Source organism: Leptosomus discolor, chromosome 9 (assembly GCF_034619465.1).
Source record: "Leptosomus discolor isolate bLepDis1 chromosome 9, bLepDis1.hap2, whole genome shotgun sequence".
Classification (NCBI taxonomy): domain Eukaryota; kingdom Metazoa; phylum Chordata; class Aves; order Leptosomiformes; family Leptosomidae; genus Leptosomus; species Leptosomus discolor.
The window spans coordinates 14,432,406-14,563,870 of NC_141399.1; the positions used below are offsets into that span (position 1 = coordinate 14,432,406).

At 62.0% G+C, this 131,465-nt stretch overlaps 17 protein-coding genes across 18 annotated transcripts in view; 7 read left to right on the forward strand and 10 right to left on the reverse strand.

The window, feature by feature from the left end:
* Positions 1 to 481: 481 nt before the first annotated feature.
* On the forward strand, positions 482 to 5,974 carry LOC147414856 (maestro heat-like repeat-containing protein family member 6). Its single transcript, XM_086469950.1, has 8 exons — positions 482 to 562; positions 1,824 to 2,000; positions 2,466 to 2,621; positions 3,100 to 3,201; positions 3,536 to 3,638; positions 3,851 to 3,904; positions 4,162 to 5,302; positions 5,948 to 5,974. The coding sequence occupies exons 1-7, from the start codon at positions 512 to 514 to the stop codon at positions 4,254 to 4,256; spliced, it is 738 nt and encodes a 245-aa protein (XP_086326076.1). The 5' UTR covers positions 482 to 511; the 3' UTR covers positions 4,257 to 5,302; positions 5,948 to 5,974.
* LOC147414857 (U3 small nucleolar RNA-interacting protein 2-like) lies at positions 5,758 to 9,381 on the forward strand. Its single transcript, XM_086470635.1, has 15 exons — positions 5,758 to 5,832; positions 5,948 to 6,030; positions 6,093 to 6,214; positions 6,309 to 6,385; positions 6,490 to 6,531; positions 6,765 to 6,891; positions 7,078 to 7,202; positions 7,449 to 7,541; positions 7,638 to 7,738; positions 7,852 to 7,986; positions 8,175 to 8,237; positions 8,317 to 8,462; positions 8,570 to 8,649; positions 8,772 to 8,845; positions 8,938 to 9,381. Exons 1-15 carry the CDS (start codon positions 5,758 to 5,760, stop codon positions 9,041 to 9,043), a joined length of 1,449 nt encoding a protein of 482 aa, XP_086326761.1. The 3' UTR covers positions 9,044 to 9,381.
* Positions 9,382 to 10,213: 832 nt separating this feature from the next.
* LOC147414858 (metabotropic glutamate receptor 2-like) lies at positions 10,214 to 14,870 on the reverse strand. Its single transcript, XM_086470636.1, has 5 exons — positions 14,638 to 14,870; positions 14,160 to 14,548; positions 11,881 to 12,935; positions 10,842 to 11,016; positions 10,214 to 10,287 (listed from the first exon to the last, which is right to left on the reverse strand). Exons 1-5 carry the CDS (start codon positions 14,868 to 14,870, stop codon positions 10,214 to 10,216), a joined length of 1,926 nt encoding a protein of 641 aa, XP_086326762.1.
* A 1,100-nt stretch (positions 14,871 to 15,970) lies between these two features.
* On the reverse strand, positions 15,971 to 16,705 carry LOC104345323 (N-alpha-acetyltransferase 80, NatH catalytic subunit). Its single transcript, XM_009949718.2, has one exon. The coding sequence runs from the start codon at positions 16,703 to 16,705 to the stop codon at positions 15,971 to 15,973; it is 735 nt and encodes a 244-aa protein (XP_009948020.2).
* Positions 16,706 to 25,642: 8,937 nt separating this feature from the next.
* On the forward strand, positions 25,643 to 29,546 carry LOC147414859 (uncharacterized). Its single transcript, XM_086470637.1, has 9 exons — positions 25,643 to 25,770; positions 26,236 to 26,391; positions 26,870 to 26,971; positions 27,306 to 27,408; positions 27,621 to 27,674; positions 27,933 to 28,029; positions 28,842 to 29,097; positions 29,212 to 29,312; positions 29,426 to 29,546. The coding sequence occupies exons 1-9, from the start codon at positions 25,690 to 25,692 to the stop codon at positions 29,544 to 29,546; spliced, it is 1,071 nt and encodes a 356-aa protein (XP_086326763.1). The 5' UTR covers positions 25,643 to 25,689.
* Positions 29,547 to 30,196: 650 nt separating this feature from the next.
* On the reverse strand, positions 30,197 to 33,138 carry LOC147414860 (metabotropic glutamate receptor 2-like). Its single transcript, XM_086470638.1, has 3 exons — positions 32,972 to 33,138; positions 32,494 to 32,897; positions 30,197 to 31,272 (listed from the first exon to the last, which is right to left on the reverse strand). The coding sequence occupies exons 1-3, from the start codon at positions 33,136 to 33,138 to the stop codon at positions 30,197 to 30,199; spliced, it is 1,647 nt and encodes a 548-aa protein (XP_086326764.1).
* A 10,264-nt stretch (positions 33,139 to 43,402) lies between these two features.
* On the reverse strand, positions 43,403 to 44,137 carry LOC147414861 (N-alpha-acetyltransferase 80-like). Its single transcript, XM_086470639.1, has one exon. It carries the CDS (start codon positions 44,135 to 44,137, stop codon positions 43,403 to 43,405), a length of 735 nt encoding a protein of 244 aa, XP_086326765.1.
* Positions 44,138 to 53,060: 8,923 nt separating this feature from the next.
* LOC147414862 (maestro heat-like repeat-containing protein family member 6) lies at positions 53,061 to 55,559 on the forward strand. The gene is made up of 6 exons (XM_086470641.1): positions 53,061 to 53,203; positions 53,669 to 53,824; positions 54,303 to 54,404; positions 54,739 to 54,841; positions 55,054 to 55,107; positions 55,366 to 55,559. The coding sequence occupies exons 1-6, from the start codon at positions 53,123 to 53,125 to the stop codon at positions 55,557 to 55,559; spliced, it is 690 nt and encodes a 229-aa protein (XP_086326767.1). The 5' UTR covers positions 53,061 to 53,122.
* A 607-nt stretch (positions 55,560 to 56,166) lies between these two features.
* Positions 56,167 to 58,051, forward strand: LOC147414863 (U3 small nucleolar RNA-interacting protein 2-like). The gene is made up of 9 exons (XM_086470642.1): positions 56,167 to 56,309; positions 56,486 to 56,549; positions 56,645 to 56,745; positions 56,859 to 56,993; positions 57,182 to 57,244; positions 57,324 to 57,469; positions 57,577 to 57,656; positions 57,780 to 57,853; positions 57,946 to 58,051. The coding sequence occupies exons 1-9, from the start codon at positions 56,167 to 56,169 to the stop codon at positions 58,049 to 58,051; spliced, it is 912 nt and encodes a 303-aa protein (XP_086326768.1).
* A 1,179-nt stretch (positions 58,052 to 59,230) lies between these two features.
* Positions 59,231 to 63,887, reverse strand: LOC147414864 (metabotropic glutamate receptor 2-like). The gene is made up of 5 exons (XM_086470643.1): positions 63,655 to 63,887; positions 63,177 to 63,565; positions 60,898 to 61,952; positions 59,859 to 60,033; positions 59,231 to 59,304 (listed from the first exon to the last, which is right to left on the reverse strand). The coding sequence occupies exons 1-5, from the start codon at positions 63,885 to 63,887 to the stop codon at positions 59,231 to 59,233; spliced, it is 1,926 nt and encodes a 641-aa protein (XP_086326769.1).
* A 1,100-nt stretch (positions 63,888 to 64,987) lies between these two features.
* On the reverse strand, positions 64,988 to 65,722 carry LOC147414865 (N-alpha-acetyltransferase 80-like). The gene has a single exon (XM_086470644.1). It carries the CDS (start codon positions 65,720 to 65,722, stop codon positions 64,988 to 64,990), a length of 735 nt encoding a protein of 244 aa, XP_086326770.1.
* Positions 65,723 to 79,214: 13,492 nt separating this feature from the next.
* Positions 79,215 to 82,156, reverse strand: LOC147414866 (metabotropic glutamate receptor 2-like). The gene is made up of 3 exons (XM_086470645.1): positions 81,990 to 82,156; positions 81,512 to 81,915; positions 79,215 to 80,290 (listed from the first exon to the last, which is right to left on the reverse strand). The coding sequence occupies exons 1-3, from the start codon at positions 82,154 to 82,156 to the stop codon at positions 79,215 to 79,217; spliced, it is 1,647 nt and encodes a 548-aa protein (XP_086326771.1).
* Positions 82,157 to 92,420: 10,264 nt separating this feature from the next.
* Positions 92,421 to 93,155, reverse strand: LOC147414867 (N-alpha-acetyltransferase 80-like). The gene has a single exon (XM_086470646.1). It carries the CDS (start codon positions 93,153 to 93,155, stop codon positions 92,421 to 92,423), a length of 735 nt encoding a protein of 244 aa, XP_086326772.1.
* An 8,914-nt stretch (positions 93,156 to 102,069) lies between these two features.
* On the forward strand, positions 102,070 to 104,553 carry LOC147414868 (maestro heat-like repeat-containing protein family member 6). Its single transcript, XM_086470647.1, has 6 exons — positions 102,070 to 102,197; positions 102,663 to 102,818; positions 103,297 to 103,398; positions 103,733 to 103,835; positions 104,048 to 104,101; positions 104,360 to 104,553. The coding sequence occupies exons 1-6, from the start codon at positions 102,117 to 102,119 to the stop codon at positions 104,551 to 104,553; spliced, it is 690 nt and encodes a 229-aa protein (XP_086326773.1). The 5' UTR covers positions 102,070 to 102,116.
* Positions 104,554 to 105,160: 607 nt separating this feature from the next.
* On the forward strand, positions 105,161 to 107,204 carry LOC147414869 (U3 small nucleolar RNA-interacting protein 2-like). The gene is made up of 9 exons (XM_086470648.1): positions 105,161 to 105,303; positions 105,480 to 105,543; positions 105,639 to 105,739; positions 105,853 to 105,987; positions 106,176 to 106,238; positions 106,318 to 106,463; positions 106,570 to 106,649; positions 106,773 to 106,846; positions 106,939 to 107,204. The coding sequence occupies exons 1-9, from the start codon at positions 105,161 to 105,163 to the stop codon at positions 107,042 to 107,044; spliced, it is 912 nt and encodes a 303-aa protein (XP_086326774.1). The 3' UTR covers positions 107,045 to 107,204.
* Positions 107,205 to 108,223: 1,019 nt separating this feature from the next.
* LOC104353478 (metabotropic glutamate receptor 2) lies at positions 108,224 to 115,366 on the reverse strand. Of its 2 annotated transcripts, none has more exons than XM_086470596.1 (5): positions 114,908 to 115,366; positions 111,693 to 112,530; positions 109,902 to 110,965; positions 108,863 to 109,037; positions 108,224 to 108,297 (listed from the first exon to the last, which is right to left on the reverse strand). In XM_086470596.1, the coding sequence occupies exons 1-5, from the start codon at positions 115,364 to 115,366 to the stop codon at positions 108,224 to 108,226; spliced, it is 2,610 nt and encodes an 869-aa protein (XP_086326722.1). The 2 variants fall into 2 exon arrangements, with proteins under 2 accessions (XP_086326722.1, XP_086326723.1); XM_086470597.1 differs by having other exon boundaries at positions 108,854 to 109,037; positions 114,908 to 115,177.
* Positions 115,367 to 121,594: 6,228 nt separating this feature from the next.
* Positions 121,595 to 131,465, reverse strand: part of TEX264 (testis expressed 264, ER-phagy receptor) — a 39,556-nt gene continuing 29,685 nt past the window's right edge. The window contains exons 3-4 of the mRNA XM_009954039.2: positions 128,736 to 128,907; positions 121,595 to 121,942 (exon numbers count right to left, since the gene is read on the reverse strand). Coding sequence (XP_009952341.2) covers positions 121,629 to 121,942; positions 128,736 to 128,907 — 486 coding nt within the window. The 3' untranslated portion in view covers positions 121,595 to 121,628. The remainder of the gene's footprint in view (positions 121,943 to 128,735; positions 128,908 to 131,465) is intronic.

Below are 131,465 nucleotides of genomic sequence, written 5' to 3' on the forward strand. Positions count from 1 at the left end.
GATTCTCCATTTATCTCGTTTTCATTCAGACTCTTCCCTGCTCCTACTTCTAGTTTGCATTAAAGCTTATTATAAGATACTTGTACCCAGTACACAAATAAGTATCTTACTAACATAACAGACAATTGTATTAATGTAATATACACAGTAAGCGTATATTGAATATGCTATTTCATTTACATTATACATTAAATATATGCATATGTTATGCAATTATAAAGAGGGTATATTGTTTATAAATATACTGTATATATCCTATCTACATATACAGTATACATTGTATAGTATGTTGATAATATATGTATATGGGATATATAAAAATAACATGTACACTATTAATACAGTATTATGCTAATATACAACTAATTTTAGATAGAATGCTTCATTTCTAATTAAATTAGGTAAGTTGGTATATCTGGCGTTTTCACTGCTTTATCATTTTGGTAGAACATAGTCATCATGTAACCAGCTCTTAAATCCTTTTCTGTTGGTAGGAGGTTCTCTTCTTGAAATGTTTGATGTTTTCTGTGGATGTTTGAAAAATAAGGAAAAGTGTTTAAAAGTAAGTATGTTGTTTCTGTGTTTTGTTTGTTTGTTTGTTTTAAATAAAGGTATTTATTAGACCAGATCTAATTTTCAAATACAAATGAAGTATTGCTTTAAACTGAAATCTCAAGGTGGTGGGTGGAGGGGGGAAGGTGAGATGGGCAGAAGATGTTTATCCAATTCTTTGATGTTCCTGAGTGGTATGAAAAGTCTCTTCAGTCGCTCCCTGCTGAAGCTGATGGAAATTGGCCAGCCAGCAGCCAACACAACATTTGCTGCTACCTGATAGAAAGCATCCAGAAAGAGAGGAGGGATGGAAATGTAGAGATAGCAGCTGTAGGAGAAAGATAGGGTGGAAGAAAGCAAGATAGGCTCAAATGCAGAACAGTTTTGGCTCTTCAGAATCCAGCTGTCCCATATAGGCCTACATTAATTTTTATTCCAGCAACTGACATCACAGGGCGTTCTTTTCCTAGAAGATACTCGTGTTCAAACTCTTCTGAATATTCACACAAACAGATTGCTGTCTTCCTGCAAAATGAGAATTCAGTTCATAGAGCTTTCCAAGGGCAAATTCCAGGTGCAGAGACCTGCTATTTCATGAGACTGTATTAAATGTGTAGCAAAGCATTCTCAGTTGGTAAATTCCCAGCTTTGAAGTCTGTATTTTGTCCAGCAGGGGACAGCCGGGACGGCAGCCCAGGGTGGAGCAGCGGGCAGTGGGGAACGCAGCGGCTTGGGCTTTTCTTGGAACTGGGAGCTGTGCCGGCTGCTGCCAGCTCTCCTGCCTCACTGGCCCTCTGCCCCATGGCTGTGGTGTGTGAGGAGAGAGGGGCAGCAGTGCCGAGGGGAATGGGCTTCCGTGGCCAGCACGTCCCAGCAGAGATGCTGGCGAAGAGCGACCAGCCCGAGCGTGGGGTCTGCAGAGGCTGGCCATGGGGTGCTGAGCCCTGGGGGGAAAGGCAGTGGCCACGGCGGGGGCTATCGGCAGCTCGGGCAGCTTTCCAGGCAGCACCGCTCCCCCGCCAGCCTGCCCCGGGGTTCGGGTGGAGAAGGGGGCAGCTGAGGGGCTAGCAAGGAGCCGGTGCTCCCTGTCCTCCCCCTCCGCACCCTGCTCTTCCCACGGCCGTGCCGGTGAGCCCTGTCTGCTGGGACCTCGCACTCGCAACCCAGGCTTCCTGCTGAGAAGCCAGCAGGGAGGCTGGTGTTCGCGGAGAGGGTTTTCACCCCTTGATCGGTCGCTGCTTTACAAAACGGAGGTGCTGTGTCTCGCACAGGCAAGGAGAAGCCTCGTCCTGCTGCCGTGCGTCGTGGAGCAGCTGCAGAGCGGTGACAGCGATGCCAGCGCCGCAGCCCTGGGCGTGCTCAGCAACATGCTCCGGCTGCTGGAGGGGAAGATGCTCAGCCTCACTGCCCTGGTGCTGGCTGAAAAGCTCCGGCCACTCTTTGATGACGTAAGGCTAGGGGAGAGCCCTGTGCCCCCCTCAGCGGGCACCTCCACTCGTGCCTCCCACCACAGCCCCTGTGCTCCGCAGGGGGGTGCTTTGCTCCGCAGCCCCCAGAGCCCATTGCTGCCCTCGGTGGCTCCCTGCTGTGTCCCAACCCCCCCCACGCGGCCTCACCCGGCTCAGCCTCAGCCTCCCTGCCACAGGGGGGGACGGTGGCAGGATGGTGGCGGGTGTGCTGAGCCCCGTTGATGCGCGCCCCGCCCCGGCAGCATCTCCCGGCCCCCAGGGTGTCTCCCTCTCTGGGCCTTGGCCCTGGCGATCCCAGCCCCCCTGGGCAGACCTTCTGCATGCTGCAGCTCGCTCCCTTTTGAAGCAGGGCTGCCTGCAGCTGCTTTGGGGACATCCAGCTCAATGCCAGCCCCTTGCTTGCCATGGGCTTGGGGCTGAGGTCCTCCTCCCCTCCTCCCCCAGGAGTCAGACACCGTGCGGGAGCTCTCCATCCGTCTCTTCCGAGACGCAATGGATATCGTGGTGGGCGCTGAAAAGCAGAAGATGAAGAAGGAGGTGTGGGACAGCCTGCTGCCACTGCTCCTTCATATGCATGACCAGGACAAGAGTGTGGCCAAGGTGGGATTGCCAACCTGACCGGGCCTTTGGGCAGGGCAATGCTGACACTGGACCCTTCAAACGGGTGTCATCGTGAGGTCTAGCTTGCTGAGTCCCTAGGAGCAGGCAGAGCCCCCCTCCCAGCCCACTGCTGCCTTTCTCCTCCTGCTGCCCAAGTGGATGGGGAGGTGGGTCTCTTTCCCACCCAGCCCCCTCCACACAGTCCCTGGCATGAGTCCCTGCAGCCCCAGAGCCTGGGCTACGGCTCCGCAGCAGCCTGGGGCCACCAAGGCCAAAACACCGAAGGCCCAATGGGTTTGGAGCCAGAGAGGGTGGCTGCCCTTCTCTTCCCCCGGGGTGCCGAACCTGGTGGCAGCACCAGTCCCCCGCTGGTGCATCTTCTCTGCACGGGCCGGGACAGGCTCTGAGCCCTGCCAAGAGCGGGGACACAGGGTCCTGTGCCCCCAGTGCTGATGGTGGCCTCTCTGCTGCTCACCAGGCCTCCCAGGAAGCCCTCGCCAGCGCTGGCCGGCTCCTGAAGTGGGGGCAGCTGGTGCAGCTGGCTGAGACTGCACAGGCCTGGAGGATCAGCGAGTGCCTGGTAAGCGCAGCCCCAACACCCCGGGGACTGGCCCTGGGCGAGCCCTGCCCCATGCCCGGCGCGGGGGACTGAGGACTGTGCCCCCGTGGCCGAACGCACCCTCCCGGAGCAGGCTCTGCTCCAGGCTGTCCTCAGCCCCGGGGTCTCAAAAGGGACCCTGCCCCCGGGATAGCTCCCCAGCATTCCTGGGGAACCCTCTGCTCCCTCTGAAGCCTGATGCCACACGGCAGGGAGCTCGGAAGGTCCTGCCGGGAGGGAGAAGGGTGGTCCTGGGTGAGGGCGTGGCCCGACTGGGGGGCAGCTCTGCACCAGCCCTGCACCCTTCTCTCTCCAGCTGGCCAGGAAGAAGAGCAAGGCCAAGGACTACCTGCACCAGAGCCAACCCTACCTGCAGAGCCCGCAGGAGCCCCTGCGGCAGGAGGCTGTCAGGTTCATCGGTGAGCCGGGAGCCCCGGGGTTCCTCCCTCCCCTACGTCCCGGTGTCCCGGCACAGGACCTGTGGGGCACCCCTTCAGCCCCTCCCACCCCCGCCTGTGTAGGTGGGGCTGGCGGGAGGGAGGCTCATCCATCCCCTCCCTGATGCTGCACCCTGGCCTCAGCCCTCCCCGGGGAGCTGTGCAGCCAGCCCCAACACGCTCTGTCCCCCCAGGGCTCGTTGGACGGCACATGGATGGGCACAAGAACGTGCAGTACGTCACCCAGGGTGAGTCAGGGCAGCGGGGAGGAGGAAGGACCCTGGCATGGAGCTCCCCCCCAGCCCGGCCAAGGGGGGCTCTGCTCCCAGTGCGTCTCTGGGGAGGGGGGTGTTTCTGGACGGGGGGTGTTCCTGACCAGCAGCCTCCAGCTGAGCCATCTGTCCCCTGGCTCTCTCCTGGCCCTGGCAATCAGGGGGTGCAATGTACCCTGCCTGGAGGGAGGGGACAGGGCTGTCGCCTCATCTCTGCTACTTTGTCCCCACAGTCCTTCAAGGCGCAAGGGAAGATGCCAGCCCCCTGGTCTCCTCCCTGGCCACTCAGACCGTCCTCATCCTCGAAGGACAAAGGCTCAACCTCTAACGGTGGACCTCATGGCTGCCGAGGGCATGGATGAGGTGGCGCTCGGCGCCCGGCAGCCACTCCGCTCAGGCGGAGGCGAAGCAACGTCCCCAACCCTAGGACGCCCTGCAGGCTGGGGTGTCTCCTCTCCCAAAGTCCGACAGGAGAGAAGACACCTCGGCCCCACAGGAGCCGGCATCCTCCGGCGCGTGGCAGGATGGCTGCTTTTCCCAGCGGTCCAGGGCAGCGCCTGCCCACATGCTTCGTCTTTGCCACAAAGCACCGGCTGCTCCGCTGGGCTGCAAAGGGGAGGAAAGGAGAAGCCCAAGGCAGAGCCGCAGCCGAAGCTGAAACCGAAGCCTTCCCTCCCCTCTCCAGGGCCACGTTAGAAGGAATTACTTTTGCTGCCTTCCACCGTCCAAGGAGCCTGTGCTGCCTCGGGCTGATGTGGCCGAGGCCGGGAGCTACCAAGTCACTGATGCTCTGGCTCTGGCAGCATCGTCCCCTCCACGTCCCCAGCACGAGGGGCAGCTCTGCCTCCTGCCCGCGCCACCCATCCCCCCCAGCCCTGCAACCGCTCCTGCCCGCAGACATTGCAAGTCACGAGAGCAACAGGAAGAGGTCGCAGGTGGAAACCAAGCTCTGCGCGGAGCCTTTGAGCAGTCTCCAAAAGGGAGACCCCCCGCCGGCTGTAGGATGTGCGGGGCACGCACCGTGACCCTCCAGCTGCTTGTCCCCGGTCGCCTCGCAGGGAGCGGCCGAAGGGTGTGCCCGCTGCCCTTCCGCTCCGCCCCACGTGCCAAGGAGAAAAGAGACGGACCGCGCAGCATCCAGTTTCGGCAAAGCACAAAAGCCGGCTTCAGCTCTTCGGAGCATCACCAGGCCAGAGCCTCAGCACCTGCTGCCCCCTGCAGAGCCAAGGACAGGTCCCTGGGACTCCCCAGAGGATGTGGGATGGCACCAGAGGCCGCGCCCTGCAACTGGTGTCCCCGAGGGGCACAACGAGCTGACCGAGATTTGGGAAGCAGCCACCCACACGCCCTCAGCGTCACCGCCTCGCCTTCTCGGTAGGTGGGTGAGTGACCCTGGCTGCTATGGTGGCAGGGCCGGGTGCGAGGGGTGACGGCAGGGCCCTGGGCCTCTGCCAACCGGGCGGTGTACCCGGGGGGTTGGGGGTGCGTGTTCCCGTCAGGGGGTGGCTGGTCCCTGTGGCGGGTCCCCTTGCTCCCCTCGGGCCCCCGCAGGGCCCCATCCCCGGCAGCCCCGGGGCACGGACGGACCCCAGGGGGGTGGAGCCCCTCCCAAGGGGCGGGACCAGCCCCAGGGGGCCGGGCGGGGCCCGCGCGGAGAGAAGGCGTCGCTACCCGAGTGACAGCGCGGCTCGCCGCTGGGAAGCGGGGAGGGGAGGCGGGGCCGCACGGGCAGTGTCGGCCGGGATCCGGCCGCCTGCAGCCAATAGACGCGGGCGGAGGGCGTGACCTTTGTGCCTGGGGCCGGCGCGGACACCACGCGTGGCGGCAGCATGGCGGCGGCGGCGGGCGGCAGGAGGGCCAAGGCCCCGCGTGGGGCCCTGGGACGGCGGCGGCCGCGGGCGGCGGTGAGGGCCGGGCTGGGAGCGCAGGGAGGGGGGTGAGGAGGGGCTGCCCCGGCGGGGCCGTTGTAGCGGGTGTCGGCGCTCCGGTCCCCGTCCATCAGCTCGGTTCCTCCCGCAGGTCCCGGGAGCCCAGGGGAGGCCGCGGGCGGCGGGCGGCCGGCCCGTCGACGAGGAGGTGTCTAGCGACTCCGAGCCGGAGAGGTAAGGTCTGTGTTGGGGGGGGTTGCCGGTAGCGGTGGCAGTGCTGACGCGTGTCCCCGCAGCTCGTCGTTAAGGCGGCGGCGACGGCAGGAGGCGGCGGGGCCGGAGGAGGAGGTGGAGGAGACGCCGCAGGAGAAGAAGCTGCGCCTGGCCAAGCTGTACCTGGAGCAGCTCCGCCAGCACGGTGAGTCCCACCCGGCCCCTGGTGCGAGTGCCGGTGCCCCGGCGGGGCTGCCCTGGGCGCTGAGCCCAGCCCTCATGCGCTGTGTCCACCTCAGAGGAGGAGCGGGCGGCAGAGGAGGAGGAGGAGACCCAGCCGGCAGATCTCATCGGCGACCGACTGAAGGAGGACGTGGTGAGCAGCGGGGGCGTCCCCTCAGTCCCGGGGGCGGCCGCGGGCTCTGCCCCGCTCCCGCGGGGCCGGGGCCGCCTCCGCTGAGCCTCCCACTTCTCCACCAGCTGGAGCAGAAGGGCCGGCTGCAGCGCCCGGTCGCCAAAGATGTAAGTGCGCAGCGCGGGTGGGGGTCAGGCCATAAGTGCCGCCTCTGGGGGACACTTGGGCACGGCCACGGCCAGCACCCAGAGTTGCCATGCCGGCTGCAGGAGCAGGACCCTTCTCCCACCTGGGGTGCCAGCTGCTGGCGCCCCGGAGAAGGGAGGGTGCCGTGCTTGGGTACTCCCATGCTTGGGGAAGCGGCCAGGACAGCCCAGCTCACATCCCGCTCTCCCTGCAGGTGCAGCCTCCAGATCCAGCCAGCATCCGCGTGCTGCGGGGACACCAGCTGCCCGTCACCTGCCTGGTCATCTCTCCGGATGACAGGTTCATATTCTCCGCTTCCAAGGATGGCTCCCTCATCAAATGCAAGTGTTCCCTTGGGGCCATGACTGGCTGTTCTCCCAAGCTGAACCCTGTGGGGACCCTGCAGCAGCAGCACTGTTTGTGCCCATGGATGTGGCTTGGTCCCTGGCCCCTCCAGGAATGTGCATGTGCATCGTTTCGGGCTCTGTGGGAGGCTCCCAGGGGGTGACGCGATGTTGTTCCTGCAGGGGAGGTGGAGAGCGGGAAGAGGCTGTGTGTGGTGCCTGGGGGAAAGAAGGACACCGAGGAGCGGCACATGGGGCACGCGTCCCACGTCCTCTGCATGGCCATCTCATCGGATGGCAAGTACCTGGTATGGGGAGAGGGCACTGGTGCTGCTGCGTGGGCTAGAGAGGTGGCCATGGGGCGTGCGTCCCCTCCTGGGGCTAGTGTCTCGTGCCCAGGTGCACCTTTGCTGGGTTAAAGCAGTCCCTGCCCCCAGCGGAGTCAAGAATAGGTCCCTAGGACACCCCCCAGAGCACACGGGGTGGGAGTGGAGGCTGGGGTGTGCCACAGGTCCCCGAGGGACAGCTCTCGGGCATCCACTGCTGTCTGCCAGGCCACAGGAGACAGGAACAAGCTGATCATGATCTGGGACGCAGCCACCTGCAAGCGCCTGCACATCTTCACTGGGCACCGCGACGCCGTCTCAGTGAGTCAGGGGAATGGGCCGCGATGGCTGCTGGGCTGGGCAGGCACGTCCTCCCCGGTGCCCCTCACTGCTGCGCCTGTGTCCGTCCGTCCGCAGGGTCTGTCGTTCCGGAAGGGCACGCACCAGCTGTACAGCGCCTCCCACGACCGCTGCGTCAAGGTCTGGAACGTGGCAGAGAACGCATACGTGGAGACCCTGTAAGAGCCGCGGGGACCCCGCTGACCCTGCCACCGCGGGATGTGCCGGGGGGAGGCGAGGCAGCAGAGGGAGGGCCGTGCTCGCTGCAGCTGCGTGCCACCTCCTCCTCCAGGTTCGGGCACCAGGACGTCATCACGGGGCTGGACAGCCTGAGCCGGGAGTGCTGTGTGACGGCGGGAGGACGGGACGGCACCGTGCGGCTCTGGAAGATCCCCGAGGAGTCGCAGCTCGTGTTTTGCGGGCACCAGTAGGTCTGGGGCGGCAGAGGGGGCTGCAGGCAGGCGGGTCCGGCTGGGGCAGCGGTGCGCGGGTGCCAAGCGTCACCGGGAGCCTGCTGGCACCCTGGGGATGCTGATGCCCCGGTGAGCCCTTGTCTCCTAAATAGGATCCCAAAGCACGCTCATAAGTGATGGCAGTCGCCCCTTCTCTTCCCAGGGGCTCCATCGACTGTATCCAGCTGATCAACGAGGAGCACATGGTGTCGGGTGCTGATGACGGGTGAGCACAGGGCTGGGACCGTGCCCGAGGTGGGCAGGGGGAGCCCCCCTCAGCCCCCTCACCCCTCCCTCCCCAGCAGGTCCGTAGCCCTGTGGGGGCTGACGAAGAAGAAGCCGCTGGCACTGGCCCGTCAGGCGCACGGCACGCAGGAAGCCCAGGGCCTGCAGCAGCCGTACTGGATCTCGGCGGTGGCCGCTCTGCACAGCAGTGACCTCCTGGCTACAGGTGTGCGGCAGCTGCGTTGGAGCAGGGGTTTGGGGGTGCGGGGTGGGGGGGGATCTTGCTGTCTTACCCAGGTCGGGGTGCATGGTCGTCTCCTCTCTTTGCTCCAGGCTCCCACAGCAGCAGCGTGAAGCTCTGGAAGTGCGGTGAGGGATTTCGGAAGCTGGAGCCCCTCTGGGACATCCCCTTGGTACGGAGGGGGAGGTTGGGGATGCTGGAGCTGGGATGGGGGGGTCTCTCAGCAGGGGCTCCTCTCCCTGGGTGGCAGGAGGAGGCTGCAGGAGCCCCTTACTGCTGCCCTGTCCCCTCCAGGTGGGTTTTGTCAACAGCCTCAAGTTCTCAGCAGCTGGCGACTTCCTGGTGGCCGGCCTTGGGCAGGAGCACCGGTACTGTCCCCCCTCCCTAGCGCTGCTTGGGGGCACGGCCCCCCCTTCTCTGGGGCTCAGCGGAGGGTGAACCCCATCTCTCTCATCTACAGGCTCGGGCGCTGGTGGAGGGTCAAAGAAGCCAAAAACAGCATCTGCATCATCCCCCTGAAGCGGAAGGCTGCAGCCCCTAGCCCCAAAGCCCCTGACAGCTCTTAGCCTCCTGGCCCCGGAGCTGCTGGACCCCTGTCGTTAAACCCCTGTCCCTGGAGCTGTGCCCCGTGTCCTTCGTGCAACCACCCTGCTGGGGCTGGCAGGCTGGGAGCAGGGGCTGTTGCGTGGCTCCCTGACCCTGCTGGCCCTCGTATTGTGATGTGGCTTTGCCCTTTGTGAGGATCTGCCCCCTTACCTCAGGTTCGGCTGGACCTGAGCTCTGGAAGTCCTTGTTTTTTAAAAAAACCCCAACAAACCACTTTATTTACATAAATTACAAAAAGCAAAATCACACTCTTGCTCACAGAAAAAACTCTACTCTTAAAAACTTGGTTGGGCTCCAATATCTTGGTCCTGTTACTCACTCTCAGGCCCTGCCCCACCCCCAGGGCTCTGGGGGGTAGCGGGCGTTTGCCCCCGCTCCTGCCCTGTCGCCCAGGAAGGGGCGCGAAGCACTATGCACAGCGAGGGGAGGGATGGAGGGGGCTTGGGGCCGGCCCGGCAGAGCTCGGCGGCTTTCCTGGGGCCGGCAACAAGGAGGAAAAGGTGAAACTGCAAAGTGCCGGGGGCAAGGGTGACATGGGGCACGGCTTGGGCTTGGCACGAGGGGGTGATGGGAAAGGCCCCACAGCAGCAAAGGGGTGGGCGATGGGACGAGGGCTGTGGGTGGGCGATGCGGCAGGGGCGAGGGCGGCGTGTGCCGGCACAGGGCTCGGCATGGAGGGCGCAGGAGGCGCGGCGCGGCTCGGTGCAAGCGAAGCGCGAGTTGTTGCAACGTGGCTGGGTGAGAGGGAGCTGGGTCGCGCACCATGGCTCGGTGCGAGGGCCAGGGGCTGTGCACCAGGGCTGGGTGCAAGGGGGGACGTGCCCTGCAGCTCGGTGCCAGGGCGGGGGGAAGGGCATTCGCCATGGCTCGGTGCGGGTGACTCAGAGGGATGGTCTCCATGGCTCGGGACAGGGGACGTGTAACGTGGCTCGGTGCGAGGGCAGGGTGACGCGTACCGTGACCCCACGCAGGGCATGTGTCGCTTGTGCTGGGGCAGGGGCTGAGCCTCCCGGCTGCCTCTGGCGCCTGAGCGGGCCGTGCCGGGGGCGTTGCTCTCCCTGGGCAGGGAGCCGGGGGACAGTGCGGCCGCGGGCAGGAGCGGCAGCACCACTGCCTGGCCCCCGTCCTCTTCACAAGGATGACGTCGTGGAGTCCACCACCTCGCGGCCGTTGCACACCGTGGGCACGTGCTGCGAGGCCGAGCCTGACCGGGAAGGCAGCAGTCAGGGGCAGGTTGGGGTCTGGCAGCAGCACCGCCCCAGGGCATCCCACTGCGGTGGGTGATGGGCACCCAGGGAGCTGCATCCCCAGGGTGGCCACAGCCCCTGAGGCTGGGGTGGAGGGGGCCTGGGGTGGCCATGTGCCCCCAGGGCAGTGCCAGGCACCTGTGGCAGCTGAATCCCCAGGGCTGGGGCGGAGGGTGCCCAGGACAACCATGTCATGTACGCCTATGCCCCCCACCCCAGGACTGGGGTGGAGAAGGCTGGGGGTGGCCATGTCCCCTCAGGGCAATGATGGGCCGCTGGGAGCAGTGCCCCCCTGGCAGGCCATGCTGCAGCCTTGGGGCTTGCAGCCACGGGAGGGGGGATCGGGACAGGGATGACCCACAGGAGACACAGCATCCTCCAGCCCCCCATTTCCAGCCACGCCCTACCCTGCACCCCACTTTCCTTCAGGGGCCCATGCTGGGGTGCTCCCGCCTCCCCTGCCAGGAAGGGGGTGCGGCCCCCAGCCCTTCCCCAGCCCCACCGTGCTCACCGTGGGACTGGCTGGCGCTGGCGGCCACCACGCTGAACCGAGTGGTGCCCGCACGGTGGCTGGCCACGTTCTTCTGTGGCTGGAAGAGTATGATGTGGAGCTTGGGGGTGAAGAGGCAGCCAAGGACCACGGTGCCGCTGAGGCTCACTGAGATGCACATGGTGGTGGTCTGGACCTGGAGACAGGGGTGGGCGTCAGCTGCTCCTGCCACCAGCTCTTTGCCCAGAGAGGGGCAGGACGAAGCCCTCGCTGTGACACCGGCCAGAGGCTGCTGCCTGCACCCCATAGGGACATCCCACCCCACACCAGGTCCCTCCATCAGGGCAGACCTGCTGGAGAACCACGGGCAGAGGACGGGCGCTTCCCTGACACCCTGAGCAGCACGTCCAGCCTTGCCAACGTGCTGCTTTGGGGCACTGCCCGGGGCCGGAGCCTGGCACCCCCCGCCCTGGTGCCAGAGGACACAGGTCCTCTCTGAAAGCCCCCAACTGCAACTGTGCCCACCAAGTCTGGCAAGAGCATGTCTGGACACCCTTGCCAGGGGTTGAGGTGATGCAGGGTGCACCTCATGCTCCCCAGTCCCTGGCCCCGCTTGGCTCCCCAGGGACTGTGCTGGCCCTGGGGCTGGCATCCATGCCCTGGTGGGGCGGGGTGTCTGGATGGGCCAGGGGCTGTCTCATGCCTTCGCGTCATGAGGCTGAAGGACGGCAATCGCTCCTCCATGGTCAGGTTGGGGAGTCTCTGGAGGTCTCAGGGCTGTTGCCCGTTCTCAGCCTGACAAGGGTGGGCGTTCTCCGTTGGGGGGCGAGGGTGTGCCTTCTCCCCAGGACTCATTCCCCCCTCAGCCACAACCCTTCATCCACCCTTCACCTGGTCCCTAACACCCCAATGCAGAGGAGACCATCACCAGGTCCATGGCCAAAGACCCTTCCCCAGGCCCACGCATCTCCTAGCCACAAACCCCGTGGGGCTCAACTCGCCAGGACCGCTCAGATCAAGCCCTACTAGAGATGCTCCCCCACAGTGCTCAGGCTCTTACTCGGTAGTCGCTGGAGGTCACGTAGAAGATGGGCAGGAAGGCCAGCCAGGTCGTGTACATGGTGAACCCGATGAACTTGGCCTGGTTGAAGTTTTCGGGGCATTTCCGTGTCTTGAAGGCATAGACCGTGCAGAGGACAATCAAGAGGACGTTGTAGGTGAGCGAAATGAGTACATTGGAGTCGCGGTTGTTGCACTTGAGGGTGACTATGTACCTCTTGCCAGGCTCGGTCTCCTTGCCTGTGCCAGGGGTCTCCACCAGCAGCCAGATGATGACGATGATCAGCTGGCAAGAGACGAGGGCCATGCAGATGACCACCTGCGATGTGGGGCTTATGAACCGGGGGCGCTGGACCCCCTCCTTCACACCGCTGAAGATCCTGGCGATGCGATTCGTCTTGGTCAAGAGGGCCGAATAGCAGACAGCGAAGGATGTGCCCAGCCCCAGGCGCCGAAGCGTGCACACCTCGGTGGAGGGCTTTGCGATGAAGATGAAGGTCATGCTGTAGCACATGAGCACCCCGGTCAGGAGAATGTAGCAGAGCTCCCGGCCAGAGGCCTTCACGATGGGGGTGTCGTTGTTCTTCATGAAGACTCCGAAAACAAAGAGGGTGGAGATGAAACCCAGGCAAGAGACAGTGACGGGACCGATGGCCCAGACGTCCTTCCAGCGGATGTACTCTTGGGGCAACTCGTAGCAGCCATTCAGGGTCTCGTTGGGCCAGTAACCGAGACCGCAGTCCATGCAGGTGAACTCATCCAGCAAGTACTCGTAGGGCTGGCAGGGGATGCAGATCCAGCAGCAGATGTCTCCGGGCTGCATGCTCTTTATCTCATTCTTCTTGCAGGGGTCGCTGCACTGGGACACAGGGATGGAGGTCTCAGCCCACGGGATGAGGGTGGTGTTGAGGATGAGCCCCTCAGCCCAGTAGCCCACCTGCTGGTACCGATACTGCCCGTCCATGTGGTGATAGTTGAAGATGTTGTAGCGCCCGATCCCATCACCGTAGCGGTCAAATCGAACGATGCTCTTGGTGTCTGCTGGCCTGAACGGAGCTGGAGGGAGGAGAAGGGGAGACAGTCACTGCCGTGGGGCAGGGGAGTGCTCGCTCCCAGCAGGGAGTCTGGGCTCCTTTAAAGGGCCACATCCCACCACGGCCAAGCCAAATGTCCAACCTGTTCCCTGCCCTCACTCTCGTACTTGCTGCCTATGCACACGTTAGCAGCCGGAAAGCAAAGGCGGAGCACTACCTGCCCGCGTGCCTGTCCTGGGTTACAGTGTAAAATGTGCCAAAAGGAAAAATATTCTATTACCATCTTCAGGAGCTGTTGAGACCAGGTGGGGCGGTGCTCCCTGCCTCCCCCCTCTGGACTATCTCCTGTCAATGGGCACAACAATGCCTTATCGCCTGACCCAGAGATAACTCGCTCCTGGGCTATCTCCTGTTAATGGCCCATCAAGGAACTGCCTCACGACTCCCCATCCTAGTGTGAGATGCTCCGCCCGGGGAGGGGGGGGAAGGAGCCAAGCAGTCCATGCCAAATAAAAACGGAGATTTTGAACACCCTAGCAGCCTTTTCTTCCACTGGATTCCCAGAGGAGCTTTTTCCCCCCCACTGGAGTTCCAGAGGACAAGAGCTACCTACCTACCACTGGACCTTCGGAGGAAGACCAGACTCTTTTACCTGATTGCTGCTTCCACAGAACTACACCCACCACTTCAGGAGGACGGCAGCCAGCATCTTGTTGGACTGCTACTGCCACCCTAACAGGGTGTCAGGTTGTATTCCTGACTCTGTCAGTGTAAACCTGTGGGTTGTTTGCTTTTTCCCTGCCTTGTGTTATATATATATATATATTAGTAAAGAACTGTTATTCCTATTCCCCATATCTTTGCCTGAAGGCCCGTTAATTTCAAAATTATACTAATTTGGGGGGAAGGGGGTTGCACTTTCCATTTCAAGGGAGGCTCCTGCCTTCCTCCACAGACACCTGTCTTTTCAAACCAAGACAGTGCCTAAGAGCCTGGCAGCCCCAGCCAGCTCTGCGGGGGCAAAGTGGGGGCTTCTGCAGCCACCGTGGCTCTCAGTGGCACCTGGCTAGCTGGGCTCAGCCCAAGTCACAGAGGACATGCTTCTAATTCACCCCAAAGCAGGTGGGTTCCCTGATCAAGGGTGTGGTTCCAGTTTAATCCCTGAAACGTGAATAAATCACAACGCTTGCAAGTGAGGTCTCCAAGGACCCATGTTCTTGGAGGGTCTTTGTGGGGCTGGTCCCACCCAGCTGCAGCAGGATGGAGTTGGTCACCACCTTCTCCACACTGAGGACAGGCGGCCTGCGTTTCCCCAACAAGGGTGATGGTGGGCTGTTGGCATCCTGGGACAACCACAGCCCACAGCACAGGGGTCCCCAGGTGTGGGCAGGCTGGAGCAGAAGCGTGTCCTCCATCAGAGGGTGTGCGGCCTGCTCAAACTCCCGCTGGGCCAGCCGGAGCTGCTGCCGTGCCGGCAGGAGGCCAGGCCGGGCCCGCACCCACTGCTCTGAGGCTGCCCAGTAGATCCGCTTGGCCCCCCAGTTTTGGGCCCAGAGGGGCCTCCACTCCTCCCAGTCCACCACTGCCAGGCCGTGGAAAGCGGGGCGCAGGAGGAGGTGGATGTCCCTGGCCACCCTGGTGAGGTGGGCGCTGAGGGGGACCCGCTGGGGGATGCCCTGTTATGGGGGACGCCCTGCTGCGACAGGTAGGGGTACAGCCCAAACTTATTCTTGTAGAAGACGGTGATGTTCTGGCCGGCAAAGCGGCCACGCTGGTTCTCCACGATGCCATAGTTGCCAAGGGGCAGCCCCATGCCAAAGCGGCGCTGGCAGCGGCCGGTGGGGATGTTCCACACCACGGTGAAGGGCTGGCCACCCACCAAGGATTCTGGTGCTGGACTCTCCCCGCCAGCCATGCCCAGCATCAGGCAGGCCCACAGCACCAGCCCCAGCCCCATCCTGTGTTGCCAGCTGCCCACGGGGCCAGCACCCTGCAGGGAAAGGAGAGCGGCAGGGGTGAGGCGGCAGGGCGCAGCAGGCACCTCGGCCGTGCTGGCGCTGCCGCCCTGGCACACTGTGGGCTACGATTGGCCACAGGGGCTGGGCTGCCCCGCAGGCATGGGCTGCCTGCCCCAAAATCCCACGGGACTCAAGCAAACTTGGGGGTTTCAGACACCTCCTGCCAGAGCACCACCATGGCGTGGCTCTGGTGAGGCACTGCAAACTGCTGACCCCGGTGCCTCAGTTTCCTGCTGGCTCCTAGCCCTGCCTGTAGCGGGGGGCACCATGACCCCCTTCGCTATTTTGCAGCAGGGTCTAGCCAGGCTGGGTGCCCTGCTGAGGGACTGAGCCCCCTGAGAGGCGTGGCAGAGCCAAAGGGGCAGCTCTGCCCCCCCAGGCCAGGTGCCCCTGTCCGGTGCCAGCCAGCTCCCCGGGGTGAGAGGATTAGGCAGGGGATGGGCCCGGGGGCTGTGTGACGCAGCAAGGATGGTGCTAATCCCCCGGCGTGGAACCCAACTGCTCTCCCTGACCTTCTCATTCCCATGCCTTCGGCCCTCATGACTGCCGGCTGCCTTGGGGGGGCCCTAGCCGCCTGCCCCCTCACAGTGCAGAGCAGGGGACCCTGCAGCCCACACCACCCTGCCCTACTCCCCCTGGTGCCCCTCCAGCCATCACATGCCTCAGTTTCCCCAGGCTGCTCAGTGGCGAGTGGCAGCCACATTGGCGGACAGTGTGTCATCAGCCCCAGCTGCCCCACAGCAAGTCCCCTGCGTGGAGGAGACACTGGTGGGACCAGGCAGCGCTCCTGGGACCAGTCCCAACCCCAGAGCCTAGGGTAGGCCTGGCTCCCTGCCATGCTGGTGGTCCCGGGGCCCCGGCCAGGCGAGCTAGGGACTAGGTGGGAGCAGTCAGTGTGCCTGGGCTGGGCAGGGCAGCGTGTGGGGACCGCTTCCCCACCAGCCCCTACACAAGCAACGGGGCCAGGGCAAACCAGGGAGGCTGGGGGAGCTGGTGCCAGCTCCAAAGAATGGCAGGCAGCCCCTGCCCACACTGCTTTTCATCGCTGGCTCGGGGCCCCAGCCCCTCCCATGTCCTTCTTCATCCAGAAGATGGGCAGCCCTTTGGCATCACGGTAGGGGGTCTCCAGGAGGCTCTGCCCACTGCTCTCGGCCAGGACTCCCCTCGCCCAGACCACGGTTGGCGCGGGAGGGGGGGCAGCAGGCGGTGGGAGGGGAGGCGCGGGAGCGGACGTCACCCTTGGCCTGGTGGTGGTGGCAGTGCCAGGAGCGGTGGAGAAGAGCCGCAGCACCTCAGTGGGTATGGCGGGGCTGAGGAAGGCCACGCTCTGCACCGGCTTGCCCAGGATGAAGCCCAGGTGGGCGTAGAAGTGCTGCTTGTCGTGGGTGGTGAGGTGCAGGCAGCTAAAACCTTGGGCCCGGGCCCACCGCTCAGTGGCCCCCATCAGCCGCCGCCCGTAGCCCTGGCCCCGCAGCGCCCGGGCCAACACCACGCTCTCCACAAAGAGGTCGTGGGGATGGCCAGCCACGCGGGAGAGCCGGACGTGGCCCACAAGCTGGCAGGGACCGTCCCGGGCAGTGGGGACCTCGGCAGGGCCCTGGCTCCGCAGCAGCAGCAGGCAGGCGGGGAAGGCATCTGAGGAGCGCCGGAGCATGTGGAGCCGCGACGCTCGGCTCTTCCCCCACTCCTCGCCCAGCAGCTCGGCGCAGGCCTCCAGCAGCTCCGGCCTCTGGTGCAGGGCGACCAGGCTGAGCTCCTCTGACACAGAGCCCATTCTTCTCACTGATGGGAGACCAAGCAGGCCACAGCTTAGAGGCAGCAGGGGGACAGACCGTGTGTGTGTGTGTCCCGGCCCAGCACTGGTGCAGGCGCAGCTCCCCAGTGGCAGGGCCAGATGGGTTTACGGGGGTCAGCAGTGGGTCCGAGGTTGGACAACAGCACAGCGGTGCATGGTGCCGGCTCCAGGCACCCATGCTGTGAGACTCGTGGGCAGATCTGGCACTGCCGAGCCGGCAGAGGGGCAGGGCAGAAGGCACAGGGCTGGCCTTGCCCCTTCCCCAGCTCCTGCCATCTCAGCACCCGCCCGAGACCAGTCAGTTCGTCACACAAGCGGCCCAACCTGCTAGAGAAGGCTGCAACACCATGGAGCTGAGCAGGCCCCAGCCATGCTGCTGTGGTGTGGGGGCTCAGGGGGGCCCTGCCAGCCTCTGAGAGGACGGAAGCCCCTGCCACAACCAGAGAATGGCAGGGATCCCTCTCCTGGCCCGGCAGCCATTTCTCTGGCAAAGGAGAAGCTGCAGGCAGTGGGCAGGAGGAACCGCCATGCTGGCTTATTGGCTAGGGTTGGGCAAACCCCACTTCCCCCTCTGGCACATGGAGGGCCTGGTTCTGCTCCCCGCACCCTTCGGGTGCCTCCCAAAGTCACCCCCAAACCTCCAAGACCCCTGACGCCCAGCCCACACTCCCCACTTCAGAGGCCAGGCAGTGCCCTACCTGCACCCTCAGGCGGGTGACACTTTTCCTCCTGTCTCCCCAGCAAACCCACGCCAGGACCTTGCCAGCACCCCCCTCCGCACTGCGTGGGGGTCGTCCCCCCCGTGGAGGGAGAAGCCCCCCCTCTCCCAACGCCTGCCCTCTGCCTGCGTCTTCCTGCCAAGCTTCGCCCACCCCGGTGCTCAGTTCTCCCCCTGCCTGCCTCTCTCCAGCCCCAGCCCAGGGGCACGGGGCTGCCCACCCTGCCTCTCGCTCACCCTGCTCACATCACCCTGCTCACACTCACTCACCCTGCCTGCTGCTGCCGGCTCCCGCGCCCTCGCTGCCTGCGCCGCGGGAAGCAGCCCCGGCTCATGGCCAACCGCAGCGCCGGGTTCTGCTTCCCCGCCGTGCGTGACACGTCTGTCCAGGGCCCCACACGGCCCTCCCCCGCCCCGGTACCCCGCCCCCCCATCACTCCAAACCACACTGCACCCACACATGCTGCGCAAACCGCAACGGCACCACGCAGCTCATCACTGCCCACACCCCACGCTGCACCTCCTGAACGCACGGCCCCCACCCCAGCACTGACCAGCACTGACCCCAGCACTGGTCCAGCACTGACCCATCAAGGATCCCATCATCGACCTCATCATTGACGCATCGCTCACCCAATCGCAGACCCATCACCGACCTCATCACTAACCCCATCGCCGACCTCACCACTGGCTCACCCCTGGCCCATCGCTGACACCGTCAGTGACCCCAGCGCTGGCCCATCACCATAACCCTCTCTCCCGGCCCCCTTCCCCTTCCTTCTCCTCCCGCTCCCCCGGCCCCGGCCCGCCCGTACCGATCTCCGGGCCCCGCCGCCACTTCCGCCCTCGAAGGCCCACTTGCGCCCCGGCCACGTCGCTTCGCCCCAACCGCGCCCCCTGGCGCCCGGGGGCCGCGTCCCCTCGCCCCCCGCATTTCTGCCTCTGCGCCTTGCGGCGGGGCGCTGGGTCGAGCGGGGCGCCGCCGTGGCCTGCCCCTGCCCCCGGGCCTCTCGCCCCCCCTCCCGCCCGGCCCCGCACACCGGCTCCTCTGTGCCCACGCCACCTCCTGCCCGGCCCCGCCGCCGCCGGGGCGCCGCCGCCGCCCCTCCCCCAGCACCCCGAGCCGGGCCCCCGCGCCCCCTCGGGCGGCCTCGTGCGCCCTCCCGGGCGCAGCCGTCACCAGGGGACACGGCGTCCCCAACAACCGCGGGTCCCGGTAGTTGAGCGCACGGCAGGGCGTCCGGCAGGGCGTCCGGCGTCCCTGGGTGCTCGCCGGCCTTCGAGCGAAGGGAGCCCCGCGGGCCTCGGCCCGGACCTCGTCCGGCGAGAGCGAAGAGCCTCGGCGTGCCTGAGGGGCTGCGGGCGGAGCCGCGGCTCGGCCCGGCCGCAGTTGGGGCCGGCGCCTGGCCCCGGGAGCGAGAGGACAGCGGGGTCCCGGGGACAAGGAAGGTGCCCGCCGCACAGACGAACCCCAGTCCCGTAGCGGGAGGAGGAGGAGGCGGGAGCCCGTCCTGTTCCCCGGGGTGAGGAGGGCTTCGTGGGGCTCTGGGGCAGCAGGAGGGCTTGTGGGGAGGGGCTTAGGAGGGGGACGCTGGGCCACTTGCTGACCGGGTGGTGCGGGGTCCCCTTCACCCCTTTCCTCTCGCACTGCTGCAGGATGGAGAGGAGAACCGTCAGCCACCCCAAGCAGGCCTGGGAGGAGGACGGAGATGCCCCAGCTCCCAGGCCCGGGCTGGAGCCCATCAATACATGCAAGGTCCGGCCACTGCAGGCAGGTGAGCGGGCAGGCCCTGAGGACGGGGGGCTGCCCACCCTGCCCTGTCCTGTCCTGTCCTGTCCCGTCCCAAGCTCACATCCCCCCCTTGATGGACAGCAAGTGAGGACAAGATTTTTTTTTCCCCTTCTTGTTGCACACCGGGTAATGGACCCTGCTCGAGGGACAACAGAGCCAGGCAGGTAGCTGGGCTCCCCCGGCCCAGGGGCCCGGCAGCCAGCCCTGTCGTGGCATCCCTGGGACAGGGACCATCCCTGTCCCCTGGTGCCAGCACATCCCTCACCCAGGCACGAAGGGGCCCCCTCCCCGTGCTGCCCTTCAGCATCATGCGCTTGCCCCTGGGGCATACAGAGGACACGGAGCCCCAGCCCTGAGCCAGGGGTGGTGACATCCCCGGGAGCTGGGCAGAGGGTTCAGGTTTTCCACCCTGCCGGCCCCCCAGCACTGCCTGCTCTCTCGTGGCCAGATCCGTGGTGCTTCGGCTTGGCTGAGCCCACTGAGGGAGAGAAGAGCCTGATCATCATCCAAGCCTTCCTCTGGAGCAGACCAAAGGTATCCATGGCCAATTCGACAAGGCTGCGCCCGCGTCTCCTGGCCGGTCTTTCTGCCCCCGTCCCGTGCTCAGAAGGTGCTGGGGGCCGTGCTGGGCCCGTCCCAGCTGTCTGTCCCCCCTGACGCTGTCTGTCCACCTGTTCTCTCCCTGGCTGACAGCAAGAGGCCCAGAAGCTGAGGTTTCTGGCCAGTGTCTGCACCGTCTGCAGCACCACCGCAGTGGGCTCGGTCACAGGGAACACACTTTCTTTATGCTGGCTGGAGGTGATGAAGGCCATCGAGGTGAGGGGCTGGCCAGGCAGGCTGGGGCAGGGGCAGCGGGAGGCGGCAGAGCCTTGGGGGCAGGAGAGGGCTCGGCCGGGCAGGGGGGAGAGGCTGAGCGCTGCTCTGGGTCTCCATCCTTGGAGATGCTCCAAAGCCACCTGCGTGGCCCGGCTGGAGCCAGGGCTTGCACCCGACGCCGTTTGTGGGTCTCTTGGCCAGCCGGCGTCTCTGTGATGGGCACGGCCCTTCTTGCCATGGGGCTTGGGACCACCGGGTGCTGGGTGGGGAGGGAGCGCCAGGATGAGGGCAGCCAGGCTCTGAGAGCCGCGCAGGCTCTCGCTGGGCAAAGGAGACTGCCCGTCCCAAGCCATGCCACCCTGCTGTGCTCCCCAGGTGGTGCTGCAAGATGAGCCTGCTGACCACTTGGACACCACGGTGCGGCAGCAAGCCGCGCTGGCCATCGCCTCCATGAGGTACCTGCCCCAGCCCCCAGCTTGGCCTCCCCCGTGCTGGGCGATCCCAACGGCACTGGTCCCAGGTGGGGGACATCACCAGTCCCGGGTCTGAGAGGGACGCAGACAGCAGAGCAGGGGGTGCCACGGAGTTTTCCCCACAAAGGGGAGTGTTGGTGTCATGGGGGGGGGTTAAGATGTCCCCGTGCCATGGGGGGGGATCAGCCCAGGTCTCCAGCCCTGGAGCCTGCCTCCTCCCAAGAGCTGGGTCCCAAGAGCACCTCTCTGTCCCTGCAGCAGAGTGGGGCTGCTTCCACAGGAGAAGAGCAGCAGCCTCCTCCACACCTGCTTCTGCAGCGTCTTCCACCTGCCTCCGCTGGACACCCAGGGCCCCGAGGCTTCCCTCTACTCCAAGGTATGCCACGAGGTGAACCACGGGGAGCTCCCCTGCTCTGAGGCCCCTTCCTGGGCACTGCAGGGCCACGGCCGCCCCCCTCCCCTCCCCCCCTCGGCTTCCAGCTTTGCCCGCAAGACTCTGTTCCCCTTGCAGACCCTGGCCGCTGTGGACAGCATGCTGCAGGTGCTGGTGCGCAGTGCCGGCACCCTTGGCATCTTGGAGCTGCAGAACATCTTGCAGGTCTGGCCTTGGCACAGGGTCCCTGTGGGCAGTGACCCCCAGCTTGAGCAGTGCCCCCCGCAGTGCCTGGTGAAAGGAGGGAGGCAGGGAACATCCCTCCTTCCCCGCCACGCACCCCCCCCCCGCCCCCAGCCCCTGGCTACTGCCAGGGCCCCTTCTCCCCCCGCCCCAGCCCACCCCGCCCCTGCAGCCTTGCCCCGCTGCCCAACCTGCCCAACGCTCCCTCCCAGCTGGACCCGCCTGGCGGGCAAGGGGAGCCCAGCCCTGGGGCTTTCCTCCTCCGGCTTCACCACGGGCCACATCCCAGAGCCCCAAGCACAGGTCCCCAGGGAGGGGTTCACCCCAAAGCCTTGGGGTCCTTGGGTGGGGGGTGGAGGGACATTTCTTGGCGGGGGGTGAGCGGAAGGCAGCAGAGGCAGCAGCAGGAGCGGGATGTGGCGACCTGCCTGGCTGCAGCAGGTTGCTGCGAGGGTCAAGAAGGACACGTGCGCCACCCCCGGCACTGCCCCGCAGCAAGCCTGGCCGTGCCGTGCCGTGCCGTGCCGTGCCACCTCCCTGGCTCACCAGCAGCTTTTCTCCTCCCAGCTCCTGCTGCCCTTCACCAGTTCCAAGCTGAAAGTGGTTCAGGAGAGGGCCATGGCACGGATTGGCAGGCTGGTCAACTTCGTCACCACCTACCCCGGGCTGGAGGTACCGTGCTCCTGGTCTGGGCAGCCCCAGTGCCCTATCCCTGTGTCCCTGAGCCCCAGCACCTCCTGGGGAAGCCAGGCACCCAGTCAGCAGGAGGTTGGGAGCAGGGGGCTTTGCCCTGCCCCTGTCCTGTCCATGCTCTCTCCCAGGGCAGGGCGGGGCTGCCCTGGGCACAGGCAAGAACCTGGGTCTGGCAGCCCTGCCCTGCTCTGGGCTGCTGCCCGGCTGCTCTGGGAGCAGCTGGGGCTCACCCTGTGCCTGGGCTCACCTTGTGCCCATGCTGCCTCTCTTCCCTCAGGTCTGCCCCTGCTTTGCACAAGGCACGGTCCCTGAACATCAGTGCTCCCAGAGCCACCAGTTTGTGATGCTGGGGAAGCTGGTGGGGCACGTCACCCTCTGCTGCACCCGCGAGGACGAGGGGACCCGCCGCGAGGCTGCAGAAGCTCTCCAGCACCTGCACACTTTTGTCCTGCAGCAGAGAAGTAAGAGAAGGCGTGTTGGGCTGGGTCTCCCCAGGCACGGGCAGCCAGGGGCCGCTCTCCTTGGCGAGAGAAAGCCCCATCCCACCTGCCTGCCTGCCCGCAGTCTGAAAAGCCATTTCCCCTCACCCCTGCTTGCAATAGCCCTGGACCCTCCCCGAGTACCTGCTCCCTGGCTCTGGCCGGGTGCCCTCTTTCCTTGCCAGCCGCTTTTCTGCCTGACGCTCTCAGACTGCGCCCCTAGCTCTGCACCCTCTCTCTGAGCACCCCGGCTTTGCTCTTCCCCAGGCAGGTGCCCCCAGCTGCAGGACACAACGCAGCTGAAGCTCCAGGAGGGCTGGCAGGCGAGGCAGGTCTGGAAGCTTTCGCAAACCATCTACACCACCAAAATCTTCTCGGTAAGAAGTGCCTTCAGTTCCTGGCTCGGCAGGGGGGGGCGCGGGGCGGTCAGTGGGAGTGAAGGGACACCCGATGCACGGGGATGACGGAGGTTTGTGCTGTTCCCGAGTGGGAGCTGGGCAAAGGCCCCCAGCAAGCTCCGGTTCCCTATGGGACCCTGACCGCCACTGTCACTCTCCTCCCCAGCGCAGCCTGGCTCTGTGTCCCCCTCTCGCTGCACAGCCGAGATGCTCTGGGTGACACTCGAGGTGACAAATGTCCCCTCCTCTCCTTCCTCCCTCAGATGTTCATGGAATACCTCCAGCCCTCCGACCGGGCAGACATCATCCTCATGGCCTTTGAGAACTTGAAAGCCCGAAGCACCTACAGCATCTGCATGGCTGCCGACATGGTGAACGCCCTTGTGGAGAACTCTGCCTTCCAGCTGGCAGGCGTGAGTAGCCTGTGGGTGGCATGGCTGGTGCTCCAGCCCACCGGGGCACTGGCTGGCGTCCTGGCTCTGTGCCTGGCCAGCACTGACGCCTTCTCAAGCTGCCATACTGCAGCAGGAATGGAAGCAGCTCCCAGTGGGAGCTGGGGAAACGGCCGCGCTCGCCCTGCTGACGTCCCCACTCCCACCTGCGTCTCCCCTCCAGGTGTCCAACATTGTGGGGGCCATCTACACAAACCGTCCCTCTGTCAAGGTGAGGTCAGCCCTCAAGAGCCTGGACAATGCCCTGCTGGTGCTGACGAGAAAATACCCCAGAACAGTGGTGACCAGCCTGCTGCAATGCTCTCCAACGTGCACTCGGTACGAAGCCCACCAGCCTTTGGGGCTCCTCTCACACTGGGAGAGAGAGGGGCCCCAAGACCCTCCCGAGGGACTTCAGCCCGGCCATCCTCTGGGGTGCCCCCGCTGACAGTGCCCTGGCTCTCCGCAGCGTCGCCGTGGCCATGTGGAAGGCAATGGTCTCCAAGCCCCAGGCTGCAAAGAAGGTGCTGCGGAAGCTGCTCGGCATGTTAACGAACCGGTCCTTGCACGAGACCTCCACCTCCACCACCACCAACCCGCGCATCCTCTCCCTGGCTGTGAGTTGCTGGATGAGGCCTTGCTGACCTTCAGGGCTGCTCTCAGTTGTCCGGGGCCCCCGCTCCCCTTCCCTGCCCACCGCAAGCCTTGACCTTCCCAGGGTCATCTCGGTGTCTGGGTGTCTTCTGCAGGCAGCCAGGGCGGTGAGCAAGATCCTCCTGCTGTCCACCAGCCTGCCTGTGGAAGCCATTTTCCCCCAGCTTTTCCTGGCGCTGCTTTTCCAAGTGTCATTCGCCATGAAGCTGACGCTGCAGGAGAGGGACATCTTCTGGAAGCAGCACCAAGAGGACCTGCTCGCTCTCATCAGGTGCTCCATCGCTGTTCTCTCACCCCTGCCAGCCACCTGGAGCCAAGCCAGGGGTCCCGGTGGGAGCTGAGCATTTCTCCTTCTGCAGATCTGTGGTGCAGTCCCTGAAAGTGCTGCTCTGCAGGATGGGCTTTGAGAGCCAGCTGCTGGCCATTGAGGCACAGGGTGGCTGGGATGCCCTGCTCCGCACTGAAACCCACCTGACAGGAGTGTGTGTCGTGGCCAGGTGAGAGCCCCTTCTCCCCACTCCTTGGGGACGGGGCACCCCCTGCCACCCTCTCCGTGGGGGCTCGATGGCAGGGGCACCTCCGTTGCTCGGAGAAAGTGCTGCAGACTGGTGACGTCCAGACCGGTGCAAACCCCCAAGAGACGCGCCTGCCTGGCTCAGGCCTGATGGCACCTCCTTCCCCCGCCAGGGAGATGATGAAGACCCCAAGACCCCTGCGCTCCACCCTCTTCTGCCATCTGGAAGAGCTCCTCAGCATGGAGGACCCCACCTGGGAGATGGTTGCCATGGTCTTCTTCGTCGAGGTGAGCCTGGTGGCAGTGCTCCAAGCTGCCTCCGGCACGTGGCTCTCCCACGTCCACCGCTGCGGGGGCAGCTGGGGCGGCGGGTGGGCTCTGCTTGGTGCCATGGAGGAGCAGGCGACCAAGCAGTGCGGTGTGGTGTGGGGCACGGGGACTGTCCGCAATCCCCACCGCCTCTGTCCGGGCGTCCTTGCCCTGAGCTGATGGTCGGAGCCAGCACCGCACCTCGCCAGCTCCCGCCGCGCGTGTTTCAGATGCTGGACTGCACCGACTGCAGTGAAGAGCTTGACCGTGCCCTGGAAATCTTCCCCGTGTACCTGCAGAGCCAGTGCCTGGGGATGCCCAGCCTGGTGCTCCGGGCAATCTTGAGGCTCACTGAGAGGCCTGATGCGGTGAGCAGGGGACAGCCGGGACGGCAGCCCAGGGTGGAGCAGCGGGCAGTGGGGAACGCGGTGGCTTGGGCTTTTCTTGGAACTGGGAGCTGTGCCGGCTGCTGCCAGCTCTCCTGCCTCACTGGCCCTCTGTGCCGTGGCTGTGGCGTGCGAGGAGAGAGGGGCAGCAGTGCCGAGGGGAATGGGCTTCCACGGCCAGCACATCCCAGCAGAGATGCTGGCGAAGAGCGACCAGCCCGAGCGTGGGGTCTGCAGAGGCTGGCCATGGGGTGCTGAGCCCTGGGGGGAAAGGCAGTGGCCACGGCGGGGGCTATCGGCAGCTCGGGCAGCTTTCCAGGCAGCACCGCTCCCCCGCCAGCCTGCCCCGGGGTTCGGGAGGAGAAGGGGGCAGCTGAGGGGCTAGCAAGGAGCCGGTGCTCCCTGTCCTCCCCCTCCGCACCCTGCTCTTCCCACGGCCGTGCCGGTGAGCCCTGTCTGCTGGGACCTCGCACTCGCAACCCAGGCTTCCTGCTGAGAAGCCAGCAGGGAGGCTGGTGTTCGCGGAGAGGGTTTTCACCCCTTGATCGGTCGCTGCTTTACAAAACGGAGGTGCTGTGTCTCGCACAGGCAAGGAGAAGCCTCGTTCTGCTGCCGTGCGTCGTGGAGCAGCTGCAGAGCGGTGACAGCGATGCCAGCGCCGCAGCCCTGGGCGTGCTCAGCAACATGCTCCGGCTGCTGGAGGGGAAGATGCTCAGCCTCACTGCCCTGGTGCTGGCTGAAAAGCTCCGGCCACTCTTTGATGACGTAAGGCTAGGGGAGAGCCCTGTGCCCCCCTCAGCGGGCACCTCCACTCGTGCCTCCCACCACAGCCCCTGTGCTCCGCAGGGGGGTGCTTTGCTCCGCAGCCCCCAGAGCCCATTGCTGCCCTCGGTGGCTCCCTGCTGTGTCCCAACCCCCCCCACGCGGCCTCACCCGGCTCAGCCTCAGCCTCCCTGCCACAGGGGGGGACGGTGGCAGGATGGTGGCGGGTGTGCTGAGCCCCGTTGATGCGCGCCCCGCCCCGGCAGCATCTCCCGGCCCCCAGGGTGTCTCCCTCTCTGGGCCCTGGCCCTGGCGATCCCAGCCCCCCTGGGCAGACCTTCTGCATGCTGCAGCTCGCTCCCTTTTGAAGCAGGGCTGCCTGCAGCTGCTTTGGGGACATCCAGCTCAATGCCAGCCCCTTGCTTGCCATGGGCTTGGGGCTGAGGTCCTCCTCCCCTCCTCCCCCAGGAGTCAGACACCGTGCGGGAGCTCTCCATCCGTCTCTTCCGAGACGCAATGGATATCGTGGTGGGCGCTGAAAAGCAGAAGATGAAGAAGGAGGTGTGGGACAGCCTGCTGCCACTGCTCCTTCACATGCATGACCAGGACAAGAGTGTGGCCAAGGTGGGATTGCCAACCTGACCGGGCCTTTGGGCAGGGCAATGCTGACACTGGACCCTTCAAACGGGTGTCATTGTGAGGTCTAGCTTGCTGAGTCCCTAGGAGCAGGCAGAGCCCCCCTCCCAGCCCACTGCTGCCTTTCTCCTCCTGCTGCCCAAGTGGATGGGGAGGTGGGTCTCTTTCCCACCCAGCCCCCTCCACACAGTCCCTGGCACGAGTCCCTGCAGCCCCAGAGCCTGGGCTACGGCTCCGCAGCAGCCTGGGGCCACCAAGGCCAAAACACCGAAGGCCCAATGGGTTTGGAGCCAGAGAGGGTGGCTGCCCTTCTCTTCCCCCGGGGTGCCGAACCTGGTGGCAGCACCAGTCCCCCGCTGGTGCATCTTCTCTGCACGGGCCGGGACAGGCTCTGAGCCCTGCCAAGAGCGGGGACACAGGGTCCTGTGCCCCCAGTGCTGATGGTGGCCTCTTTGCTGCTCACCAGGCCTCCCAGGAAGCCCTCGCCAGCGCTGGCCGGCTCCTGAAGTGGGGGCAGCTGGTGCAGCTGGCTGAGACTGCACAGGCCTGGAGGATCAGCGAGTGCCTGGTAAGCGCAGCCCCAACACCCCGGGGACTGGCCCTGGGCGAGCCCTGCCCCATGCCCGGCGCGGGGGACTGAGGACTGTGCCCCCGTGGCCGAACGCACCCTCCCGGAGCAGGCTCTGCTCCAGGCTGTCCTCAGCCCCGGGGTCTCAAAAGGGACCCTGCCCCCGGGATAGCACCCCAGCATTCCTGGGGAACCCTCTGCTCCCTCTGAAGCCTGATGCCACACGGCAGGGAGCTCGGAAGGTCCTGCCGGGAGGGAGAAGGGTGGTCCTGGGTGAGGGCATGGCCCGACTGGGGGGCAGCTCTGCACCAGCCCTGCACCCTTCTCTCTCCAGCTGGCCAGGAAGAAGAGCAAGGCCAAGGACTACCTGCACCAGAGCCAACCCTACCTGCAGAGCCCGCAGGAGCCCCTGCGGCAGGAGGCTGTCAGGTTCATCGGTGAGCCGGGAGCCCCGGGGTTCCTCCCTCCCCTACGTCCCGGTGTCCCGGCACAGGACCTGTGGGGCACCCCTTCAGCCCCTCCCACCCCCGCCTGTGTAGGTGGGGCTGGCGGGAGGGAGGCTCATCCATCCCCTCCCTGATGCTGCACCCTGGCCTCAGCCCTCCCCGGGGAGCTGTGCAGCCAGCCCCAACACGCTCTGTCCCCCCAGGGCTCGTTGGACGGCACATGGATGGGCACAAGAACGTGCAGTACGTCACCCAGGGTGAGTCAGGGCAGCGGGGAGGAGGAAGGACCCCGGCATGGAGCTTCCCCCCCAGCCCGGCCAAGGGGGGCTCTGCTCCCAGTGCGTCTCTGGGGAGGGGGGTGTTTCTGGACGGGGGGTGTTCCTGACCAGCAGCCTCCAGCTGAGCCATCTGTCCCCTGGCTCTCTCCTGGCCCTGGCAATCAGGGGGTGCAATGTACCCTGCCTGGAGGGAGGGGACAGGGCTGTCGCCTCACCTCTGCTACTTTGTCCCCACAGTCCTTCAAGGCGCAAGGGAAGATGCCAGCCCCCTGGTCTCCTCCCTGGCCACTCAGACCGTCCTCATCCTCGAAGGACAAAGGCTCAACCTCCAACGGTGGACCTCATGGCTGCCGAGGGCATGGATGAGGTGGCGCTCGGCGCCCGGCAGCCACTCCGCTCAGGCGGAGGCGAAGCAACGTCCCCAACCCTAGGACGCCCTGCAGGCTGGGGTGTCTCCTCTCCCAAAGTCCGACAGGAGAGAAGACACCTCGGCCCCACAGGAGCCGGCATCCTCCGGCGCGTGGCAGGATGGCTGCTTTTCCCAGCGGTCCAGGGCAGCGCCTGCCCACATGCTTCGTCTTTGCCACAAAGCACCGGCTGCTCCGCTGGGCTGCAAAGGGGAGGAAAGGAGAAGCCCAAGGCAGAGCCGCAGCCGAAGCTGAAACCGAAGCCTTCCCTCCCCTCTCCAGGGCCACGTTAGAAGGAATTACTTTTGCTGCCTTCCACCGTCCAAGGAGCCTGTGCTGCCTCGGGCTGATGTGGCCGAGGCCGGGAGCTACCAAGCCACTGATGCTCTGGCTCTGGCAGCATCGTCCCCTCCACGTCCCCAGCACGAGGGGCAGCTCTGCCTCCTGCCCGCGCCACCCATCCCCCCCAGCCCTGCAACCGCTCCTGCCCGCAGACATTGCAAGTCACGAGAGCAACAGGAAGAGGTCGCAGGTGGAAACCAAGCTCTGCGCGGAGCCTTTGAGCAGTCTCCAAAAGGGAGACCCCCCGCCGGCAGGCAGCAGCCCCACACACCGCCCCCCCGGCTGTAGGATGTGCGGGGCACGCACCGTGACCCTCCAGCTGCTTGTCCCCGGTCGCCTCGCAGGGAGTGGCCGAAGGGTGTGCCCGCTGCCCTTCCGCTCCGCCCCACGTGCCAAGGAGAAAAGAGACGGACCGCGCAGCATCCAGTTTCGGCAAAGCACAAAAGCCGGCTTCAGCTCTTCGGAGCATCACCAGGCCAGAGCCTCAGCACCCGCTGCCCCCTGCAGAGCCAAGGACAGGTCCCTGGGACCCCCCAGAGGACGTGGGATGGCACCAGAGGCTGCGCCCTGCAGCTGGTGTCCCCGAGGCGCAGAACGAGCTGACTGAGATTTTGGGAAGCAGCCACCTGCAAGCGCCTGCACATCTTCACTGGGTACCGCGACGCCGTCTTGGTGAGTCGGGGGAATGGGCCGCGATGGCTGCGGGGCTGGGCAAGCACGTCCTCCCGGTGCCCCTCACTGCTGTGCCTGTGTCCGTCCGTCCGCAGGGTCTGTCGTTCTGGAAGGGCACGCACCAGCTGTACAGCGCCTCCCACGACCGCTGCGTCAAGGTCTGGAACGTGGCAGAGAACGCATACGTGGAGACCCTGTCAGAGCCGCGGGGACCTCGCTGACCCTGCCACCGCGGGATGTGCCGGGGGGAGGCGAGGCACCAGAGGGAGGGCCGTGCTTGCCACAGCTGCGTGCCACCTCCTCCTCCAGGTTCGGGCACCAGGGCGTCATCACGGGGCTGGACAGCCTGAGCCAGGAGTGCTGTGTGACGGCGGGAGGACGGGACGGCACCGTGCGGCTCTGGAGGACGGGCGCTTCCCTGACACCCTGAGCAGCACGTCCAGCCTTGCCAACGTGCTGCTTTGGGGCACTGCCCGGGGCCGGAGCCTGGCACCCCCCGCCCTGGTGCCAGAGGACACAGGTCCTCTCTGAAAGCCCCCAACTGCAACTGTGCCCACCAAGTCTGGCAAGAACATGTCTGGACACCCTTGCCAGGGGTTGAGGTGATGCAGGGTGCACCTCATGCTCCACAGTCCCTGGCCCCGCTTGGCTCCCCAGGGACTGTGCTGGCCCTGGGGCTGGCATCCATGCCCTGGTGGGGCGGGGTGTCTGGATGGGCCAGGGGCTGTCTCATGCCTTCGCGTCATGAGGCTGAAGGACGGCAATCGCTCCTCCATGGTCAGGTTGGGGAGTCTCTGGAGGTCTCAGGGCTGTTGCCCGTTCTCAGCCTGACAAGGGTGGGCGTTCTCCGTTGGGGGGCGAGGGTGTGCCTTCTCCCCAGGACTCATTCCCCCGTCAGCCACAACCCTTCATCCACCCTTCACCTGGTCCCTAACACCCCAATGCAGAGGAGACCATCACCAGGTCCATGGCCAAAGACCCTTCCCCAGGCCCACGCATCTCCTAGCCACAAACCCCGTGGGGCTCAACTCGCCAGGACCGCTCAGATCAAGCCCTACTAGAGATGCTCCCCCACAGTGCTCAGGCTCTTACTCGGTAGTCGCTGGAGGTCACGTAGAAGATGGGCAGGAAGGCCAGCCAGATGATGCAGGTCGTGTACATGGTGAACCCGATGAATTTGGCCTGGTTGAAGTTTTCGGGGCATTTCCGTGTCTTGAAGGCATAGACCGTGCAGAGGACAATCAAGAGGACGTTGTAGGTGAGCGAAATGAGTACATTGGAGTCGCGGTTGTTGCACTTGAGGGTGACTATGTACCTCTTGCCAGGCTCGGTCTCCTTGCCTGTGCCAGGGGTCTCCACCAGCAGCCAGATGATGACGATGATCAGCTGGCAAGAGACGAGGGCCATGCAGATGACCACCTGCGATGTGGGGCTTATGAACCGGGGGCGCTGGACCCCCTCCTTCACACCGCTGAAGATCCTGGCGATGCGATTCGTCTTGGTCAAGAGGGCCGAATAGCAGACAGCGAAGGATGTGCCCAGCCCCAGGCGCCGAAGCGTGCACACCTCGGTGGAGGGCTTTGCGATGAAGATGAAGGTCATGCTGTAGCACATGAGCACCCCGGTCAGGAGAATGTAGCAGAGCTCCCGGCCAGAGGCCTTCACGATGGGGGTGTCGTTGTTCTTCATGAAGACTCCGAAAACAAAGAGGGTGGAGATGAAACCCAGGCAAGAGACAGTGACGGGACCGATGGCCCAGACGTCCTTCCAGCGGATGTACTCTTGGGGCAACTCGTAGCAGCCATTCAGGGTCTCGTTGGGCCAGTAACCGAGACCGCAGTCCATGCAGGTGAACTCATCCAGCAAGTACTCGTAGGGCTGGCAGGGGATGCAGATCCAGCAGCAGATGTCTCCGGGCTGCATGCTCTTTATCTCATTCCTCTTGCAGGGGTCGCTGCACTGGGACACAGGGATGGAGGTCTCAGCCCACGGGATGAGGGTGGCGTTGAGGATGAGCCCCTCAGCCCAGTAGCCCACCTGCTGGTACCGATACTGCCCGTCCATGTGGTGATAGTTGAAGATGTTGTAGCGCCCGATCCCATCACCGTAGCGGTCAACTCGAACGATGCTCTTGGTGTCTGCTGGCCTGAACGGAGCTGGAGGGAGGAGAAAGGGAGACAGTCACTGCCGTGGGGCAGGGGAGTGCTCGCTCCCAGCAGGGAGTCTGGGCTCCTTTAAAGGGCCACATCCCACCACGGCCAAGCCAAATGTCCAACCTGTTCCCTGCCCTCACTCTCGTACTTGCTGCCTATGCACACGTTAGCAGCCGGAAAGCAAAGGCGGAGCACTACCTGCCCGCCTGCCTGTCCTGGGTTACAGTGTAAAATGTGCCAAAAGGAAAAATATTCTATTACCATCTTCAGGAGCTGTTGAGACCAGGTGGGGCGGTGCTCCCTGCCTCCCCCCTCTGGACTATCTCCTGTCAATAGGCACAACAATGCCTTATCGCCTGACCCAGAGATAACTCGCTCCTGGGCTATCTCCTGTTAATGGCCCATCAAGGAACTGCCTCACGACTCCCCATCCTATTGTGAGATGCTCCGCCCGGGGAGGGGGGGAAGGAGCCAAGCAGTCCATGCCAAATAAAAACGGAGATTTTGAACACCCTAGCAGCCTTTTCTTCCACTGGATTCCCAGAGGAGCTTTTTCCCCCCCACTGGAGTTCCAGAGGACAAGAGCTACCTACCTACCACTGGACCTTCGGAGGAAGACCAGACTCTTTTACCTGATTGCTGCTTCCACAGAACTACACCCATCACTTCAGGAGGACGGCAGCCAGCATCTTGTCGGACTGCTACTGCCACCCTAACAGGGTGTCAGGTTGTATTCCTGACTCTGTCAGTGTAAACCAGTGGGTTGTTTGCTTTTTCCCTGCCTTGTGTTATATATATATATATTAGTAAAGAACTGTTATTCCTATTCCCCATATCTTTGCCTGAAGGTCCGTTAATTTCAAAATTATACTAATTTGGGGGGAAGGGGGTTGCACTTTCCATTTCAAGGGAGGCTCCTGCCTTCCTCCACAGACACCTGTCTTTTCAAACCAAGACAGTGCCTAAGAGCCTGGCAGCCCCAGCCAGCTCTGCGGGGGCAAAGTGGGGGCTTCTGCAGCCACCGTGGCTCTCAGTGGCACCTGGCTAGCTGGGCTCAGCCCAAGTCACAGAGGACATGCTTCTAATTCACCCCAAAGCAGGTGGGTTCCCTGATCAAGGGTGTGGTTCCAGTTTAATCCCTGAAACGTGAATAAATCACAACGCTTGCAAGTGAGGTCTCCAAGGACCCATGTTCTTGGAGGGTCTTTGTGGGGCTGGTCCCACCCAGCTGCAGCAGGATGGAGTTGGTCACCACCTTCTCCACACTGAGGACAGGCGGCCTGCGTTTCCCCAACAAGGGTGATGGTGGGCTGTTGGCATCCTGGGACAACCACAGCCCACAGCACAGGGGTCCCCAGGTGTGGGCAGGCTGGAGCAGAAGCGTGTCCTCCATCAGAGGGTGTGCGGCCTGCTCAAACTCCCGCTGGGCCAGCCGGAGCTGCTGCCGTGCCGGCAGGAGGCCAGGCCGGGCCCGCACCCACTGCTCTGAGGCTGCCCAGTAGATCCGCTTGGCCCCCCAGTTTTGGGCCCAGAGGGGCCTCCACTCCTCCCAGTCCACCACTGCCAGGCCGTGGAAAGCGGGGCGCAGGAGGAGGTGGATGTCCCTGGCCACCCTGGTGAGGTGGGCGCTGAGGGGGACCCGCTGGGGGATGCCCCGTTATGGGGGACGCCCTGCTGCGACAGGTAGGGGTACAGCCCAAACTTATTCTTGTAGAAGACGGTGATGTTCTGGCCGGCAAAGCGGCCACGCTGGTTCTCCACGATGCCATAGTTGCCAAGGGGCAGCCCCATGCCAAAGCGGCGCTGGCAGCGGCCGGTGGGGATGTTCCACACCACGGTGAAGGGCTGGCCACCTGTAATAAGTAACATGTTGTGCTTTGTTCATTAAACCTGTATGGGAGGGTATGGATGAAAGATTTATGTGCTCACAAGAAGACTTGATAGCTCAACCGAAGGACATTCGGCAAAGTAAACAAGACCCGTGGCTGAAGGGGTTGAATAATCACATTCTTGCATAAGTTCACCCACAGGGCAACGAGGAAGACCCTCAGCCTTCATCCTTACGACCACCAGGAGGTAGAAAAAGACCCCCTAGCAACAGAAGGAGTATGCGCAGAGTATCGCCCTGATTGCGACATCACCCTGATTGTGACGTCGCGAATACAGAAAATGAGACTGTATATAATGTGCTTACACGAGGCGGGAAGTTGCGAGCCGTTGGCGGAGCGCAGACTCCCCGGCCGCCCAGCGCTGCCTTTGCTCTTGTTCGCTTGCTAATATAATAAAATTCGCATTGGATTTTGACACTTTAAATTGTCCGTGTCTCTACCTATCACAATTTGGTGCCGTGACTCGGATCGCGACTAGATTGTGGCCTGCAGCTGCATTGGGGAGGCGCCCCGCCATCTGGCGGCCCCTGCAGCCCTCAGGTCGCTTCTGTCTCGACCGACGAACCTAAATTGAACACTGAGCAAAGGAGAACCGGTAACCCTGTAATCTTTGTGCACGAAGCTCCGAACGAAGACGCAGGACGCGTGAGTATAGGCCGGGAATCCGTTCGGTTTGGGTTGGGTATCCTGGGGCACGGTGTATGAGACGTCCTGCCAGGGCGAAGTGAGTGCGGACCCTCTAGTAGTGCGTTTCTCGTAGCCTGCGAGGGAGCGAGCCACAAACGAGGGGAGCAGTTGGTGTGTGTGTGTGAGTGCCTCAGAAGATGGGACAAAGGAAAAGCAAGCCCTTTGAGCCCATGGGAGAGGGGCCCCATGTGAAATTGCCCCAAATACCGCCCGATAGTCCCCTAGGGCTGATGTTGAAACACTGGGATAACTTTCCCTCTAGGCAGGGAAAGGATAAGGTGAAAATGATCCATTATTGCATGGAAGTCTGGGGCGGACAACAGATTCGAGGAGACCATCTGTATTGGCCTGTTTTTGGATCATTTGAGGACTGGATATGTCAGGCGCTAAACATTTATGTTAACTCAAAGGAACCATTTAATTTGGAGGAAAGTGAATATGCCAGTCTGTGGATGGTAGCCGACACTAGGGTAAATTTATACCCTTTAAAAGAAAAGGGGGGTGGCTACCGAGGGAGGAAGAATAGAGAGGAAGACGCCGTCCCTGTAATACCACCACCATACATTCCCCCTCCACCGCCTCCCCCTCCCATTTCACCACCACCCGCACCGCTTCAACCCTTGCCCTCGGCCCCTCACCGCTCGAACCCTGATTCGCCCCCCCGTTCCCCTGAAACTTACAGACGTAGAACCAGGAGCCAAACACGACGTACACATGAGGGTGGCGGTTTGTACCCCTTGAGGGAAGTACCAATGGGGGGTCCACAGCCAGGAATAGGGTTCGTATCCATCCCTATTAACTCAGGGGACGTAAGACAATTTAAAGATAAAATGGGGGATCTCCTGGAAGACCCGCTGGGGGTAGCGGAAAGAGTGGATCAATTTTTAGGACCCAATACTTATACATGGGATGAGATTCAGGCTATTTTAGGGATTTTATTCACCACAGAGGAGAAAAACATGATCAGGAGGGCAGGGATGCGAATTTGGGACGCACAGCATGCCCAGGGGCCAGCGGCAGATGTGAAATGGCCCCTACAGAGGCCCAATTGGGATCACCAGGACCTGGTACATAGGGGCCACATGCAAGATCTTAGAAATATCATCATCCAGGGTATCAGGGAGGCAGTCCCTAGAGGACAGAACATTAATAAAGCTTTCAAAGAACATCAAGAAGCAGATGAGTCGCCCACTAAATGGTTAGAGAGACTACGAAAGAGTCTCCAAATGTATTCCAGTCTGAATGTAGACACTCAGGAGGGGCAGGCTCTGCTGAAAATGCAATTTGTAGCAAATGCATGGGAAGATATTAGAAGAAAAATTGAGAAGATAGATGACTGGCAAAACAGAGGCTTGGATGAGTTATTGAGGGAGGCACAGAAGGTGTTTGTCAGAAGGGAGGACGAGAGGTTTAAGAAGCAGGCAAGACTGATGGTGGCAGTGGCTCGGGAAGGACAGCGTGGGGGTGGGATTAGATCGACTCACAAGACTGACCCAAGGCCTGGGGTGGAAGGAACAAGGAGAAAGGACGTGGAGTGTTATTATTGTGGGAGGAAGGGTCATATGAGAAGGGAATGCAGAAAACGGCTGCAGGATGAGAAAATATTCAAGGAGGATTAGGGGTGTCAGGGGCTCTATTTGCTGGGAGCTAGACATAAAACCGAGCCCTTGATAAAAATTAAAATAGGTCCCCAGCAACAGGAAATCGAGTTCCTTGTGGACTCAGGGGCCGAGAGGTCCACAGTACAAGAGTTACCCCAGGGATGTCACTTGTCCCCGGAGACAATGCAAGTAATTGGAGCAAAAGGAGAGCCTTTCAAGGTTCCAGTAATAAAAGACGTTCTTTTTGAAACGGAATCTAAGTTTGGGGTGGGATCCCTATTGTTGGTCCCAGAAGCAGATTATAACCTACTGGGACGAGATATGATCATCACACTAGGCATTAATTTGGAAGTTAAAAATAATGAGTTACAAGTAAAATTATGTCCCCTTAGGAGTGAGGATGAAGTAAAAATTAACCCCGAGGTTTGGTACACTCCGGAGACAGTGGGCAAATTGAATATCCCACCCTTCACTGTAACTATCAGGGATCCGGAAATTCCAGTAAAAATAAAACAATACCCAATCTCACGAGAAGGCAGGATGGGGTTGAAACCAGAGATTGAAAGATTAATTAAACAAGGGCTACTGGAACCATGCATGTCTCCCTTCAATACACCCATCTTACCCATAAAGAAAACTGATGGGTCTTATAGATTGGTCCATGACCTACGGGAAATTAATAAAAGAACACTTGCAAGATTCCCAGTTGTGGCAAATCCGTATACTTTACTGAGCCAGCTGGGACCTGAAAGTCGATGGTACAGTGTGATTGATCTCAAAGACGCATTTTGGGCTTGCCCACTAGATAAGGACAATAGGGATTATTTTGCCTTTGAATGGGAGGATCCTGAAACCCACAGAAAACAACAGTTAAGATGGACAGTGTTGCCCCAAGGGTTCACGGAATCTCCCAATCTATTCGGACAGGCCCTGGAGCACGTTCTCCAAGAGTACAAGCAGGGAGAAGGAGTACAGCTGATTCAGTATGTAGATGACCTCCTGATAGCTGGACAAGAAGAGGAAAAAGTCCGCGTGGAGAGTATCAAATTGTTAAATTTCCTAAGCCTAAAGGGATTGAAGGTTTCCCGATCAAAATTACAGTTTGTAGAACCAGAGGTCAAATATTTGGGACATTGGCTGAGCGAAGGGAAAAAGAAGGTAGATCCCGAGCGAGTAAATGGGATACTATCAATGCCCCCTCCGGCAAACAAAAGACAGGTTCGTCAGCTGTTGGGATTAATGGGGTACTGCAGACAATGGATTGAAGATTATAGTAACAAAGTCAAGTTTCTATATGCCAAATTAAGCCAAGAGGGACTGTTAAAGTGGTCTAAGGAGGATGAAAAGCAATTAGAAAGCTTAAAAGAGGATTTAATTAATGCACCAGTATTAAGCTTACCAGACTTAAAAAGACCATTTTACTTGTTTGTGAATATCGATGGGGGTACGGCATTCGGAGTATTGGCACAGGAGTGGGCTGGGAAAAAGAAACCTATAGGATACCTGTCCAAACTTTTGGATCCAGTGAGCCGTGGGTGGCCAACCTGCCTGCAAGCGATAGTGGCAGCAGCTCTGCTTGTGGAAGAGGCACACAAAATAACATTCGGGAGCGAATTGAAAGTTCTATCACCTCACAACATCCGGGGAATTTTACAACAAAAAGCCGAAAAATGGATCACCGATTCTAGGTTGTTAAAATACGAAGGGATTTTAATCTCCTCACCAAAACTAACTTTAGAAAGCACTACTTTACAAAATCCGGCCCAGTTTTTGTACGGGGAACCTGAAGGGGAAAGGTTGACAGATAATTGTCTACATACCATTGAGGAACAAACAAAGATAAGGCCAGACTTGGAGGAGGAGGAACTGGAAGGTGGAGAAAAGCTGTTTGTGGATGGGTCCTCTCGAGTGGTAGGAGGGAAGAGAAGATCAGGGTATGCGGTAATCGGGGGAAGAAATCTTAATGTAATAGAATCAGGACCCTTGAACGCAGCATGGTCAGCTCAAGCGTGCGAACTTTATGCAGTACTCCGAGCATTATGTTTACTAAAGGGAAAGGCAGGAACAATATATACAGATTCAAAGTATGCATATGGGGTAGTCCATACCTTTGGAAAAATTTGGGAAGAGCGGGGCCTCATAAATTCCCAGGGAAGGGATTTAATACACCAGGGCCTAATAACCCAAGTCCTTCACGCCCTAAGAGGTCCTAACCGAATTGCAGTGGTACACGTGAGAGGCCACCAGAAAGGCCTAGATTTCCGACAGCGGGGTAATAATGCTGCGGATCAGGAGGCTAGAAAAGCTGCTCTAATGGTTCTAAGGGCTCAGGATCCCTTCAAACAGAGAGAAGAATGTATCAACTGTGGAGGTAATCTCTATAAGGAACCTTGTTATGCTTGCTGGGAGGATTGGGGCATGGATGGGATAGCATGTGCCTGTGAGAATCCGAGAGCAAAGCATTGTTTGCATCATGGAAAGGTGGTCCACCTCCTCAGTTTCACCACTCAAGAAGAGGAGAAATTACATAAAATGGGGGTAAAAAAGGATGAAATGGGAAAATGGGTGTTACCTGATGGGAGACAGGTACTTCCAAAATCCTTGGCTATGGGGGTATTACAAAGAATCCACGATACCACACATTGGGGAACCCAAGCTTTGATAGACCAATTCGCTAATAAATACATGTGTATGGGTATTTATAGTCTGGCCAAGCAAATAACAAACAGTTGCTTAGTGTGTCAAAAGGTCAACAGGAGTCAAGTAAGAGAAAGACCTTTAGGGGGAAGAGAGCTGGCACATAGGCCTTTTGCGAGGGTTCAAATAGATTTTACTGAACTCCCAAAGGTGGGTAGGTACAAATATTTACTGGTAATCGTGGATCACCTTACGCACTTTGTGGAAGCATACCCGACTGCACGAACAACGGCCCAAACTGTAGTAAAGGTGCTGTTAGAAGAAGTTATCCCAAGATATGGGGTAATAGAAGCCATTGATTCCGACAGGGGACCTCATTTTGTGTCTAAAATAGTTAAGGATACCTTGGGGGCCTTGGGAATAAATTGGGAATATCATACCCCTTGGCATCCCCAAAGTTCAGGAAGAGTAGAAAGAATGAACGGGGAGATAAAGAAACAGCTCACCAAATTGATGATCGAGACCAAACTATCATGGGTCAAGTGTCTGCCCCTCGCACTTTTAAATATAAGGACCCAACCCCGTACAGATGTAGGGATTTCCCCATTCGAGATGTTATATGGGATGCCCTATGACCTAGAAGTTCCACATAATCACCCTCAATTAAAAGAATCACATGTACTGTGGTACATCACTCAAATAATGAGTCGTAGGGAACAGTTGAAGAAAAAAGGATTGCTTGTCCAACGACCCCCATTAAACATGGCAATCCATAAAGTGAAACCCGGGGACTGGGTGTTGGTTAAATCATGGAAAGAGACCTCATTAACTCCACAGTGGGAAGGGCCTTATCTTGTTTTACTTACTACAGAAACCTCCATACGAACAGCTGAAAGAGGGTGGACTCACGCCAGCCGAATCAAAGGACCCATAAAGAATCAACAGTGGCAAGTGACCAGTGTACCTGGGGACCTAAAAATAAAATTTCAAAAGACCTGAATGAATACTTTTGAAATTGAATATATTGAAAATCCAATTCTGACTAAAGATGGGCATGTAAGATTGCAGATATTAAGTTGTAACTGTTACTCATTCGTGTGCTTTGTGTGTAAGGTGTGTCGGGAACGGTGGTGGGCCCATTGCCGAGACGGAAAACCCCAAGGGGCGTCTGCTGAATCTGCTGGGAGTGGGAAAGAGAACTTACAAAATTGGCACTAAAATTAAAAGAATCACAGGGAGAGACTATTCCCGAATCAAGGGAATGGTGGGGGATATTTGCTAAGGGAATCCGGCCCGAAAATTATTGTTACCATTCGAAAGAACCGATTCCTTTTGTCGCTGAAATAGTAAGAGGGCAGTGCCGGAAGTTCCTGAAAGGGGTGAAGTGCAACACACCCCAAGTTAAAGATACCAACTGGAATTCGTACATCCTGAGGCAAGCTGCTAAAGTAAGCACTAGCCCTCCTGAAGAATACCCCTGCTGCCGAGAAGATGGTACCCCTCGTGGCTCGAAGCAACCGAGTCGACGAGCGAGGCAGAGGAGTAAAAAACTGTGGAGGAACAAACCCAACAATTGGGACAGCAAAGCAGTGCTTGAGATCCTGCCTCAAGGATGGTAGCAAAAAGGCGAAGCCCTGGAGTGCAAATGACAAAAATCGGGTACGGGTATCAAATTGGGGTAGGAATAAGCAATTAGTATATTACAAAAACCACCACTTTTCCCGATACGTATTTATAGGGGCAATCTGGATAATATTATGCATCCCTGTCTGTGAATCATATGCGCATGAACCCTTTAAGTGGACTCTCTCTAGTTGGGACGATTCCAGGATCATTCAAACTATAGTTACGGTAGGACCACCCTCCTTTAATGTAACCAATTGTGATTTGTTAAGGTTCATATTGGGAGATGATATGAGTACTACTGCTGGCTGCCACCCATCCCAACAATATAGCTGGGGGGCCTCAAATCTAAAAGTTACTTATTGGTGTCCTAGTGCAAATCCTGGGAAAAGTTATTGTAACTCCCCTGGTCATTATTATTGCGCTTACTGGGGATGTGAGACCATAGTAACTGGTAAATGGACACCACAAACCCCGGATAAATATCTCGGAATTACCTGGGGGCCAAAGAAGTGTACAAAACCAACATATGATTACAGTGGTGGGATAAACAGGCCTGGAAACTCTAGGTCCTTAATACTCACAATAAAACAAGAACAGGATGCGGGATGGCTCGTAGGAAGAACTTGGGGTATAAGACTTTGGGAGCCTGGAACAGATAGAGGGGGACTAATACTTATTAAAAAAAAGGCCGTTCCAAACGATCCTGAACCAATTGGACCGAATCCCGTCCTCACACATAAGCAAATTCCGAGACCCGCTAATGATACCACTGAAACTGGTAATAATACCCAATTTACCAGTAACAATACTCACCCCAGTATAATTATCCCGGAAGAGAATTTAGAGGGAAATACCCTATGGAAAGTAATGCAAGCTAGCTACCAAATACTAAATAAAACTAACCCACAAATGACCAGCTCCTGTTGGCTGTGTTACGGCATTAGACCACCCTTTTACGAGGCTGTGGGAATTACATCTAAGGCCAAGCGTGTAAATGGGACGAACCCTGCACAATGTTTATGGAGAAAAGGAAAAGATCAGGTCCAAGGTCTCACCTTGGAACAAGTAACGGGAAAAGGACGGTGCGTAGGGACAATTCCACCCACAAAACAACATTTGTGTAATGTAAGTATTTCACTCAAAAAGGAAGCCCCCGCGGATTGGTTAATACCAGCACCAAACACAAAATGGGTGTGCTCAAGTATCGGAGTAACACCCTGCTTGAGCCTACAAAATTTTAATAAAAACAAAGATTATTGCATACAAGTAGCAATAATTCCAAAAATTGTATATCACTCAAATGAGTTTGTCTACAATTATCAAACCACCCCCGAGCACCATCTTGCTAGGAGAGAACCGTTTACAGCTCTGACCATAGCCGCCCTCCTTACAATTGGAGGAACCGGAGCGGCCACAGGGATAACCTCTCTGATTAATCAACAAGCTGAATTTAAGTCACTTAGAGTAGCAGTGGATGAGGATTTGAGCAGAATAGAAAAATCAATAGACGCATTGGAAAAATCACTAAGATCACTATCAGAAGTGGTGCTTCAGAATAGACGTGGCTTGGATTTATTATTCTTGCAGCAAGGGGGATTGTGTGCAGCTTTAAAGGAAGAGTGCTGTGTGTATGCAGATCATACCGGAATAGTACGGGACACAATGGCAGAGCTAAGAAAGGGGTTGGAACAACGAAGGAAAGAACGAGAATCCCAACAAAGTTGGTACGAATCATGGTTTAATCATTCTCCTTGGCTTACTACTTTATTGTCAACATTGGCGGGACCATTAATACTGCTCACTTTAACGCTTGCGTTCGGACCTTGTATTTTTAATAAAGTTATTGCGATAGTTAAGAACCGTTTAGAAGCCGCTCACCTGATGCTTGTTCGAGCGAAATACGAATTGGTACCCGATGAGCCTGATTTAGCAGAAACCCTTGTCTTGAGTGCTCAAGAGCTACAACGGTTCAATGAACAAAATAATGGACAAAAGAAAAAGGGGGGATTGTAATAAGTAACATGTTGTGCTTTGTTCATTAAACCTGTATGGGAGGGTATGGATGAAAGATTTATGTGCTCACAAGAAGACTTGATAGCTCAACCGAAGGACATTCGGCAAAGTAAACAAGACCCGTGGCTGAAGGGGTTGAATAATCACATTCTTGCATAAGTTCACCCACAGGGCAACGAGGAAGACCCTCAGCCTTCATCCTTACGACCACCAGGAGGTAGAAAAAGACCCCCTAGCAACAGAAGGAGTATGCGCAGAGTATCGCCCTGATTGCGACATCACCCTGATTGTGACGTCACCCTGATTGTGACGTCGCGAATACAGAAAATGAGACTGTATATAATGTGCTTACACGAGGCGGGAAGTTGCGAGCCGTTGGCGGAGCGCAGACTCCCCGGCCGCCCAGCGCTGCCTTTGCTCTTGTTCGCTTGCTAATATAATAAAATTCGCATTGGATTTTGACACTTTAAATTGTCCGTGTCTCTACCTATCACACACCCACCAAGGATTCTGGTGCCGGACTCTCCCCGCCAGCCATGCCCAGCATCAGGCAGGCCCACAGCACCAGCCCCAGCCCCATCCTGTGTTGCCAGCTGCCCACGGGGCCAGCACCCTGCAGGGAAAGGAGAGCGGCAGGGGTGAGGCGGCAGGGCGCAGCAGGCACCTCGGCCGTGCTGGCGCTGCCGCCCTGGCACACTGTGGGCTACGATTGGCCACAGGGGCTGGGCTGCCCCACAGGCATGGGCTGCCTGCCCCAAAATCCCACGGGACTCAAGCAAACTTGGGGGTTTCAGACACCTCCTGCCAGAGCACCACCATGGCGTGGCTCTGGTGAGGCACTGCAAACTGCTGACCCCGGTGCCTCAGTTTCCTGCTGGCTCCTAGCCCTGCCTGTAGCGGGGGGCACCATGACCCCCTTCGCTATTTTGCAGCAGGGTCTAGCCAGGCTGGGTGCCCTGCTGAGGGACTGAGCCCCCTGAGAGGTGTGGCAGAGCCAAAGGGGCAGCTCTGCCCCCCCAGGCCAGGTGCCCCTGTCCGGTGCCAGCCAGCTCCCCGGGGTGAGAGGATTAGGCAGGGGATGGGCCCGGGGGCTGTGTGACGCAGCAAGGATGGTGCTAATCCCCCGGCGTGGAACCCAACTGCTCTCCCTGACCTTCTCATTCCCATGCCTCCGGCCCTCATGACTGCCGGCTGCCTTGGGGGGGCCCTAGCCGCCTGCCCCCTCACAGTGCAGAGCAGGGGACCCTGCAGCCCACACCACCCTGCCCTACTCCCCCTGGTGCCCCTCCAGCCATCACATGCCTCAGTTTCCCCAGGCTGCTCAGTGGCGAGTGGCAGCCACATTGGCGGACAGTGTGTCATCAGCCCCAGCTGCCCCACAGCAAATCCCCTGCGTGGAGGAGACACTGGTGGGACCAGGCAGCGCTCCTGGGACCAGTCCCAACCCCAGAGCCTAGGGTAGGCCTGGCTCCCTGCCATGCTGGTGGTCCCGGGGCCCCGGCCAGGCAAGCTAGGGACTAGGTGGGAGCAGTCAGTGTGCCTGGGCTGGGCAGGGCAGCGTGTGGGGACCGCTTCCCCACCAGCCCCTACACAAGCAACGGGGCCAGGGCAAACCAGGGAGGCTGGGGGAGCTGGTGCCAGCTCCAAAGAATGGCAGGCAGCCCCTGCCCACACTGCTTTTCATCGCTGGCTCGGGGCCCCAGCCCCTCCCATGTCCTTCTTCATCCAGAAGATGGGCAGCCCTTTGGCATCACGGTAGGGGGTCTCCAGGAGGCTCTGCCCACTGCTCTCGGCCAGGACTCCCCTCGCCCAGACCACGGTTGGCGCGGGAGGGGGGACAGCAGGCGGTGGGAGGGGAGGCGCGGGAGCGGACGTCACCCTTGGCCTGGTGGTGGTGGCAGTGCCAGGAGCGGTGGAGAAGAGCCGCAGCACCTCAGTGGGTATGGCGGGGCTGAGGAAGGCCACGCTCTGCACCGGCTTGCCCAGGATGAAGCCCAGGTGGGCGTAGAAGTGCTGCTTGTCGTGGGTGGTGAGGTGCAGGCAGCTAAAACCTTGGGCCCGGGCCCACCGCTCAGTGGCCCCCATCAGCCGCCGCCCGTAGCCCTGGCCCCGCAGCGCCCGGGCCAACACCACGCTCTCCACAAAGAGGTCGTGGGGATGGCCAGCCACGCGGGAGAGCCGGACGTGGCCCACAAGCTGGCAGGGACCGTCCCGGGCAGTGGGGACCTCGGCAGGGCCCCGGCTCCGCAGCAGCAGCAGGCAGGCGGGGAAGGCATCTGAGGAGCGCCGGAGCATGTGGAGCCGCGACGCCCGGCTCTTCCCCCACTCCTCGCCCAGCAGCTCGGCGCAGGCCTCCAGCAGCTCCGGCCTCTGGTGCAGGGCGACCAGGCTGAGCTCCTCTGACACAGAGCCCATTCTTCTCACTGATGGGAGACCAAGCAGGCCACAGCTTAGAGGCAGCAGGGGGACAGACCGTGTGTGTGTGTGTCCCGGCCCAGCACTGGTGCAGGCGCAGCTCCCCAGTGGCAGGGCCAGATGGGTTTACGGGGGTCAGCAGTGGGTCCGAGGTTGGACAACAGCACAGCGGTGCATGGTGCCGGCTCCAGGCACCCATGCTGTGAGACTCGTGGGCAGATCTGGCACTGCCGAGCCGGCAGAGGGGCAGGGCAGAAGGCACAGGGCTGGCCTTGCCCCTTCCCCAGCTCCTGCCATCTCAGCACCCGCCCGAGACCAGTCAGTTCGTCACACAAGCGGCCCAACCTGCTAGAGAAGGCTGCAACACCATGGAGCTGAGCAGGCCCCAGCCATGCTGCTGTGGTGTGGGGGCTCAGGGGGGCCCTGCCAGCCTCTGAGAGGACGGAAGCCCCTGCCACAACCAGAGAATGGCAGGGATCCCTCTCCTGGCCCGGCAGCCATTTCTCTGGCAAAGGAGAAGCTGCAGGCAGTGGGCAGGAGGAACCGCCATGCTGGCTTATTGGCTAGGGTTGGGCAAACCCCACTTCCCCCTCTGGCACATGGAGGGCCTGGTTCTGCTCCCCGCACCCTTCGGGTGCCTCCCAAAGTCACCCCCAAACCTCCAAGACCCCTGACGCCCAGCCCACACTCCCCACTTCAGAGGCCAGGCAGTGCCCTACCTGCACCCTCAGGCGGGTGACACTTTTCCTCCTGTCTCCCCAGCAAACCCACGCCAGGACCTTGCCAGCACCCCCCTCCGCACTGCGTGGGGGTCGTCCCCCCCGTGGAGGGAGAAGCCCCCCCTCTCCCAACGCCTGCCCTCTGCCTGCGTCTTCCTGCCAAGCTTCGCCCACCCCGGTGCTCAGTTCTCCCCCTGCCTGCCTCTCTCCAGCCCCAGCCCAGGGGCACGGGGCTGCCCACCCTGCCTCTCGCTCACCCTGCTCACATCACCCTGCTCACACTCACTCACCCTGCCTGCTGCTGCCGGCTCCCGCGCCCTCGCTGCCTGCGCCGCGGGAAGCAGCCCCGGCTCATGGCCAACCGCAGCGCCGGGTTCTGCTTCCCCGCCGTGCGTGACACGTCTGTCCAGGGCCCCACACGGCCCTCCCCCGCCCCGGTACCCCGCCCCCCCATCACTCCAAACCACACTGCACCCACACATGCTGCGCAAACCGCAACGGCACCACGCAGCTCATCACTGCCCACACCCCACGCTGCACCTCCTGAACGCACGGCCCCCACCCCAGCACTGACCAGCACTGACCCCAGCACTGGTCCAGCACTGACCCATCAAGGATCCCATCATCGACCTCATCATTGACGCATCGCTCACCCAATCGCAGACCCATCACCGACCTCATCACTAACCCCATCGCCGACCTCACCACTGGCTCACCCCTGGCCCATCGCTGACACCGTCAGTGACCCCAGCGCTGGCCCATCACCATAACCCTCTCTCCCGGCCCCCTTCCCCTTCCTTCTCCTCCCGCTCCCCCGGCCCCGGCCCGCCCGTACCGATCTCCGGGCCCCGCCGCCACTTCCGCCCTCGAAGGCCCACTTGCGCCCCGGCCACGTCGCTTCGCCCCAACCGCGCCCCCTGGCGCCCGGGGGCCGCGTCCCCTCGCCCCCCGCATTTCTGCCTCTGCGCCTTGCGGCGGGGCGCTGGGTCGAGCGGGGCGCCGCCATGGCCTGCCCCTGCCCCCGGGCCTCTCGCCCCCCCTCCCGCCCGGCCCCGCACACCGGCTCCTCTGTGCCCACGCCACCTCCTGCCCGGCCCCGCCGCCGCCGGGGCGCCGCCGCCGCCCCTCCCCCAGCACCCCGAGCCGGGCCCCCGCGCCCCCTCGGGCGGCCTCGTGCGCCCTCCCGGGCGCAGCCGTCACCAGGGGACACGGCGTCCCCAACAACCGCGGGTCCCGGTAGTTGAGCGCACGGCAGGGCGTCCGGCAGGGCGTCCGGCGTCCCTGGGTGCTCGCCGGCCTTCGAGCGAAGGGAGCCCCGCGGGCCTCGGCCCGGACCTCGTCCGGCGAGAGCGAAGAGCCTCGGCGTGCCTGAGGGGCTGCGGGCGGAGCCGCGGCTCGGCCCGGCCGCAGTTGGGGCCGGCGCCTGGCCCCGGGAGCGAGAGGACAGCGGGGTCCCGGGGACAAGGAAGGTGCCCGCCGCACAGACGAACCCCAGTCCCGTAGCGGGAGGAGGAGGAGGCGGGAGCCCGTCCTGTTCCCCGGGGTGAGGAGGGCTTCGTGGGGCTCTGGGGCAGCAGGAGGGCTTGTGGGGAGGGGCTTAGGAGGGGGACGCTGGGCCACTTGCTGACCGGGTGGTGCGGGGTCCCCTTCACCCCTTTCCTCTCGCACTGCTGCAGGATGGAGAGGAGAACCGTCAGCCACCCCAAGCAGGCCTGGGAGGAGGACGGAGATGCCCCAGCTCCCAGGCCCGGGCTGGAGCCCATCAATACATGCAAGGTCCGGCCACTGCAGGCAGGTGAGCGGGCAGGCCCTGAGGACGGGGGGCTGCCCACCCTGCCCTGTCCTGTCCTGTCCTGTCCCGTCCCAAGCTCACATCCCCCCCTTGATGGACAGCAAGTGAGGACAAGATTTTTTTTTCCCCTTCTTGTTGCACACCGGGTAATGGACCCTGCTCGAGGGACAACAGAGCCAGGCAGGTAGCTGGGCTCCCCCGGCCCAGGGGCCCGGCAGCCAGCCCTGTCGTGGCATCCCTGGGACAGGGACCATCCCTGTCCCCTGGTGCCAGCACATCCCTCACCCAGGCACGAAGGGGCCCCCTCCCCGTGCTGCCCTTCAGCATCATGCGCTTGCCCCTGGGGCATACAGAGGACACGGAGCCCCAGCCCTGAGCCAGGGGTGGTGACATCCCCGGGAGCTGGGCAGAGGGTTCAGGTTTTCCACCCTGCCGGCCCCCCAGCACTGCCTGCTCTCTCGTGGCCAGATCCGTGGTGCTTCGGCTTGGCTGAGCCCACTGAGGGAGAGAAGAGCCTGATCATCATCCAAGCCTTCCTCTGGAGCAGACCAAAGGTATCCATGGCCAATTCGACAAGGCTGCGCCCGCGTCTCCTGGCCGGTCTTTCTGCCCCCGTCCCGTGCTCAGAAGGTGCTGGGGGCCGTGCTGGGCCCGTCCCAGCTGTCTGTCCCCCCTGACGCTGTCTGTCCACCTGTTCTCTCCCTGGCTGACAGCAAGAGGCCCAGAAGCTGAGGTTTCTGGCCAGTGTCTGCACCGTCTGCAGCACCACCGCAGTGGGCTCGGTCACAGGGAACACACTTTCTTTATGCTGGCTGGAGGTGATGAAAGCCATCGAGGTGAGGGGCTGGCCAGGCAGGCTGGGGCAGGGGCAGCGGGAGGCGGCAGAGCCTTGGGGGCAGGAGAGGGCTCGGCCGGGCAGGGGGGAGAGGCTGAGCGCTGCTCTGGGTCTCCATCCTTGGAGATGCTCCAAAGCCACCTGCGTGGCCCGGCTGGAGCCAGGGCTTGCACCCGACGCCGTTTGTGGGTCTCTTGGCCAGCCGGCGTCTCTGTGATGGGCACGGCCCTTCTTGCCATGGGGCTTGGGACCACCGGGTGCTGGGTGGGGAGGGAGCGCCAGGATGAGGGCAGCCAGGCTCTGAGAGCCGCGCAGGCTCTCGCTGGGCAAAGGAGACTGCCCGTCCCAAGCCATGCCACCCTGCTGTGCTCCCCAGGTGGTGCTGCAAGATGAGCCTGCTGACCACTTGGACACCACGGTGCGGCAGCAAGCCGCGCTGGCCATCGCCTCCATGAGGTACCTGCCCCAGCCCCCAGCTTGGCCTCCCCCGTGCTGGGCGATCCCAACGGCACTGGTCCCAGGTGGGGGACATCACCAGTCCCGGGTCTGAGAGGGACGCAGACAGCAGAGCAGGGGGTGCCACGGAGTTTTCCCCACAAAGGGGAGTGTTGGTGTCATGGGGGGGGGTTAAGATGTCCCCGTGCCATGGGGGGGGATCAGCCCAGGTCTCCAGCCCTGGAGCCTGCCTCCTCCCAAGAGCTGGGTCCCAAGAGCACCTCTCTGTCCCTGCAGCAGAGTGGGGCTGCTTCCACAGGAGAAGAGCAGCAGCCTCCTCCACACCTGCTTCTGCAGCGTCTTCCACCTGCCTCCGCTGGACACCCAGGGCCCCGAGGCTTCCCTCTACTCCAAGGTATGCCACGAGGTGAACCACGGGGAGCTCCCCTGCCCCGAGGCCCCTTCCTGGGCACTGCAGGGCCACGGCCGCCCCCCTCCCCTCCCCCCCTCGGCTTCCAGCTTTGCCCGCAAGACTCTGTTCCCCTTGCAGACCCTGGCCGCTGTGGACAGCATGCTGCAGGTGCTGGTGCGCAGTGCCGGCACCCTTGGCATCTTGGAGCTGCAGAACATCTTGCAGGTCTGGCCTTGGCACAGGGTCCCTGTGGGCAGTGACCCCCAGCTTGAGCAGTGCCCCCCGCAGTGCCTGGTGAAAGGAGGGAGGCAGGGAACATCCCTCCTTCCCCGCCACGCACCCCCCCCCCCGCCCCCAGCCCCTGGCTACTGCCAGGGCCCCTTCTCCCCCCGCCCCAGCCCACCCCGCCCCTGCAGCCTTGCCCCGCTGCCCAACCTGCCCAACGCTCCCTCCCAGCTGGACCCGCCTGGCGGGCAAGGGGAGCCCAGCCCTGGGGCTTTCCTCCTCCGGCTTCACCACGGGCCACATCCCAGAGCCCCAAGCACAGGTCCCCAGGGAGGGGTTCACCCCAAAGCCTTGGGGTCCTTGGGTGGGGGGTGGAGGGACATTTCTTGGCGGGGGGTGAGCGGAAGGCAGCAGAGGCAGCAGCAGGAGCGGGATGTGGCGACCTGCCTGGCTGCAGCAGGTTGCTGCGAGGGTCAAGAAGGACACGTGCGCCACCCCCGGCACTGCCCCGCAGCAAGCCTGGCCGTGCCGTGCCGTGCCGTGCCGTGCCACCTCCCTGGCTCACCAGCAGCTTTTCTCCTCCCAGCTCCTGCTGCCCTTCACCAGTTCCAAGCTGAAAGTGGTTCAGGAGAGGGCCATGGCACGGATTGGCAGGCTGGTCAACTTCGTCACCACCTACCCCGGGCTGGAGGTACCGTGCTCCTGGTCTGGGCAGCCCCAGTGCCCTATCCCTGTGTCCCTGAGCCCCAGCACCTCCTGGGGAAGCCAGGCACCCAGTCAGCAGGAGGTTGGGAGCAGGGGGCTTTGCCCTGCCCCTGTCCTGTCCATGCTCTCTCCCAGGGCAGGGCGGGGCTGCCCTGGGCACAGGCAAGAACCTGGGTCTGGCAGCCCTGCCCTGCTCTGGGCTGCTGCCCGGCTGCTCTGGGAGCAGCTGGGGCTCACCCTGTGCCTGGGCTCACCTTGTGCCCATGCTGCCTCTCTTCCCTCAGGTCTGCCCCTGCTTTGCACAAGGCACGGTCCCTGAACATCAGTGCTCCCAGAGCCACCAGTTTGTGATGCTGGGGAAGCTGGTGGGGCACGTCACCCTCTGCTGCACCCGCGAGGACGAGGGGACCCGCCGCGAGGCTGCAGAAGCTCTCCAGCACCTGCACACTTTTGTCCTGCAGCAGAGAAGTAAGAGAAGGCGTGTTGGGCTGGGTCTCCCCAGGCACGGGCAGCCAGGGGCCGCTCTCCTTGGCGAGAGAAAGCCCCATCCCACCTGCCTGCCTGCCCGCAGTCTGAAAAGCCATTTCCCCTCACCCCTGCTTGCAATAGCCCTGGACCCTCCCCGAGTACCTGCTCCCTGGCTCTGGCCGGGTGCCCTCTTTCCTTGCCAGCCGCTTTTCTGCCTGACGCTCTCAGACTGCGCCCCTAGCTCTGCACCCTCTCTCTGAGCACCCCGGCTTTGCTCTTCCCCAGGCAGGTGCCCCCAGCTGCAGGACACAACGCAGCTGAAGCTCCAGGAGGGCTGGCAGGCGAGGCAGGTCTGGAAGCTTTCGCAAACCATCTACACCACCAAAATCTTCTCGGTAAGAAGTGCCTTCAGTTCCTGGCTCGGCGGGGGGGGGCGCGGGGCGGTCAGTGGGAGTGAAGGGACACCCGATGCACGGGGATGACGGAGGTTTGTGCTGTTCCCGAGTGGGAGCTGGGCAAAGGCCCCCAGCAAGCTCCGGTTCCCTATGGGACCCTGACCGCCACTGTCACTCTCCTCCCCAGCGCAGCCTGGCTCTGTGTCCCCCTCTCGCTGCACAGCCGAGATGCTCTGGGTGACACTCGAGGTGACAAATGTCCCCTCCTCTCCTTCCTCCCTCAGATGTTCATGGAATACCTCCAGCCCTCCGACCGGGCAGACATCATCCTCATGGCCTTTGAGAACTTGAAAGCCCGAAGCACCTACAGCATCTGCATGGCTGCCGACATGGTGAACGCCCTTGTGGAGAACTCTGCCTTCCAGCTGGCAGGCGTGAGTAGCCTGTGGGTGGCATGGCTGGTGCTCCAGCCCACCGGGGCACTGGCTGGCGTCCTGGCTCTGTGCCTGGCCAGCACTGACGCCTTCTCAAGCTGCCATACTGCAGCAGGAATGGAAGCAGCTCCCAGTGGGAGCTGGGGAAACGGCCGCGCTCGCCCTGCTGACGTCCCCACTCCCACCTGCGTCTCCCCTCCAGGTGTCCAACATTGTGGGGGCCATCTACACAAACCGTCCCTCTGTCAAGGTGAGGTCAGCCCTCAAGAGCCTGGACAATGCCCTGCTGGTGCTGACGAGAAAATACCCCAGAACAGTGGTGACCAGCCTGCTGCAATGCTCTCCAACGTGCACTCGGTACGAAGCCCACCAGCCTTTGGGGCTCCTCTCACACTGGGAGAGAGAGGGGCCCCAAGACCCTCCCGAGGGACTTCAGCCCGGCCATCCTCTGGGGTGCCCCCGCTGACAGTGCCCTGGCTCTCCGCAGCGTCGCCGTGGCCATGTGGAAGGCAATGGTCTCCAAGCCCCAGGCTGCAAAGAAGGTGCTGCGGAAGCTGCTCGGCATGTTAACGAACCGGTCCTTGCACGAGACCTCCACCTCCACCACCACCAACCCGCGCATCCTCTCCCTGGCTGTGAGTTGCTGGATGAGGCCTTGCTGACCTTCAGGGCTGCTCTCAGTTGTCCGGGGCCCCCGCTCCCCTTCCCTGCCCACCGCAAGCCTTGACCTTCCCAGGGTCATCTCGGTGTCTGGGTGTCTTCTGCAGGCAGCCAGGGCGGTGAGCAAGATCCTCCTGCTGTCCACCAGCCTGCCTGTGGAAGCCATTTTCCCCCAGCTTTTCCTGGCGCTGCTTTTCCAAGTGTCATTCGCCATGAAGCTGACGCTGCCGGAGAGGGACATCTTCTGGAAGCAGCACCAAGAGGACCTGCTCGCTCTCATCAGGTGCTCCATCGCTGTTCTCTCACCCCTGCCAGCCACCTGGAGCCAAGCCAGGGGTCCCGGTGGGAGCTGAGCATTTCTCCTTCTGCAGATCTGCGGTGCAGTCCCTGAAAGTGCTGCTCTGCAGGATGGGCTTTGAGAGCCAGCTGCTGGCCATTGAGGCACAGGGTGGCTGGGATGCCCTGCTCCGCACTGAAACCTACCTGACAGGAGTGTGTGTCGTGGCCAGGTGAGAGCCCCTTCTCCCCACTCCTTGGGGACGGGGCACCCCCTGCCACCCTCTCCGTGGGGGCTCGATGGCAGGGGCACCTCCGTTGCTCGGAGAAAGTGCTGCAGACTGGTGACGTCCAGACCGGTGCAAACCCCCAAGAGACGCGCCTGCCTGGCTCAGGCCTGATGGCACCTCCTTCCCCCGCCAGGGAGATGATGAAGACCCCAAGACCCCTGCGCTCCACCCTCTTCTGCCATCTGGAAGAGCTCCTCAGCGTGGAGGACCCCACCTGGGAGATGGTTGCCATGGTCTTCTTCGTCGAGGTGAGCCTGGTGGCAGTGCTCCAAGCTGCCTCCGGCACGTGGCTCTCCCACGTCCACCGCTGCGGGGGCAGCTGGGGCGGCGGGTGGGCTCTGCTTGGTGCCATGGAGGAGCAGGCGACCAAGCAGTGCGGTGTGGTGTGGGGCACGGGGACTGTCCGCAATCCCCACCGCCTCTGTCCGGGCGTCCTTGCCCTGAGCTGATGGTCGGAGCCAGCACCGCACCTCGCCAGCTCCCGCCGCGCGTGTTTCAGATGCTGGACTGCACCGACTGCAGTGAAGAGCTTGACCGTGCCCTGGAAATCTTCCCCGTGTACCTGCAGAGCCAGTGCCTGGGGATGCCCAGCCTGGTGCTCCGGGCAATCTTGAGGCTCACTGAGAGGCCTGATGCGGTGAGCAGGGGACAGCCGGGACGGCAGCCCAGGGTGGAGCAGCGGGCAGTGGGGAACGCGGTGGCTTGGGCTTTTCTTGGAACTGGGAGCTGTGCCGGCTGCTGCCAGCTCTCCTGCCTCACTGGCCCTCTGTGCCGTGGCTGTGGCGTGCGAGGAGAGAGGGGCAGCAGTGCCGAGGGGAATGGGCTTCCACGGCCAGCACATCCCAGCAGAGATGCTGGCGAAGAGCGACCAGCCCGAGCGTGGGGTCTGCAGAGGCTGGCCATGGGGTGCTGAGCCCTGGGGGGAAAGGCAGTGGCCACGGCGGGGGCTATCGGCAGCTCGGGCAGCTTTCCAGGCAGCACCGCTCCCCCGCCAGCCTGCCCCGGGGTTCGGGAGGAGAAGGGGGCAGCTGAGGGGCTAGCAAGGAGCCGGTGCTCCCTGTCCTCCCCCTCCGCACCCTGCTCTTCCCACGGCCGTGCCGGTGAGCCCTGTCTGCTGGGACCTCGCACTCGCAACCCAGGCTTCCTGCTGAGAAGCCAGCAGGGAGGCTGGTGTTCGCGGAGAGGGTTTTCACCCCTTGATCGGTCGCTGCTTTACAAAACGGAGGTGCTGTGTCTCGCACAGGCAAGGAGAAGCCTCGTCCTGCTGCCGTGCGTCGTGGAGCAGCTGCAGAGCGGTGACAGCGATGCCAGCGCCGCAGCCCTGGGCGTGCTCAGCAACATGCTCCGGCTGCTGGAGGGGAAGATGCTCAGCCTCACTGCCCTGGTGCTGGCTGAAAAGCTCCGGCCACTCTTTGATGACGTAAGGCTAGGGGAGAGCCCTGTGCCCCCCTCAGCGGGCACCTCCACTCGTGCCTCCCACCACAGCCCCTGTGCTCCGCAGGGGGGTGCTTTGCTCCGCAGCCCCCAGAGCCCATTGCTGCCCTCGGTGGCTCCCTGCTGTGTCCCAACCCCCCCCACGCGGCCTCACCCGGCTCAGCCTCAGCCTCCCTGCCACAGGGGGGGACGGTGGCAGGATGGTGGCGGGTGTGCTGAGCCCCGTTGATGCGCGCCCCGCCCCGGCAGCATCTCCCGGCCCCCAGGGTGTCTCCCTCTCTGGGCCCTGGCCCTGGCGATCCCAGCCCCCCTGGGCAGACCTTCTGCATGCTGCAGCTCGCTCCCTTTTGAAGCAGGGCTGCCTGCAGCTGCTTTGGGGACATCCAGCTCAATGCCAGCCCCTTGCTTGCCATGGGCTTGGGGCTGAGGTCCTCCTCCCCTCCTCCCCCAGGAGTCAGACACCGTGCGGGAGCTCTCCATCCGTCTCTTCCGAGACGCAATGGATATCGTGGTGGGCGCTGAAAAGCAGAAGATGAAGAAGGAGGTGTGGGACAGCCTGCTGCCACTGCTCCTTCACATGCATGACCAGGACAAGAGTGTGGCCAAGGTGGGATTGCCAACCTGACCGGGCCTTTGGGCAGGGCAATGCTGACACTGGACCCTTCAAACGGGTGTCATCGTGAGGTCTAGCTTGCTGAGTCCCTAGGAGCAGGCAGAGCCCCCCTCCCAGCCCACTGCTGCCTTTCTCCTCCTGCTGCCCAAGTGGATGGGGAGGTGGGTCTCTTTCCCACCCAGCCCCCTCCACACAGTCCCTGGCACGAGTCCCTGCAGCCCCAGAGCCTGGGCTACGGCTCCGCAGCAGCCTGGGGCCACCAAGGCCAAAACACCGAAGGCCCAATGGGTTTGGAGCCAGAGAGGGTGGCTGCCCTTCTCTTCCCCCGGGGTGCCGAACCTGGTGGCAGCACCAGTCCCCCGCTGGTGCATCTTCTCTGCACGGGCCGGGACAGGCTCTGAGCCCTGCCAAGAGCGGGGACACAGGGTCCTGTGCCCCCAGTGCTGATGGTGGCCTCTTTGCTGCTCACCAGGCCTCCCAGGAAGCCCTCGCCAGCGCTGGCCGGCTCCTGAAGTGGGGGCAGCTGGTGCAGCTGGCTGAGACTGCACAGGCCTGGAGGATCAGCGAGTGCCTGGTAAGCGCAGCCCCAACACCCCGGGGACTGGCCCTGGGCGAGCCCTGCCCCATGCCCGGCGCGGGGGACTGAGGACTGTGCCCCCGTGGCCGAACGCACCCTCCCGGAGCAGGCTCTGCTCCAGGCTGTCCTCAGCCCCGGGGTCTCAAAAGGGACCCTGCCCCCGGGATAGCTCCCCAGCATTCCTGGGGAACCCTCTGCTCCCTCTGAAGCCTGATGCCACACGGCAGGGAGCTCGGAAGGTCCTGCCGGGAGGGAGAAGGGTGGTCCTGGGTGAGGGCGTGGCCCGACTGGGGGGCAGCTCTGCACCAGCCCTGCACCCTTCTCTCTCCAGCTGGCCAGGAAGAAGAGCAAGGCCAAGGACTACCTGCACCAGAGCCAACCCTACCTGCAGAGCCCGCAGGAGCCCCTGCGGCAGGAGGCTGTCAGGTTCATCGGTGAGCCGGGAGCCCCGGGGTTCCTCCCTCCCCTACGTCCCGGTGTCCCGGCACAGGACCTGTGGGGCACCCCTTCAGCCCCTCCCACCCCCGCCTGTGTAGGTGGGGCTGGCGGGAGGGAGGCTCATCCATCCCCTCCCTGATGCTGCACCCTGGCCTCAGCCCTCCCCGGGGAGCTGTGCAGCCAGCCCCAACACGCTCTGTCCCCCCAGGGCTCGTTGGACGGCACATGGATGGGCACAAGAACGTGCAGTACGTCACCCAGGGTGAGTCAGGGCAGTGGGGAGGAGGAAGGACCCCGGCATGGAGCTTCCCCCCCAGCCCGGCCAAGGGGGGCTCTGCTCCCAGTGCGTCTCTGGGGAGGGGGGTGTTTCTGGACGGGGGGTGTTCCTGACCAGCAGCCTCCAGCTGAGCCATCTGTCCCCTGGCTCCCTCCTGGCCCTGGCAATCAGGGGGTGCAATGTACCCTGCCTGGAGGGAGGGGACAGGGCTGTCGCCTCACCTCTGCTACTTTGTCCCCACAGTCCTTCAAGGCGCAAGGGAAGATGCCAGCCCCCTGGTCTCCTCCCTGGCCACTCAGACCGTCCTCATCCTCGAAGGACAAAGGCTCAACCTCCAACGGTGGACCTCATGGCTGCCGAGGGCATGGATGAGGTGGCGCTCGGCGCCCGGCAGCCACTCCGCTCAGGCGGAGGCGAAGCAACGTCCCCAACCCTAGGACGCCCTGCAGGCTGGGGTGTCTCCTCTCCCAAAGTCCGACAGGAGAGAAGACACCTCGGCCCCACAGGAGCCGGCATCCTCCGGCGCGTGGCAGGATGGCCGCTTTTCCCAGCGGTCCAGGGCAGCGCCTGCCCACATGCTTCGTCTTTGCCACAAAGCACCGGCTGCTCCGCTGGGCTGCAAAGGGGAGGAAAGGAGAAGCCCAAGGCAGAGCCGCAGCCGAAGCTGAAACCGAAGCCTTCCCTCCCCTCTCCAGGGCCACGTTAGAAGGAATTACTTTTGCTGCCTTCCACCGTCCAAGGAGCCTGTGCTGCCTCGGGCTGATGTGGCCGAGGCCGGGAGCTACCAAGCCACTGATGCTCTGGCTCTGGCAGCATCGTCCCCTCCACGTCCCCAGCACGAGGGGCAGCTCTGCCTCCTGCCCGCGCCACCCATCCCCCCCAGCCCTGCAACCGCTCCTGCCCGCAGACATTGCAAGTCACGAGAGCAACAGGAAGAGGTCGCAGGTGGAAACCAAGCTCTGCGCGGAGCCTTTGAGCAGTCTCCAAAAGGGAGACCCCCCGCCGGCAGGCAGCAGCCCCACACACCGCCCCCCCGGCTGTAGGATGTGCGGGGCACGCACCGTGACCCTCCAGCTGCTTGTCCCCGGTCGCCTCGCAGGGAGCGGCCGAAGGGTGTGCCCGCTGCCCTTCCGCTCCGCCCCACGTGCCAAGGAGAAAAGAGACGGACCGCGCAGCATCCAGTTTCGGCAAAGCACAAAAGCCGGCTTCAGCTCTTCGGAGCATCACCAGGCCAGAGCCTCAGCACCCGCTGCCCCCTGCAGAGCCAAGGACAGGTCCCTGGGACCCCCCAGAGGACGTGGGATGGCACCAGAGGCTGCGCCCTGCAGCTGGTGTCCCCGAGGCGCAGAACGAGCTGACTGAGATTTTGGGAAGCAGCCACCTGCAAGCGCCTGCACATCTTTACTGGGTACCGCGACGCCGTCTTGGTGAGTCGGGGGAATGGGCCGCGATGGCTGCAGGGCTGGGCAAGCACGTCCTCCCGGTGCCCCTCGCTGCTGCGCCTGTGTCCGTCCGTCCGCAGGGTCTGTCGTTCCGGAAGGGCACGCACCAGCTGTACAGCGCCTCCCACGACCGCTGCGTCAAGGTCTGGAACGTGGCAGAGAACGCATACGTGGAGACCCTGTCAGAGCCGCGGGGACCTCGCTGACCCTGCCACCGCGGGATGTGCCGGGGGGAGGCGAGGCAGCAGAGGGAGGGCCGTGCTTGCCACAGCTGCGTGCCACCTCCTCCTCCAGGTTCGGGCACCAGGACGTCATCACGGGGCTGGACAGCCTGAGCCGGGAGTGCTGTGTGACGGCGGGAGGACGGGACGGCACCGTGCGGCTCTGGAAGATCCCCGAGGAGTCGCAGCTCGTGTTTTGCGGGCACCAGTAGGTCTGGGGCGGCAGAGGGGGCTGCAGGCAGGCGGGTCCGGCTGGGGCAGCGGTGCGCGGGTGCCAAGCGTCACCGGGAGCCTGCTGGCACCCTGGGGATGCTGATGCCCCGGTGAGCCCTTGCCTCCTAAATAGGATCCCAAAGCACGCTCATAAGTGATGGCAGTCGCCCCTTCTCTTCCCAGGGGCTCCATCGACTGTATCCAGCTGATCAACGAGGAGCACATGGTGTTGGGTGCTGATGACGGGTGAGCACAGGGCTGGGACCGTGCCCGAGGTGGGCAGGGGGAGCCCCCCTCAGCCCCCTCACCCCTCCCTCCCCAGCAGGTCCGTAGCCCTGTGGGGGCTGACGAAGAAGAAGCCGCTGACGCTGGCCCGTCAGGCGCACGGCACGCAGGAAGCCCAGGGCCTGCAGCAGCCGTACTGGATCTCGGCGGTGGCCGCTCTGCACAGCAGTGACCTCCTGGCTACAGGTGTGCGGCAGCTGCGTTGGAGCAGGGGTTTGGGGGTGCGGGGTGGGGGGGGATCTTGCTGTCTTACCCAGGTCGGGGTGCATGGTCGTCTCCTCTCTTTGCTCCAGGCTCCCACAGCAGCAGCGTGAAGCTCTGGAAGTGCGGTGAGGGATTTCGGAAGCTGGAGCCCCTCTGGGACATCCCCTTGGTACGGAGGGGGAGGTTGGGGATGCTGGAGCTGGGATGGGGGGGGTCTCTCAGCAGGGGCTCCCCTCCCTGGGTGGCAGGAGGAGGCTGCAGGAGCCCCTTACTGCTGCCCTGTCCCCTCCAGGTGGGTTTTGTCAACAGCCTCAAGTTCTCAGCAGCTGGCGACTTCCTGGTGGCCGGCCGTGGGCAGGAGCACCGGTACTGTCCCCCCTCCCTAGCGCTGCTTGGAGGCATGGCCCCCCCTCCTCTGGGGCTCAGCGGAGGGTGAACCCCATCTCTCTCATCTACAGGCTCAGGCGCTGGTGGAGGGTCAAAGAAGCCAAAAAGAGCATCTGCATCATCCCCCTGAAGCGGAAGGCTGCAGCCCCTAGCCCCAAAGCCCCTGACAGCTCTTAGCCTCCTGGCCCCAGAGCTGCTGGACCCCTGTCGTTAAACCCCTGTCCCTGGAGCTGTGCCCCGTGTCCTTCGTGCAACCACCCTGCTGGGGCTGGCAGGCTGGGAGCAGGGGCTGTTGCGTGGCTCCCTGACCCTGCTGGCCCTCGTATTGTGATGTGGCTTTGCCCTTTGCGGGGGTCTGCCCCCTTACCTCAGGTTCGGCTGGACCTGAGCTCTGGAAGTCCTTGTTTTTTAAAAAAAAAAACAACAAACCACTTTATTTACATAAATTACAAAAAAAGAAAATCACACTCTTGCTCACAGAAAAAACTCTACTCTTAAAAACTTGGTTGGGCTCCAATATCTTGGTCCTGTTACTCACTCTCAGGCCCTGCCCCACCCCTAGGGCTCTGGGGGGTAGCGGGCGTTTGCCCCCGCTCCTGCCCTGTCGCCCAGGAAGGGGCGCGAAGCACTATGCACAGCGAGGGGAGGGATGGAGGGGGCTTGGGGCCGGCCCGGCAGAGCTCGGCGGCTTTCCTGGGGCCGGCAACAAGGAGGAAAAGGTGAAACTGCAAAGTGCCGGGGGCAAGGGTGACATGGGGCACGGCTTGGGCTTGGCACGAGGGGGTGATGGGAAAGGCCCCACAGCAGCAAAGGGGTGGGCGATGGGACGAGGGCTGTGGGTGGGCGATGCGGGAGGGGCGAGGGCGGCGTGTGCCGGCACAGGGCTCGGCATGGAGGGCGCAGGAGGCGCGGCGCGGCTCGGTGCAAGCGAAGCGCGAGTTGTTGCAACGTGGCTGGGTGAGAGGGAGCTGGGTCGCGCACCATGGCTCGGTGCGAGGGCCAGGGGCTGTGCACCAGGGCTGGGTGCAAGGGGGGACGTGCCCTGCAGCTCGGTGCCAGGGCGGGGGGAAGGGCATTCGCCATGGCTCGGTGCGGGTGACTCGGAGGGATGTTCTCCATAGCTCGGGACAGGGGACAGGGGACGTGTAACGTGGCTCGGTGCGAGGGCAGGGTGACGCGTACCGTGACCCCACGCGGGGCATGTGTCGCTTGTGCTGGGGCAGGGGCTGAGCCTCCCGGCTGCCTCTGGCGCCTGAGCGGGCCGTGCCGGGGGCGTTGCTCTCCCTGGGCAGGGAGCCGGGGGACAGTGCGGCCGCGGGCAGGAGCGGCAGCACCACTGCCTGGCCCCCGTCCTCTTCACAAGGATGACGTCGTGGAGTCCACCACCTCGCGGCCGTTGCACACCGTGGGCACGTGCTGCGAGGCCGAGCCTGACCGGGAAGGCAGCAGTCAGGGGCAGGTTGGGGTCTGGCAGCAGCACCGCCCCAGGGCATCCCACTGCGGTGGGTGATGGGCACCCAGGGAGCTGCATCCCCAGGGTGGCCACAGCCCCTGAGGCTGGGGTGGAGGGGGCCTGGGGTGGCCATGTGCCCCCAGGGCAGTGCCAGGCACCTGTGGCAGCTGAATCCCCAGGGCTGGGGCGGAGGGTGCCCAGGACAACCATGTCATGTACGCCTATGCCCCCCACCCCAGGACTGGGGTGGAGAAGGCTGGGGGTGGCCATGTCCCCTCAGGGCAATGATGGGCCGCTGGGAGCAGTGCCCCCCTGGCAGGCCATGCTGCAGCCTTGGGGCTTGCAGCCACGGGAGGGGGGATCGGGACAGGGATGACCCACAGGAGACACAGCATCCTCCAGCCCCCCATTTCCAGCCACGCCCTACCCTGCACCCCACTTTCCTTCAGGGGCCCATGCTGGGGTGCTCCCGCCTCCCCTGCCAGGAAGGGGGTGCGGCCCCCAGCCCTTCCCCAGCCCCACCGTGCTCACCGTGGGACTGGCTGGCGCTGGCGGCCACCACGCTGAACCGAGTGGTGCCCGCACGGTGGCTGGCCACGTTCTTCTGTGGCTGGAAGAGTATGATGTGGAGCTTGGGGGTGAAGAGGCAGCCAAGGACCACGGTGCCGCTGAGGCTCACTGAGATGCACATGGTGGTGGTCTGGACCTGGAGACAGGGGTGGGCGTCAGCTGCTCCTGCCACCAGCTCTTTGCCCAGAGAGGGGCAGGACGAAGCCCTCGCTGTGACACCGGCCAGAGGCTGCTGCCTGCACCCCATAGGGACATCCCACCCCACACCAGGTCCCTCCATCAGGGCAGACCTGCTGGAGAACCACGGGCAGAGGACGGGCGCTTCCCTGACACCCTGAGCAGCACGTCCAGCCTTGCCAACGTGCTGCTTTGGGGCACTGCCCGGGGCCGGAGCCTGGCACCCCCCGCCCTGGTGCCAGAGGACACAGGTCCTCTCTGAAAGCCCCCAACTGCAACTGTGCCCACCAAGTCTGGCAAGAGCATGTCTGGACACCCTTGCCAGGGGTTGAGGTGATGCAGGGTGCACCTCATGCTCCCCAGTCCCTGGCCCCGCTTGGCTCCCCAGGGACTGTGCTGGCCCTGGGGCTGGCATCCATGCCCTGGTGGGGCGGGGTGTCTGGATGGGCCAGGGGCTGTCTCATGCCTTCGCGTCATGAGGCTGAAGGACGGCAATCGCTCCTCCATGGTCAGGTTGGGGAGTCTCTGGAGGTCTCAGGGCTGTTGCCCGTTCTCAGCCTGACAAGGGTGGGCGTTCTCCGTTGGGGGGCGAGGGTGTGCCTTCTCCCCAGGACTCATTCCCCCCTCAGCCACAACCCTTCATCCACCCTTCACCTGGTCCCTAACACCCCAATGCAGAGGAGACCATCACCAGGTCCATGGCCAAAGACCCTTCCCCAGGCCCACGCATCTCCTAGCCACAAACCCCGTGGGGCTCAACTCGCCAGGACCGCTCAGATCAAGCCCTACTAGAGATGCTCCCCCACAGTGCTCAGGCTCTTACTCGGTAGTCGCTGGAGGTCACGTAGAAGATGGGCAGGAAGGCCAGCCAGGTCGTGTACATGGTGAACCCGATGAACTTGGCCTGGTTGAAGTTTTCGGGGCATTTCCGTGTCTTGAAGGCATAGACCGTGCAGAGGACAATCAAGAGGACGTTGTAGGTGAGCGAAATGAGCACGTTGGAGTCGCGGTTGTTGCACTTGAGGGTGACTATGTACCTCTTGCCAGGCTCGGTCTCCTTGCCTGTGCCAGGGGTCTCCACCAGCAGCCAGATGATGACGATGATCAGCTGGCAAGAGACGAGGGCCATGCAGATGACCACCTGCGATGTGGGGCTTATGAACCGGGGGCGCTGGACCCCCTCCTTCACACCGCTGAAGATCCTGGCGATGCGATTCGTCTTGGTCAAGAGGGCCGAATAGCAGACAGCGAAGGATGTGCCCAGCCCCAGGCGCCGAAGCGTGCACACCTCGGTGGAGGGCTTTGCGATGAAGATGAAGGTCATGCTGTAGCACATGAGCACCCCGGTCAGGAGAATGTAGCAGAGCTCCCGGCCAGAGGCCTTCACGATGGGGGTGTCGTTGTTCTTCATGAAGACTCCGAAAACAAAGAGGGTGGAGATGAAACCCAGGCAAGAGACAGTGACGGGACCGATGGCCCAGACGTCCTTCCAGCGGATGTACTCTTGGGGCAACTCGTAGCAGCCATTCAGGGTCTCGTTGGGCCAGTAACCGAGACCGCAGTCCATGCAGGTGAACTCATCCAGCAAGTACTCGTAGGGCTGGCAGGGGATGCAGATCCAGCAGCAGATGTCTCCGGGCTGCATGCTCTTTATCTCATTCTTCTTGCAGGGGTCGCTGCACTGGGACACAGGGATGGAGGTCTCAGCCCACGGGATGAGGGTGGTGTTGAGGATGAGCCCCTCAGCCCAGTAGCCCACCTGCTGGTACCGATACTGCCCGTCCATGTGGTGATAGTTGAAGATGTTGTAGCGCCCGATCCCATCACCGTAGCGGTCAAATCGAACGATGCTCTTGGTGTCTGCTGGCCTGAACGGAGCTGGAGGGAGGAGAAGGGGAGACAGTCACTGCCGTGGGGCAGGGGAGTGCTCGCTCCCAGCAGGGAGTCTGGGCTCCTTTAAAGGGCCACATCCCACCACGGCCAAGCCAAATGTCCAACCTGTTCCCTGCCCTCACTCTCGTACTTGCTGCCTATGCACACGTTAGCAGCCGGAAAGCAAAGGCGGAGCACTACCTGCCCACGTGCCTGTCCTGGGTTACAGTGTAAAATGTGCCAAAAGGAAAAATATTCTATTACCATCTTCAGGAGCTGTTGAGACCAGGTGGGGCGGTGCTCCCTGCCTCCCCCCTCTGGACTATCTCCTGTCAATGGGCACAACAATGCCTTATCGCCTGACCCAGAGATAACTCGCTCCTGGGCTATCTCCTGTTAATGGCCCATCAAGGAACTGCCTCACGACTCCCCATCCTAGTGTGAGATGCTCCGCCCGGGGAGGGGGGGGAAGGAGCCAAGCAGTCCATGCCAAATAAAAACGGAGATTTTGAACACCCTAGCAGCCTTTTCTTCCACTGGATTCCCAGAGGAGCTTTTTCCCCCCCACTGGAGTTCCAGAGGACAAGAGCTACCTACCTACCACTGGACCTTTGGAGGAAGACCAGACTCTTTTACCTGATTGCTGCTTCCACAGAACTACACCCACCACTTCAGGAGGACGGCAGCCAGCATCTTGTTGGACTGCTACTGCCACCCTAACAGGGTGTCAGGTTGTATTCCTGACTCTGTCAGTGTAAACCTGTGGGTTGTTTGCTTTTTCCCTGCCTTGTGTTATATATATATATATATTAGTAAAGAACTGTTATTCCTATTCCCCATATCTTTGCCTGAAGGCCCGTTAATTTCAAAATTATAATAATTTGGGGGGAAGGGGGTTGCACTTTCCATTTCAAGGGAGGCTCCTGCCTTCCTCCACAGACACCTGTCTTTTCAAACCAAGACAGTGCCTAAGAGCCTGGCAGCCCCAGCCAGCTCTGCGGGGGCAAAGTGGGGGCTTCTGCAGCCACCGTGGCTCTCAGTGGCACCTGGCTAGCTGGGCTCAGCCCAAGTCACAGAGGACATGCTTCTAATTCACCCCAAAGCAGGTGGGTTCCCTGATCAAGGGTGTGGTTCCAGTTTAATCCCTGAAACGTGAATAAATCACAACGCTTGCAAGTGAGGTCTCCAAGGACCCATGTTCTTGGAGGGTCTTTGTGGGGCTGGTCCCACCCAGCTGCAGCAGGATGGAGTTGGTCACCACCTTCTCCACACTGAGGACAGGCGGCCTGCGTTTCCCCAACAAGGGTGATGGTGGGCTGTTGGCATCCTGGGACAACCACAGCCCACAGCACAGGGGTCCCCAGGTGTGGGCAGGCTGGAGCAGAAGCGTGTCCTCCATCAGAGGGTGGGCGGCCTGCTCAAACTCCCGCTGGGCCAGCCGGAGCTGCTGCCGTGCCGGCAGGAGGCCAGGCCGGGCCCGCACCCACTGCTCTGAGGCTGCCCAGTAGATCCGCTTGGCCCCCCAGTTTTGGGCCCAGAGGGGCCTCCACTCCTCCCAGTCCACCACTGCCAGGCCGTGGAAAGCGGGGCGCAGGAGGAGGTGGATGTCCCTGGCCACCCTGGTGAGGTGGGCGCTGAGGGGGACCCGCTGGGGGATGCCCTGTTATGGGGGACGCCCTGCTGCGACAGGTAGGGGTACAGCCCAAACTTATTCTTGTAGAAGACGGTGATGTTCTGGCCGGCAAAGCGGCCACGCTGGTTCTCCACGATGCCATAGTTGCCAAGGGGCAGCCCCATGCCAAAGCGGCGCTGGCAGCGGCCGGTGGGGATGTTCCACACCACGGTGAAGGGCTGGCCACCCACCAAGGATTCTGGTGCTGGACTCTCCCCGCCAGCCATGCCCAGCATCAGGCAGGCCCACAGCACCAGCCCCAGCCCCATCCTGTGTTGCCAGCTGCCCACGGGGCCAGCACCCTGCAGGGAAAGGAGAGCGGCAGGGGTGAGGCGGCAGGGCGCAGCAGGCACCTCGGCCGTGCTGGCGCTGCCGCCCTGGCACACTGTGGGCTACGATTGGCCACAGGGGCTGGGCTGCCCCGCAGGCATGGGCTGCCTGCCCCAAAATCCCACGGGACTCAAGCAAACTTGGGGGTTTCAGACACCTCCTGCCAGAGCACCACCATGGCGTGGCTCTGGTGAGGCACTGCAAACTGCTGACCCCGGTGCCTCAGTTTCCTGCTGGCTCCTAGCCCTGCCTGTAGCGGGGGGCACCATGACCCCCTTCGCTATTTTGCAGCAGGGTCTAGCCAGGCTGGGTGCCCTGCTGAGGGACTGAGCCCCCTGAGAGGCGTGGCAGAGCCAAAGGGGCAGCTCTGCCCCCTCAGGCCAGGTGCCCCTGTCCGGTGCCAGCCAGCTCCCCGGGGTGAGAGGATTAGGCAGGGGATGGGCCCGGGGGCTGTGTGACGCAGCAAGGATGGTGCTAATCCCCCGGCGTGGAACCCAACTGCTCTCCCTGACCTTCTCATTCCCATGCCTTCGGCCCTCATGACTGCCGGCTGCCTTGGGGGGGCCCTAGCCGCCTGCCCCCTCACAGTGCAGAGCAGGGGACCCTGCAGCCCACACCACCCTGCCCTACTCCCCCTGGTGCCCCTCCAGCCATCACATGCCTCAGTTTCCCCAGGCTGCTCAGTGGCGAGTGGCAGCCACATTGGCGGACAGTGTGTCATCAGCCCCAGCTGCCCCACAGCAAGTCCCCTGCGTGGAGGAGACACTGGTGGGACCAGGCAGCGCTCCTGGGACCAGTCCCAACCCCAGAGCCTAGGGTAGGCCTGGCTCCCTGCCATGCTGGTGGTCCCGGGGCCCCGGCCAGGCGAGCTAGGGACTAGGTGGGAGCAGTCAGTGTGCCTGGGCTGGGCAGGGCAGCGTGTGGGGACCGCTTCCCCACCAGCCCCTACACAAGCAACGGGGCCAGGGCAAACCAGGGAGGCTGGGGGAGCTGGTGCCAGCTCCAAAGAATGGCAGGCAGCCCCTGCCCACACTGCTTTTCATCGCTGGCTCGGGGCCCCAGCCCCTCCCATGTCCTTCTTCATCCAGAAGATGGGCAGCCCTTTGGCATCACGGTAGGGGGTCTCCAGGAGGCTCTGCCCACTGCTCTCGGCCAGGACTCCCCTCGCCCAGACCACGGTTGGCGCGGGAGGGGGGGCAGCAGGCGGTGGGAGGGGAGGCGCGGGAGCGGACGTCACCCTTGGCCTGGTGGTGGTGGCAGTGCCAGGAGCGGTGGAGAAGAGCCGCAGCACCTCAGTGGGTATGGCGGGGCTGAGGAAGGCCACGCTCTGCACCGGCTTGCCCAGGATGAAGCCCAGGTGGGCGTAGAAGTGCTGCTTGTCGTGGGTGGTGAGGTGCAGGCAGCTAAAACCTTGGGCCCGGGCCCACCGCTCAGTGGCCCCCATCAGCCGCCGCCCGTAGCCCTGGCCCCGCAGCGCCCGGGCCAACACCACGCTCTCCACAAAGGGGTCGTGGGGATGGCCAGCCACGTGGGAGAGCCGGACGTGGCCCACAAGCTGGCAGGGACCGTCCCGGGCAGTGGGGACCTCGGCAGGGCCCCGGCTCCGCAGCAGCAGCAGGCAGGCGGGGAAGGCATCTGAGGAGCGCCGGAGCATGTGGAGCCGCGACGCCCGGCTCTTCCCCCACTCCTCGCCCAGCAGCTCGGCGCAGGCCTCCAGCAGCTCTGGCCTCTGGTGCAGGGCGACCAGGCTGAGCTCCTCTGACACAGAGCCCATTCTTCTCACTGATGGGAGACCAAGCAGGCCACAGCTTAGAGGCAGCAGGGGGACAGACCGTGTGTGTGTGTGTCCCGGCCCAGCACTGGTGCAGGCGCAGCTCCCCAGTGGCAGGGCCAGATGGGTTTACGGGGGTCAGCAGTGGGTCCGAGGTTGGACAACAGCACAGCGGTGCATGGTGCCGGCTCCAGGCACCCATGCTGTGAGACTCGTGGGCAGATCTGGCACTGCCGAGCCGGCAGAGGGGCAGGGCAGAAGGCACAGGGCTGGCCTTGCCCCTTCCCCAGCTCCTGCCATCTCAGCACCCGCCCGAGACCAGTCAGTTCGTCACACAAGCGGCCCAACCTGCTAGAGAAGGCTGCAACACCATGGAGCTGAGCAGGCCCCAGCCATGCTGCTGTGGTGTGGGGGCTCAGGGGGGCCCTGCCAGCCTCTGAGAGGACGGAAGCCCCTGCCACAACCAGAGAATGGCAGGGATCCCTCTCCTGGCCCGGCAGCCATTTCTCTGGCAAAGGAGAAGCTGCAGGCAGTGGGCAGGAGGAACCGCCATGCTGGCTTATTGGCTAGGGTTGGGCAAACCCCACTTCCCCCTCTGGCACATGGAGGGCCTGGTTCTGCTCCCCGCACCCTTCGGGTGCCTCCCAAAGTCACCCCCAAACCTCCAAGACCCCTGACGCCCAGCCCACACTCCCCACTTCAGAGGCCAGGCAGTGCCCTACCTGCACCCTCAGGCGGGTGACACTTTTCCTCCTGTCTCCCCAGCAAACCCACGCCAGGACCTTGCCAGCACCCCCCTCCGCACTGCGTGGGGGTCGTCCCCCCCGTGGAGGGAGAAGCCCCCCCTCTCCCAACGCCTGCCCTCTGCCTGCGTCTTCCTGCCAAGCTTCGCCCACCCCGGTGCTCAGTTCTCCCCCTGCCTGCCTCTCTCCAGCCCCAGCCCAGGGGCACGGGGCTGCCCACCCTGCCTCTCGCTCACCCTGCTCACATCACCCTGCTCACACTCACTCACCCTGCCTGCTGCTGCCGGCTCCCGCGCCCTCGCTGCCTGCGCCGCGGGAAGCAGCCCCGGCTCATGGCCAACCGCAGCGCCGGGTTCTGCTTCCCCGCCGTGCGTGACACGTCTGTCCAGGGCCCCACACGGCCCTCCCCCGCCCCGGTACCCCGCCCCCCCATCACTCCAAACCACACTGCACCCACACATGCTGCGCAAACCGCAACGGCACCACGCAGCTCATCACTGCCCACACCCCACGCTGCACCTCCTGAACGCACGGCCCCCACCCCAGCACTGACCAGCACTGACCCCAGCACTGGTCCAGCACTGACCCATCAAGGATCCCATCATCGACCTCATCATTGACGCATCGCTCACCCAATCGCAGACCCATCACCGACCTCATCACTAACCCCATCGCCGACCTCACCACTGGCTCACCCCTGGCCCATCGCTGACACCGTCAGTGACCCCAGCGCTGGCCCATCACCATAACCCTCTCTCCCGGCCCCCTTCCCCTTCCTTCTCCTCCCGCTCCCCCGGCCCCGGCCCGCCCGTACCGATCTCCGGGCCCCGCCGCCACTTCCGCCCTCGAAGGCCCACTTGCGCCCCGGCCACGTCGCTTCGCCCCAACCGCGCCCCCTGGCGCCCGGGGGCCGCGTCCCCTCGCCCCCCGCATTTCTGCCTCTGCGCCTTGCGGCGGGGCGCTGGGTCGAGCGGGGCGCCGCCATGGCCTGCCCCTGCCCCCGGGCCTCTCGCCCCCCCTCCCGCCCGGCCCCGCACACCGGCTCCTCTGTGCCCACGCCACCTCCTGCCCGGCCCCGCCGCCGCCGGGGCGCCGCCGCCGCCCCTCCCCCAGCACCCCGAGCCGGGCCCCCGCGCCCCCTCGGGCGGCCTCGTGCGCCCTCCCGGGCGCAGCCGTCACCAGGGGACACGGCGTCCCCAACAACCGCGGGTCCCGGTAGTTGAGCGCACGGCAGGGCGTCCGGCAGGGCGTCCGGCGTCCCTGGGTGCTCGCCGGCCTTCGAGCGAAGGGAGCCCCGCGGGCCTCGGCCCGGACCTCGTCCGGCGAGAGCGAAGAGCCTCGGCGTGCCTGAGGGGCTGCGGGCGGAGCCGCGGCTCGGCCCGGCCGCAGTTGGGGCCGGCGCCTGGCCCCGGGAGCGAGAGGACAGCGGGGTCCCGGGGACAAGGAAGGTGCCCGCCGCACAGACGAACCCAGTCCCGTAGCGGGAGGAGGAGGAGGCGGGAGCCCGTCCTGTTCCCCGGGGTGAGGAGGGCTTCGTGGGGCTCTGGGGCAGCAGGAGGGCTTGTGGGGAGGGGCTTAGGAGGGGGACGCTGGGCCACTTGCTGACCGGGTGGTGCGGGGTCCCCTTCACCCCTTTCCTCTCGCACTGCTGCAGGATGGAGAGGAGAACCGTCAGCCACCCCAAGCAGGCCTGGGAGGAGGACGGAGATGCCCCAGCTCCCAGGCCCGGGCTGGAGCCCATCAATACATGCAAGGTCCGGCCACTGCAGGCAGGTGAGCGGGCAGGCCCTGAGGACGGGGGGCTGCCCACCCTGCCCTGTCCTGTCCTGTCCTGTCCCGTCCCAAGCTCACATCCCTCCCTTGATGGACAGCAAGTGAGGACAAGATTTTTTTTTCCCCTTCTTGTTGCACACCGGGTAATGGACCCTGCTCGAGGGACAACAGAGCCAGGCAGGTAGCTGGGCTCCCCCGGCCCAGGGGCCCGGCAGCCAGCCCTGTCGTGGCATCCCTGGGACAGGGACCATCCCTGTCCCCTGGTGCCAGCACATCCCTCACCCAGGCACGAAGGGGCCCCCTCCCCGTGCTGCCCTTCAGCATCATGCGCTTGCCCCTGGGGCATACAGAGGACACGGAGCCCCAGCCCTGAGCCAGGGGTGGTGACATCCCCGGGAGCTGGGCAGAGGGTTCAGGTTTTCCACCCTGCCGGCCCCCCAGCACTGCCTGCTCTCTCGTGGCCAGATCCGTGGTGCTTCGGCTTGGCTGAGCCCACTGAGGGAGAGAAGAGCCTGATCATCATCCAAGCCTTCCTCTGGAGCAGACCAAAGGTATCCATGGCCAATTCGACAAGGCTGCGCCCGCGTCTCCTGGCCGGTCTTTCTGCCCCCGTCCCGTGCTCAGAAGGTGCTGGGGGCCGTGCTGGGCCCGTCCCAGCTGTCTGTCCCCCCTGACGCTGTCTGTCCACCTGTTCTCTCCCTGGCTGACAGCAAGAGGCCCAGAAGCTGAGGTTTCTGGCCAGTGTCTGCACCGTCTGCAGCACCACCGCAGTGGGCTCGGTCACAGGGAACACACTTTCTTTATGCTGGCTGGAGGTGATGAAGGCCATCGAGGTGAGGGGCTGGCCAGGCAGGCTGGGGCAGGGGCAGCGGGAGGCGGCAGAGCCTTGGGGGCAGGAGAGGGCTCGGCCGGGCAGGGGGGAGAGGCTGAGCGCTGCTCTGGGTCTCCATCCTTGGAGATGCTCCAAAGCCACCTGCGTGGCCCGGCTGGAGCCAGGGCTTGCACCCGACGCCGTTTGTGGGTCTCTTGGCCAGCCGGCGTCTCTGTGATGGGCACGGCCCTTCTTGCCATGGGGCTTGGGACCACCGGGTGCTGGGTGGGGAGGGAGCGCCAGGATGAGGGCAGCCAGGCTCTGAGAGCCGCGCAGGCTCTCGCTGGGCAAAGGAGACTGCCCGTCCCAAGCCATGCCACCCTGCTGTGCTCCCCAGGTGGTGCTGCAAGATGAGCCTGCTGACCACTTGGACACCACGGTGCGGCAGCAAGCCGCGCTGGCCATCGCCTCCATGAGGTACCTGCCCCAGCCCCCAGCTTGGCCTCCCCCGTGCTGGGCGATCCCAACGGCACTGGTCCCAGGTGGGGGACATCACCAGTCCCGGGTCTGAGAGGGACGCAGACAGCAGAGCAGGGGGTGCCACGGAGTTTTCCCCACAAAGGGGAGTGTTGGTGTCATGGGGGGGGGTTAAGATGTCCCCGTGCCATGGGGGGGGATCAGCCCAGGTCTCCAGCCCTGGAGCCTGCCTCCTCCCAAGAGCTGGGTCCCAAGAGCACCTCTCTGTCCCTGCAGCAGAGTGGGGCTGCTTCCACAGGAGAAGAGCAGCAGCCTCCTCCACACCTGCTTCTGCAGCGTCTTCCACCTGCCTCCGCTGGACACCCAGGGCCCCGAGGCTTCCCTCTACTCCAAGGTATGCCACGAGGTGAACCACGGGGAGCTCCCCTGCTCCGAGGCCCCTTCCTGGGCACTGCAGGGCCACGGCCGCCCCCCTCCCCTCCCCCCCTCGGCTTCCAGCTTTGCCCGCAAGACTCTGTTCCCCTTGCAGACCCTGGCCGCTGTGGACAGCATGCTGCAGGTGCTGGTGCGCAGTGCTGGCACCCTTGGCATCTTGGAGCTGCAGAACATCTTGCAGGTCTGGCCTTGGCACAGGGTCCCTGTGGGCAGTGACCCCCAGCTTGAGCAGTGCCCCCCGCAGTGCCTGGTGAAAGGAGGGAGGCAGGGAACATCCCTCCTTCCCCGCCACGCACCCCCCCCCCCCGCCCCCAGCCCCTGGCTACTGCCAGGGCCCCTTCTCCCCCCGCCCCAGCCCACCCCGCCCCTGCAGCCTTGCCCCGCTGCCCAACCTGCCCAACGCTCCCTCCCAGCTGGACCCGCCTGGCGGGCAAGGGGAGCCCAGCCCTGGGGCTTTCCTCCTCCGGCTTCACCACGGGCCACATCCCAGAGCCCCAAGCACAGGTCCCCAGGGAGGGGTTCACCCCAAAGCCTTGGGGTCCTTGGGTGGGGGGTGGAGGGACATTTCTTGGCGGGGGGTGAGCGGAAGGCAGCAGAGGCAGCAGCAGGAGCGGGATGTGGCGACCTGCCTGGCTGCAGCAGGTTGCTGCGAGGGTCAAGAAGGACACGTGCGCCACCCCCGGCACTGCCCCGCAGCAAGCCTGGCCGTGCCGTGCCGTGCCGTGCCGTGCCACCTCCCTGGCTCACCAGCAGCTTTTCTCCTCCCAGCTCCTGCTGCCCTTCACCAGTTCCAAGCTGAAAGTGGTTCAGGAGAGGGCCATGGCACGGATTGGCAGGCTGGTCAACTTCGTCACCACCTACCCCGGGCTGGAGGTACCGTGCTCCTGGTCTGGGCAGCCCCAGTGCCCTATCCCTGTGTCCCTGAGCCCCAGCACCTCCTGGGGAAGCCAGGCACCCAGTCAGCAGGAGGTTGGGAGCAGGGGGCTTTGCCCTGCCCCTGTCCTGTCCATGCTCTCTCCCAGGGCAGGGCGGGGCTGCCCTGGGCACAGGCAAGAACCTGGGTCTGGCAGCCCTGCCCTGCTCTGGGCTGCTGCCCGGCTGCTCTGGGAGCAGCTGGGGCTCACCCTGTGCCTGGGCTCACCTTGTGCCCATGCTGCCTCTCTTCCCTCAGGTCTGCCCCTGCTTTGCACAAGGCACGGTCCCTGAACATCAGTGCTCCCAGAGCCACCAGTTTGTGATGCTGGGGAAGCTGGTGGGGCACGTCACCCTCTGCTGCACCCGCGAGGACGAGGGGACCCGCCGCGAGGCTGCAGAAGCTCTCCAGCACCTGCACACTTTTGTCCTGCAGCAGAGAAGTAAGAGAAGGCGTGTTGGGCTGGGTCTCCCCAGGCACGGGCAGCCAGGGGCCGCTCTCCTTGGCGAGAGAAAGCCCCATCCCACCTGCCTGCCTGCCCGCAGTCTGAAAAGCCATTTCCCCTCACCCCTGCTTGCAATAGCCCTGGACCCTCCCCGAGTACCTGCTCCCTGGCTCTGGCCGGGTGCCCTCTTTCCTTGCCAGCCGCTTTTCTGCCTGACGCTCTCAGACTGCGCCCCTAGCTCTGCACCCTCTCTCTGAGCACCCCGGCTTTGCTCTTCCCCAGGCAGGTGCCCCCAGCTGCAGGACACAACGCAGCTGAAGCTCCAGGAGGGCTGGCAGGCGAGGCAGGTCTGGAAGCTTTCGCAAACCATCTACACCACCAAAATCTTCTCGGTAAGAAGTGCCTTCAGTTCCTGGCTCGGCGGGGGGGGGCGCGGGGCGGTCAGTGGGAGTGAAGGGACACCCGATGCACGGGGATGACGGAGGTTTGTGCTGTTCCCGAGTGGGAGCTGGGCAAAGGCCCCCAGCAAGCTCCGGTTCCCTATGGGACCCTGACCGCCACTGTCACTCTCCTCCCCAGCGCAGCCTGGCTCTGTGTCCCCCTCTCGCTGCACAGCCGAGATGCTCTGGGTGACACTCGAGGTGACAAATGTCCCCTCCTCTCCTTCCTCCCTCAGATGTTCATGGAATACCTCCAGCCCTCCGACCGGGCAGACATCATCCTCATGGCCTTTGAGAACTTGAAAGCCCGAAGCACCTACAGCATCTGCATGGCTGCCGACATGGTGAACGCCCTTGTGGAGAACTCTGCCTTCCAGCTGGCAGGCGTGAGTAGCCTGTGGGTGGCATGGCTGGTGCTCCAGCCCACCGGGGCACTGGCTGGCGTCCTGGCTCTGTGCCTGGCCAGCACTGACGCCTTCTCAAGCTGCCATACTGCAGCAGGAATGGAAGCAGCTCCCAGTGGGAGCTGGGGAAACGGCCGCGCTCGCCCTGCTGACGTCCCCACTCCCACCTGCGTCTCCCCTCCAGGTGTCCAACATTGTGGGGGCCATCTACACAAACCGTCCCTCTGTCAAGGTGAGGTCAGCCCTCAAGAGCCTGGACAATGCCCTGCTGGTGCTGACGAGAAAATACCCCAGAACAGTGGTGACCAGCCTGCTGCAATGCTCTCCAACGTGCACTCGGTACGAAGCCCACCAGCCTTTGGGGCTCCTCTCACACTGGGAGAGAGAGGGGCCCCAAGACCCTCCCGAGGGACTTCAGCCCGGCCATCCTCTGGGGTGCCCCCGCTGACAGTGCCCTGGCTCTCCGCAGCGTCGCCGTGGCCATGTGGAAGGCAATGGTCTCCAAGCCCCAGGCTGCAAAGAAGGTGCTGCGGAAGCTGCTCGGCATGTTAACGAACCGGTCCTTGCACGAGACCTCCACCTCCACCACCACCAACCCGCGCATCCTCTCCCTGGCTGTGAGTTGCTGGATGAGGCCTTGCTGACCTTCAGGGCTGCTCTCAGTTGTCCGGGGCCCCCGCTCCCCTTCCCTGCCCACCGCAAGCCTTGACCTTCCCAGGGTCATCTCGGTGTCTGGGTGTCTTCTGCAGGCAGCCAGGGCGGTGAGCAAGATCCTCCTGCTGTCCACCAGCCTGCCTGTGGAAGCCATTTTCCCCCAGCTTTTCCTGGCGCTGCTTTTCCAAGTGTCATTCGCCATGAAGCTGACGCTGCAGGAGAGGGACATCTTCTGGAAGCAGCACCAAGAGGACCTGCTCGCTCTCATCAGGTGCTCCATCGCTGTTCTCTCACCCCTGCCAGCCACCTGGAGCCAAGCCAGGGGTCCCGGTGGGAGCTGAGCATTTCTCCTTCTGCAGATCTGTGGTGCAGTCCCTGAAAGTGCTGCTCTGCAGGATGGGCTTTGAGAGCCAGCTGCTGGCCATTGAGGCACAGGGTGGCTGGGATGCCCTGCTCCGCACTGAAACCCACCTGACAGGAGTGTGTGTCGTGGCCAGGTGAGAGCCCCTTCTCCCCACTCCTTGGGGACGGGGCACCCCCTGCCACCCTCTCCGTGGGGGCTCGATGGCAGGGGCACCTCCGTTGCTCGGAGAAAGTGCTGCAGACTGGTGACGTCCAGACCGGTGCAAACCCCCAAGAGACGCGCCTGCCTGGCTCAGGCCTGATGGCACCTCCTTCCCCCGCCAGGGAGATGATGAAGACCCCAAGACCCCTGCGCTCCACCCTCTTCTGCCATCTGGAAGAGCTCCTCAGCATGGAGGACCCCACCTGGGAGATGGTTGCCATGGTCTTCTTCGTCGAGGTGAGCCTGGTGGCAGTGCTCCAAGCTGCCTCCGGCACGTGGCTCTCCCACGTCCACCGCTGCGGGGGCAGCTGGGGCGGCGGGTGGGCTCTGCTTGGTGCCATGGAGGAGCAGGCGACCAAGCAGTGCGGTGTGGTGTGGGGCACGGGGACTGTCCGCAATCCCCACCGCCTCTGTCCGGGCGTCCTTGCCCTGAGCTGATGGTCGGAGCCAGCACCGCACCTCGCCAGCTCCCGCCGCGCGTGTTTCAGATGCTGGACTGCACCGACTGCAGTGAAGAGCTTGACCGTGCCCTGGAAATCTTCCCCGTGTACCTGCAGAGCCAGTGCCTGGGGATGCCCAGCCTGGTGCTCCGGGCAATCTTGAGGCTCACTGAGAGGCCTGATGCGGTGAGCAGGGGACAGCCGGGACGGCAGCCCAGGGTGGAGCAGCGGGCAGTGGGGAACGCGGTGGCTTGGGCTTTTCTTGGAACTGGGAGCTGTGCCGGCTGCTGCCAGCTCTCCTGCCTCACTGGCCCTCTGTGCCGTGGCTGTGGCGTGCGAGGAGAGAGGGGCAGCAGTGCCGAGGGGAATGGGCTTCCACGGCCAGCACATCCCAGCAGAGATGCTGGCGAAGAGCGACCAGCCCGAGCGTGGGGTCTGCAGAGGCTGGCCATGGGGTGCTGAGCCCTGGGGGGAAAGGCAGTGGCCACGGCGGGGGCTATCGGCAGCTCGGGCAGCTTTCCAGGCAGCACCGCTCCCCCGCCAGCCTGCCCCGGGGTTCGGGAGGAGAAGGGGGCAGCTGAGGGGCTAGCAAGGAGCCGGTGCTCCCTGTCCTCCCCCTCCGCACCCTGCTCTTCCCACGGCCGTGCCGGTGAGCCCTGTCTGCTGGGACCTCGCACTCGCAACCCAGGCTTCCTGCTGAGAAGCCAGCAGGGAGGCTGGTGTTCGCGGAGAGGGTTTTCACCCCTTGATCGGTCGCTGCTTTACAAAACGGAGGTGCTGTGTCTCGCACAGGCAAGGAGAAGCCTCGTTCTGCTGCCGTGCGTCGTGGAGCAGCTGCAGAGCGGTGACAGCGATGCCAGCGCCGCAGCCCTGGGCGTGCTCAGCAACATGCTCCGGCTGCTGGAGGGGAAGATGCTCAGCCTCACTGCCCTGGTGCTGGCTGAAAAGCTCCGGCCACTCTTTGATGACGTAAGGCTAGGGGAGAGCCCTGTGCCCCCCTCAGCGGGCACCTCCACTCGTGCCTCCCACCACAGCCCCTGTGCTCCGCAGGGGGGTGCTTTGCTCCGCAGCCCCCAGAGCCCATTGCTGCCCTCGGTGGCTCCCTGCTGTGTCCCAACCCCCCCCACGCGGCCTCACCCGGCTCAGCCTCAGCCTCCCTGCCACAGGGGGGGACGGTGGCAGGATGGTGGCGGGTGTGCTGAGCCCCGTTGATGCGCGCCCCGCCCCGGCAGCATCTCCCGGCCCCCAGGGTGTCTCCCTCTCTGGGCCCTGGCCCTGGCGATCCCAGCCCCCCTGGGCAGACCTTCTGCATGCTGCAGCTCGCTCCCTTTTGAAGCAGGGCTGCCTGCAGCTGCTTTGGGGACATCCAGCTCAATGCCAGCCCCTTGCTTGCCATGGGCTTGGGGCTGAGGTCCTCCTCCCCTCCTCCCCCAGGAGTCAGACACCGTGCGGGAGCTCTCCATCCGTCTCTTCCGAGACGCAATGGATATCGTGGTGGGCGCTGAAAAGCAGAAGATGAAGAAGGAGGTGTGGGACAGCCTGCTGCCACTGCTCCTTCACATGCATGACCAGGACAAGAGTGTGGCCAAGGTGGGATTGCCAACCTGACCGGGCCTTTGGGCAGGGCAATGCTGACACTGGACCCTTCAAACGGGTGTCATCGTGAGGTCTAGCTTGCTGAGTCCCTAGGAGCAGGCAGAGCCCCCCTCCCAGCCCACTGCTGCCTTTCTCCTCCTGCTGCCCAAGTGGATGGGGAGGTGGGTCTCTTTCCCACCCAGCCCCCTCCACACAGTCCCTGGCATGAGTCCCTGCAGCCCCAGAGCCTGGGCTACGGCTCCGCAGCAGCCTGGGGCCACCAAGGCCAAAACACCGAAGGCCCAATGGGCTTGGAGCCAGAGAGGGTGGCTGCCCTTCTCTTCCCCCGCGGTGCCGAACCTGGTGGCAGCACCAGTCCCCCGCTGGTGCATCTTCTCTGCACGGGCCGGGACAAGCTCTGAGCCCTGCCAAGAGCGGGGACACAGGGTCCTGTGCCCCCAGTGCTGATGGTGGCCTCTCTGCTGCTCACCAGGCCTCCCAGGAAGCCCTCGCCAGCGCTGGCCGGCTCCTGAAGTGGGGGCAGCTGGTGCAGCTGGCTGAGACTGCACAGGCCTGGAGGATCAGCGAGTGCCTGGTAAGCGCAGCCCCAACACCCCGGGGACTGGCCCTGGGCGAGCCCTGCCCCATGCCCGGCGCGGGGGACTGAGGACTGTGCCCTCGTGGCCGAACGCACCCTCCCGGAGCAGGCTCTGCTCCAGGCTGTCCTCAGCCCCGGGGTCTCAAAAGGGACCCTGCCCCCGGGATAGCACCCCAGCATTCCTGGGGAACCCTCTGCTCCCTCTGAAGCCTGATGCCACACGGCAGGGAGCTCGGAAGGTCCTGCCGGGAGGGAGAAGGGTGGTCCTGGGTGAGGGCATGGCCCGACTGGGGGGCAGCTCTGCACCAGCCCTGCACCCTTCTCTCTCCAGCTGGCCAGGAAGAAGAGCAAGGCCAAGGACTACCTGCACCAGAGCCAACCCTACCTGCAGAGCCCGCAGGAGCCCCTGCGGCAGGAGGCTGTCAGGTTCATCGGTGAGCCGGGAGCCCCGGGGTTCCTCCCTCCCCTACGTCCCGGTGTCCCGGCACAGGACCTGTGGGGCACCCCTTCAGCCCCTCCCACCCCCGCCTGTGTAGGTGGGGCTGGCGGGAGGGAGGCTCATCCATCCCCTCCCTGATGCTGCACCCTGGCCTCAGCCCTCCCCGGGGAGCTGTGCAGCCAGCCCCAACACGCTCTGTCCCCCCAGGGCTCGTTGGACGGCACATGGATGGGCACAAGAACGTGCAGTACGTCACCAAGGGTGAGTCAGGGCAGCGGGGAGGAGGAAGGACCCCGGCATGGAGCTTCCCCCCCAGCCCGGCCAAGGGGGGCTCTGCTCCCAGTGCGTCTCTGGGGAGGGGGGTGTTTCTGGACGGGGGGTGTTCCTGACCAGCAGCCTCCAGCTGAGCCATCTGTCCCCTGGCTCTCTCCTGGCCCTGGCAATCAGGGGGTGCAATGTACCCTGCCTGGAGGGAGGGGACAGGGCTGTCGCCTCACCTCTGCTACTTTGTCCCCACAGTCCTTCAAGGCGCAAGGGAAGATGCCAGCCCCCTGGTCTCCTCCCTGGCCACTCAGACCGTCCTCATCCTCGAAGGACAAAGGCTCAACCTCCAACGGTGGACCTCATGGCTGCCGAGGGCATGGATGAGGTGGCGCTCGGCGCCCGGCAGCCACTCCGCTCAGGCGGAGGCGAAGCAACGTCCCCAACCCTAGGACGCCCTGCAGGCTGGGGTGTCTCCTCTCCCAAAGTCCGACAGGAGAGAAGACACCTCGGCCCCACAGGAGCCGGCATCCTCCGGCGCGTGGCAGGATGGCTGCTTTTCCCAGCGGTCCAGGGCAGCGCCTGCCCACATGCTTCGTCTTTGCCACAAAGCACCGGCTGCTCCGCTGGGCTGCAAAGGGGAGGAAAGGAGAAGCCCAAGGCAGAGCCGCAGCCGAAGCTGAAACCGAAGCCTTCCCTCCCCTCTCCAGGGCCACGTTAGAAGGAATTACTTTTGCTGCCTTCCACCGTCCAAGGAGCCTGTGCTGCCTCGGGCTGATGTGGCCGAGGCCGGGAGCTACCAAGCCACTGATGCTCTGGCTCTGGCAGCATCGTCCCCTCCACGTCCCCAGCACGAGGGGCAGCTCTGCCTCCTGCCCGCGCCACCCATCCCCCCCAGCCCTGCAACCGCTCCTGCCCGCAGACATTGCAAGTCACGAGAGCAACAGGAAGAGGTCGCAGGTGGAAACCAAGCTCTGCGCGGAGCCTTTGAGCAGTCTCCAAAAGGGAGACCCCCCGCCGGCAGGCAGCAGCCCCACACACCGCCCCCCCGGCTGTAGGATGTGCGGGGCACGCACCGTGACCCTCCAGCTGCTTGTCCCCGGTCGCCTCGCAGGGAGCGGCCGAAGGGTGTGCCCGCTGCCCTTCCGCTCCGCCCCACGTGCCAAGGAGAAAAGAGACGGACCGCGCAGCATCCAGTTTCGGCAAAGCACAAAAGCCGGCTTCAGCTCTTCGGAGCATCACCAGGCCAGAGCCTCAGCACCCGCTGCCCCCTGCAGAGCCAAGGACAGGTCCCTGGGACCCCCCAGAGGACGTGGGATGGCACCAGAGGCTGCGCCCTGCAGCTGGTGTCCCCGAGGCGCAGAACGAGCTGACTGAGATTTTGGGAAGCAGCCACCTGCAAGCGCCTGCACATCTTTACTGGGTACCGCGACGCCGTCTTGGTGAGTCGGGGGAATGGGCCGCGATGGCTGCGGGGCTGGGCAAGCACGTCCTCCCGGTGCCCCTCACTGCTGTGCCTGTGTCCGTCCGTCCGCAGGGTCTGTCGTTCTGGAAGGGCACGCACCAGCTGTACAGCGCCTCCCACGACCGCTGCGTCAAGGTCTGGAACGTGGCAGAGAACGCATACGTGGAGACCCTGTCAGAGCCGCGGGGACCTCGCTGACCCTGCCACCGCGGGATGTGCCGGGGGGAGGCGAGGCAGCAGAGGGAGGGCCGTGCTCGCCGCAGCTGCGTGCCACCTCCTCCTCCAGGTTCGGGCACCAGGGCGTCATCACGGGGCTGGACAGCCTGAGCCAGGAGTGCTGTGTGACGGCGGGAGGACGGGACGGCACCGTGCGGCTCTGGAGGACGGGCGCTTCCCTGACACCCTGAGCAGCACGTCCAGCCTTGCCAACGTGCTGCTTTGGGGCACTGCCCGGGGCCGGAGCCTGGCACCCCCCGCCCTGGTGCCAGAGGACACAGGTCCTCTCTGAAAGCCCCCAACTGCAACTGTGCCCACCAAGTCTGGCAAGAACATGTCTGGACACCCTTGCCAGGGGTTGAGGTGATGCAGGGTGCACCTCATGCTCCACAGTCCCTGGCCCCGCTTGGCTCCCCAGGGACTGTGCTGGCCCTGGGGCTGGCATCCATGCCCTGGTGGGGCGGGGTGTCTGGATGGGCCAGGGGCTGTCTCATGCCTTCGCGTCATGAGGCTGAAGGACGGCAATCGCTCCTCCATGGTCAGGTTGGGGAGTCTCTGGAGGTCTCAGGGCTGTTGCCCGTTCTCAGCCTGACAAGGGTGGGCGTTCTCCGTTGGGGGGCGAGGGTGTGCCTTCTCCCCAGGACTCATTCCCCCCTCAGCCACAACCCTTCATCCACCCTTCACCTGGTCCCTAACACCCCAATGCAGAGGAGACCATCACCAGGTCCATGGCCAAAGACCCTTCCCCAGGCCCACGCATCTCCTAGCCACAAACCCCGTGGGGCTCAACTCGCCAGGACCGCTCAGATCAAGCCCTACTAGAGATGCTCCCCCACAGTGCTCAGGCTCTTACTCGGTAGTCGCTGGAGGTCACGTAGAAGATGGGCAGGAAGGCCAGCCAGATGATGCAGGTCGTGTACATGGTGAACCCGATGAATTTGGCCTGGTTGAAGTTTTCGGGGCATTTCCGTGTCTTGAAGGCATAGACCGTGCAGAGGACAATCAAGAGGACGTTGTAGGTGAGCGAAATGAGTACATTGGAGTCGCGGTTGTTGCACTTGAGGGTGACTATGTACCTCTTGCCAGGCTCGGTCTCCTTGCCTGTGCCAGGGGTCTCCACCAGCAGCCAGATCATGACGATGATCAGCTGGCAAGAGATGAGGGCCATGCAGATGACCACCTGCGATGTGGGGCTTATGAACCGGGGGCGCTGGACCCCCTCCTTCACACCGCTGAAGATCCTGGCGATGCGATTCGTCTTGGTCAAGAGGGCCGAATAGCAGACAGCGAAGGATGTGCCCAGCCCCAGGCGCCGAAGCGTGCACACCTCGGTGGAGGGCTTTGCGATGAAGATGAAGGTCATGCTGTAGCACATGAGCACCCCGGTCAGGAGAATGTAGCAGAGCTCCCGGCCAGAGGCCTTCACGATGGGGGTGTCGTTGTTCTTCATGAAGACTCCGAAAACAAAGAGGGTGGAGATGAAACCCAGGCAAGAGACAGTGACGGGACCGATGGCCCAGACGTCCTTCCAGCGGATGTACTCTTGGGGCAACTCGTAGCAGCCATTCAGGGTCTCGTTGGGCCAGTAACCGAGACCGCAGTCCATGCAGGTGAACTCATCCAGCAAGTACTCGTAGGGCTGGCAGGGGATGCAGATCCAGCAGCAGATGTCTCCGGGCTGCATGCTCTTTATCTCATTCCTCTTGCAGGGGTCGCTGCACTGGGACACAGGGATGGAGGTCTCAGCCCACGGGATGAGGGTGGCGTTGAGGATGAGCCCCTCAGCCCAGTAGCCCACCTGCTGGTACCGATACTGCCCGTCCATGTGGTGATAGTTGAAGATGTTGTAGCGCCCGATCCCATCACCGTAGCGGTCAACTCGAACGATGCTCTTGGTGTCTGCTGGCCTGAACGGAGCTGGAGGGAGGAGAAAGGGAGACAGTCACTGCCGTGGGGCAGGGGAGTGCTCGCTCCCAGCAGGGAGTCTGGGCTCCTTTAAAGGGCCACATCCCACCACGGCCAAGCCAAATGTCCAACCTGTTCCCTGCCCTCACTCTCGTACTTGCTGCCTATGCACACGTTAGCAGCCGGAAAGCAAAGGCGGAGCACTACCTGCCCGCGTGCCTGTCCTGGGTTACAGTGTAAAATGTGCCAAAAGGAAAAATATTCTATTACCATCTTCAGGAGCTGTTGAGACCAGGTGGGGCGGTGCTCCCTGCCTCCCCCCTCTGGACTATCTCCTGTCAATAGGCACAACAATGCCTTATCGCCTGACCCAGAGATAACTCGCTCCTGGGCTATCTCCTGTTAATGGCCCATCAAGGAACTGCCTCACGACTCCCCATCCTATTGTGAGATGCTCCGCCCGGGGAGGGGGGGAAGGAGCCAAGCAGTCCATGCCAAATAAAAACGGAGATTTTGAACACCCTAGCAGCCTTTTCTTCCACTGGATTCCCAGAGGAGCTTTTTCCCCCCCACTGGAGTTCCAGAGGACAAGAGCTACCTACCTACCACTGGACCTTCGGAGGAAGACCAGACTCTTTTACCTGATTGCTGCTTCCACAGAACTACACCCATCACTTCAGGAGGACGGCAGCCAGCATCTTGTCGGACTGCTACTGCCACCCTAACAGGGTGTCAGGTTGTATTCCTGACTCTGTCAGTGTAAACCAGTGGGTTGTTTGCTTTTTCCCTGCCTTGTGTTATATATATATATATTAGTAAAGAACTGTTATTCCTATTCCCCATATCTTTGCCTGAAGGTCCGTTAATTTCAAAATTATACTAATTTGGGGGGAAGGGGGTTGCACTTTCCATTTCAAGGGAGGCTCCTGCCTTCCTCCACAGACACCTGTCTTTTCAAACCAAGACAGTGCCTAAGAGCCTGGCAGCCCCAGCCAGCTCTGCGGGGGCAAAGTGGGGGCTTCTGCAGCCACCGTGACTCTCAGTGGCACCTGGCTAGCTGGGCTCAGCCCAAGTCACAGAGGACATGCTTCTAATTCACCCCAAAGCAGGTGGGTTCCCTGATCAAGGGTGTGGTTCCAGTTTAATCCCTGAAACGTGAATAAATCACAACGCTTGCAAGTGAGGTCTCCAAGGACCCATGTTCTTGGAGGGTCTTTGTGGGGCTGGTCCCACCCAGCTGCAGCAGGATGGAGTTGGTCACCACCTTCTCCACACTGAGGACAGGCGGCCTGCGTTTCCCCAACAAGGGTGATGGTGGGCTGTTGGCATCCTGGGACAACCACAGCCCACAGCACAGGGGTCCCCAGGTGTGGGCAGGCTGGAGCAGAAGCGTGTCCTCCATCAGAGGGTGGGCGGCCTGCTCAAACTCCCGCTGGGCCAGCCGGAGCTGCTGCCGTGCCGGCAGGAGGCCAGGCCGGGCCCGCACCCACTGCTCTGAGGCTGCCCAGTAGATCCGCTTGGCCCCCCAGTTTTGGGCCCAGAGGGGCCTCCACTCCTCCCAGTCCACCACTGCCAGGCCGTGGAAAGCGGGGCGCAGGAGGAGGTGGATGTCCCTGGCCACCCTGGTGAGGTGGGCGCTGAGGGGGACCCGCTGGGGGATGCCCCGTTATGGGGGACGCCCTGCTGCGACAGGTAGGGGTACAGCCCAAACTTATTCTTGTAGAAGACGGTGATGTTCTGGCCGGCAAAGCGGCCACGCTGGTTCTCCACGATGCCATAGTTGCCAAGGGGCAGCCCCATGCCAAAGCGGCGCTGGCAGCGGCCGGTGGGGATGTTCCACACCACGGTGAAGGGCTGGCCACCTGTAATAAGTAACATGTTGTGCTTTGTTCATTAAACCTGTATGGGAGGGTATGGATGAAAGATTTATGGGCTCACAAGAAGACTTGATAGCTCAACCGAAGGACATTCGGCAAAGTAAACAAGACCCGTGGCTGAAGGGGTTGAATAATCACATTCTTGCATAAGTTCACCCACAGGGCAACGAGGAAGACCCTCAGCCTTCATCCTTACGACCACCAGGAGGTAGAAAAAGACCCCCTAGCAACAGAAGGAGTATGCGCAGAGTATCGCCCTGATTGCGACATCACCCTGATTGTGACGTCGCGAATACAGAAAATGAGACTGTATATAATGTGCTTACACGAGGCGGGAAGTTGCGAGCCGTTGGCGGAGCGCAGACTCCCCGGCCGCCCAGCGCTGCCTTTGCTCTTGTTCGCTTGCTAATATAATAAAATTCGCATTGGATTTTGACACTTTAAATTGTCCGTGTCTCTACCTATCACAATTTGGTGCCGTGACTCGGATCGCGACTAGATTGTGGCCTGCAGCTGCATTGGGGAGGCGCCCCGCCATCTGGCGGCCCCTGCAGCCCTCAGGTCGCTTCTGTCTCGACCGACGAACCTAAATTGAACACTGAGCAAAGGAGAACCGGTAACCCTGTAATCTTTGTGCACGAAGCTCCGAACGAAGACGCAGGACGCGTGAGTATAGGCCGGGAATCCGTTCGGTTTGGGTTGGGTATCCTGGGGCACGGTGTATGAGACGTCCTGCCAGGGCGAAGTGAGTGCGGACCCTCTAGTAGTGCGTTTCTCGTAGCCTGCGAGGGAGCGAGCCACAAACGAGGGGAGCAGTTGGTGTGTGTGTGTGAGTGCCTCAGAAGATGGGACAAAGGAAAAGCAAGCCCTTTGAGCCCATGGGAGAGGGGCCCCATGTGAAATTGCCCCAAATACCGCCCGATAGTCCCCTAGGGCTGATGTTGAAACACTGGGATAACTTTCCCTCTAGGCAGGGAAAGGATAAGGTGAAAATGATCCATTATTGCATGGAAGTCTGGGGCGGACAACAGATTCGAGGAGACCATCTGTATTGGCCTGTTTTTGGATCATTTGAGGACTGGATATGTCAGGCGCTAAACATTTATGTTAACTCAAAGGAACCATTTAATTTGGAGGAAAGTGAATATGCCAGTCTGTGGATGGTAGCCGACACTAGGGTAAATTTATACCCTTTAAAAGAAAAGGGGGGTGGCTACCGAGGGAGGAAGAATAGAGAGGAAGACGCCGTCCCTGTAATACCACCACCATACATTCCCCCTCCACCGCCTCCCCCTCCCATTTCACCACCACCCGCACCGCTTCAACCCTTGCCCTCGGCCCCTCACCGCTCGAACCCTGATTCGCCCCCCCGTTCCCCTGAAACTTACAGACGTAGAACCAGGAGCCAAACACGACGTACACATGAGGGTGGCGGTTTGTACCCCTTGAGGGAAGTACCAATGGGGGGTCCACAGCCAGGAATAGGGTTCGTATCCATCCCTATTAACTCAGGGGACGTAAGACAATTTAAAGATAAAATGGGGGATCTCCTGGAAGACCCGCTGGGGGTAGCGGAAAGAGTGGATCAATTTTTAGGACCCAATACTTATACATGGGATGAGATTCAGGCTATTTTAGGGATTTTATTCACCACAGAGGAGAAAAACATGATCAGGAGGGCAGGGATGCGAATTTGGGACGCACAGCATGCCCAGGGGCCAGCGGCAGATGTGAAATGGCCCCTACAGAGGCCCAATTGGGATCACCAGGACCTGGTACATAGGGGCCACATGCAAGATCTTAGAAATATCATCATCCAGGGTATCAGGGAGGCAGTCCCTAGAGGACAGAACATTAATAAAGCTTTCAAAGAACATCAAGAAGCAGATGAGTCGCCCACTAAATGGTTAGAGAGACTACGAAAGAGTCTCCAAATGTATTCCAGTCTGAATGTAGACACTCAGGAGGGGCAGGCTCTGCTGAAAATGCAATTTGTAGCAAATGCATGGGAAGATATTAGAAGAAAAATTGAGAAGATAGATGACTGGCAAAACAGAGGCTTGGATGAGTTATTGAGGGAGGCACAGAAGGTGTTTGTCAGAAGGGAGGACGAGAGGTTTAAGAAGCAGGCAAGACTGATGGTGGCAGTGGCTCGGGAAGGACAGCGTGGGGGTGGGATTAGATCGACTCACAAGACTGACCCAAGGCCTGGGGTGGAAGGAACAAGGAGAAAGGACGTGGAGTGTTATTATTGTGGGAGGAAGGGTCATATGAGAAGGGAATGCAGAAAACGGCTGCAGGATGAGAAAATATTCAAGGAGGATTAGGGGTGTCAGGGGCTCTATTTGCTGGGAGCTAGACATAAAACCGAGCCCTTGATAAAAATTAAAATAGGTCCCCAGCAACAGGAAATCGAGTTCCTTGTGGACTCAGGGGCCGAGAGGTCCACAGTACAAGAGTTACCCCAGGGATGTCACTTGTCCCCGGAGACAATGCAAGTAATTGGAGCAAAAGGAGAGCCTTTCAAGGTTCCAGTAATAAAAGACGTTCTTTTTGAAACGGAATCTAAGTTTGGGGTGGGATCCCTATTGTTGGTCCCAGAAGCAGATTATAACCTACTGGGACGAGATATGATCATCACACTAGGCATTAATTTGGAAGTTAAAAATAATGAGTTACAAGTAAAATTATGTCCCCTTAGGAGTGAGGATGAAGTAAAAATTAACCCCGAGGTTTGGTACACTCCGGAGACAGTGGGCAAATTGAATATCCCACCCTTCACTGTAACTATCAGGGATCCGGAAATTCCAGTAAAAATAAAACAATACCCAATCTCACGAGAAGGCAGGATGGGGTTGAAACCAGAGATTGAAAGATTAATTAAACAAGGGCTACTGGAACCATGCATGTCTCCCTTCAATACACCCATCTTACCCATAAAGAAAACTGATGGGTCTTATAGATTGGTCCATGACCTACGGGAAATTAATAAAAGAACACTTGCAAGATTCCCAGTTGTGGCAAATCCGTATACTTTACTGAGCCAGCTGGGACCTGAAAGTCGATGGTACAGTGTGATTGATCTCAAAGACGCATTTTGGGCTTGCCCACTAGATAAGGACAATAGGGATTATTTTGCCTTTGAATGGGAGGATCCTGAAACCCACAGAAAACAACAGTTAAGATGGACAGTGTTGCCCCAAGGGTTCACGGAATCTCCCAATCTATTCGGACAGGCCCTGGAGCACGTTCTCCAAGAGTACAAGCAGGGAGAAGGAGTACAGCTGATTCAGTATGTAGATGACCTCCTGATAGCTGGACAAGAAGAGGAAAAAGTCCGCGTGGAGAGTATCAAATTGTTAAATTTCCTAAGCCTAAAGGGATTGAAGGTTTCCCGATCAAAATTACAGTTTGTAGAACCAGAGGTCAAATATTTGGGACATTGGCTGAGCGAAGGGAAAAAGAAGGTAGATCCCGAGCGAGTAAATGGGATACTATCAATGCCCCCTCCGGCAAACAAAAGACAGGTTCGTCAGCTGTTGGGATTAATGGGGTACTGCAGACAATGGATTGAAGATTATAGTAACAAAGTCAAGTTTCTATATGCCAAATTAAGCCAAGAGGGACTGTTAAAGTGGTCTAAGGAGGATGAAAAGCAATTAGAAAGCTTAAAAGAGGATTTAATTAATGCACCAGTATTAAGCTTACCAGACTTAAAAAGACCATTTTACTTGTTTGTGAATATCGATGGGGGTACGGCATTCGGAGTATTGGCACAGGAGTGGGCTGGGAAAAAGAAACCTATAGGATACCTGTCCAAACTTTTGGATCCAGTGAGCCGTGGGTGGCCAACCTGCCTGCAAGCGATAGTGGCAGCAGCTCTGCTTGTGGAAGAGGCACACAAAATAACATTCGGGAGCGAATTGAAAGTTCTATCACCTCACAACATCCGGGGAATTTTACAACAAAAAGCCGAAAAATGGATCACCGATTCTAGGTTGTTAAAATACGAAGGGATTTTAATCTCCTCACCAAAACTAACTTTAGAAAGCACTACTTTACAAAATCCGGCCCAGTTTTTGTACGGGGAACCTGAAGGGGAAAGGTTGACAGATAATTGTCTACATACCATTGAGGAACAAACAAAGATAAGGCCAGACTTGGAGGAGGAGGAACTGGAAGGTGGAGAAAAGCTGTTTGTGGATGGGTCCTCTCGAGTGGTAGGAGGGAAGAGAAGATCAGGGTATGCGGTAATCGGGGGAAGAAATCTTAATGTAATAGAATCAGGACCCTTGAACGCAGCATGGTCAGCTCAAGCGTGCGAACTTTATGCAGTACTCCGAGCATTATGTTTACTAAAGGGAAAGGCAGGAACAATATATACAGATTCAAAGTATGCATATGGGGTAGTCCATACCTTTGGAAAAATTTGGGAAGAGCGGGGCCTCATAAATTCCCAGGGAAGGGATTTAATACACCAGGGCCTAATAACCCAAGTCCTTCACGCCCTAAGAGGTCCTAACCGAATTGCAGTGGTACACGTGAGAGGCCACCAGAAAGGCCTAGATTTCCGACAGCGGGGTAATAATGCTGCGGATCAGGAGGCTAGAAAAGCTGCTCTAATGGTTCTAAGGGCTCAGGATCCCTTCAAACAGAGAGAAGAATGTATCAACTGTGGAGGTAATCTCTATAAGGAACCTTGTTATGCTTGCTGGGAGGATTGGGGCATGGATGGGATAGCATGTGCCTGTGAGAATCCGAGAGCAAAGCATTGTTTGCATCATGGAAAGGTGGTCCACCTCCTCAGTTTCACCACTCAAGAAGAGGAGAAATTACATAAAATGGGGGTAAAAAAGGATGAAATGGGAAAATGGGTGTTACCTGATGGGAGACAGGTACTTCCAAAATCCTTGGCTATGGGGGTATTACAAAGAATCCACGATACCACACATTGGGGAACCCAAGCTTTGATAGACCAATTCGCTAATAAATACATGTGTATGGGTATTTATAGTCTGGCCAAGCAAATAACAAACAGTTGCTTAGTGTGTCAAAAGGTCAACAGGAGTCAAGTAAGAGAAAGACCTTTAGGGGGAAGAGAGCTGGCACATAGGCCTTTTGCGAGGGTTCAAATAGATTTTACTGAACTCCCAAAGGTGGGTAGGTACAAATATTTACTGGTAATCGTGGATCACCTTACGCACTTTGTGGAAGCATACCCGACTGCACGAACAACGGCCCAAACTGTAGTAAAGGTGCTGTTAGAAGAAGTTATCCCAAGATATGGGGTAATAGAAGCCATTGATTCCGACAGGGGACCTCATTTTGTGTCTAAAATAGTTAAGGATACCTTGGGGGCCTTGGGAATAAATTGGGAATATCATACCCCTTGGCATCCCCAAAGTTCAGGAAGAGTAGAAAGAATGAACGGGGAGATAAAGAAACAGCTCACCAAATTGATGATCGAGACCAAACTATCATGGGTCAAGTGTCTGCCCCTCGCACTTTTAAATATAAGGACCCAACCCCGTACAGATGTAGGGATTTCCCCATTCGAGATGTTATATGGGATGCCCTATGACCTAGAAGTTCCACATAATCACCCTCAATTAAAAGAATCACATGTACTGTGGTACATCACTCAAATAATGAGTCGTAGGGAACAGTTGAAGAAAAAAGGATTGCTTGTCCAACGACCCCCATTAAACATGGCAATCCATAAAGTGAAACCCGGGGACTGGGTGTTGGTTAAATCATGGAAAGAGACCTCATTAACTCCACAGTGGGAAGGGCCTTATCTTGTTTTACTTACTACAGAAACCTCCATACGAACAGCTGAAAGAGGGTGGACTCACGCCAGCCGAATCAAAGGACCCATAAAGAATCAACAGTGGCAAGTGACCAGTGTACCTGGGGACCTAAAAATAAAATTTCAAAAGACCTGAATGAATACTTTTGAAATTGAATATATTGAAAATCCAATTCTGACTAAAGATGGGCATGTAAGATTGCAGATATTAAGTTGTAACTGTTACTCATTCGTGTGCTTTGTGTGTAAGGTGTGTCGGGAACGGTGGTGGGCCCATTGCCGAGACGGAAAACCCCAAGGGGCGTCTGCTGAATCTGCTGGGAGTGGGAAAGAGAACTTACAAAATTGGCACTAAAATTAAAAGAATCACAGGGAGAGACTATTCCCGAATCAAGGGAATGGTGGGGGATATTTGCTAAGGGAATCCGGCCCGAAAATTATTGTTACCATTCGAAAGAACCGATTCCTTTTGTCGCTGAAATAGTAAGAGGGCAGTGCCGGAAGTTCCTGAAAGGGGTGAAGTGCAACACACCCCAAGTTAAAGATACCAACTGGAATTCGTACATCCTGAGGCAAGCTGCTAAAGTAAGCACTAGCCCTCCTGAAGAATACCCCTGCTGCCGAGAAGATGGTACCCCTCGTGGCTCGAAGCAACCGAGTCGACGAGCGAGGCAGAGGAGTAAAAAACTGTGGAGGAACAAACCCAACAATTGGGACAGCAAAGCAGTGCTTGAGATCCTGCCTCAAGGATGGTAGCAAAAAGGCGAAGCCCTGGAGTGCAAATGACAAAAATCGGGTACGGGTATCAAATTGGGGTAGGAATAAGCAATTAGTATATTACAAAAACCACCACTTTTCCCGATACGTATTTATAGGGGCAATCTGGATAATATTATGCATCCCTGTCTGTGAATCATATGCGCATGAACCCTTTAAGTGGACTCTCTCTAGTTGGGACGATTCCAGGATCATTCAAACTATAGTTACGGTAGGACCACCCTCCTTTAATGTAACCAATTGTGATTTGTTAAGGTTCATATTGGGAGATGATATGAGTACTACTGCTGGCTGCCACCCATCCCAACAATATAGCTGGGGGGCCTCAAATCTAAAAGTTACTTATTGGTGTCCTAGTGCAAATCCTGGGAAAAGTTATTGTAACTCCCCTGGTCATTATTATTGCGCTTATTGGGGATGTGAGACCATAGTAACTGGTAAATGGACACCACAAACCCCGGATAAATATCTCGGAATTACCTGGGGGCCAAAGAAGTGTACAAAACCAACATATGATTACAGTGGTGGGATAAACAGGCCTGGAAACTCTAGGTCCTTAATACTCACAATAAAACAAGAACAGGATGCGGGATGGCTCGTAGGAAGAACTTGGGGTATAAGACTTTGGGAGCCTGGAACAGATAGAGGGGGACTAATACTTATTAAAAAAAAGGCCGTTCCAAACGATCCTGAACCAATTGGACCGAATCCCGTCCTCACACATAAGCAAATTCCGAGACCCGCTAATGATACCACTGAAACTGGTAATAATACCCAATTTACCAGTAACAATACTCACCCCAGTATAATTATCCCGGAAGAGAATTTAGAGGGAAATACCCTATGGAAAGTAATGCAAGCTAGCTACCAAATACTAAATAAAACTAACCCACAAATGACCAGCTCCTGTTGGCTGTGTTACGGCATTAGACCACCCTTTTACGAGGCTGTGGGAATTACATCTAAGGCCAAGCGTGTAAATGGGACGAACCCTGCACAATGTTTATGGAGAAAAGGAAAAGATCAGGTCCAAGGTCTCACCTTGGAACAAGTAACGGGAAAAGGACGGTGCGTAGGGACAATTCCACCCACAAAACAACATTTGTGTAATGTAAGTATTTCACTCAAAAAGGAAGCCCCCGCGGATTGGTTAATACCAGCACCAAACACAAAATGGGTGTGCTCAAGTATCGGAGTAACACCCTGCTTGAGCCTACAAAATTTTAATAAAAACAAAGATTATTGCATACAAGTAGCAATAATTCCAAAAATTGTATATCACTCAAATGAGTTTGTCTACAATTATCAAACCACCCCCGAGCACCATCTTGCTAGGAGAGAACCGTTTACAGCTCTGACCATAGCCGCCCTCCTTACAATTGGAGGAACCGGAGCGGCCACAGGGATAACCTCTCTGATTAATCAACAAGCTGAATTTAAGTCACTTAGAGTAGCAGTGGATGAGGATTTGAGCAGAATAGAAAAATCAATAGACGCATTGGAAAAATCACTAAGATCACTATCAGAAGTGGTGCTTCAGAATAGACGTGGCTTGGATTTATTATTCTTGCAGCAAGGGGGATTGTGTGCAGCTTTAAAGGAAGAGTGCTGTGTGTATGCAGATCATACCGGAATAGTACGGGACACAATGGCAGAGCTAAGAAAGGGGTTGGAACAACGAAGGAAAGAACGAGAATCCCAACAAAGTTGGTACGAATCATGGTTTAATCATTCTCCTTGGCTTACTACTTTATTGTCAACATTGGCGGGACCATTAATACTGCTCACTTTAACGCTTGCGTTCGGACCTTGTATTTTTAATAAAGTTATTGCGATAGTTAAGAACCGTTTAGAAGCCGCTCACCTGATGCTTGTTCGAGCGAAATACGAATTGGTACCCGATGAGCCTGATTTAGCAGAAACCCTTGTCTTGAGTGCTCAAGAGCTACAACGGTTCAATGAACAAAATAATGGACAAAAGAAAAAGGGGGGATTGTAATAAGTAACATGTTGTGCTTTGTTCATTAAACCTGTATGGGAGGGTATGGATGAAAGATTTATGTGCTCACAAGAAGACTTGATAGCTCAACCGAAGGACATTCGGCAAAGTAAACAAGACCCGTGGCTGAAGGGGTTGAATAATCACATTCTTGCATAAGTTCACCCACAGGGCAACGAGGAAGACCCTCAGCCTTCATCCTTACGACCACCAGGAGGTAGAAAAAGACCCCCTAGCAACAGAAGGAGTATGCGCAGAGTATCGCCCTGATTGCGACATCACCCTGATTGTGACGTCACCCTGATTGTGACGTCGCGAATACAGAAAATGAGACTGTATATAATGTGCTTACACGAGGCGGGAAGTTGCGAGCCGTTGGCGGAGCGCAGACTCCCCGGCCGCCCAGCGCTGCCTTTGCTCTTGTTCGCTTGCTAATATAATAAAATTCGCATTGGATTTTGACACTTTAAATTGTCCGTGTCTCTACCTATCACACACCCACCAAGGATTCTGGTGCCGGACTCTCCCCGCCAGCCATGCCCAGCATCAGGCAGGCCCACAGCACCAGCCCCAGCCCCATCCTGTGTTGCCAGCTGCCCACGGGGCCAGCACCCTGCAGGGAAAGGAGAGCGGCAGGGGTGAGGCGGCAGGGCGCAGCAGGCACCTCGGCCGTGCTGGCGCTGCCGCCCTGGCACACTGTGGGCTACGATTGGCCACAGGGGCTGGGCTGCCCCACAGGCATGGGCTGCCTGCCCCAAAATCCCACGGGACTCAAGCAAACTTGGGGGTTTCAGACACCTCCTGCCAGAGCACCACCATGGCGTGGCTCTGGTGAGGCACTGCAAACTGCTGACCCCGGTGCCTCAGTTTCCTGCTGGCTCCTAGCCCTGCCTGTAGCGGGGGGCACCATGACCCCCTTCGCTATTTTGCAGCAGGGTCTAGCCAGGCTGGGTGCCCTGCTGAGGGACTGAGCCCCCTGAGAGGTGTGGCAGAGCCAAAGGGGCAGCTCTGCCCCCCCAGGCCAGGTGCCCCTGTCCGGTGCCAGCCAGCTCCCCGGGGTGAGAGGATTAGGCAGGGGATGGGCCCGGGGGCTGTGTGACGCAGCAAGGATGGTGCTAATCCCCCGGCGTGGAACCCAACTGCTCTCCCTGACCTTCTCATTCCCATGCCTCCGGCCCTCATGACTGCCGGCTGCCTTGGGGGGGCCCTAGCCGCCTGCCCCCTCACAGTGCAGAGCAGGGGACCCTGCAGCCCACACCACCCTGCCCTACTCCCCCTGGTGCCCCTCCAGCCATCACATGCCTCAGTTTCCCCAGGCTGCTCAGTGGCGAGTGGCAGCCACATTGGCGGACAGTGTGTCATCAGCCCCAGCTGCCCCACAGCAAATCCCCTGCGTGGAGGAGACACTGGTGGGACCAGGCAGCGCTCCTGGGACCAGTCCCAACCCCAGAGCCTAGGGTAGGCCTGGCTCCCTGCCATGCTGGTGGTCCCGGGGCCCCGGCCAGGCAAGCTAGGGACTAGGTGGGAGCAGTCAGTGTGCCTGGGCTGGGCAGGGCAGCGTGTGGGGACCGCTTCCCCACCAGCCCCTACACAAGCAACGGGGCCAGGGCAAACCAGGGAGGCTGGGGGAGCTGGTGCCAGCTCCAAAGAATGGCAGGCAGCCCCTGCCCACACTGCTTTTCATCGCTGGCTCGGGGCCCCAGCCCCTCCCATGTCCTTCTTCATCCAGAAGATGGGCAGCCCTTTGGCATCACGGTAGGGGGTCTCCAGGAGGCTCTGCCCACTGCTCTCGGCCAGGACTCCCCTCGCCCAGACCACGGTTGGCGCGGGAGGGGGGACAGCAGGCGGTGGGAGGGGAGGCGCGGGAGCGGACGTCACCCTTGGCCTGGTGGTGGTGGCAGTGCCAGGAGCGGTGGAGAAGAGCCGCAGCACCTCAGTGGGTATGGCGGGGCTGAGGAAGGCCACGCTCTGCACCGGCTTGCCCAGGATGAAGCCCAGGTGGGCGTAGAAGTGCTGCTTGTCGTGGGTGGTGAGGTGCAGGCAGCTAAAACCTTGGGCCCGGGCCCACCGCTCAGTGGCCCCCATCAGCCGCCGCCCGTAGCCCTGGCCCCGCAGCGCCCGGGCCAACACCACGCTCTCCACAAAGAGGTCGTGGGGATGGCCAGCCACGCGGGAGAGCCGGACGTGGCCCACAAGCTGGCAGGGACCGTCCCGGGCAGTGGGGACCTCGGCAGGGCCCCGGCTCCGCAGCAGCAGCAGGCAGGCGGGGAAGGCATCTGAGGAGCGCCGGAGCATGTGGAGCCGCGACGCCCGGCTCTTCCCCCACTCCTCGCCCAGCAGCTCGGCGCAGGCCTCCAGCAGCTCCGGCCTCTGGTGCAGGGCGACCAGGCTGAGCTCCTCTGACACAGAGCCCATTCTTCTCACTGATGGGAGACCAAGCAGGCCACAGCTTAGAGGCAGCAGGGGGACAGACCGTGTGTGTGTGTGTCCCGGCCCAGCACTGGTGCAGGCGCAGCTCCCCAGTGGCAGGGCCAGATGGGTTTACGGGGGTCAGCAGTGGGTCCGAGGTTGGACAACAGCACAGCGGTGCATGGTGCCGGCTCCAGGCACCCATGCTGTGAGACTCGTGGGCAGATCTGGCACTGCCGAGCCGGCAGAGGGGCAGGGCAGAAGGCACAGGGCTGGCCTTGCCCCTTCCCCAGCTCCTGCCATCTCAGCACCCGCCCGAGACCAGTCAGTTCGTCACACAAGCGGCCCAACCTGCTAGAGAAGGCTGCAACACCATGGAGCTGAGCAGGCCCCAGCCATGCTGCTGTGGTGTGGGGGCTCAGGGGGGCCCTGCCAGCCTCTGAGAGGACGGAAGCCCCTGCCACAACCAGAGAATGGCAGGGATCCCTCTCCTGGCCCGGCAGCCATTTCTCTGGCAAAGGAGAAGCTGCAGGCAGTGGGCAGGAGGAACCGCCATGCTGGCTTATTGGCTAGGGTTGGGCAAACCCCACTTCCCCCTCTGGCACATGGAGGGCCTGGTTCTGCTCCCCGCACCCTTCGGGTGCCTCCCAAAGTCACCCCCAAACCTCCAAGACCCCTGACGCCCAGCCCACACTCCCCACTTCAGAGGCCAGGCAGTGCCCTACCTGCACCCTCAGGCGGGTGACACTTTTCCTCCTGTCTCCCCAGCAAACCCACGCCAGGACCTTGCCAGCACCCCCCTCCGCACTGCGTGGGGGTCGTCCCCCCCGTGGAGGGAGAAGCCCCCCCTCTCCCAACGCCTGCCCTCTGCCTGCGTCTTCCTGCCAAGCTTCGCCCACCCCGGTGCTCAGTTCTCCCCCTGCCTGCCTCTCTCCAGCCCCAGCCCAGGGGCACGGGGCTGCCCACCCTGCCTCTCGCTCACCCTGCTCACATCACCCTGCTCACACTCACTCACCCTGCCTGCTGCTGCCGGCTCCCGCGCCCTCGCTGCCTGCGCCGCGGGAAGCAGCCCCGGCTCATGGCCAACCGCAGCGCCGGGTTCTGCTTCCCCGCCGTGCGTGACACGTCTGTCCAGGGCCCCACACGGCCCTCCCCCGCCCCGGTACCCCGCTCCCCCATCACTCCAAACCACACTGCACCCACACATGCTGCGCAAACCGCAACGGCACCACGCAGCTCATCACTGCCCACACCCCACGCTGCACCTCCTGAACGCACGGCCCCCACCCCAGCACTGACCAGCACTGACCCATCAAGGATCCCATCATCGACCTCATCATTGACGCATCGCTCACCCAATCGCAGACCCATCACCGACCTCATCACTAACCCCATCGCCGACCTCACCACTGGCTCACCCCTGGCCCATCGCTGACACCGTCAGTGACCCCAGCGCTGGCCCATCACCATAACCCTCTCTCCCGGCCCCCTTCCCCTTCCTTCTCCTCCCGCTCCCCCGGCCCCGGCCCGCCCGTACCGATCTCCGGGCCCCGCCGCCACTTCCGCCCTCGAAGGCCCACTTGCGCCCCGGCCACGTCGCTTCGCCCCAACCGCGCCCCCTGGCGCCCGGGGGCCGCGTCCCCTCGCCCCCCGCATTTCTGCCTCTGCGCCTTGCGGCGGGGCGCTGGGTCGAGCGGGGCGCCGCCATGGCCTGCCCCTGCCCCCGGGCCTCTCGCCCCCCCTCCCGCCCGGCCCCGCACACCGGCTCCTCTGTGCCCACGCCACCTCCTGCCCGGCCCCGCCGCCGCCGGGGCGCCGCCGCCGCCCCTCCCCCAGCACCCCGAGCCGGGCCCCCGCGCCCCCTCGGGCGGCCTCGTGCGCCCTCCCGGGCGCAGCCGTCACCAGGGGACACGGCGTCCCCAACAACCGCGGGTCCCGGTAGTTGAGCGCACGGCAGGGCGTCCGGCAGGGCGTCCGGCGTCCCTGGGTGCTCGCCGGCCTTCGAGCGAAGGGAGCCCCGCGGGCCTCGGCCCGGACCTCGTCCGGCGAGAGCGAAGAGCCTCGGCGTGCCTGAGGGGCTGCGGGCGGAGCCGCGGCTCGGCCCGGCCGCAGTTGGGGCCGGCGCCTGGCCCCGGGAGCGAGAGGACAGCGGGGTCCCGGGGACAAGGAAGGTGCCCGCCGCACAGACGAACCCCAGTCCCGTAGCGGGAGGAGGAGGAGGCGGGAGCCCGTCCTGTTCCCCGGGGTGAGGAGGGCTTCGTGGGGCTCTGGGGCAGCAGGAGGGCTTGTGGGGAGGGGCTTAGGAGGGGGACGCTGGGCCACTTGCTGACCGGGTGGTGCGGGGTCCCCTTCACCCCTTTCCTCTCGCACTGCTGCAGGATGGAGAGGAGAACCGTCAGCCACCCCAAGCAGGCCTGGGAGGAGGACGGAGATGCCCCAGCTCCCAGGCCCGGGCTGGAGCCCATCAATACATGCAAGGTCCGGCCACTGCAGGCAGGTGAGCGGGCAGGCCCTGAGGACGGGGGGCTGCCCACCCTGCCCTGTCCTGTCCTGTCCTGTCCCGTCCCAAGCTCACATCCCCCCCTTGATGGACAGCAAGTGAGGACAAGATTTTTTTTTCCCCTTCTTGTTGCACACCGGGTAATGGACCCTGCTCGAGGGACAACAGAGCCAGGCAGGTAGCTGGGCTCCCCCGGCCCAGGGGCCCGGCAGCCAGCCCTGTCGTGGCATCCCTGGGACAGGGACCATCCCTGTCCCCTGGTGCCAGCACATCCCTCACCCAGGCACGAAGGGGCCCCCTCCCCGTGCTGCCCTTCAGCATCATGCGCTTGCCCCTGGGGCATACAGAGGACACGGAGCCCCAGCCCTGAGCCAGGGGTGGTGACATCCCCGGGAGCTGGGCAGAGGGTTCAGGTTTTCCACCCTGCCGGCCCCCCAGCACTGCCTGCTCTCTCGTGGCCAGATCCGTGGTGCTTCGGCTTGGCTGAGCCCACTGAGGGAGAGAAGAGCCTGATCATCATCCAAGCCTTCCTCTGGAGCAGACCAAAGGTATCCATGGCCAATTCGACAAGGCTGCGCCCGCGTCTCCTGGCCGGTCTTTCTGCCCCCGTCCCGTGCTCAGAAGGTGCTGGGGGCCGTGCTGGGCCCGTCCCAGCTGTCTGTCCCCCCTGACGCTGTCTGTCCACCTGTTCTCTCCCTGGCTGACAGCAAGAGGCCCAGAAGCTGAGGTTTCTGGCCAGTGTCTGCACCGTCTGCAGCACCACCGCAGTGGGCTCGGTCACAGGGAACACACTTTCTTTATGCTGGCTGGAGGTGATGAAGGCCATCGAGGTGAGGGGCTGGCCAGGCAGGCTGGGGCAGGGGCAGCGGGAGGCGGCAGAGCCTTGGGGGCAGGAGAGGGCTCGGCCGGGCAGGGGGGAGAGGCTGAGCGCTGCTCTGGGTCTCCATCCTTGGAGATGCTCCAAAGCCACCTGCGTGGCCCGGCTGGAGCCAGGGCTTGCACCCGACGCCGTTTGTGGGTCTCTTGGCCAGCCGGCGTCTCTGTGATGGGCACGGCCCTTCTTGCCATGGGGCTTGGGACCACCGGGTGCTGGGTGGGGAGGGAGCGCCAGGATGAGGGCAGCCAGGCTCTGAGAGCCGCGCAGGCTCTCGCTGGGCAAAGGAGACTGCCCGTCCCAAGCCATGCCACCCTGCTGTGCTCCCCAGGTGGTGCTGCAAGATGAGCCTGCTGACCACTTGGACACCACGGTGCGGCAGCAAGCCGCGCTGGCCATCGCCTCCATGAGGTACCTGCCCCAGCCCCCAGCTTGGCCTCCCCCGTGCTGGGCGATCCCAACGGCACTGGTCCCAGGTGGGGGACATCACCAGTCCCGGGTCTGAGAGGGACGCAGACAGCAGAGCAGGGGGTGCCACGGAGTTTTCCCCACAAAGGGGAGTGTTGGTGTCATGGGGGGGGGTTAAGATGTCCCCGTGCCATGGGGGGGGATCAGCCCAGGTCTCCAGCCCTGGAGCCTGCCTCCTCCCAAGAGCTGGGTCCCAAGAGCACCTCTCTGTCCCTGCAGCAGAGTGGGGCTGCTTCCACAGGAGAAGAGCAGCAGCCTCCTCCACACCTGCTTCTGCAGCGTCTTCCACCTGCCTCCGCTGGACACCCAGGGCCCCGAGGCTTCCCTCTACTCCAAGGTATGCCACGAGGTGAACCACGGGGAGCTCCCCTGCTCCGAGGCCCCTTCCTGGGCACTGCAGGGCCACGGCCGCCCCCCTCCCCTCCCCCCCTCGGCTTCCAGCTTTGCCCGCAAGACTCTGTTCCCCTTGCAGACCCTGGCCGCTGTGGACAGCATGCTGCAGGTGCTGGTGCGCAGTGCCGGCACCCTTGGCATCTTGGAGCTGCAGAACATCTTGCAGGTCTGGCCTTGGCACAGGGTCCCTGTGGGCAGTGACCCCCAGCTTGAGCAGTGCCCCCCGCAGTGCCTGGTGAAAGGAGGGAGGCAGGGAACATCCCTCCTTCCCCGCCACGCACCCCCCCCCCGCCCCCAGCCCCTGGCTACTGCCAGGGCCCCTTCTCCCCCCGCCCCAGCCCACCCCGCCCCTGCAGCCTTGCCCCGCTGCCCAACCTGCCCAACGCTCCCTCCCAGCTGGACCCGCCTGGCGGGCAAGGGGAGCCCAGCCCTGGGGCTTTCCTCCTCCGGCTTCACCACGGGCCACATCCCAGAGCCCCAAGCACAGGTCCCCAGGGAGGGGTTCACCCCAAAGCCTTGGGGTCCTTGGGTGGGGGGTGGAGGGACATTTCTTGGCGGGGGGTGAGCGGAAGGCAGCAGAGGCAGCAGCAGGAGCGGGATGTGGCGACCTGCCTGGCTGCAGCAGGTTGCTGCGAGGGTCAAGAAGGACACGTGCGCCACCCCCGGCACTGCCCCGCAGCAAGCCTGGCCGTGCCGTGCCGTGCCGTGCCGTGCCACCTCCCTGGCTCACCAGCAGCTTTTCTCCTCCCAGCTCCTGCTGCCCTTCACCAGTTCCAAGCTGAAAGTGGTTCAGGAGAGGGCCATGGCACGGATTGGCAGGCTGGTCAACTTCGTCACCACCTACCCCGGGCTGGAGGTACCGTGCTCCTGGTCTGGGCAGCCCCAGTGCCCTATCCCTGTGTCCCTGAGCCCCAGCACCTCCTGGGGAAGCCAGGCACCCAGTCAGCAGGAGGTTGGGAGCAGGGGGCTTTGCCCTGCCCCTGTCCTGTCCATGCTCTCTCCCAGGGCAGGGCGGGGCTGCCCTGGGCACAGGCAAGAACCTGGGTCTGGCAGCCCTGCCCTGCTCTGGGCTGCTGCCCGGCTGCTCTGGGAGCAGCTGGGGCTCACCCTGTGCCTGGGCTCACCTTGTGCCCATGCTGCCTCTCTTCCCTCAGGTCTGCCCCTGCTTTGCACAAGGCACGGTCCCTGAACATCAGTGCTCCCAGAGCCACCAGTTTGTGATGCTGGGGAAGCTGGTGGGGCACGTCACCCTCTGCTGCACCCGCGAGGACGAGGGGACCCGCCGCGAGGCTGCAGAAGCTCTCCAGCACCTGCACACTTTTGTCCTGCAGCAGAGAAGTAAGAGAAGGCGTGTTGGGCTGGGTCTCCCCAGGCACGGGCAGCCAGGGGCCGCTCTCCTTGGCGAGAGAAAGCCCCATCCCACCTGCCTGCCTGCCCGCAGTCTGAAAAGCCATTTCCCCTCACCCCTGCTTGCAATAGCCCTGGACCCTCCCCGAGTACCTGCTCCCTGGCTCTGGCCGGGTGCCCTCTTTCCTTGCCAGCCGCTTTTCTGCCTGACGCTCTCAGACTGCGCCCCTAGCTCTGCACCCTCTCTCTGAGCACCCCGGCTTTGCTCTTCCCCAGGCAGGTGCCCCCAGCTGCAGGACACAACGCAGCTGAAGCTCCAGGAGGGCTGGCAGGCGAGGCAGGTCTGGAAGCTTTCGCAAACCATCTACACCACCAAAATCTTCTCGGTAAGAAGTGCCTTCAGTTCCTGGCTCGGCGGGGGGGGGCGCGGGGCGGTCAGTGGGAGTGAAGGGACACCCGATGCACGGGGATGACGGAGGTTTGTGCTGTTCCCGAGTGGGAGCTGGGCAAAGGCCCCCAGCAAGCTCCGGTTCCCTATGGGACCCTGACCGCCACTGTCACTCTCCTCCCCAGCGCAGCCTGGCTCTGTGTCCCCCTCTCGCTGCACAGCCGAGATGCTCTGGGTGACACTCGAGGTGACAAATGTCCCCTCCTCTCCTTCCTCCCTCAGATGTTCATGGAATACCTCCAGCCCTCCGACCGGGCAGACATCATCCTCATGGCCTTTGAGAACTTGAAAGCCCGAAGCACCTACAGCATCTGCATGGCTGCCGACATGGTGAACGCCCTTGTGGAGAACTCTGCCTTCCAGCTGGCAGGCGTGAGTAGCCTGTGGGTGGCATGGCTGGTGCTCCAGCCCACCGGGGCACTGGCTGGCGTCCTGGCTCTGTGCCTGGCCAGCACTGACGCCTTCTCAAGCTGCCATACTGCAGCAGGAATGGAAGCAGCTCCCAGTGGGAGCTGGGGAAACGGCCGCGCTCGCCCTGCTGACGTCCCCACTCCCACCTGCGTCTCCCCTCCAGGTGTCCAACATTGTGGGGGCCATCTACACAAACCGTCCCTCTGTCAAGGTGAGGTCAGCCCTCAAGAGCCTGGACAATGCCCTGCTGGTGCTGACGAGAAAATACCCCAGAACAGTGGTGACCAGCCTGCTGCAATGCTCTCCAACGTGCACTCGGTACGAAGCCCACCAGCCTTTGGGGCTCCTCTCACACTGGGAGAGAGAGGGGCCCCAAGACCCTCCCGAGGGACTTCAGCCCGGCCATCCTCTGGGGTGCCCCCGCTGACAGTGCCCTGGCTCTCCGCAGCGTCGCCGTGGCCATGTGGAAGGCAATGGTCTCCAAGCCCCAGGCTGCAAAGAAGGTGCTGCGGAAGCTGCTCGGCATGTTAACGAACCGGTCCTTGCACGAGACCTCCACCTCCACCACCACCAACCCGCGCATCCTCTCCCTGGCTGTGAGTTGCTGGATGAGGCCTTGCTGACCTTCAGGGCTGCTCTCAGTTGTCCGGGGCCCCCGCTCCCCTTCCCTGCCCACCGCAAGCCTTGACCTTCCCAGGGTCATCTCGGTGTCTGGGTGTCTTCTGCAGGCAGCCAGGGCGGTGAGCAAGATCCTCCTGCTGTCCACCAGCCTGCCTGTGGAAGCCATTTTCCCCCAGCTTTTCCTGGCGCTGCTTTTCCAAGTGTCATTCGCCATGAAGCTGACGCTGCCGGAGAGGGACATCTTCTGGAAGCAGCACCAAGAGGACCTGCTCGCTCTCATCAGGTGCTCCATCGCTGTTCTCTCACCCCTGCCAGCCACCTGGAGCCAAGCCAGGGGTCCCGGTGGGAGCTGAGCATTTCTCCTTCTGCAGATCTGCGGTGCAGTCCCTGAAAGTGCTGCTCTGCAGGATGGGCTTTGAGAGCCAGCTGCTGGCCATTGAGGCACAGGGTGGCTGGGATGCCCTGCTCCGCACTGAAACCTACCTGACAGGAGTGTGTGTCGTGGCCAGGTGAGAGCCCCTTCTCCCCACTCCTTGGGGACGGGGCACCCCCTGCCACCCTCTCCGTGGGGGCTCGATGGCAGGGGCACCTCCGTTGCTCGGAGAAAGTGCTGCAGACTGGTGACGTCCAGACCGGTGCAAACCCCCAAGAGACGCGCCTGCCTGGCTCAGGCCTGATGGCACCTCCTTCCCCCGCCAGGGAGATGATGAAGACCCCAAGACCCCTGCGCTCCACCCTCTTCTGCCATCTGGAAGAGCTCCTCAGCGTGGAGGACCCCACCTGGGAGATGGTTGCCATGGTCTTCTTCGTCGAGGTGAGCCTGGTGGCAGTGCTCCAAGCTGCCTCCGGCACGTGGCTCTCCCACGTCCACCGCTGCGGGGGCAGCTGGGGCGGCGGGTGGGCTCTGCTTGGTGCCATGGAGGAGCAGGCGACCAAGCAGTGCGGTGTGGTGTGGGGCACGGGGACTGTCCGCAATCCCCACCGCCTCTGTCCGGGCGTCCTTGCCCTGAGCTGATGGTCGGAGCCAGCACCGCACCTCGCCAGCTCCCGCCGCGCGTGTTTCAGATGCTGGACTGCACCGACTGCAGTGAAGAGCTTGACCGTGCCCTGGAAATCTTCCCCGTGTACCTGCAGAGCCAGTGCCTGGGGATGCCCAGCCTGGTGCTCCGGGCAATCTTGAGGCTCACTGAGAGGCCTGATGCGGTGAGCAGGGGACAGCCGGGACGGCAGCCCAGGGTGGAGCAGCGGGCAGTGGGGAACGCGGTGGCTTGGGCTTTTCTTGGAACTGGGAGCTGTGCCGGCTGCTGCCAGCTCTCCTGCCTCACTGGCCCTCTGTGCCGTGGCTGTGGCGTGCGAGGAGAGAGGGGCAGCAGTGCCGAGGGGAATGGGCTTCCACGGCCAGCACATCCCAGCAGAGATGCTGGCGAAGAGCGACCAGCCCGAGCGTGGGGTCTGCAGAGGCTGGCCATGGGGTGCTGAGCCCTGGGGGGAAAGGCAGTGGCCACGGCGGGGGCTATCGGCAGCTCGGGCAGCTTTCCAGGCAGCACCGCTCCCCCGCCAGCCTGCCCCGGGGTTCGGGAGGAGAAGGGGGCAGCTGAGGGGCTAGCAAGGAGCCGGTGCTCCCTGTCCTCCCCCTCCGCACCCTGCTCTTCCCACGGCCGTGCCGGTGAGCCCTGTCTGCTGGGACCTCGCACTCGCAACCCAGGCTTCCTGCTGAGAAGCCAGCAGGGAGGCTGGTGTTCGCGGAGAGGGTTTTCACCCCTTGATCGGTCGCTGCTTTACAAAACGGAGGTGCTGTGTCTCGCACAGGCAAGGAGAAGCCTCGTTCTGCTGCCGTGCGTCGTGGAGCAGCTGCAGAGCGGTGACAGCGATGCCAGCGCCGCAGCCCTGGGCGTGCTCAGCAACATGCTCCGGCTGCTGGAGGGGAAGATGCTCAGCCTCACTGCCCTGGTGCTGGCTGAAAAGCTCCGGCCACTCTTTGATGACGTAAGGCTAGGGGAGAGCCCTGTGCCCCCCTCAGCGGGCACCTCCACTCGTGCCTCCCACCACAGCCCCTGTGCTCCGCAGGGGGGTGCTTTGCTCCGCAGCCCCCAGAGCCCATTGCTGCCCTCGGTGGCTCCCTGCTGTGTCCCAACCCCCCCCACGCGGCCTCACCCGGCTCAGCCTCAGCCTCCCTGCCACAGGGGGGGACGGTGGCAGGATGGTGGCGGGTGTGCTGAGCCCCGTTGATGCGCGCCCCGCCCCGGCAGCATCTCCCGGCCCCCAGGGTGTCTCCCTCTCTGGGCCCTGGCCCTGGCGATCCCAGCCCCCCTGGGCAGACCTTCTGCATGCTGCAGCTCGCTCCCTTTTGAAGCAGGGCTGCCTGCAGCTGCTTTGGGGACATCCAGCTCAATGCCAGCCCCTTGCTTGCCATGGGCTTGGGGCTGAGGTCCTCCTCCCCTCCTCCCCCAGGAGTCAGACACCGTGCGGGAGCTCTCCATCCGTCTCTTCCGAGACGCAATGGATATCGTGGTGGGCGCTGAAAAGCAGAAGATGAAGAAGGAGGTGTGGGACAGCCTGCTGCCACTGCTCCTTCACATGCATGACCAGGACAAGAGTGTGGCCAAGGTGGGATTGCCAACCTGACCGGGCCTTTGGGCAGGGCAATGCTGACACTGGACCCTTCAAACGGGTGTCATCGTGAGGTCTAGCTTGCTGAGTCCCTAGGAGCAGGCAGAGCCCCCCTCCCAGCCCACTGCTGCCTTTCTCCTCCTGCTGCCCAAGTGGATGGGGAGGTGGGTCTCTTTCCCACCCAGCCCCCTCCACACAGTCCCTGGCACGAGTCCCTGCAGCCCCAGAGCCTGGGCTACGGCTCCGCAGCAGCCTGGGGCCACCAAGGCCAAAACACCGAAGGCCCAATGGGTTTGGAGCCAGAGAGGGTGGCTGCCCTTCTCTTCCCCCGGGGTGCCGAACCTGGTGGCAGCACCAGTCCCCCGCTGGTGCATCTTCTCTGCACGGGCCGGGACAGGCTCTGAGCCCTGCCAAGAGCGGGGACACAGGGTCCTGTGCCCCCAGTGCTGATGGTGGCCTCTTTGCTGCTCACCAGGCCTCCCAGGAAGCCCTCGCCAGCGCTGGCCGGCTCCTGAAGTGGGGGCAGCTGGTGCAGCTGGCTGAGACTGCACAGGCCTGGAGGATCAGCGAGTGCCTGGTAAGCGCAGCCCCAACACCCCGGGGACTGGCCCTGGGCGAGCCCTGCCCCATGCCCGGCGCGGGGGACTGAGGACTGTGCCCCCGTGGCCGAACGCACCCTCCCAGAGCAGGCTCTGCTCCAGGCTGTCCTCAGCCCCGGGGTCTCAAAAGGGACCCTGCCCCCGGGATAGCTCCCCAGCATTCCTGGGGAACCCTCTGCTCCCTCTGAAGCCTGATGCCACACGGCAGGGAGCTCGGAAGGTCCTGCCGGGAGGGAGAAGGGTGGTCCTGGGTGAGGGCATGGCCCGACTGGGGGGCAGCTCTGCACCAGCCCTGCACCCTTCTCTCTCCAGCTGGCCAGGAAGAAGAGCAAGGCCAAGGACTACCTGCACCAGAGCCAACCCTACCTGCAGAGCCCGCAGGAGCCCCTGCAGCAGGAGGCTGTCAGGTTCATCGGTGAGCCGGGAGCCCCGGGGTTCCTCCCTCCCCTACGTCCCGGTGTCCCGGCACAGGACCTGTGGGGCACCCCTTCAGCCCCTCCCACCCCCGCCTGTGTAGGTGGGGCTGGCGGGAGGGAGGCTCATCCATCCCCTCCCTGATGCTGCACCCTGGCCTCAGCCCTCCCCGGGGAGCTGTGCAGCCAGCCCCAACACGCTCTGTCCCCCCAGGGCTCGTTGGACGGCACATGGATGGGCACAAGAACGTGCAGTACGTCACCCAGGGTGAGTCAGGGCAGTGGGGAGGAGGAAGGACCCCGGCATGGAGCTTCCCCCCCAGCCCGGCCAAGGGGGGCTCTGCTCCCAGTGCGTCTCTGGGGAGGGGGGTGTTTCTGGACGGGGGGTGTTCCTGACCAGCAGCCTCCAGCTGAGCCATCTGTCCCCTGGCTCCCTCCTGGCCCTGGCAATCAGGGGGTGCAATGTACCCTGCCTGGAGGGAGGGGACAGGGCTGTCGCCTCACCTCTGCTACTTTGTCCCCACAGTCCTTCAAGGCGCAAGGGAAGATGCCAGCCCCCTGGTCTCCTCCCTGGCCACTCAGACCGTCCTCATCCTCGAAGGACAAAGGCTCAACCTCCAACGGTGGACCTCATGGCTGCCGAGGGCATGGATGAGGTGGCGCTCGGCGCCCGGCAGCCACTCCGCTCAGGCGGAGGCGAAGCAACGTCCCCAACCCTAGGACGCCCTGCAGGCTGGGGTGTCTCCTCTCCCAAAGTCCGACAGGAGAGAAGACACCTCGGCCCCACAGGAGCCGGCATCCTCCGGCGCGTGGCAGGATGGCCGCTTTTCCCAGCGGTCCAGGGCAGCGCCTGCCCACATGCTTCGTCTTTGCCACAAAGCACCGGCTGCTCCGCTGGGCTGCAAAGGGGAGGAAAGGAGAAGCCCAAGGCAGAGCCGCAGCCGAAGCTGAAACCGAAGCCTTCCCTCCCCTCTCCAGGGCCACGTTAGAAGGAATTACTTTTGCTGCCTTCCACCGTCCAAGGAGCCTGTGCTGCCTCGGGCTGATGTGGCCGAGGCCGGGAGCTACCAAGCCACTGATGCTCTGGCTCTGGCAGCATCGTCCCCTCCACGTCCCCAGCACGAGGGGCAGCTCTGCCTCCTGCCCGCGCCACCCATCCCCCCCAGCCCTGCAACCGCTCCTGCCCGCAGACATTGCAAGTCACGAGAGCAACAGGAAGAGGTCGCAGGTGGAAACCAAGCTCTGCGCGGAGCCTTTGAGCAGTCTCCAAAAGGGAGACCCCCCGCCGGCAGGCAGCAGCCCCACACACCGCCCCCCCGGCTGTAGGATGTGCGGGGCACGCACCGTGACCCTCCAGCTGCTTGTCCCCGGTCGCCTCGCAGGGAGCGGCCGAAGGGTGTGCCCGCTGCCCTTCCGCTCCGCCCCACGTGCCAAGGAGAAAAGAGACGGACCGCGCAGCATCCAGTTTCGGCAAAGCACAAAAGCCGGCTTCAGCTCTTCGGAGCATCACCAGGCCAGAGCCTCAGCACCCGCTGCCCCCTGCAGAGCCAAGGACAGGTCCCTGGGACCCCCCAGAGGACGTGGGATGGCACCAGAGGCTGCGCCCTGCAGCTGGTGTCCCCGAGGCGCAGAACGAGCTGACTGAGATTTTGGGAAGCAGCCACCTGCAAGCGCCTGCACATCTTTACTGGGTACCGCGACGCCGTCTTGGTGAGTCGGGGGAATGGGCCGCGATGGCTGCGGGGCTGGGCAAGCACGTCCTCCCGGTGCCCCTCACTGCTGTGCCTGTGTCCGTCCGTCCGCAGGGTCTGTCGTTCCGGAAGGGCACGCACCAGCTGTACAGCGCCTCCCACGACCGCTGCGTCAAGGTCTGGAACGTGGCAGAGAACGCATACGTGGAGACCCTGTAAGAGCCGCGGGGACCTCGCTGACCCTGCCACCGCGGGATGTGCCGGGGGGAGGCGAGGCAGCAGAGGGAGGGCCGTGCTTGCCACAGCTGCGTGCCACCTCCTCCTCCAGGTTCGGGCACCAGGGCGTCATCACGGGGCTGGACAGCCTGAGCCGGGAGTGCTGTGTGACGGCGGGAGGACGGGACGGCACCGTGCGGCTCTGGAAGATCCCCGAGGAGTCGCAGCTCGTGTTTTGCGGGCACCAGTAGGTCTGGGGCGGCAGAGGGGGCTGCAGGCAGGCGGGTCCGGCTGGGGCAGCGGTGCGCGGGTGCCAAGCGTCACCGGGAGCCTGCTGGCACCCTGGGGATGCTGATGCCCCGGTGAGCCCTTGTCTCCTAAATAGGATCCCAAAGCACGCTCATAAGTGATGGCAGTCGCCCCTTCTCTTCCCAGGGGCTCCATCGACTGTATCCAGCTGATCAACGAGGAGCACATGGTGTTGGGTGCTGATGACGGGTGAGCACAGGGCTGGGACCGTGCCCGAGGTGGGCAGGGGGAGCCCCCCTCAGCCCCCTCACCCCTCCCTCCCCAGCAGGTCCGTAGCCCTGTGGGGGCTGACGAAGAAGAAGCCGCTGACGCTGGCCCGTCAGGCGCACGGCACGCAGGAAGCCCAGGGCCTGCAGCAGCCGTACTGGATCTCGGCGGTGGCCGCTCTGCACAGCAGTGACCTCCTGGCTACAGGTGTGCGGCAGCTGCGTTGGAGCAGGGGTTTGGGGGTGCGGGGGGGGGGGGGGATCTTGCTGTCTTACCCAGGTCGGGGTGCATGGTCGTCTCCTCTCTGCTCCAGGCTCCCACAGCAGCAGCGTGAAGCTCTGGAAGTGCGGTGAGGGATTTTGGAAGCTGGAGCCCCTCTGGGACATCCCCTTGGTACGGAGGGGGAGGTTGGGGATGCTGGAGCTGGGATGGGGGGGGTCTCTCAGCAGGGGCTCCCCTCCCTGGGTGGCAGGAGGAGGCTGCAGGAGCCCCTTACTGCTGCCCTGTCCCCTCCAGGTGGGTTTTGTCAACAGCCTCAAGTTCTCAGCAGCTGGCGACTTCCTGGTGGCCGGCCGTGGGCAGGAGCACCGGTACTGTCCCCCCTCCCTAGCGCTGCTTGGAGGCATGGCCCCCCCTCCTCTGGGGCTCAGCGGAGGGTGAACCCCATCTCTCTCATCTACAGGCTCAGGCGCTGGTGGAGGGTCAAAGAAGCCAAAAAGAGCATCTGCATCATCCCCCTGAAGCGGAAGGCTGCAGCCCCTAGCCCCAAAGCCCCTGACAGCTCTTAGCCTCCTGGCCCCGGAGCTGCTGGACCCCTGTCGTTAAACCCCTGTCCCTGGAGCTGTGCCCCGTGTCCTTCGTGCAACCACCCTGCTGGGGCTGGCAGGCTGGGAGCAGGGGCTGTTGCGTGGCTCCCTGACCCTGCTGGCCCTCGTATTGTGATGTGGCTTTGCCCTTTGCGGGGGTCTGCCCCCTTACCTCAGGTTCGGCTGGACCTGAGCTCTGGAAGTCCTTGTTTTTTAAAAAAAAAAACAACAAACCACTTTATTTACATAAATTACAAAAAAAGAAAATCACACTCTTGCTCACAGAAAAAACTCTACTCTTAAAAACTTGGTTGGGCTCCAATATCTTGGTCCTGTTACTCACTCTCAGGCCCTGCCCCACCCCTAGGGCTCTGGGGGGTAGCGGGCGTTTGCCCCCGCTCCTGCCCTGTCGCCCAGGAAGGGGCGCGAAGCACTATGCACAGCGAGGGGAGGGATGGAGGGTGCTTGGGGCCGGCCCGGCAGAGCTCGGCGGCTTTCCTGGGGCCGGCAACAAGGAGGAAAAGGTGAAACTGCAAAGTGCCGGGGGCAAGGGTGACATGGGGCACGGCTTGGGCTTGGCACGAGGGGGTGATGGGAAAGGCCCCACAGCAGCAAAGGGGTGGGCGATGGGACGAGGGCTGTGGGTGGCTGATGCGGCAGGGGCGAGGGCGGCGTGTGCCGGCACAGGGCTCGGCATGGAGGGCGCAGGAGGCGCGGCGCGGCTCGGTGCAAGCGAAGCGCGAGTTGTTGCAACGTGGCTGGGTGAGAGGGAGCTGGGTCGCGCACCATGGCTCGGTGCGAGGGCCAGGGGCTGTGCACCAGGGCTGGGTGCAAGGGGGGACGTGCCCTGCAGCTCGGTGCCAGGGCGGGGGGAAGGGCATTCGCCATGGCTCGGTGCGGGTGACTCGGAGGGATGTTCTCCATAGCTCGGGACAGGGGACAGGGGACGTGTAACGTGGCTCGGTGCGAGGGCAGGGTGACGCGTACCGTGACCCCACGCGGGGCATGTGTCGCTTGTGCTGGGGCAGGGGCTGAGCCTCCCGGCTGCCTCTGGTGCCTGAGCGGGCCGTGCCGGGGGTGTTGCTCTCCCTGGGCAGGGAGCCGGGGGACAGTGCGGCCGCGGGCAGGAGCGGCAGCACCACAGCCTGGCCCCCGTCCTCTTCACAAGGATGACGTCGTGGAGTCCACCACCTCGCGGCCGTTGCACACCGTGGGCACGTGCTGCGAGGCCGAGCCTGACCGGGAAGGCAGCAGTCAGGGGCAGGTTGGGGTCTGGCAGCAGCACCGCCCCAGGGCATCCCACTGCGGTGGGTGATGGGCACCCAGGGAGCTGCATCCCCAGGGTGGCCACAGCCCCTGAGGCTGGGGTGGAGGGGGCCTGGGGTGGCCATGTGCCCCCAGGGCAGTGCCAGGCACCTGTGGCAGCTGAATCCCCAGGGCTGGGGCGGAGGGTGCCCAGGACAACCATGTCATGTACGCCTACGACCCCCCCCCCCCCCGCCCCCCAGGACTGGGGTGGAGAAGGCTGGGGGTGGCCATGTCCCCTCAGGGCAATGATGGGCCGCTGGGAGCAGTGCCCCCCTGGCAGGCCATGCTGCAGCCTTGGGGCTTGCAGCCACGGGAGGGGGGATCGGGACAGGGATGACCCACAGGAGACACAGCATCCTCCAGCCCCCCATTTCCAGCCACGCCCTACCCTGCACCCCACTTTCCTTCAGGGGCCCATGCTGGGGTGCTCCCGCCTCCCCTGCCAGGAAGGGGGTGCGGCCCCCAGCCCTTCCCCAGCCCCACCGTGCTCACCGTGGGACTGGCTGGCGCTGGCGGCCACCACGCTGAACCGAGTGGTGCCCGCACGGTGGCTGGCCACGTTCTTCTGTGGCTGGAAGAGTATGATGTGGAGCTTGGGGGTGAAGAGGCAGCCAAGGACCACGGTGCCGCTGAGGCTCACCGAGATGCACATGGTGGTGGTCTGGACCTGGAGACAGGGGTGGGCGTCAGCTGCTCCTGCCACCAGCTCTTTGCCCAGAGAGGGGCAGGACGAAGCCCTCGCTGTGACACCGGCCAGAGGCTGCTGCCTGCACCCCATAGGGACATCCCACCCCACACCAGGTCCCTCCATCAGGGCAGACCTGCTGGAGACCCACGGGCAGAGGACGGGCGCTTCCCTGACACCCTGAGCAGCACGTCCAGCCTTGCCAACGTGCTGCTTTGGGGCACTGCCCGGGGCCGGAGCCTGGCACCCCCCGCCCTGGTGCCAGAGGACACAGGTCCTCTCTGAAAGCCCCCAACTGCAACTGTGCCCACCAAGTCTGGCAAGAACATGTCTGGACACCCTTGCCAGGGGTTGAGGTGATGCAGGGTGCACCTCATGCTCCCCAGTCCCTGGCCCCGCTTGGCTCCCCAGGGACTGTGCTGGCCCTGGGGCTGGCATCCATGCCCTGGTGGGGCGGGGTGTCTGGATGGGCCAGGGGCTGTCTCATGCCTTCGCGTCATGAGGCTGAAGGACGGCAATCGCTCCTCCATGGTCAGGTTGGGGAGTCTCTGGAGGTCTCAGGGCTGTTGCCCGTTCTCAGCCTGACAAGGGTGGGCGTTCTCCGTTGGGGGGCGAGGGTGTGCCTTCTCCCCAGGACTCATTCCCCCCTCAGCCACAACCCTTCATCCACCCTTCACCTGGTCCCTAACACCCCAATGCAGAGGAGACCATCACCAGGTCCATGGCCAAAGACCCTTCCCCAGGCCCACGCATCTCCTAGCCACAAACCCCGTGGGGCTCAACTCGCCAGGACCGCTCAGATCAAGCCCTACTAGAGATGCTCCCCCACAGTGCTCAGGCTCTTACTCGGTAGTCGCTGGAGGTCACGTAGAAGATGGGCAGGAAGGCCAGCCAGATGATGCAGGTCGTGTACATGGTAAACCCGATGAACTTGGCCTCGTTGAAGTTTTCGGGGCATTTCCGTGTCTTGAAGGCATAGACCGTGCAGAGGACAATCAAGAGGACGTTGTAGGTGAGCGAAATGAGCATGTTGGAGTCGCGGTTGTTGCACTTGAGGGTGACTATGTACCTCTTGCCAGGCTCGGTCTCCTTGCCTGTGCCAGGGGTCTCCACCAGCAGCCAGATGATGACGATGATCAGCTGGCAAGAGATGAGGGCCATGCAGATGACCACCTGCGATGTGGGGCTTATGAACCGGGGGCGCTGGACCCCCTCCTTCACACCGCTGAAGATCCTGGCGATGCGATTCGTCTTGGTCAAGAGGGCCGAATAGCAGACAGCGAAGGATGTGCCCAGCCCCAGGCGCCGAAGCGTGCACACCTCGGTGGAGGGCTTTGCGATGAAGATGAAGGTCATGCTGTAGCACATGAGCACCCCGGTCAGGAGAATGTAGCAGAGCTCCCGGCCAGAGGCCTTCACGATGGGGGTGTCGTTGTTCTTCATGAAGACTCCGAAAACAAAGAGGGTGGAGATGAAACCCAGGCAAGAGACAGTGACGGGACCGATGGCCCAGACGTCCTTCCAGCGGATGTACTCTTGGGGCAACTCGTAGCAGCCATTCAGGGTCTCGTTGGGCCAGTAACCGAGACCGCAGTCCATGCAGGTGAACTCATCCAGCAAGTACTCGTAGGGCTGGCAGGGGATGCAGATCCAGCAGCAGATGTCTCCGGGCTGCATGCTCTTTATCTCATTCTTCTTGCAGGGGTCGCTGCACTGGGACACAGGGATGGAGGTCTCAGCCCACGGGATGAGGGTGGTGTTGAGGATGAGCCCCTCAGCCCAGTAGCCCACCTGCTGGTACCGATACTGCCCGTCCATGTGGTGATAGTTGAAGATGTTGTAGCGCCCGATCCCATCACCGTAGCGGTCAAATCGAACGATGCTCTTGGTGTCTGCTGGCCTGAACGGAGCTGGAGGGAGGAGAAAGGGAGACAGTCACTGCCGTGGGGCAGGGGAGTGCTCGCTCCCAGCAGGGAGTCTGGGCTCCTTTAAAGGGTCACATCCCACCACGGCCAAGCCAAATGTCCAACCTGTTCCCTGCCCTCACTCTCGTACTTGCTGCCTATGCACATGTTAGGAGCCGGAAAGCAAAGGCGGAGCACTACCTGCCCGCGTGCCTAAGAGCCTGGCAGCCCCAGCCAGCTCTGCGGGGGCAAAGTGGGGGCTTCTGCAGCCACCGTGGCTCTCAGTGGCACCTGGCTAGCTGGGCTCAGCCCAAGTCACAGAGGACATGCTTCTAATTCACCCCAAAGCAGGTGGGTTCCCTGATCAAGGGTGTGGTTCCAGTTTAATCCCTGAAACGTGAATAAATCACAACGCTTGCAAGTGAGGTCTCCAAGGACCCATGTTCTTGGAGGGTCTTTGTGGGGCTGGTCCCACCCAGCTGCAGCAGGATGGAGTTGGTCACCACCTTCTCCACACTGAGGACAGGCGGCCTGCGTTTCCCCAACAAGGGTGATGGTGGGCTGTTGGCATCCTGGGACAACCACAGCCCACAGCACAGGGGTCCCCAGGTGTGGGCAGGCTGGAGCAATTGGAGGGTCTTGGGTCAAATTTGTGTCTCTTTCCTCTTCCCTGCCCCTCCACCAAGCCCTTTCCAGTTAGGCAGCCAAACCCTATCTCCATCTCTGCACTCACCATCAAAATGAACGTTGAGCATAAAGTCCTTGTAGAACCTCTTGCCATTGACAGGCTTCATGGCATCGCAGAGCTTGGTGGCATTGGGGCACAGCGCCTGGTGCATGTTGTGGAGGGAGTGAGCCATGGCATAGACCGCATTGACCACAAACGTGATCTTGGACTCTGGCTCAAACTTCCCTGTCTTGAGGGAGTACCGGCTGCAGCCCTGTGTGTGGAAGCTGCACTTGAACTTCTGCTCCCAAAACTCCCGAAACCAGGGATTTCGGCTGTTATTGTAGGGGTTGAGGTTACGGAAGTAGGCAGCAAACTCCTTAATGGGGTAGGCTGCCAGCTCGATGGTGATGGCTCCTTCTGCCACTGCTTCACTCCCAGCCACCACGCTCTCTAGGGCTCCCCACCCATCACTGGCCACCCACATGAAGGACATGTTGGCTCTCTGGGCAGCCGCCAGCAGCTCCCGGGCATCTTCACTTCGGGTGAACAGCACGACCACTCTGGCATTGGGCTTCTGCAGCAAAGCCCGGACCACCCCATCGTAGGTCTTCTTGTTCATGGAGCGCCCCACTTTCTCCGAGGTGGCAATGCAGATGTTGCGCATGCGGGCTTCTTGCTCAAAGGCCTCGATCCCCGTCTCCCCGTAGTCGCCCTCTGAGGCAATGGTAGAGACGTAGGTCCAGTTGAAAAAGCGGAGGATCTCTGCCATGGCTTTGGCTTGGTAGAAGTCTGGCGGGACGGTGCGGGCGAAGTAGTCATAGCGTGACTTGTCGCTGAGCTTGGCGCTGGTGGAGGCATAGCTGATCTGTGGGATCTGGAAGAGCCGCAGCAGGTTGGCCACCTGCGTGGAGGAGAAGAAGTGAGAGCCTGAAGATGTGGCCAAGCGGGGATGTTCCCACTGGAGGACCCCTGTCCAACACCGGGTGTTGCGCTCCCAAGCACAGCCATGGGCCTGATGAGCAATGCCCCCACCTGGAGGGTCCTCGTTGGCAGACGGATGGACAGACGGCACACTCACAGCGCTGCCTGAGCCTTCAGATGTGCTCGTTTCTTTTATTTTTTTTTAGTATTTCATGCATTCCCCTCTGAAATTCCAGGCTGGGGAGGGGATAAATGGATTCACGGCAAAACCAGAAACCGCCCCGCAGGCGACCTGTGGGAGATGTTGGTGGGCAAGGAGAAAGCTGGGACACTTAGCAGCCCCATGGCATGGGGGGAAAGGGCTCTGGGGGCTGGGAGCTGGGGCAGAGCCCCCCACCCAGCTCAGAGGGGCTGCAGAGCTGGGCCTGGAGACCAGTGTCTGCACATCCCACATCGGGAGCCCCAGCAGGACTGGCACCTTCCAGCCCCTCTGCAGAAGCTCCCATTAGCTTCAAAGGGGAAGAAAGCCCCATTAATGAGGCTGTTAAAATCCAGGCTCTCGGAGCAGCAAGAGGAGGCTTGGGCATGCCAGAGGGGCCAGTGAGCCTGCCCACATCTCGCTGCTCCCCAGGCGACAGACATGGCTTAATTAACGTGGACAAATGTTCTTGACGATAAAGTCCCCTCATGGCACGAAGGCCCCCAAGCACAGCAACGCCGCTGCCTGGCCTTGCCGCACAACTGGAGCTGCCAGCCCGCCACGCTGCCCCAGCGCCGCTCATGCTCCCCGGCCAGCACATGGGCTGCCCACGCCGCCACCTGCCTGCCCGGGGTCGGGACAGTGCCCCCGGCCGTGGGGACATGCTGGGTCCTCCAGCAAGGGAAGGGACAAGCGCCCGCGTGGGCTGGACCGGGGTGCTGCCTCCATCACCCAGCCCCAGCTTCCTCCGCCCCATGGCTGGGGCACGCCGGGATCCCAGGGACCAGCAGATGTGGTTTGACAAGCCCCGGGGACTCATTAAATCTTCGTGAGCACGTGGCCCACCGGCAGCCCCCGGGACTCAGCTGGTCCCGCCAGCTGCCTGCAGCCCCAGTGGATGCTCTTCTCCCTGCTGAAGCCAGCCCCAGGTCCACAGAGCTGCCGTTTTGGGGACTGAGCTGCACCCCACCCAGGGTGACAGCTGGGTCTGAGGCTTGAGGTGCCTCTTCCTGTGGGATCACTGGGGATGTGGGGGTGGTGGCACCCTGCGCCCACCCTGCCCTGGCCGGCAGCCCTATGGCTGAGCCCCTCAGAGACAGGCGCCCCCTTGCAGCTGGCCGCACCTCACGGGCTGGGTTTGGGTTTGGGGGGGCAGAGGGGACGGTGCCTGTCACATTGGACAGTTCTGCCGGCCAGGAGTGGTGTCCCCACATCCCTGCTGCAGTGTCCCTGGTGCCATTCTGACATCAGGAGTGTCACCGCCATGCTGGGACATGTCCCTGTGCCCAGCCAACCACCCATCCCACAGGAGACAGGACCCATAGGGCTGGATGTGAGCTCAACCCCACTCCCACACTGTGGTGGCCTCTGGGGACAGCCACCCAATGGGTGCCAGGACACCACAGCAGCCGCTCCCCCAGCACCATGTTGGCCAGAGGGGACCAGGACAACCATGGCACGGCTACGGTCACCCAGGCCTGGTAACAGGGGCAGCTGCTCCACCGGGCACTGGAGGTGGCCACCCGCAATGCCTGCCACCTCCAGGCCTGGTGGCATTGTGCCCGTCACCTGTTGGCAGGAGGAGCAGTGCCTGCGGGCACTGGCAGCATACATCATGCGGGAGTGGGCCAGTGTCCCTCTCCAGGCCCACGGCAGGACACGGCAGGCCAGGGACCAGTACCAGTGCTGTCAGGAGGTGGCTTGCACCATCCAGGCCTGCTGGTGGCAGCAAGGGATGCGGGACCATGGTGGCACCGAGGATGGCACGGACCTGAGCATTGAGCTCGTCCTGGGCTGAGGATCTGCATGTACCACCATGATCCCGGGAGGGGAATAAACCCCCTCCCTGCGTGGGACACCAGCTCGGCTCCCATGGCTTATGGTGGATGGGGATCTCCCCGCAGCCCCCAAGGGGACGCTGGCCACCATCAGGGTTGCAGCCTCCCCACAGTAGCAGAGAGATGGCTGTCTCAGGTGCCAGGCTGGCATTCCCTCCCCATGGCAGAAAGGGGCACAGCATCACTGCAAGGAACACGAGAGCACCCCTGTGCTGCACAGGCAGCAGCATCATCTCACTGCTACTGGGGTTTTACACACTCTCACTGCCATTTCTGCTGATCCCCACCCCCTGCCCGAGCCCCTCTTGCCTGGGGGGTACCTGGATGGAAACATCGCTGTAGGAGCCCCCAATGACACCAGTGATGGCGGTGGGCACGTCATCATGGACGGCGTAGGAGCCGTCGGGGCAGATGTGCTCGGAGCCGTCCACCCTGGTGAGGGAAGCGCGGACAAAGTCGAGGGACTGCTCGAGGGCGTAGGTGTCCTTGGAGCAGGTGTCGAGGATGTGGGCGCCCAGCCTCACCCCTGGCAGGATGCTCCCGTCCTTGTTGATCTCGTCCAGGGCAAAGAGCATGGCCTCTAGGCGCTGGATGCCCCGGTGCTCGTTGATCTTGCCGCAGTCTTCACTCCCCACCCCTTTCTCATGGACGGGGAAGAGGCCCCCAATCACCAGGTCCCCGTCCATGCTGATCTCCTTCTTGCCAGCCATGCTGTGCCCAGCAGCCAGGCAGGTGGCCAGGCGCATCAGCCACAGCCAGGCGGCCAAGTGGACTGCCATGGGATGTGCTGGTGCCGTCCAGGTGACCCACGCCACCCCGTGTCACCCACTGCCACCCGTCAAGGTGAAGGCAGGCAGTCCCCAGGCATGAGGTGGTGGAGGGTGGCACCACGTGGTGTCAGAGGAGGGGTATCGTGCTGCCGCGGCAGAGCCCTCAGCACCTGGAAAAGCAAAGAGAAAAGCTACTCAGGCTGCGGGCTGCAAGGCGAGACAGAGATTGTCCCCAGGAGCTGCATGGGCCAGCAAAGGCATGAGCCTGCCTATGCCCCCCACCCCAGTGCCCCCTCACCCGGGGTGTGCACAGAAGGATGAGCTGAGTGGATGCAACAGATCCTGCAGTGACCCAGGACCGCTAGGACACCCACAAGTGACACAGACCCCAGGGGACAAGCAGGGGCGCAGAGACCAGTCCCCCTCATAGCACTCCCTGGGATGCACTGGCATGGGCAGAGGGGGCACAGAGCTGGCTCCTGCAACAGCACTAGGTAGAGCAGCCTGCCGGGTGGCAGCTTGACAGCCCCTAAAACATCGAGGAGGGGGGAAGGAGCCAGCGAGGTCAACCAGGGCAGGGAGCCCCAGCTGAGTGGGCAGAGCCAACACCAGCTCTGAGCTGAGCTCCTGACCCATGCAGCAGCACTAGGGGTGCCAATGGCTCCCGACCTCCAGCCAAGAGGGCTGCCAAAAGCAGCCGGCCCCAAGTCCACCACGCCCACAGCATCCAGCCACCACTGTATTTTAATCCCCATCCCACACCCCCGGAGCCCACCCACCCTGCCACTTCCCATGGCACCAGGGTAGGAGCAGGGACATGCCACTGGCTTCATCCTCCTGCAGCAACGTGCAGGGCGGGCTCCGGCAGCCACGGTGCTTTAGAGTCTGTTCTCTCACCACCGCCCCTTCCTTCCCTGTATACTAAATTCAGAGATTTCAGTAAAAGTAAGAGCCAGGTTTGCTGACTCCCTCTGCAGAAAGCATGGAGGCACGGGGGAATCAAAGGCTTTTGCAGCAGGCAGGCCTTTTTTTGGCAGGAGATGCAGTCCCATCAGAGATCGGTTGTCTTTTCCTGAACCACGGGAGAGATTTGTTTCCCATTTGAAGCTGACTGCTGAAATCCCGCAGGACTGGCATTTCAGGGGCCATGGGAGAAGGAGACCTCCCCTGACAGCCCAGGAACCTCAGGCTGCTCCAGCACGGGCAGGTGCCGGTGCTGTGGTGGGTTCCAGAGCTCAGCTGCAGCCCAGCAGAGCAGGGTGCTTATGGGGGCACACGGGGTGGGAAAGCGATGCTAGAGAGTGCTGGCCCCCTTGCAGCCCCCCCACAGTCAGTACCGAGGCTGCTCTCCCTGAGCAGGAGCGGGCACCCTCGATGCCCCCATGGCACTCCTGAACAGGCAACGCCCGCGGCTGAAGGAGCCCTCGGGCAAGCAGCCGGAGTTGGTGGTGGTGTCCAGGGGGATGCAGGCAGGAGTGTGGCACAGGGTGTGATGGGGTGCAGTGATGAGATGCATGTAGACCTCCTCCTCCTCCATGCCCCAAAGTGCCTGTCCCCAGGTGCTGCCTGCCTGCAATAAGCTGCCTCAAGGCATCTCCTACCTGACTCCCCCCCCAGTTTGAGGGGGTTTGGGGAAGAGGGCAAGGAAAGGCCCCTGCCTTATTTCAGGCAGTGAATGCTTTTGAGGGACGCAGGGTTTCCTCAAGCAAGAAAGAGGCAGCAAGCACATGGATTGTTGATGGAGCCCACCAGCAGCAGGCTGAGCCCAGCACAGGGGTCTGTCAGCACTGGGAGCCTGACTCTTTGGGGTCCAGCTCTTCTAGGGCAGCTGGCAGGACCCACCAGATGAAGGGCACCTTCAGGGAAAGCTCTCCTGAAAGCTCAAACCATCACTCACCCTGCAGTGAGCCCTGAGGGACTGAGCTGTGAGCAGGGCTGTGGCCATCCCCACAGCTGCTTGGCTGAGTTGATGCCGTGTCAGGGGGAGGACAGCCCCATGGGAATATCTGGAGAACATCTGGGAAAGTGAAGCACCTAGCAGGGCAGAGCCAAGTCCAGCTTGACGGCCACGGTGTGGCAGGAAGGCTCTAGCCGGCTGTTGGCAGCCTCCTCACCCGAAAGCATCGTGGAGTAGGATGGGTGAGAAGTTGCCGTTGCTCCTACGTGCCCCAGAGCTTCCTACCCACCCCCTGCCAGGAGACCTGACCCTCTGCACCACGAGCACACTTAGGGGTGGCACGGGCATGTGTGAGAGCAGCAGTGCTGGGTGGGCGCAGGGTGAGCCTGGCTTGCACAAGCTGCCATCGTCACCTCCCGCGGGGGTCCCCGGAGGTCCCACCGCAACCGAGGCACGCCAGGACCCTCCGTTCTGCCCCAAGACCTGCGAGACCCGGTGCCCCGTGAGGCCAAAGCGCCTTCCCCGGGACGCCCGACCCTTCACCCCCTTGCCTCCGCGGCCGTTTGGCTGCTCTTGCCCAGTCCGGGGGGAGCGCGGGAGGTCAGGGAGGCGATGGCCAGAGGAGCTGGAGCAGCCCCGGCCCTCGCACCCCAGCAGGGAGGCGAGAGAGACCCAAACTGCCCACCCCCCCGCAGCCCCCCGCAGCCCCCCGCAGCTCCCAGCCGGGCCAGGGTCACGGCCCGTCCTGAACCCGCCGTGGGGGCCGCCTGCCCCGGCAGCCCCTTCCCCCCCACCCCAAGCCGGGGACAGCCGGAGGACGGACCCGGGGGGGCGGCAGCAGGGACGAGGGGGGGCTGTCCCCGCTGTGCCGGGCGGTCACCCCCGCTTCCCTGCCCCGGTGACGGCGGGCAGCCCCTGAGCGGGGCCGGGGAGCGGCGGCGGGGTCTCGGTAGGTGCCCGCTGCTGCGGTCGGCGCTGCCGGGGCACCGGGGGGACGTGGACCCCGCGGCCCCTTCTCCCGGAGCCCCGCGGCCATGCATCTTACGCCGGGCATGGGGAAGCCGGCGTGACAGGCGCCGGTGCCCTCTCGCCCCACCCGCACCCACGGCCCAGCCGGTGCCGGTGCCCGGGCTCGGCTCCCCTCCCGCAGCCCCGGGAGCCCCGGCACCGGCCGCAGAGCCCCGCCGTGCCGCGGCCCCGACGGCTGCGGGGGATGGTCGGTCGCCGTGCCCCTCCGCCGCGGGCACCGAGGCTCTGGGGACGCCGGGGCACGGCGCGGCCCCAGGCCACTGGGACGGGCGCGGCCGGGAACGCCGGGGTGGGACCGCAGCCCTTACCTGGGCCCGGCGGGCTGTGCCGGGAGCCGGTGTCGGTGCCGGTGCCGCGGCTGCCTCGGAGCTGCGGCTGCCGCCGCCTCCCGCCGCCGCCTCTGACACTCCGCCAGCCCCAGGCGAGAGGAGCCGCTCCGCCCCCCGCCCGGCCCGGCCCGGCCCCGGCCCCCGCCCCGGTCCGGCCCGGCCCGGCCCCGGCCCCGGCCCGGCCCCGGCCCGGCGGGCAGCGGCACCCCCGGGGCAGCCCCGCCTGCCCTCCGCCCGCTCCTGGCGCCGCCGCGCCAGGCAGGGCACCGGCAGGGCTGGAGGCTGGCGGGGCTTGGGCAGAGCCGGGGAGGACATGGCCGGATCCAGGCAGGGCACAGGCAGGACATGGCCAGGGAAGGCAGGGGACAGGCAGGACATGGCCAGGGAAGGCAGGGGACAGGCAGGACACAGCTAGATGCAGGCAACAGACGGCCAGATCCAGGCTAGGCAGAGGCAGGATGCAGCCAAAGCAGGTAGGACCTGCTCAGCACCTGCTCCCCCAGCCCCAGAACCCCCCATCTCATTCCCAGCCCAGCAAAATGGGTCCCAGCCCCAGCTCCAGCACCACAAGCTGGTGCCCCTGAGGCTGTTCCTCTGCTGCCCAGCTCAGCCTCCCACCCAGCCTGCCCCGTGCTCCCCAAGCCCTTGGGGAGCACCCAGGGGTCCAAATCAGCCCGCTGACCCCTGCGCTCTACACATCTCCCGGCACTCACCATCAGCCCAAGCACCAAGCTGGCAGAAGGCTTCGGTCAATGCTCCCTGAGCTGCCTCCTCCAAACACAGAGGCAGCAGCTGGATTTAGCGTTCCAGGTCTCCACCACTTGCCCAAACCCTTTCTGGAGCCATTTGGCCACTCAAGATCCCACCGTGCTGCATCCCCATCGGTCCCACACTGGCAGCCTGGCTGTCCTGGAGAGTTCCATGACTCAGGGACAAGAACAGGACAGGGATGATGCAGGAGCTGCAGGCATGGGCAGGGGCCAGGGGTGCCTCTGGGGCACCACCCCGAGTAAACACCCCACCACCCTGTGCCTCAGAGTCCCCACTGCCAACTGCTGTGCTTGCAGGCTGTGGATTAGGGCGCTGCAGCAAGAGTTAGACCCACCCTGTCCCCCCCAGCAGTCCTGACTTGGGTGGGCATAACCCAGGACCTCCATGGTAAGGTCCCCCCTGGGGTCCCACAGCACCAGGATCCCAGACCCTGCCAGCCCATCTCCTTTCAAGACTCTTAGCACAGAGTGGGGCAGTAGGGAGAGGATGCCTAGGCTGGGGGATGTCGCTACCCTTGGCCAGGGGGAGACAGCCAGCCGGGGGGGCTGAGACATGCTGAAGGATGCTGGCACCACCAAGGTCCCACTTCCCCCTGGCACATGGGACCTGGCACAAGCCTCGCATGTGTCCCAGCACTGGCTGCATCCTCCTGGCTGCTGCTTCGATGCTGCTGACAGTAGAAGGATGATGGCAAAGCCTCTCTGGCCCCCATCTTCAGTGGGGTTAGGGGACAAGTGACATTAGGATCCACTGTCTGGCTCCAAGCCCCCCCCCCCCCGAGCCTCAGCCAGGCATAAATATTTCAGGGGGCTTGGCAGTTTTGTAATAACTGGCAAGAAAGATAAACACTGGGAAGAGCAATATTTTTCCATGTGGGCTGGAGGAGTTTAATATTTTATCACTCGGAGCACAAAATATTTATGAACAATCTCATGTCAATCACTGGCTGAGGACTAATCATGACCTTTGCAAGCCAGGGAGGACATGTCCCCACCACGAAGGGACAGCCAAGCCTCCCCTGCCCCTTGCACCCGTACCCCAAGTCCCAGTTTTGGGCTGCCACATCTGACTGCCACAGAACAAGCCTTGGGCTGCCAGAAGCACTGGGGGCACTGGGGGGCTGGGGCTGAGCTCTGCCAGCCAGGCAAGTTGCTCTGGCACCTGGCATTGTCCTGGGGCACCGTGGTGGTGATGTCCAGGCTGCTCCCTTGTCCCTAGCTAGGGGACAGGGAACTGGGACCAGCATGGGCAGCCCTCCCTGCCTGCACCCCACAGCTGCGGGAGCAGGCAGATGGGATGCCGGGGAGGCACTGCACAGGCAGGTTGGTCCCCCACTGCCACAGAGGAACACAGTGGTGCCAGGCTCACTAGCAGCCCAGGGACTGGGCTTTACTGGTTTTACTTTCAACAGGTTCCCAAGAGGAGTGGGGATGCCACCTCCCTCCAGCCCTGCCCAGCCCAGCACGGTGGCTGGGACCCTTCCCTGCTCCCCCGGCAGTTTGCAGAAGCCAGAGACGGTCCCCGTGGCCCCGCTGGGTCGCCCAGGCAAGGAGCAAGTGCGAGCAGCGGGGATGCAGAGCTCTCGGGCAGCTCCCCCGCTCAGTTGGAGGGTGTGTGGGGCAGCCCACCAGCAGCTTCTGCCCGCTCCCCACCACATGGCAGGATGGCATGATCAGCCAAGAGGCAGTCAGCAATGCCACCGGCCACCAGTGAGGAAAAGCATCCACTTTATTACAGACCCCAAAAGTGCCCATGGCAGTGCCAGGAGGACCAGGTTTACATGGGATGTTTCCATTTTTCATCAAGGGGAAGAGAAGAGGGGAACAAACCCAACCGACCCTACACACGGCTCTTTGGTGCTAGAAAACACGCGGCAGTGCGGCAGAGAGAAGCTGAGGGTGAGAAAGGCACCAGCAGAGACGAAGGGGGACACCTCTGCCATCCACCACCACCCCCCTCGAGGTGCCTGTGAGGAATTTGCGATGCATCTAGAGACACAGAAACAGCAAATGCATTTCACTGCCACCCCAGCCTGCACCTACCCCGCACCGCCGAGTGCTGCAGGAGACCCCCCGCTTCCCGGCATCCCCGAAACGGTCAAACACCCTTTCTGCAAAGAGGGAGAGCAGGTCCCAGGGGGAATCAGCAACCAGAATCTCTCGGCTGGAGGGGAAGAAGATGTGAAAGGCAACTGGTTCCCAGTAACTCAGACCCCAGCAGGAGTCGAGGCAGCCAGGTCTCCGCTTCACTCTTCTCCTCTCTCCGCAGCAATGGGCTCTTTGGTCCACTTGTCTGTGACCTCCTGGTTGCCCGTGTAGCCCACGTTGGGCAGCAGGCCTGGGGCTCCCTCCCCATCCCCAGTGACCTCCAGGTCCAGCTCTTCAAAGGAGGAGCCGCTGGCCCCCGACTCGCTGTAGCTGTGCTCGCTGCGGTTGTCCGCCTCCTCCCGGCCACGGCTAGCTGGGAAGGGCAGCAGGATGGAGGTGGCCACCGAGGTGTCTCTGCTGTCAGTTGTGGCTTCCATGCTGATGGAGCTTGTCTCACTCATAGTGTCGGCCCCTGGGATGGAGAGAGAAGGGGAGGGAGTGAACGCTACGGGAAGGAGGTGAGGGGGGTATCACAGCCTTTGAAGCCACCAGAAAAACCTCAGAGGTGTCAGGCCACAGTGCAGACCAGCTCCCACCTCTTGTCACATCGTGTGCCTTTGAGAACTGATCTAGTAAAGACAAGCATGAGCTGGACTCAAGCAGTCCCTGAAATCAGGGAACCCCCAAGCCAGCACAAACAAATCCTGGCTTCCCAGCTGTGCCCTGGCCCCACTGCTGCTCTCCATGCACACACCAAGGACCCGGCAAGCTTTTCCTTAGGGAGAATGCCCGGCCTGGGAGCTGGGGGATAACCCTGGCCCCAGCACGGCACCAGGAACGAGGCGAGAAGCGGGCTGCCGTGCTGCGAGAGTGATGAGGAGCTACAGCATTGCTCGAGCACCCAAGGGGAAGGCAGCACGTAGGCAGGTCCTCAGATGTGCCACTGCCAGAGGCAGGTGTACGTCCAGCCACATGCCAGGACATTCTAATGCTGCCTTCAGCACCCCCTACAACCCGCTCCTGCTCCCTGCATGGCTCCCCCGCAGCCATCAGCTCCGGAAGCCGTGTGAGGGCAGGCAGGGCAGCAGCAGACGGGACTTGGGGTGCCAGAGGATGGAGGGAGCCTTCCCAGCTTGCTCGGCACTTCTCCACATCACCTGGCCACCAGCTCACACCCCTTCTCGCAGCCCAGCAACCTGCCCTGGGTGCTGCCCCCGCCTGCCCAGGCAGACCCCTTGGCCCACTGCCCCCTCCCTGGATCCCTGCCTCGTTAGCTCGGTCGGCAACACAATTAAGGAGTCGAGAACGAGAAGAGCATGTCACATTGAGACCAGCAGCTCAGTGTTGTTGCCGGAGCAACCAGCTGGGAGACAAAACCCTCCTGTAAAACATTAATCATTGTTGATTATGGCATCACAGATCCATGTCACTGGTTATGACATCACAGATCCACATTGTTAATTACGACAGCAGCAGCAAAAACTGGGTGGGCTCCTCCATCACCGTTCTCCCCACTCCACTCTCCTCCTGCCTGCCTCGCACCGGCAGGAAACGTGTGCTGGGCTCGGCTGCTTCCTGGCACCTCCGCTCCTCCAGCGGTTCCACTCATGCCGGGCCAGATGCCCCTGCTGAGGATCATGCCCTGCACCAGAAGGAAAACAGGAGGAGCCCTACTCAGCAGCAGCACCAGGGGAGGACCACGGCTTGCCGCCACCAGGGCTGGGAAGTGGCAAAGAGGACGGCTACGACCACAGAGGGGCTCCCAGGCGGAAGAGTAGAGCCTTCTCCTCCACGCTGGCTCCTGCTGACAGGGCTCCATCCCCAACCACCAGCACAGGGCTGCCCTGGACTCCCACAGGCGTCTCCAGCCTCCTTGGGCTCCTGCACCCAGGGCTAGGCTGCTCACCCTCCTCCAACTGTGGCAGCCACCAATCTGGAGGAGACCCACCAAGGAGGGAACTTTCCTTCCAAACACCCTTAAATCCCCTTTTTTTGCTGTTTTTCTTCCCAGCCTGGGCAGCTGCCAGCAGAACTGCTCGTAAATGGCAGTCCTCTGCCTTCTGAGCGGCATCATCCCACAGTCCTGCCAGCTGAATGAGGGCTGCTTGGAGAGGACTGAGCAGCGGTAGCAGGGTGAGGAGCAGCCAGTGAGGACCCACAGACACAACGTGCCCACTGCTGCATCCCACCTGGATGGCGTATCAGCTTCATCCCACCCAGTGGGTGCCTGAAGAGGAACCTGAGCCTCTACCCTCTCGCCTTTGTCATGGCACACAAGCCCTTCCGCACCTAGCACAAGCTGAGCCCTGGGCCACCCACCCAAGCGATGCCTGGTGACCTCAGCCACGAAAAGGAGAAAAGAACCATCACCCACTGACAAGCACTGCCGTTGCTGCAGCATCAGCGAGCACCTCAACATGGAAACTACATTTACTCTAAGTTAAAAAGAATGTTCTGCACACTGCCGGTGAGGCACTCGCCGAAGGGGATGGCGGCCACCGAGTGGGCAGCGGAAAGGCGGAAGATGCTGTCCCACCTGGCAGGACCTCAGCAGGTCAGCAGGGAGCCTCCGGGAAGACGGAGAGCTGTGGGGGACGGAGGGGAGCATGCAGCCCCCAAGCCTTGAAGGTTTGCAAGGTCTCTAGCGGGGATCTCAAAAAAAAAAAAAAAAAAATTTCGAATTTGGCCAAATTGGTGGCCTGACATGACATGGACACATTCCCATCACGGCTTCATGACAGCTCATGTCATTTATGGTCATCTCACATCCCTCTGAAATCCAGGACAAGAGTGACCTCAACCCTCCAAGCCGTACCCTGCCTGTGCAGCACCCCTCCCATGTCACCCCGGGGGCCATTTTCGCTGGGAAGCCATCATGTAACCCCATGCCACAAAGCAAAGGAGCTCCTGAGGAGGGGAGCAGCACTCGGGAAGGGGAAAACAGCGATGAAGCTGACCTACACACTGCTCCAAGCCACCACCACAGGAAAGCACCACTGTCTTCACCCCTGCAGCCGCCTCCTTCTCCCTCACTCCAAGGGCGACAATAAATCGAGTCCTGTTTCCTTTCAGCCATGCACTTTTTCACCGCTCTGTCACTTCTGATCATGTTTGAGCAGTCTCAGCTGGCAAATTTGCCCATTTCAGCAGCCTCGCTCTCCTCTGCGCAGGACAAGGCTGGCTCTGGCACAGCCACCCAACCTGGCCGGGGACGGATGTCCAGGGTGGGCAGGGTGAGAGACAGACCCGCTGCTGCTAGGGATGGTGTGGGGTCAGCTCTGGCAGGAACCCCCAGCTGTCCCAGCACAGCCAGGAGAGGTCAGGCAGGGAAGGCAGCGAGGCTCCAAGAGGGCAACCAAAGCCTCATTGGAAGGTGCCTTGTGGCACCAGCTCTCGTCCTGCAGGCACAGAGGTTTCTGGCAGCCCTCACACCCACTTCTCCATCCTGCCCTAGGCACCTTGCTCAGTCCCCCAGCAAGCCACTGCCCATCCCCTTCATCCTACTTCCCAAGGCTGGTCCTTGCACCAGGATCCAGCCCACCATCTGGATCCAGCATGGCTTTTCCCTCCGGTGTGCAGTGAGGTGCCAGCCGTCCTGTGGAAACCGCCTCCTCTGCTTTGCTTCCCCAAGGATGGTGTAGCCATCCCGCTGCACCTTCACTCCATGGGAACGTGGAACCTGGCAAGTTTTTATTTGTAAAAAACAGACACAGCCCAGGGTGAAGCCCCAGCAGGGTGTTGAAGAGCTCCCCAAAGGCCAGGGCCACCTAGGAAGAAGGGAAGCCAAGCAGCCAAACACCAAAAGACCAGCCAGAGATGGGTGTACAGGAACCACTCATCCCACACTGCTAATGAGCCTGGTGGAGAGCCAGTCCCCCCACCAGCTCAGCCCCGTGCCACCTTGGGTACTGGCATCCCCAAATCCCGCCAGGAAGGAGGACCATCTCCCTTCCCACATTGTCCCAGCATGACACTGATGCCCAAGCGTCACTCCCCTCTTGGTGCACCCAGGCCCTCTCTTTCCCCCTGTTCAATCAAATATTCATCGTCTCTGCTGCTAAATAATAGATCAATGCGCTGCCAGGAGGAGCATAGCTCCTCTGTGCTTGCTGACGCTCACACACAAGCCACCAGGAGAGGGGCTGGAGCAGGCAGAGCAGCAGGAAGGCACGGCAGGAGCTGTGCGGTCAGACCCTTCTCAGGATGTACAGGCAGGCAGGCAGACCAGGCAGGGCTCTTCGGAGCACGGAAGAAAGCAGGGATGAGGCAGAGCACGTCAGGGAAGGTGCCCCCCTGTGGCACTGGGGCTCAGTGGGGGATGCCGTCGGTTGCACCTAGACGCTCCTGGACAGACCCAGCTCCAGCAAAATGAGCACCTGAGACTCTGGGCAGAGACACGTGCTTAGAGACCATCTGTGTTCATGCCAGCAAGCCCGTGTCAAGAGGCTGCTTTTGTTTGCTTTCACCTTCCATGCGCCGCAGAGGGGTCACACTGGAGAGCATGCTGCTGAGAGCAAGCCAGGAGCGAGGGCCCGCTGAGTGCTGTGCTGATGCCAAAGCCCCGGAAAATAATTAAGTAGAAACCAACTAATCGTGATTGACACCGGCCCCCTGGAGACCCGTCAGCCACCTTCCAAAAATGCTTCCCGATGACCCTGACGATGGTGAAGAAGGGACGGAATTGGTGCGGAGGCAGCCACAGCCACTGGCCCCTTCCTTGCGTGCCGAGTGTGTCTGTCCTCAGCAGAGCTGCCAGCACCCTGCTCTGTGCAGAGCAGCAGCAGAAAGCAGAGACCCTGGATGACATCCCACAGTCTTTGAGGCCATTGGCTTCGTTTGGAGCCACAGGCACCCAACACCTTGCAGGGTGAGCTCAGGAGCAAGGACAGCAGATGACAGCCTAATTGGAGAGATGCATTCCAAGGTCAGGAGGCTCAAGAAAATAAATCCAAGCTTTTCTTACACATCCAAGTCACTCGGTACCACCTGGCACCAGCCACAACAACAGACAAGGAGAAATGGCAGCACCTTCCACCGGGAACTCCTGAAGTCTTTAATTTGAGGACAGTATAATACAGCTGCTGGCGGGGAATTTCATGAGCCATGACCAAAAGGTGCTGCGTCCATGCAGAGCACTACTAAATATGATGTGTGATCTGAAATCGCACACTCGGTGCTGCTATTTCAGTATTTTGTGAGAGGGGGAAAGAGCGGGTTTCATCTGCTGCCACATCAGGAGTGAGAGCCCAAGGCATCTCCTTTGTCTCCAGCAAGCAGCTGGGCAGAGGGGAGATCCACCGGCTGCCCCCTCCAGCAGGATCTCCTCTCGCACCAGGGCTCAGAAAACCCATACCAGACTTTGGCGGCAAGATGCGGATGCCCTCCGAACGAGAGGCAGCCTAACAGCCACTCAATGGCTAGGGCTGGGACAGCACCACCAGCAACAGAGGCCCTAATGTCAGCAGGCCAGTGGCAGTGGGACAAAGATGCTCACTGGGCACCATTTCCCTTTGCACAAGCCCAGAGCCTCCCCACGCAGTGCCACCCTCCCCAGCTGAGAGCAGTGGTACCAGCCCGGGACGCTGCGACATCATGGGGATGCAGGAGTTTACGAGGACCTCCAAGACCCTCAGGCAGGAGTGGCACAAACAACCTGAAAGTTCAGCCCTCCCCAATGGCCAGAGCAAGGATGTGACACCCCACCAGACCTGCTCCTGCCACCATGCCCGGTATTGATGGTGATCATAGTGCAACATCCAAGCTCAACTCTAGTCTCAGAGGCAAGGCCAACCTCTCACAGCTATTATTATTTTAAGCTGGTTTTGTGCAGACTCAGCAGATGACACCACATCAGATTGCGCTGACAAAAGCTCATCTACGTGACTGGAAGGGGAGGATGGTGGAGGAGCCAGCCCAGTACTGCTGACGGTGACCCTGGCCCAGGGTCTCCCACATAAGAAAGTCCAAAATCATTTGCTGTCTTAAACCTTCCTAGCCCTTCTTCCAACAGGGCAGGGGACTCCCCCATCACTGGCACACTGGCAGTGGCATCCCAGGGAAAGCACCGAGACAGGCGGGGTGCAGGGCAGTGGCTGCACCGAGCATCCCCTGGCTGTGCTGCGGGACCGCGCACCCCAAGTGGCACAGAAGGGAGCACACACAGCTGCTGAAGCCACCGACCGGACGCAGATTTTGCTCACACGGGTCCTGCCATCCCTCTCCAAAACCAAGGGGCAACCATGGGAAGGTGCCAGAGCGAGCAGGCTGTGGGGCGCCTTTGGCCAACCCGGGCTGGTGCCCAAAGCAGCTGCCCCACCACAAGGCAGACAAAAAAAGCAAAGAGCCGAGCAAGCACCGCAAAAACACAGCACCTCAAAGCACTGGGAAACCGTTCCAATTAGACTCTTCATTGCATCACTAAATGGACAGAGCTCCCAGAAAGCAATTCCTAGGCTTGCTGTTACGCCACACGCGATTAAGAATTAAAGCAACCCAAACCTGAAGATGTGTTAAAACAAATGACCAAACTCCCCAGGAGGCGAGGAGAGCTGTCATGGTTTTTTCATGCCCGTTACACAAGTGCGGGAGACCGGCAGGGTAGGAGGAGGCGGCTGCCCCCACCAGTGGCCGGTGCGGCTGCGCCGTCCAGCGCCCGGGAACGCTCGGCTAGCCGGCTCCCGCATCTTGCAGACACGTGAGCACGTGGGCCGGCAACGGCAACTAGCATTTCGAGTCACTATAGCACTGCTGTTCTGCGCCTACAGCCATTGTGGTCCCTTCCTGTATGAATACATCCAGGCTCCAACAGATCTCGCTGAGCAGATGCTATCGGGCAACTCCACCACCAGCTACAGCAACCTGGTATTTAAGCTCTTCGCAATCCCAATATGTAACAGATGAAGATGAAAGCAAGGAAGATGTATATGACAAGGAGAAAAACAAGCCCAGCTGCAACCAAAAGCTGCAAGATCCAGCTCTGCTCTGACAACAGTGGGCCGGCAGCTTGGCAGCACCTTGGCCCTTGCTCTGACACTGCAGGGGTGCCTAGGTGCTCCCTGACGTGTAGCGTGACACCTCGGGCACAAGATCCTATCTCAGCCCAGGGTGAGGGGAAGAGGTGTGCTGAGACAGTGGTTGAGCGCCAGGTGGGCACAAGTCGGCCCATTTCTGCCTGCTCAGGTGAAAGCACCAGGGACACCAGGACCCCCACCTTTGGGAGGGCTGATGCTGATCAAAGGTGGAGCCCGTGTGCAGGCCACAGATACCTGTGATGTCTGTCTGGGTGTCCTCAGCCTCAGCTGCAGCAGCCCTGCTTTTCCTCTCCAGTTCTTTCATTTCAGGCACGTAGAAGTCCCCTTGGCGGGCAAGGGGACACACGAAGTAGATGCGGTCCTCCTTGTAGATCTCGATCCGGGGGTGGGCGCACAGCTTCCTCTCCTGAAAGACAGCAGACAACCGCGGGTTAGGGATGTGTCCTCACCCTCCACTCCGGCAGCCCTCCAACACATGGACCTGCCAGCCTGGCAGTGTCCTAGACGTGCTTCGCCCACAGACATGGGGGCCCAGCGAGGAGCAGTGAGTCCCATCCTGAAACTGCAGTGCTGCTTTCCCTGTCACAACAGCCTCCTGTGTGCCAGGGCCAGCGGGTTTGGCCCTGGGGTGAGCAGCCATCCAGGCTCAAGGAGAAGATCCCGAAAGCCTGGGGAGACTCAGCTGCCCCAGCTCAGCCTTGGTTTTGGTGTGCTCATTTTGGGATGGACCGAGAGGGTTTTGGGGAGCCCAGCAGCTGCTTTGCATAGACTTGCCAAGTCTCCAGCTCCTCCCGACAGCATGGCCCCACGAGCAGGCGTAGCACTTCTCCACTAATTAATATAATCCAGAGCCGACAGCTCAAGCAGCTCCTTTCAGAACAGCAAGGGCAGAGGGAGTGGAAGATGAATCCTTGGCATTTCAGACAACTCCCCCTCCTCCTCTTCCTCACCCCACCTCCCCCTGGCAGCACACTTCAAGACCTCAGCCCCCCTGCAGCCTGCCAGGGACCCGTGACAGGGGCATGTGCCCCCAGGCCATGCCCTGGCCCCCGCCGAGCCAGGGCTGCGGGGACTCTGGGGTGCCAGGGCCAGGCCGAGGAGCAGCTGGACCCCTCTTGCCACCCCCTCTTCACCCGCCCGCCCGCCAGCTGCTCACTAGCAGAGGGGGCGGCTGATTACAAGCCGGGTGAGAATGGAGAGTGTCTCTTCAGCAGGTTTTCTTTTTCTTTCTTTCGCCTTTTCAAATCACTGACAGCTTTTATTTAACCCTGCAACCACCCCGACTATCTTCTTCCTCCTCCTTGCCCCGACTATCCTCCTCTTCCTCCCCACCTCAACTATCCTCATCCTCCTCCTTGCCACATCCCCCCTGGCATGGCTTGCCCAGACATCCTCCGGCAGGGTCCTTGTCCCTCCAGTACTCTCCGAAGCCAGGGCTGGCCCCTCTCCAAGGACAAGCTCTATGGACACATCAATCATGACCTTACAAAAGCCTGTTCGTTCCTGACCCACTTCAACCCTGGGGATGGACTAAGCTGATTTTGAATAATTTACTTCCCAGCCAAATGCCAGCACCAGGCAGAATCCACAACAGATGAGAGCCAATGCTGACCCTCTCCCCGGCGCTGCCAGCAAGGCCACCTGGAGAGCCACCTCCATGCTGGCAGGATGCTGTGCAAGCAAGTCAGGGACAAAACCCCCTGTGAGCCGTTTTTGCGTCTATTTTCCCAGGAAAGCCTGCAGGAGCTGGCTCTGCAGAGCCTCAGTTTACCCAGGAGCACCACAGCAGCAGAACCACAAACCCCAGCAGAAGCTTCACCCGTCCCATCCCAAAGCCTTCAAGCCTGAATTCCGGCAGAGTCCTTCCTCCAATCGACGAGGAACCACGTTCATGAACCCGTGCTGCAGGGACACGCAAGGACGCAGGCGGGCTTCCAAGGCACTTGGAGCCTGGAGTTCCCACTTGCAGGCAGGTGAAGCACTAACGCACACAGATCAAAACTGTATTAAATAAAAACAAGACAGGCTGTTTTTAGCAGCCGAGCAGAGGCGGCTCATATCACTCCTGCTTTTTCAGCAACAACACAGACAAGAACCCTCCCCACTGCTCTGCCCTTTGCTCTATCAACCACAAGCTCATCAGCCAATCTTCAGCTCAGTTCGTTATTTTAGGTTACTGCAACACATACCAGAGACGGGTATCTCCAAGATTCGCAGGTTTTTGGGGTGCATTCAGCTGGCCCTCCACCACTTAATGAAGACGAAGATAACTCAAAGGATCTTAGAGCAAAGAGACCTTCACTAAATTCGTATGAGGTCTCTAACCAGTCTAAAACCTCAAGGCTCCAGTCCAGCCTCCAAGACAACCCAAGCTGACTTCCCAAAGCCCACTCTGGGGTTCCTAAAGAGCAGATCTGGGACATACCCTCTCCCTACAATTTATCTAGGCTGCTACAACTCGCCTTCCAATTACAGAGCCATAGTAGTGACTCCCCCAAAGCCCAAACAATGCCCCTTCCACACACACAAAATGTGTGAGTTGGAGCTTTATAAGGTATAAAAATGCAAAACTCTATGAAAAGCAGGGTCCCAGACTGGCTCTTGAGCTAAATGCTGCTTCACACTCAGGGATTATCCTATAAGAGAGACAAGGATGCTCTACCCTGCCAAGGTGGGAAGCAGCTTTGTCTCCCTGAAGCCAGAAGAGCACAGGTGCCCTGCAGCTAAAGCCCACAGCCATGGACCAGGTCACTGGGATGACGCTAGAGTGGCCTGACACTCACTGTCAATACCAATGCCTGCCTTATTACAGACAGCTACAGGGATGCTTAATACTTGACTTCTTCCCAATTCATCCAGGGTTTTCCCCAAAAGTAAATGGTGGGAAATCAAAGCCTGGTGGTCCTAATTTATACCTGTACAAATCCAAGTGGGAGCCAGACTGGCCTCTGCTCCTGTGCTTTT

Coding starts and splice junctions, on each gene's coding strand:
- LOC147414856 (XM_086469950.1), top strand. CDS start 512: ATGTTTGATGTTTTCTGTGGATGTTTGAAAAATAAGGAAAAGTGTTTA. Junction 2,622..3,099: donor AGGACAAGAGTGTGGCCAAG/GTGGGATTGCCA, acceptor GCTGCTCACCAG/GCCTCCCAGGAAGCCCTCGC. Junction 3,639..3,850: donor GGAGGCTGTCAGGTTCATCG/GTGAGCCGGGAG, acceptor CTGTCCCCCCAG/GGCTCGTTGGACGGCACATG.
- LOC147414857 (XM_086470635.1), top strand. CDS start 5,758: ATGGCGGCGGCGGCGGGCGGCAGGAGGGCCAAGGCCCCGCGTGGGGCC. Junction 7,987..8,174: donor CTCGTGTTTTGCGGGCACCA/GTAGGTCTGGGG, acceptor TTCTCTTCCCAG/GGGCTCCATCGACTGTATCC. Junction 8,238..8,316: donor GTGTCGGGTGCTGATGACGG/GTGAGCACAGGG, acceptor CCTCCCCAGCAG/GTCCGTAGCCCTGTGGGGGC.
- LOC147414858 (XM_086470636.1), bottom strand. CDS start 14,870: ATGGGGCTGGGGCTGGTGCTGTGGGCCTGCCTGATGCTGGGCATGGCT. Junction 12,936..14,159: donor CTCCATCCTGCTGCAGCTGG/GTGGGACCAGCC, acceptor TCCTCCCTCCAG/CTCCGTTCAGGCCAGCAGAC. Junction 10,288..10,841: donor CAGCGCCAGCCAGTCCCACG/GTGAGCACGGTG, acceptor CTTCCCGGTCAG/GCTCGGCCTCGCAGCACGTG.
- LOC104345323 (XM_009949718.2), bottom strand. CDS start 16,705: ATGGGCTCTGTGTCAGAGGAGCTCAGCCTGGTCGCCCTGCACCAGAGG.
- LOC147414859 (XM_086470637.1), top strand. CDS start 25,690: ATGCTCCGGCTGCTGGAGGGGAAGATGCTCAGCCTCACTGCCCTGGTG. Junction 25,771..26,235: donor TCCGGCCACTCTTTGATGAC/GTAAGGCTAGGG, acceptor CTCCTCCCCCAG/GAGTCAGACACCGTGCGGGA. Junction 29,313..29,425: donor AACGCATACGTGGAGACCCT/GTCAGAGCCGCG, acceptor CTCCTCCTCCAG/GTTCGGGCACCAGGGCGTCA.
- LOC147414860 (XM_086470638.1), bottom strand. CDS start 33,138: ATGTTACTTATTACAGGTGGCCAGCCCTTCACCGTGGTGTGGAACATC. Junction 32,898..32,971: donor ACCGTCTTCTACAAGAATAA/GTTTGGGCTGTA, acceptor GGTCCCCCTCAG/CGCCCACCTCACCAGGGTGG. Junction 31,273..32,493: donor CTCCATCCTGCTGCAGCTGG/GTGGGACCAGCC, acceptor TCCTCCCTCCAG/CTCCGTTCAGGCCAGCAGAC.
- LOC147414861 (XM_086470639.1), bottom strand. CDS start 44,137: ATGGGCTCTGTGTCAGAGGAGCTCAGCCTGGTCGCCCTGCACCAGAGG.
- LOC147414862 (XM_086470641.1), top strand. CDS start 53,123: ATGCTCCGGCTGCTGGAGGGGAAGATGCTCAGCCTCACTGCCCTGGTG. Junction 54,842..55,053: donor GGAGGCTGTCAGGTTCATCG/GTGAGCCGGGAG, acceptor CTGTCCCCCCAG/GGCTCGTTGGACGGCACATG. Junction 55,108..55,365: donor CGTGCAGTACGTCACCCAGG/GTGAGTCAGGGC, acceptor TTGTCCCCACAG/TCCTTCAAGGCGCAAGGGAA.
- LOC147414863 (XM_086470642.1), top strand. CDS start 56,167: ATGTGCGGGGCACGCACCGTGACCCTCCAGCTGCTTGTCCCCGGTCGC. Junction 56,746..56,858: donor AACGCATACGTGGAGACCCT/GTCAGAGCCGCG, acceptor CTCCTCCTCCAG/GTTCGGGCACCAGGACGTCA. Junction 56,994..57,181: donor CTCGTGTTTTGCGGGCACCA/GTAGGTCTGGGG, acceptor TTCTCTTCCCAG/GGGCTCCATCGACTGTATCC.
- LOC147414864 (XM_086470643.1), bottom strand. CDS start 63,887: ATGGGGCTGGGGCTGGTGCTGTGGGCCTGCCTGATGCTGGGCATGGCT. Junction 63,566..63,654: donor ACCGTCTTCTACAAGAATAA/GTTTGGGCTGTA, acceptor CCACCTCACCAG/GGTGGCCAGGGACATCCACC. Junction 61,953..63,176: donor CTCCATCCTGCTGCAGCTGG/GTGGGACCAGCC, acceptor TCCTCCCTCCAG/CTCCGTTCAGGCCAGCAGAC.
- LOC147414865 (XM_086470644.1), bottom strand. CDS start 65,722: ATGGGCTCTGTGTCAGAGGAGCTCAGCCTGGTCGCCCTGCACCAGAGG.
- LOC147414866 (XM_086470645.1), bottom strand. CDS start 82,156: ATGTTACTTATTACAGGTGGCCAGCCCTTCACCGTGGTGTGGAACATC. Junction 81,916..81,989: donor ACCGTCTTCTACAAGAATAA/GTTTGGGCTGTA, acceptor GGTCCCCCTCAG/CGCCCACCTCACCAGGGTGG. Junction 80,291..81,511: donor CTCCATCCTGCTGCAGCTGG/GTGGGACCAGCC, acceptor TCCTCCCTCCAG/CTCCGTTCAGGCCAGCAGAC.
- LOC147414867 (XM_086470646.1), bottom strand. CDS start 93,155: ATGGGCTCTGTGTCAGAGGAGCTCAGCCTGGTCGCCCTGCACCAGAGG.
- LOC147414868 (XM_086470647.1), top strand. CDS start 102,117: ATGCTCCGGCTGCTGGAGGGGAAGATGCTCAGCCTCACTGCCCTGGTG. Junction 102,819..103,296: donor AGGACAAGAGTGTGGCCAAG/GTGGGATTGCCA, acceptor GCTGCTCACCAG/GCCTCCCAGGAAGCCCTCGC. Junction 104,102..104,359: donor CGTGCAGTACGTCACCCAGG/GTGAGTCAGGGC, acceptor TTGTCCCCACAG/TCCTTCAAGGCGCAAGGGAA.
- LOC147414869 (XM_086470648.1), top strand. CDS start 105,161: ATGTGCGGGGCACGCACCGTGACCCTCCAGCTGCTTGTCCCCGGTCGC. Junction 105,988..106,175: donor CTCGTGTTTTGCGGGCACCA/GTAGGTCTGGGG, acceptor TTCTCTTCCCAG/GGGCTCCATCGACTGTATCC. Junction 106,239..106,317: donor GTGTTGGGTGCTGATGACGG/GTGAGCACAGGG, acceptor CCTCCCCAGCAG/GTCCGTAGCCCTGTGGGGGC.
- LOC104353478 (XM_086470596.1), bottom strand. CDS start 115,366: ATGGCAGTCCACTTGGCCGCCTGGCTGTGGCTGATGCGCCTGGCCACC. Junction 110,966..111,692: donor GCTCAACGTTCATTTTGATG/GTGAGTGCAGAG, acceptor TCCTCCCTCCAG/CTCCGTTCAGGCCAGCAGAC. Junction 108,298..108,862: donor CAGCGCCAGCCAGTCCCACG/GTGAGCACGGTG, acceptor CTTCCCGGTCAG/GCTCGGCCTCGCAGCACGTG.